Source organism: Pituophis catenifer, unplaced genomic scaffold, assembly GCF_029215685.1.
Source record: "Pituophis catenifer annectens isolate HBS135680 unplaced genomic scaffold, rPitCat1.0.hap2 SCAF_3, whole genome shotgun sequence".
NCBI classification, from domain to species: Eukaryota; Metazoa; Chordata; class Lepidosauria; order Squamata; family Colubridae; genus Pituophis; species Pituophis catenifer.
The window spans coordinates 162,654,191-162,798,369 of record NW_027256883.1 but is presented as its reverse complement, the minus strand read 5'-3'; the positions used below and the strand labels follow the sequence as shown (position 1 = coordinate 162,798,369).

At 39.3% G+C, this 144,179-nt stretch overlaps 4 protein-coding genes across 5 annotated transcripts; 2 read left to right on the top strand and 2 right to left on the bottom strand.

Annotated features, from left to right (window-relative positions):
• Positions 1-8,538: 8,538 nt before the first annotated feature.
• AMIGO1 (adhesion molecule with Ig like domain 1) lies at positions 8,539-10,533 on the bottom strand. The gene has a single exon (XM_070939663.1). It carries the CDS (start codon positions 10,472-10,474, stop codon positions 8,828-8,830), a length of 1,647 nt encoding a protein of 548 aa, XP_070795764.1. The 5' UTR covers positions 10,475-10,533; the 3' UTR covers positions 8,539-8,827.
• Positions 10,534-74,793: 64,260 nt separating this feature from the next.
• Positions 74,794-76,187, top strand: GPR61 (G protein-coupled receptor 61). The gene has a single exon (XM_070939662.1). The coding sequence runs from the start codon at positions 74,794-74,796 to the stop codon at positions 76,156-76,158; it is 1,365 nt and encodes a 454-aa protein (XP_070795763.1). The 3' UTR covers positions 76,159-76,187.
• A 9,587-nt stretch (positions 76,188-85,774) lies between these two features.
• On the top strand, positions 85,775-116,740 carry GNAI3 (G protein subunit alpha i3). The gene is made up of 9 exons (XM_070941443.1): positions 85,775-85,979; positions 103,944-103,986; positions 106,009-106,150; positions 107,054-107,211; positions 111,313-111,441; positions 113,942-114,071; positions 114,566-114,719; positions 115,200-115,410; positions 115,501-116,740. The coding sequence occupies exons 1-8, from the start codon at positions 85,862-85,864 to the stop codon at positions 115,388-115,390; spliced, it is 1,065 nt and encodes a 354-aa protein (XP_070797544.1). The 5' UTR covers positions 85,775-85,861; the 3' UTR covers positions 115,391-115,410; positions 115,501-116,740.
• A 3,012-nt stretch (positions 116,741-119,752) lies between these two features.
• On the bottom strand, positions 119,753-142,102 carry GNAT2 (G protein subunit alpha transducin 2). Of its 2 annotated transcripts, none has more exons than XM_070941442.1 (8): positions 141,985-142,102; positions 130,789-130,831; positions 129,494-129,641; positions 126,874-127,016; positions 123,534-123,662; positions 122,281-122,410; positions 121,004-121,157; positions 119,753-119,943 (listed from the first exon to the last, which is right to left on the bottom strand). In XM_070941442.1, the coding sequence occupies exons 1-8, from the start codon at positions 142,100-142,102 to the stop codon at positions 119,753-119,755; spliced, it is 1,056 nt and encodes a 351-aa protein (XP_070797543.1). The 2 variants fall into 2 exon arrangements, with proteins under 2 accessions (XP_070797543.1, XP_070797542.1); XM_070941441.1 differs by having other exon boundaries at positions 126,874-127,031; positions 129,500-129,641.
• Between the last annotated feature and the right edge of the window lie 2,077 nt (positions 142,103-144,179).

The following is a 144,179-nucleotide window of genomic DNA, read 5'->3' as shown; positions in this document are numbered from 1 at the left end:
TTGTAGTTAACCCATGATACAGTTAATTTATTTGGGCATGTACCATATGAACAAAGAATTATTCTGTTTTGTTAACCCAACACTAGTGTGAACCCAACCTATACTCTGGACAACCTATACAGTAATTGTATTCTGGAGGAATAACAACCAAAGTTAAAACTAAAAGATGTACAGATGCAGATCTCTTCTGTTTTGCCCAAATATTTCCTCCCCCCACACACATTTTAGAATTTCAGGGATTAGTCTGACCTTGGAGGTGTTAAGACTGTCCATATTATTCAAAAGCCACTGATGGGATTAAAAAAATTTATCACTAATGGAAAGGATTATTGCTAATGTAATAGCTTTGTGACAACTGAGCTGGATCTCTCTGAATTACAAGATTATAAACCTACCGTTAGCCATTTTCTCTAGCAGGTTTTTAGAAGCAACATGATCCTGATGTGTACTCTCCAAAGGCAAGCTCTTATTTTATTGTTGAGGTAAAAGGTTTGGGTATTAATTTTTGCGAGGCTTTACTATTCAGCCTTTAGGCAGAATGGATAAATGAGTTTTTAATGTGTTAATTGAAATATGTTATTCCATTCATTTAGAGATGGCTCTAAAGCTTTTTTAATGCCTGCATCTGTGCTGAGAGGATTTCCATAGTGGACTCAGTAAGAGAGCTGGTTTGACCTTTGGAATGCTTTTGCTGGCTGGAAGCTACTATTGTCAACCTCTGAGAAATAAGAGGGGAGAAAGGGCTTCTGCCTTTCCCCCAAACATAGAGGCATTCTTGTCGTTTAGGGATTTGGGTGATGAGGTGGTGGTGGTGAAATCAGTCTGAATAAGGCAAGTACAAACTATGATGTTGCATACCAAGTATCTTCAATTGTTGAGTATTTAATGGAATTTAATGGAATTACATTACTGGCCATCTTGTAATACTTTTAAACAATACTTTAATTGAGGCTTTTAAAAAATCAATTCTACTTTTTGGGATTACTCTCAGAAGTAAAGAAACCCACAATCAAGAAATTTGCCCTAGAGTAGTGGTTGGTAGAGTAGCACTGAAGGCTTTGGAAAAGACATTCAGATGCCACAATGCGTCTCGATCTACAAAGACTAGAATCACTTTGAAGAAGCAGGATAGAGTGGGTATTAATGTTTTTGAACTGTGGTGTTGTAGAAGACAACTGAGAATCCCCAGATAGCACAGAAAACCAGCAAATTCTAGAACAATCAACCCAGAGTTCTCACTTAAACCACAAATAAGTAATCTCAAAAGTTCATACTATGGATATATTGTGCAAAGAGTTTGCTCTCAGGAAAAGTCCACAATGCTGAGAAAGGTGGAAGAGAAGAAAAGGATTACCAGCAGGCAAGGATGGACTCAAGTACAGCAGCAATTGGTGCACCACTGAAAGACCAGGAGATGTTTCTCCAGGAGACAAGCCATCCTGGAGAAACATCTATCTGCTTGGTTGCTAAGGGTAGACTCTAAGCGGCATATAATCATCAGTCACCTCCTAAATCAGTCATCAGTGATATACTAAGCAATCAATAAGCAATGGCTCCATAGTGCAGAAATAAAAAATGGCCCCAAGGAATATAGCAATCACCCAGCTCACTAGGAACAATTTAGTGAAGCAAGTGTGTTAGTTTGGGAAGCATTAAGATTCAGAGGAAACTGATGTTTTTTTTAAAAAATAGTGCATGTTCTGCACTACTTTCTGCACTAGAAGGTACTGTTTTACCTTCTCCTCCCCATGTGCTGACTCTTTAGCCTATGATGTGAATGCAGCATATGAGCACATTATTCAACAGTGAGATATTGTCTGCTGAGGTCTATTGTTGCTGTTTGCCTAGTGGCCAAGAGGATGCTTTGGCTAGGTAGACTTCCTTAGTCTTTGTTCCTTCCTTATCAGTGCAAAGCACAAATGGGCACAATGATTCTTCTGTAACATCTTCTTTCAAAGGCAGCTATCGCTTGGGTAAACAGTGCTTTTGGTCTGGGAAGGTTCAGTTCATTGCGTGAGCATTTTTGCTCTTACAGGATCATATGATCTATACGAAACAAATTGTTTTGCAATTAAATTTTATGTACATCTAAGCCCAAATTGCCATGTTCTATTTAGCCCATACCATTGTTTCTTTAAGCCTACCTATTACCTTCCCATGTTTGTGTACAGTTTGGTACAGCAAATGGCTACCTAAGACAAGAAGAAAATTCAATGAATGCTCTAAAGGGGAACACTGGAGGGAGGTTGGGAGAAGTAAACTGCTATTGAAAATAAGTCTGTTTGCTTTAACAACCATAAATGATGTATAGGTTATTTCATCTCCGGGCCTGATAATTCCAGAAGACCATAAGATGGCAGCAAAGAGTTTTGCTATATCTCTCTCCTGACATCTAGTGGTTGCTAGATTCATATTACAGCTATGTATGATAGAATCTTTACCAGAAAAATGAGATGGCAGAACACAATACCAATCATGTAATCAGCACTGGTTGAACACATGCTTCTTTATGTGGGGAGTGTTAGTATAATAGAGTTGCCTTAGCAATTAAGTTTCTGATTTACTGGTAGTAGTTCTCACAGACCTGAAGCAGAAGTCATTCCAAGTTCAGAAATTCCTAAAGAAGTTGTGATCTGAACCATTAGCATGCCATGCACATTGAATGAATATGTGTTCTGTCACACAGAACTAGGTTTGCTCCACATGTGGAACATAACAGATTCATACAACATTCTAAACCCAAACTAAGTATTGTAATCTACCTGGTATTGTTGCATGAGATGTAAATCCATTGTATCCAAGTATATATCTACTGTAGTAAACTTCATTTTAGTTTTAATAGATGGTGAATTTTGACTGCTTTACAAAATTTTACCACCAATTTAGGAAATTAGCCAAACCAAACCTGCAATTTTTTAATAGGCTGTTTATAAAAAACACCAACAAACATTATAGGTTGCAATTACAAGCTACATTATGAACTGGTGTCTAGTGAAATATCTCTGAAAATATGTGACCAAGCTTTACATCCCTTATTAAGTTAGGCTTTTGATAATACTGAACATATTCAATTTGTAACTAACCATTTTGGACATGAAAATGCAGAAGACCCCAGGGTGCCTATTAGCAAAATAAGATTTATTTTCACATATTTCTATATTAGAAGGTACAAACTACCTAACAGAGAAATCCAATCCAGCTTCTTTACGGGATTTTTATTGTTGCCTGACATAGGTAAGCATTGCAGCAAATTTGAACACTTTTGCTTGATCTGCCAGGCACAAAATAGGAGATAAGATCATGCTGGACTATAAGCAACTAGTAATTTTGCTTTGTTGAGCTATCTGTGATCTCATCCTATTGCTCAGTAGAGGCAATACCCCTTTCTCAGATACAGCCACAAATTTAATCTGCACTTTCTCTTAAATCAGGGTTCCCCAAAATTAGTGGGAACTTTAAATCCCAGAATTCTCCAGTCAGCATGGCTGGCTGGGAAATTCTGGAAGTTGAACTCCGCATGTCTTAAATTTGGCAAGATTGGGAATCTCTGCCTTAAGACTTGTTTTAGGATGTGCAATTTTTAAGAGATTTGCATTTGGAATGGTTTGCTTCTAAATTCTGAGCCCCAGACACACCGTTCATTTTGCTAAGTCAAGCTTGCAGCTCTTTTCAACATTTGTGAGGCAGAAGTCTTGACTGAAGTGTCAAAAATGGAAAGTTAATCCACTGGTTTTCTTTTAAAATGAAAATTAAGTAGTTCTGTGCAGCCTATTAGATCAATTGACTTGTTTTCCCTGCTTTGACCTCATCAACAATTCAGAGCAGGTTGTATGCACAATTGACCTCAGAAAAAGACATTTATCTTTGAAGTTCATTCTTCAATTTTTATGGAATATTGTTTTCTGATGGCACAAATGAAAGAGCAAGTAGGAAATAAAACAAAGGTTTTTGAAATGCGGGTATAAATAACATAAATCTGGAAAGGCTTAACATTGCTATGATTTAGCAGACTCTTAAAGACAGTAACCACTATTGAGCAAGCAAGAAGGTCAAACTAAGTGGGTAAAGACTGTTTATTTTTTGCTTGCTTGTAGGATCATGACAGATTATGGAATTGGAGATAATGTGCTAACGTAAGTTCACAGATCATGCTACACATCTTGGTTTGTTTAACCATCACTTACTAAATAAACCATAGCGGTTGGCTTTCTGAGCCAAAACCCATGGTTTACAAAGCAGTGGCTGGATTTATACAATATGCTAAACCAAAACAAGGGCAACTACATTACTGGCTTAGCGTGATGTACAAATCTAGCTACTCTCTTCTTCAGCAGACTAGAAAGTTCAGCCAAGAGAAAAATGGATCTTTGCAGTTAGCACCAAACATTTACTGCTATTAAAAAGTAACCCCTGATGCCCTCAGCCGTTACAGCTCTGTAATTCCAATAAATATATATGGTCCTTTGGGTACCAGACAAAGTGCTGAAGGGGAGTATCCTTTTCTGCCACTGTACTATAGAGACAAATTGCATTTAGACTGCACACAGACAACAGGTACAAGCAGGAGAGTTGGTGAGACAAAATATCCTGACACTACTTGAAATGTGGGTGGATCCTTCCTTTAGCCCAATAGTTTACACAGGAAAATCTTATATGTGTTTTCTTTTCCTACCCATACAGGCAGAGTACTATAAAAAGCTACTTAGTACCAGTAATTATCAGTGTGGTGCTTTATCCATCCGGGGGCCAGCTTTCTCTTCTAAATAGATATGTTCACTGTCTTAACCAAGCAGGGAAAATAGGAGTTGGACATAAGAGGAAAGCTGTTTCCACTCTTTGTTCTGAATCATTTTCTGGTTAGTGTGAGAAAATTTAAATAATGTAGAACTAATTTTATTTGGAGTCAGTATTCTTGATACATTACGATTACAAATACTAGGTAGGGATGACTAAGTATTACCTCCAGGTTAGAGTTAACGGTACAGGAATCAACATCAGAACAAGATTAATCACATGGGAGATAGGAGGAAGTATTGTTTTCTGTATACTGATATACAGTACCTCATAACCAAGGTTATGAGGTGGAAAAATGACCAACTTCCTTTTGTTTATTGACTGCTAGTGATAACAAGTGATGCTTGAACCAAGAGGCTCTAGGAGAGAACAATAATGAGCTCCATTTTTTAAGATCACATGCTGTTCTATTGGGTCATTTTACTTAAATACTTTCCACATTATATATGTTGGTGTCTAAAACTTTCTGCCATACAGCCTGATGAATTTCTCTGTGCAGGATAAAATTCACCACTGGGAGGATCATGCTCATCTTAAGGAGTAAAGGAATGTTTTGTTTCTTAAAGTAGTTTTTGTGATCTCTTTGGTGGATCGAGCTTACTGGGAAGACATGAAGAGGGCGTACTCCAACAATAGTAAGGGTGTATATGGCTATTTAAATTTTGCTAAATCAAAATTTTCATGCAAGGAAACCGTATGTATATTTTCCTAAAAAAATAGTTAGAAATGACAGTCCTGCCTAAGTACTAAGTTTTTCTAGCAAATATTGAAAGCTAGAGCTGGGATTAAAAGTGTGGACACCCACACATGCAAATTCATACTTGCACACATATGCATCATGAAACATCTATAGGCTGTTTACATTCTCACTTTAGTTCAAGCTTTCATTCTGCCTTCATTCAGTAATATTCAACCAAAATTGGAGGCTGAACTGCTGTTTAGGAACATAAAGCCCCTAGTTCAATCCCTGGTATGTCTAGTTTATGGAGCTGAGATACCAGGGCAGGGAAAATCTTTTGTCTTGTGATTTAAAAAAAAAACCCCGAGGCCAGGCAAAATAGAGAATACTTAATAGCCAAGCGGGCCTAATTTCAGACAGGTAGCTTCCATCAAATAGGATAACACATATTCTGAATGTGATAGAATTGGTACTGATGCATCCAGTGTAAATATTTGTGCAAAGGTTATTACATTGAGATTAAGCTGTGTTCCTGTATTATATATTTCTGTATTTTAATTTTATCTTAATTTATATCTATGGCATTCAGGCTATAAAACGTTCTCCATATATATGAGAATTATGTACCCAGGAAGTTCTCCTACTCCTGAATTCCTTCTGAATGAGATGTATTACAACAAATTAAGTCATAACATGAAAAAATATGTAACCTATAACATTCTAATGCAAAGTTCTTCTTCCTTCCTTCCAAAACCTAGTCTTTAATCTGTTCTTATCTTGCTTTTAAGTAACTTCTAATCTTCTAGGAAATTAGCCTACTGCAAGGTCCAGTGGAGAGGAAGTCCTGAACATGAAAATTCCCAACATTCCACATGAACAGATTTACAAAAATTGGTCATTTCTAGTTCATTATTGCTAAATTCTCTCTGTGCTCACTATCACCCATGTAATTATTTTCATTCACGTGCTCTATTTTTCATCCTTTCCTAACCCAACTCTTTTGTGAGTTTGCAGATATGTTTTTCTGATGGCCTATCTATTTTGAGGTTTCATTCCTCCTAATATACTAAGAAAGACACATTGGACAATCCCAGAACTAATTGGTGAAAGTTTATAGCAGATGTCAGCATTTCGTGAACCTTGATTTATCTTGAAAACACAACTGGACCTAGTTAGTGCTTGGAATCCTTGAATGGGAGATTACTAGGAATTCCTAGAGCTTTTACGTTAAGATGGGAAGTTTAAAAAAAAAACATTGTGGCAAAAGCAATGGAAACCATACTATTTTTATACTGTTGCCAAAAAGAATGAATAGACATATCCATGGTATCACCAGGACCTAAGTGTGATTTAAGAGATATTTCTAACTAGATAAGGTGAGAAGATTAGCTTCTCTGGTTTAAGGATCACTTTGAGTTCCAATAGATTAGTTTAGATTAGTTCTCATATAAACTGATGGCAGAGCCTTGGTGATATAATCACACTTGCTATGGCTGTTTGGTCATTAAGAGCAGTAACTGGAGCCATTCACAGCTTTGTGCAAAACACTCTATGGCTTATTGTGTCATATACACCTATTCTGTTCTGTCCTTCTCTATCCAGAAGCAACCAATAATTTGGATGGATTATGCATCCAGAGCAAATGAAAAACTTTGCAGTATGTTTAAGGAATGTTCCTTCAATGAATTCCTTCTTATGACCCCATATGCTTCTCAAGTCCACCTATAGTAAAGGGAGAACTCTGAACTGACCATGACAGGCAACATTCAGGTGTTTTTTTTTGGGTGGGTGAGGAAACCTGAGAAATGGTATTAGGAGCAAGATTCATCCTTAGTTTGGATGATTTCACCCCATAAAGAGAATGTGAACTGAAGCATCACAATATTGTGAAAACAATCTTCTTATATCTTTGTTGTTTCTATATATCTCCCTGTGGGAGGAAAAGCCAATTTAAACATATGGAAGAATACTTTTTTTAAAAAAAAATCAAACAATTAGATAAGTGTCAAGCTCAATGCTGTTTGTTTTAGGAGGATGTTCAAAGTCCATATAAGTAGCTTCCAGCAAAATCTCTCCAACTAGAATTTATCCCACCTACACATTACAAAGCTGTGTTGCATGGCTCCTGCTAAAATAGAATGGCTCATAAAATTTCCCTTTACCCCCAAACATCTGGAACATGCTTGGCCTCCTAAATAAACATGAGAAAAACTTGGTTGAAGATGATGAAGCATCAAATAGTTCTGGAGCTATATAGCTTGCCATAGGCTCCTGTCTTGCTGAAGTTCTGAAAGGATGTGGAGATGTGCTAAAATTTGACCATAATCTGTCATTGGAATCTGACTATTAAACTGCCAGAGCTGAAAGGGAAAGGCAGGAGATCTGCATCCAGCCATGTTGTGTTCTTGTTGTTGCATTTTAGAGAAAGCAAGATAGGGGTGCAGAATTCCAGCTTACCAGTTCCCAAGGCTGTTGGTTCTTTCTTGCAGTTTGATGCTCTGAAGTCTAAAATCTTTGGATTTAACTCCCTTTCACTAAGCTCTTGATGGGAGAAAGGAAGAGAGAGCATCATATCCACTTTCAGTTATATTTCCATTTTCCCCATCTTTTTTCACTTGCACAATACGGAAAACAGGCTTACTTGCTTGCTAGAAAATATTTTGAGTTATGTCCTGAGAAATCTGGTACAGTGTAAATGTTCATTTGCTGCTTAAAAAATGATTTAGCAATAGTTAAAAAAAAACTACTTAGGCATTTTAAAAGTTATTTTTCGCAATGTCTTGGCTACTTGGGACTATCACTATAGCTGGAGCTATGGTGGATAATATGATTTAATTTAATTTGTATCAGAGATAGCTAAAATATGATTTCTAAGCTCATTTTATCCTTCTGAGGAAAGAGCAGATACTTCTGAAAGCTTATGGCCCTATTATAAAATGACACATAACATTCTGGCTGCAATAGGTGAACAGACCTGATCTGAATTTCATACTTGCATGGATATTTGGGAGCAAAATCCCTTAAGAAGAGGGAATACAAATGCAGGATGCAGAAAACCTAGTTAGTACTCTTGATTATTCATGTTTTGTCTCTTTTTTTCTCAGTGGGATGTTTTGCAAACTTCTAATGCAAGGGAACTGAAAGATCACATTCCAAAATTAAAACAAAAAAACCCCAGAAGGCTCAGAAACTGCCGGAGAGTAAGTTGAGACATCAGGTTTTCAACACTGGACACAACAAGAAGGGAACCAAACAGGAATGCTGTTACAGACTGTGGCAGATTATAGAATAGTGCCTGGCTTGATGATAAAGAGGTGGATCTGTTCCTGTTCTTTCCTTTCATAGCCTGAATGATCACAGCAGTCCAACTAATTCAGTCCCTGCCTTGTCCCTACTACTTCCTCTCCCGCCTTCATTTGGTGAGGGTCCCACAATGGGAGTGTCAGAGAAGACTGAGCTGACTGAATCTGGATCTGACAATTTTCTCTCTACCTTCTGGACTCCTTTGGGTGCATGTTTGGGGGAGTTGGTGGGTTTGCATTTGCCATTCTGGCCTTGGGCTCTGCTTGGCACTGTGTTCCGATTTAATCCTTCCTTGTCCCCAGTCACTTCAGCATTGTGATTCGGAGTGGTGCTGAGCACTGAAGAGTTGATACTGTCCTCTTGTTGGTTAGCCTGCTTCTCATTGCTGCGGCACCAGCAACGGCATGGAGTCAGATAAAGATAGATGAGCACAAGAATGACACTCAGGATACAGCCCACTAGTGTGGTGTAGGCTGTGTTGAGCATGTCCGGGACTCCATGAAGGGTATAGTTATGGACTGTGACTTGTACATAAAAGGTCTCATTGAACACCTGGCTTACTGCATAACAGGTATACAGACCCATATCCTCTGTGCTGATATTACTTATCAGAAGGCTTCCATTTGGCAGCAGAGTAATGGTGTTATTATCGTCCTCCTGTTGAATATGCTCATATCGGGGTGTCACCCATTCCTTAACTGTTACTCCTCGTTGCCTGGTATCACAATTGATGGTTACCTTGTCCCCACGGTGGAACTCTAGGGCTTGCTCCTTGAAGGCACTGCAATTCATGCCCTCTGGATCATACAGGCTGGAAATTGTGATGTTTTTATTCTTGGTCTGATCCAAGCATTGGAGCTCTTCCTCAAAGTCCACAGCTGAGCTTAGTTGCCGTTTCTGCCAGTGGGTGAAGAGATTGTAAAGCTCACATTGGCAGCTGAGAGGGTTGCCGTGAACATAGAGGCCGTTCTTCATCCAGGCTGGGAGCCCATTGACCTCCTTCACCTGCAGGTTCTTGATCTTGTTGGAAGAAAGGTCCAGCAGTGCCAATTCGGGAAGTTTGGCCTCTCCATTTTTTACCAGCTCCAGGGGGAAGCGGGAGATCTCATTATGGCTAAGGTACAGTTTCTGGAGGCTGGCCATATCATCAAAAGCTGAGCGGTCAATCTTGGAGATCTTGTTGCTAAATAGGAGGAGCACCTCCAGCTCAGTCAGTTTACTGAAGATGTTCTCTCCTAGTGAATCAATGGCATTGGAGGAGAGGTCCAAGTATTTCAGGTGTGGGACGTTGCTGAAGGCCTCGGTGGAGATGAAGTGAAGGCCATTGTGGCTGAGGAACAAGGAATGGAGGTGAGAGAGCTGGAAAGGAGTCCACTCCGCTCGCAGGTGGGTCAGCTGATTGTGGCTAAAGTCCAGGACAACAGCGTAATGAGGAAGGTGATGAGGGAAGACTTTCAGGTCGGCTTTGGAGCAGCTGATGATGTTGCTGGCACAGACACAGTTCTTGGGGCAATTCAGCGCCAACCCCCCTTGCCGGCCAGTGCCCAAACTCAATAGCACCAGCAGCCAAGATGCTTTAAAGCTCAGAGCAAGACATCGACGGGACACCGGAGCATCCTGAAACCACATTGTAAGACTCAGCGAGGAAGAGTCAGGGTCCCGTTTCTGGAGAAGAGAAGATGGAGGGGCAGGAACCATGGAGGTAGCAATGAGGGCACTGGGACAGGGTCCTGCCGGCGCTGGCAAAGTCCGGCGTTTGCCAGAACACGAAGCGGAGGGCGGGAACGAGGCCGAGGGGGCAGAGGACCCGCTGTGCTCATCCCCCGAGCAGGACCGGCAGGATCCACCTGCTGCCAAGCGCGATCCGGAGGACGGCGAAGAGCAAGCCCTCGTCGCCCGCTTCCTCCAGCCCCGCTGGGGAAAAGATGCCTCTCATGGACAAGTCAAGCCCGGCTCCCGCTTGGATGTCCGCTCCTCCTCCCCTCCTCAGCCTGTGGTCGGCCAAGCCCTGCAGCCTGCCACGCGGTGTTGCATTGCACCAAGAGTCCCCCAAGCGGCAGCGCCAACCGCTCGCTCACTCACCGGCGAACGAGGCTCCTCTCCCTCCGCCGCTCAGCCCATCCCGGCGGGTCGGTTCCCGCAGCGCTGGCTTCTCATGCGGCCTCCTGCCGTCGCAGAAAGGAAGAAGCGGGCCGGGCTGCCGAGGAAGCCGAAGAGGGCAGCCCCTGATTCTGAAGGAGGAGTCCGGAGCCGCTGCCAGTTCTCTCCGGCGGGGTTGGGAGCGGGAGGTTGCCGAGAGCTGTCCCGCGCGACCAGAGGGCAGGCGAGGCTTCGGGAGGGATGGCTGGTGGGCGCAGAGGCTCGGCAGTGCCGAACAGGCTTCCGGTGGTGCGGAGCGGTCAGGAGAGCGAAGACACGGCGGGAGCCGGAAAGGTTAATCCAGGCTGGTTGACTGGAAGCAGGAAAGGCGGGCAGGAGGGCTGCGCGCGCATGTGCGCGCGTCCTGGGAGTGCGATGGTCTTGCACACTAGCTCCTAGCACGCTCACGCTCACACCCACCCACAGCCTGTCAAGGGAGGAGGAGGCTGGCCGAAGCAGTCCTAGAGAGCGAGCCCCAACACACACACACACTCACTCACTCACACTCTCTCACACACTCGTAGACGCACCGCCGGCGCTTTGGCAACCTGGAAGCTACTCCAAACTGCAGCCCAGGGAGTCCGGTCCTTAAGGGAGGCTTCCCGGTGGAATGGGAAAGGCTGCCGAAACGGCGCCCTGGCTGCGTTGTTGGACCCTCCCTTCTCCCCGCTAGAAGCCGGCAAGTGGCGCCAAGTCCCGACCTCCGATCTGAAGGCTGTTCTCGTCAGGGCCAAAGGAGGGGAGCGTGTCCGCGGGCGGTCTTCGGCTGGCTCGCTCTGCGAGATAGAGCCTCCTTCGGGGAAAAAAAGAGCCTGGCTGCATTCGCGCCAATTGTCTCTTGTTATTGTTTTGATAAAAAATGATATTGGTGAGGCGGGGGTTTAAGGGCGGGACGGGCGAGCGGGCCGACCAGTCAACAGTCGCTGCCTCCGAGAACGGTCGGGTTTCGTAGGGTTCGATGGACGCCCTCGAGCCAATGAAGGGAGGCAAGTCTTTAACTAGTCCTTTCCCGGACTCCCTGCGATCGGCTGATCTCGCTGCGTGACTGGGGAGGGGAAATAGAAAGTCCTTGGTGCTTTTGAAGCAGTTCCTTTTTTTTTTTTGGCTTTAATTTATATGCCGCCCTTCTCCGGAGACTCAGGGCGGCTTACAATGCGTTAAGCAATAGCCTTCATACTTTTGTATATTTATACAAAGTCAGTTTATTGCCCCCACAATCTGGGTCCTCATTTTACCTACCTTTGAAAGGATGGAAGGCTGAGTCAACCTTGAACCTGGTGAGATTTGAACTTGCAGTAATTGCAAGCAGCAGATGTTAATAACAGTGCTTTAGTCCACTGTACTACAGGCTCTTCTTCCTTCATGTGGGGCTCTTACTCGGGAAAAACTCCGGGTAGGAAACTTGGGGGAAGGGGGAAGGGAATCGAGAAAAACGAAAGGATGGATCTAGAAGGTCGGAAGATGGCGCTATTCAAAAGATGCTTGGGATCAGTTTCCAGGGGCAATTGTTTGACCTCTAATAACGTTAATTCTAACTTTTGCTCCTCTTCAGGAGTATGAAGCCAATTAAAGTCTTGCCTTTTTAGCCGTGAGTTGAAAAAGGGATGATTGCATAAATACATAGACTTAATGCAAAATACAAAGACTTAAAAATGTTTGCTAACCGGTAGGGAAGGTAAGTAAATCCTACCTCTGAAATGCAGTCAAGTCTTCTGCCCAGATAATGATACTATAGCAATAGCACTTAGACTTATATACTGCTTCACAGTGCTTTTCAGCCCTCTCTAAGCGGTTTACAGAGTCAGCATATGGCCCCCAACAATCTGGGTCCTCATTTTACTGACCTCATTTTACCGACCTCAGAAGGATGGAAGGCTGAGTCAATGACAATCGAACTGCTGAACTGCAGTCAGCCTGCGGTCAGAAGTAGCCTACAGTACTGCATTCTAACTACTGTGCCACCAACTATAATGATAATGTGCTTTATATTGCCACAGTGATGGTTAATAATGATAGGTGCTATAAATCACTAGTGATGAAATCATGTTGTCTGCCTCGGCAAATACACCCATCTGATGGAGGATGCTTCATATCTATTGCACCTCCAATAGCAAAATACTATGAAGCAGAGACTCAGGTGGCTTCCCTGCTGATCTTTTCTCTTGGTGTCTTTTATTATCATGCAGCCATCCCAGAAAGTGGGTAAAAAGTTTCTCATTACTGTTCTGTCAGCACAATGCTGGTTAGATGACTCTAGAAAATGTTATAAGTCACTAGTGAGGATCCTGATTTAGAGTTGTTCTGGCAAGTTCAAGTAGGGAAATATGACTCCCGTGTTCTGATGCTATATTGTTTTAAACGCCAAACTTAGCATCCTGAAATGAGATGTAATCCAACTGAAAGGCAAATTATATAGCTGATGTGGCATACAGATAATATGCTCCCACCTACATATCGAATCAGATTTTCAGCCACTGTATGTTGAAGTAATTGAAGTTCTGCTGTTTCCATTCCTACATATCGTTTAGGGATCTTATTTGATTTAGCTGAAGAATCTGCATTTTGGGAATTGTAATCCCAGGTCTTCTGGAGGGGATTGAGGAAAGCTGGACCAGTGTCGTATAGGTTTTCTCCAGTTCAGGTTCAAGCTGAAGATCCTGAAAGGTATTCCTCATTATCACTAGTCTTTTGCCTTTCGGGAGCGAGGCAGGGTTCAAAACCAGTTTGCTTTTTAGGGAGGAATAAAACTCTGTGAAACAAGATTATTGATCAACTACTTCTAGGTCAATATTCATCAACTTGGTTCCCTTCAGATATATTTGGATTTTGATTCCCACAATTCTGAGTCAACACAGGGGAAATGGGTTATGAAAAAGGCTGTTTTAGAACAGGTTTCTCAGTCAAACAGAGCTTTTTGGCTTTACTATGTTGGGAAAAAGATTTGCATGCGGATTAGATACAGAGAAGGATTGAGGATATACAGTATTTCACAAATGATGTTAAAACTGGATTTTCCATTTTTAATTCACCTGTAAATTTGCATTGGTGAGATGAAGGCTTACCTCCAACCCCATTCAAGGTTTATCTGAGGTGGCTCATAGCCATTAATTGGTCTCTTGGGCTTTCCAATCCCTATTTGTTGCATCAATATTTCCTACAGTCAGATCCTTGGAACATGAAGCAGATTTTTTTGCTTATGCTCTCCAGTCATGTGAATAACACTGTATTAGTGAACAGCCTGCTTGCTATCACTAACCATCCATATCACAAGTGCACAAATTAAGTCCCAGGGCCATAGGCTGCCCTTGGATGCAGTCCCCAGAGTTTTTTAAATGTTGTCACTACCTTGTAATTTATTGGATTCAACCTGTTAATTAATGTGCTTATTTTATTATTCGATGGAAAATTATCATCCACTTTTGGTATATAGTGGAGTCAATTAAGGATTTAGATATAGGTATAGCTCATTCTAATGGACACTGTCCATGAACTAAAATCTAACCATTTATAGAGATAGATTGCAAATGCTTATCCTATTTTACTAAGTTCTAGTTCATATGCAGAGTCATCTTGTTGTGGTTAAATCATAACATAAGTGTTCATTTAAGACTTCACTAAGCAAGGTTAATGGTCTTGGGCCTCATACTTCCTAGGGCATAAATTCCATTTTATTGATTCTCGAGGCAGTGCCACACAATTCCAATTTTCATTTCTCCAAAACCTGCAAATCATACACAGTATTATAGTACCACCCTACAAGAGTCCATACCATGTTGCTGAATTATTTTCCTGAACAGACTGGCTGTCCTTCCAGCTGGCCAACAGGAGAATATCAAATTTGGTGCTCTAGCTAGCCCTTCACTCATTCCTGCACCATTGATGTTGCATCATTCTGTTTATTTTGTATCAAAGGAAAAAAGCAACAAAAACAAATCTGGCCACTGTGTAGAGGAGCAGCAAAGTCGGGGTGTGGGGCAAGGCACAATGACACTTTGACTTTCAGGAAATGAACCCTGAGGAAATGGGAAGCAGAAAGACATAAGTTTCTTCCAATAGAAAATGATCCATTCTGCAGTTGAACTTAAAGTTAATCAACTCAGATTGCAAAAAAAAACATTGCAAGCATCCTGGCATTGTATGGCAGAATACATCTTAAATTTACATGAGCACAACTGAAAGGGACGTCAGATATATTGGATAGAAGGAAGTTTTGCATTCTGCCCAATGTTTCTCATATTTAATTTATCATTTGCTCTGACCATGTCCAACCCTTTCTTTTTCAAGATCTATTTTGTGTATCTTTTTATTTGTCAAAAATATAATTATGATGGAGATTTACCTGGATGTGTAGCTTGCTTGAAGTTTCATCATCTTCCTACCAAAAAAATCCATATAAAGCATACCATTAAAATTCTAGCTATAGAATTCCAGTGAGAAATAAGGAGGAGGCATCAGCATGGCTGAGAGAATCCCAGAGACTGTAAAAGTAAAAGCATGTCTTAGGTTTTCCTGCTTCCAGTTTTTTCCTTCCAAGCCTTTTAGAAAGCTCATCTCATTGCCATTTTTACTACAGTGTTTGATGTCATGATCATGACTAATGCATAATAAATATAACAATTCCTCCTGGGACGTTCTGCTGAGGATTTACAATTTCCTCAATGAGCATTGTAAAACTAAGTATTGCTTTAGTGTCTGTAGAAATTCTTTTTTTAAACAGGAGAATGAATCAGGCTTCTTTGTGATCCTTTCTCCAAATTTCTAAGTACAATTTGATCTAAGGTTTTCTCTGGGGAAATTGAACAATATACAAAGTTAAGAACTGTCGTCTTCCGGGTTCTTAAAATATAGATGTTAAATTGTTATTTTAGTATTCTAGATGGAGATTATTTTAATCGCCCAGTGATCTCCAAAGTATTATTTAGCAAGGAGGCAAAGACTGTTCTCTCTACAAAATCCTTTAATCTCTGCTTTCCTTGCAGATGTTCACAGTCAAATGTCTGAAAAATCAAAATCTCCTGTACAGTTAAATGTATGGCAGATGTGGGGATGGGGAGCTCTGCTGAACAAGTGCTAGATTAACCTACTGGATGGATAACTGACACTGCTGTGCATGAAACATAAAGGCATCCTTAAATTGACCTCAACTCCTGATGGAGACCATGAAATATTCTTAAGTGAAACAAATACCCAGTGGAAGGATGGTTGAAGAGGCTACATTACAGTGGAGGGCTGAAAATTGAGTCCCATTAAGAATAACGGGTAAATCCTGCCCTATGCAAGCTTGCTATCTTTTGAGAATTATAATTGGAAAGCCCAAAATGTTTCTCGGAAACTCTGTATTCATCATCAGTTGAGCAAATGGAAGAAATGAGTTCTGCCAGATGAATCCCACATTCACTTTGACATGAACTTCACTGGACTTTTTGCTCTGATGTCCAGCATTCCCTAAAACAAAATCTTAATCAGCTACTGTCCTATGAAAGAAGGAAACAGTTTGTTTGAATTCAGTGAAACTACCCAATTTTGGCATATGCTTAACTGTCCATAATAGAAATTATTGATGAAATTGTTTTATTTTTATTCGATTGTGTGCTGATTCACCTAAATGCCTATTACATTTGCACTGTCTGTGGCATTCTTCAGGACATTCTTTTGCCCACATGTATATTTAACATATACATTAGACATCGACAACTGGAGGTTTAAATGTTGTTGCTGTTGAAGGTTACCAATGAGTTACAAAATGTAATGTGACAGAAAGGATAATTTATTAAATATATTCCTTGTATTAAACCAATTTAACTGAAGAGTCATTTAATGTATTGTTAATTTAAATGGATTTAAATTTAATTTTTTGTATGCTACTTCCATATACTTGTGAATATGTTCACAAGTATCTAATTTCAAGATTGAATGTAGCTGTCACTCCCAAAACCCTGTTATCTTTAGTATACTGGTTTAGGTTTTAAGCACATTTGGCATGAGGTGTAACCATTTTGCTGATATAGCTGTTATTTTCTTCTAATACAGATGAGATGTTGACATGCTAAACTAAAGACTGGAATGGACAAGCAATAAAAAACAAAAACTCCATCCACATAAGATGAAGGTGCTGTTGATGGATTATTTAATTTGGCCAAGAAGACAATAGTCTGCCTGTATTAAATGAAGCTGTACGTCTGCTATGATACGTTTTATCCGATTTTCTTTTTAGCTGTTGATGTTTTTCTAAGCCATTTTGAAAGCCACAGATTAAAAATTAACAAGGTACTATTAAATAACAACAAGATAATGTTACAGGCAGAAAATTGAACCATAATCTTAATGGGGCACTGTAGAACAACAGATAAATATAATCCTTTGGGAAATGTCCAAAGAAAAGTCTTGGCAAAAGCACAGCCTGGAGGTGGTACAGGAGAAAAGGTGATGTTTCCAGAATAAGTAACCAAGAAAAGAGGAAAGCATTATGCACATCTGAAATATGAATTTAGAAATCCTGAGGCAGCTTGGGCTGGCTCTCAAAACAAGTGCCATCTACAGGTAGTCCTCAACTTACAACAGTTTATTTAGTGACTGTTCAAAGTTATAACGGCACTGAAAAATGTGACTTATGACTGTTTTTCAAACTTACGACTTTTGCACTCTCCCCATGATCATGTGATCAAAATTCAGATGCATGGCAACTAGTTCATATTTATGACCATTGCTGTGTCCCGGGGTCACATGACACTGTTTTGTGACCTTCTGACAAGCAAAGTCAATGGGGAAGCCAGATTCACTTAACAACCATGTTACTAACTTAATTGCAGTGATTCACTTAACAGCTGTGGCAAGAAAGGTTGTAAAATGGGCAAAACTCATTTAACAAATGTTTCACTTAACAACATAACTTTTGGTCTCAGTTGTGGTTGTAAGTTGAGGATTACCTATATTTCAAGAAATCATAGGTAGGAAATTCAGATGCTTTCTCACAATAATTATAATCTTATGACTGCATGTTAAACACATTGTCCCTGTTAAAATAGCACGTTAAGAGGATTCTAATTAGCTTTTCCCCTGAAGTTCCAGTCATCTTTGTGCACAGAGATTTTTTTTAAAATATGAGGAATATCCAAGCACAAAATTTGCATTTTGAAATGAACAGCATCAAGAAAACTCAAATTGCTTAAATTGATTGCATAGACTGGGTATCAAATCAAGGGCATTTTTTGTTTATAAAGTGACAGGGATGAGATTTTTAAAAGTTTTCTTGCAATCAGAAGATCAAAGTTTAACATTACTCAGTTTTTAATGCTATAATGGTCCCAGCAACGTTCTATTGACCAAGGGAGTGAGCAGTGTTCATAACTAAATCATGCTAGTTGGCTATGAGCTTTCACAACAGAAGTACTATTTCTCTGACCAAAAGTATATAAAATTAACACGCAACTATGAATGATCCATGCAAACTAAGATGCTGGGAGAAAAAGAAAAGGCAGCAATTTGAAGAGAATAAAGAGCAAAGCTGCTAATTTGGATTCATGTGATTTTTTTCATTAGCTGCCAATCTGCTGAAGGATTGATTTCTTTAAGTGCTTTTGCTGCTAAGTACCAGTAGTGTTTTTCTTTCACCGCTTTGCTCTTCCCTCTCTCTTTCTGCTTCCCTTATATGTAACTTTTATCCTTGACTCTTTCCCCTATTTTTAGCTGTAAATATGACATTAGAAGGAGGATAATATTAGGCTAGCTTTCTCCAACTTGATGTCTTCCAGATACACTGAGCTAGAACAGCCAACCTACTGGTGAGAATGGGAGTTAGACTCCAACATATGTAAAGGCAGATATATTTGACAAATAAGCAGCAGTGAAAATTGAAATGAATATTTTGAAATAAACCTTTAGCTGAAAAGCTAAGAATAATTGCTGGTGGGCTGAGTCATATATCTCTCACCTTTCCACACTGGTGGGCTCTTCACTAACTTTTGAATTGACGGAAATCTATGCCAAGCATGAAATATATTGTCTCCATTGTCAATCCCTTTCTTGTCTCTCTTGTGTCTGTTGCAAGCCATTGCCAGTTTCCTGAATTCCTAGCAAAGTAATGGATGGCAAAGCCTAATAAATGTTACAATCTTCAGGTTGTTCATGCATTGTGTTAAAACAAAGAGGAGGGCTGGAAACTTACTTATCAAAAAGGGATTTTAAGCTAGTTTCACACATGAGCTGAAGGTAAGTTGAAGATCATGTCATAAGGACTTGACAGAAAAAAATATGTTTCCAGTGCATGTTGATATCTTGTTCAGTCACATAGAATTCCCAGTATCTCAAGTCAAGATTCCTTTTCCCCTTAAAGCTTGAGGAGATATTGGTTGAACAAATGTTTTGCCTGTTGTTGCCACTGTTGACTACTGTTTTTAATGTCACATTAGCCAGCCAGAGTCCCCAGCCAGCATAAATAAAAGTGAATAACAAATTTGAATATATTTTTCTTTTTTTCTATGGAATCCAGTCAATGACATGAGACCTACAAGTCCTTATGGAGTTCTTGAGTTTGAGAAAACTCACAAGAATCTCAGCAAAATGTAATTTGTGTATACAGTGTTTCAAATGGATTTAGTCAAAGCTGTTGGGCAGAAGGCAGGGGGCACATGAAACCTCCCATTGCCCTCAATAAGCCCCAAATTATGTTTTTTTTTCCAGAGGTGAACCCAACAAAGTTATATTTGTTAGTATGCATGGAATGTAGGGAGATGATAATGATTTTTGGATTTGAGAAATGCTTTTGTTTAAAAACTTCCTGTGTGGAGAAGTTTTGATCTAATCTCTGAAGTCTCATAATCTTTTCTCTCCTGCAAATACTTTCCTCTTTCGGTTATTTGGTCATCAGTTCTTGTCCCAGATTTCTTCGGATTCCTTTTGTATTCCTTCTCCTTATAGTTGTTTTCATCTTTTCAAAGAATTTCTTCTTTTCTTTTTCATCATTCCCTCTCTCTCCTCCAACTGGATTGTGTCTCTCTCCCCCCCATCCAATGCATTTTGCGTGCCTTCACCATTTTGATTTCTTTTCCTTTCATTCGGATCTCTAATTTTCTGAGCATGGTTATTTCTATTTCCCTTTCCTTTTTATCTAAATTCTGCCATTCTTTCTCATTCTCCCACCTCTCCTCTCTCAAGGTCATCCTTTCTACAATTCAATGTGTCATTTCCCCCCCCCCCCCCCCCGCCCTTAAAGCTTGCCTGAATGAGACAATTTGCTTCCAGTGAAGCAGAACAAACTGAGATGAAAGAAGCCATTCATCTATATTGACTAAATTCACCTCTGAGAATGACTGTAGTGTATGGGAGTATCATTTGGGAAGCTTAGGACTGATATGTCATATAAGCTTCAAAGCCTGAGTTCTTTATTATCTTCTTCACCAGTTTTGGGGTTCAGTTCCAGTTCCTTAGATCTTTTTTTGCTTTCTAAACTGTTTGGGTACTGAAGAAATCTCTTGGGATTCTAACTTGGTGTGTTGTTCATTCTGTTATATTATCAGCAGGCTTCTGATTAGAGCACAAAATAAACAACAGGGAGATAATTATCTCCCTGATCACCACTCAGCTGGAGAAAGAAAATCTGCCACAGAGCTGGGATACTATGTGGAGTGCTGTGCATCTCTAAAGATGGGTGCACTGTCATTTTTGACATGCTAAAGCAATTTCTGTAACCTAGTTCTCTCCAACTATGTTGGACCACAGTTTCTATAAGCTTCAGTTAACAAACCCACTCCCAGGTTGTAAATTATGAGAGTTATAAATCAAGGCATCTAGAGGAACCAGTTTATGCAGAAGGCTGTGCTAAAGTCTCAAGGACAGAGTAGAGATGTGGTTTTGATTGCTGCTGCTGTACTTGCCCCCTAGTCAGTCTCTTCATACTCTGCATCCTTATATAGAAGAGGCATCTTTTTACAGGCATGGTGGGTAAATAGGTGGAAACGACGTGCCTCTTGCCTGTCATTTTAGAAAACATTTCCACATGCATAATTTTCAGCATTCTAACAAGTTGCTTTCCTTATGGCTCTACAGATGTTTTAATTACGTAGTGTCTGGAATGTGTGAAGCCAAAGGATTATATAACCACATGTTGCATTTTGGAAATATATGGCTGCATGAAGCATTCAAGAAATAAAAGAAAAAGATGCCTAAAGAAAGGCAGACATAACTGTTTAAATCAGTCTTCTCTCCCAACCTGGTAAAACTACTCTGTTATTAGTTTCCATAAATGTGTTGAAAGCATCTCTCACAGAGCACATTCTGTATACCCCTTATCCTTCTGATGACTTTTTCTTTTAGAAATCTGTTTTTCCCCCTGGCTATCAATTATGTTGGTTGGGTATTAGGCTGACGTTTTTGTTTGAAGGGCTACTGCCTTTGAAGATCATCATATGGAGGTGCAGGGCACTGGCAGCGGGCAGAGGCAGAGCTAAAGTAGTTTGGAGCAAGCAATGGGTAAGAACAGAACCAAAAGCACGAGGAGTTACCCCGATTTTGATTTGGTTTGTGGCAATCTTTTTTCTTCTTTTGTGGACCTTCCAATTTCACTCTCCTATTCTATTCTATTCTATTCTATTCTATTCTATTCTATTCTATTCTATTCTATTCTATTCTATTCTATTCTATTCTATTCTATTCTATTCTACTCTATTCTCATTCCATTCCATTCCTCCACCACACCCCCTCTCTCTCATAAAGGAAGGCTGTATATGATATTAGGGATACAAATTGCTTATTGAAGTTATAATGCAACACTTCTGGGAGATATTAAGTAAGAGAAAGCTGTTTTCAGTTATGGTTCAGCTTCTGAACTCTGGAATCCATTCCTTTCTGACAAGAAAATAACTGTCCTGTCTAGTGTGTGTGGCAGTGATGAAATACAATTTTTTTTACTATCGGTTCTGTGGGTGTGGCTTGGTAGGCGTAGTATGGCTTGGTGGCATGGCTTGGTGAGTGGTAGGGGAAGGATATTGCAAAATCCCCATTTCCTCCCCACTTCTGGGGGAAAGGATATTGCAAAATCTCCATTCCCACCCCACTCCAGGGGAAGGATACTGCAAAATCCCCATTTCCTCCCCACTTCTGGGGGAAAGGATATTGCAAAATCTCCATTCCCACTCCACTCTGGGACCAGCCAGAGGTGGTATTTGCTGGTTCTCCAAACTCAAAATTTCCGCTACCAGTTCTCCAGAACCTGCTGGATTTCACCCCTAGTGTGTGGTGATGTTCATTGCAATGGATGACAAACAAAAAGGAAGTACTGCTGAGCAGACAGAATTGAAAAGATAGATTATATAAAATTAATAAATTCAAAAATTCAGATGGGGAAGAAGTAAGGTAGCAGTGAAAATTTCTCCATGAATCCTTATGGTTCCCTGAGTTTCTGGTTGTGCAGTGAATGTTTAGAATATAAGGTGATCAGCATCTCTTGTGACTGTTGTGAGTGTCCAGCTCTTAAAAAATCTACTGTGAATAACTTAGTGAAAGTATAGCATTCGTCAAGGAGAATGGTTATGGCTCTCCCTACTCCAATATCTAAAAGCAAGGCTTGCATTATTTTTAAGATCCAAGAGAAAATCGGAGTCCCTTGATATATTTTATGAGTTGCTTTGAGAGGACATAGATAGATGATAAAGTAAACATGTACAAAGAAGGGAGTCTTTTACTCCCTCTGTACATTTTTCCACTTTAAATCTTACTCCAGTTGTAAGTGAGGGTTAGTATGCGTCCTAGCATTAATTTAAAACCAAATAGGTAAAATACTTGCTGCGAAAGAATGTTGTGGATCAGAGGCAGTGGTGGGTTGCCCCCAGTTCGGACCGGTTCGCAAGAACTGGTAGTAAAACCAGTGGGAGGCTCCGCCCACTACCCCGGATGTCATCATCAGTGATCTGCACATACTAAAGGTAAGTAGAACCCACCCCTGATCAGAGGAACTGTAGATATGGGCACTGCTGCTTCTTCATTATCAATCATATCCTGCCAAGGCAGTTTTTCATATCCAGGAAGCTCTGTTGTGTAGTTGGGGGTACCAGGTTCAGTTCAATTATGAATCAAGGTATTATCCATCTGTGTTTCAACTGCCTCCATTATACAAAGTCTCTTTCATTTTTGTTCCCGCTGATTCTGCTCCTTTTTCCATTGGCAGAGTCCTGATGCTACCCAGCAGTTACAGGTAATCCTCGACTTATGACGACAATTGACCCCAAAATATCTCATTTCACTTGTTAAGTGAATTTTGTCCCATTTTACAATCTTTCTTGCCATAGTGAATCACTGTGTTAAGTGAATCACTGCAGTTGATCAGTTAGTAACCCAGTTGTTAAATGAATCTAGCTTCCCCATTGACTTTGCTTGTCAGGAGATCGCAAAAGATGATCATATGACTTGGGACACAGGTTGGCTTCGACCCTTCCAGCTGTCGGTGTGCCCGGGGCCAAAGCAATCTTCACTCTGCGGGGCGGTGGGGCTCCCTGCCCACTGCTGGCCTTTGGGGAAGCTTGTTGGACCTTGCCCCCGGCTCTGGCTCCCCTCTTGGGCTAAGGACAGAGGCCGCTCAGACCTCTTGCTACTTGTCTTTCTGCTTCTTGATATCTCTGATTAGATTTCCTTTTTGTCTCTCAGTTGTGTCTGTGCATCTCACTTCTATCTTTTGTTTTCCATTTCTCCTTCTTATGCTGAGCAATAGCTTCTTATAATCTTACTGGCCCAGTAGAGACATCCTACAGTTGTCCTGAGGTTAGAAAAACCAGAGCTACCCTGGCTGCAGCTTTCAGAGCCAAGGAAACAGCAGGGACACAAAACATATTGAAGCATTACTGATTTATTTCTAAGACTTACATGCCATTTCAACTGTATTGAATTCTAGTAGTTGTATAAGCTGTTCACCATCCCCACTTCACTCTTGAAACAGCAAATTAGCCTGCAATTTTCCCACAAAAGAAAGGAATGCCCCATATATATATCTGTGCATGTTTTAAGTTGCTGGATATAATTGCAATATTAATTTTAAAATCCATACTAATTCTAGATTTAATTGTTGAATATTGTGATTATGTAGACAAAATCAGACTACTGAGAAACATGTGGGAAGTATCTGCAAGCTTGACAAATTTTTAAGGTTTGCATAATTAAAATAAATTATGGATGGGAAAAACTATAGGGAACAATGCCGCCCCCCCCACCCCCCCTGCTTTTTAACTCCAATCCTGACTGTCTAGAACGGGGCATGAGTCAGAGCAGTCACCTCCAACCTTGTACTCTCCAGATGTGTTGGGCTCAATTTGTCCAAATTTCTAACGACTGATGGAACATGTTGACTTCTTATAGAGGAGATTGCTCTATACTTTAATTAACAGGAGCGTATTAATCTCATTTATTAATATGATTACATTTTGGTTGTAATAAAGATGAGCTTGAACTTGTTATCACCTAATGTATATTAGGATGCCAGATCAGAGAAAGGCCTTCATAGAACATTTTATTGTAGGCTCAAATCAGTCTATTCCATCTTATACCTACCTCAGTATTTCTGTCTCAAAAGGATTGTTTTTTGTGGTTGTTCCTCCATATGATTCCACTAGAAGAACATTGGAACCTTTTGCAGCAATGCAGTTTATATGAGGTGTGTTTATTTGCCTTGTTTTCAAGCAATAGGTCCAGTAGCAATGCCAGGGCTGGGATGACCTCATCATCATTTACCTGTTTTGGGGAAATAGATCTTGATAAGCTTCCTGCGCAGAACATAAAGCAAAATGGTTTTTAAACAAATCACTTAATAGGTGTTTTTTCTGGTGAAACCGGTCTATCAGGGCAACCTGCATATTAGGTAGATGTATTAACCTCTGAGTCTAAGCCATGATTCTCTCCCCTGGTGTAGTCAACAAAGCAAGGAGAGCCCATGGTTTAGAGGTTAATACATCTACCTAATATGCAAGTAGCCCGGGTTTGAATCCCAGAAGGGTATGGCTAGCTGATGAGAGCTAAATAGCTTGAAATAGATCCATACTAGTCTCCCTTTATTTTTTTGTCGGTGAATATAAATTGAACAGTTAATAGTTTACTATCCCTTTAATAAAACAGTCAGTGCCTCAGCCGCTTTTTTTTTTTAAATTGGCTTTCAATCCCATCTTAAGCAACAATTTTGTGACACCATTCTTCTATGAAGTCGGTTGCCATGGCAGTACTGCATCCTTATTTGGTTGCCTATCAGTTGCTCCAGAATCCTGCTGGGTAAAACAGTGTTGATAAAAAGGGCACATTTTTTTGTTTTTCGAGGAGCATTCACTACGCAGCTTTATTCTTTTAGCAAAGAAGTGAAGATGCTGAAAGTGAGATAGAGATCAAGGAAATGAGGGCAACCTAAAAAGACAAGATGTGAGAGAGCAATTGAGGCCTTCTATCAAATGCTCTTCAAAGAAAGTAATATTAATAGCTGCTGTCTAGCTGACAAAGTGGGAAAATACTAGAGCCTTGAGTGCTTCTAAAGGTTCCTGAAACTGCTTTCACAAAAGTGATTACTATCTAGGGAACCTCCGGATTTCACATTGTTCTTAAAACTTTGCCCTACAATAATGGGGCAAAGCCGTAAGGATTGATAACTGGATGTTTAGATTCTTTCGCTTGCTGCTGCTATGGCAGCTTGATGTGATAAAATAAAAAATATATATCATAAAACAAGTATTTCTCTTCCCTAACTGTAATTTGGGAGATTCTAGATTGAGATGCCGTATCCAGGGTACCTCTATAATGCACTCTACATGGGGTTGCCCTCGAAATTCACTTGGAAGTTTCAACTGTTCCATAATGCAGCAGCACAGGCAGTGATGGGCCAGTCTCAGTATGCCCATGTAATGCTATTCTTGTATGAGCTGCACCAGTCTCCTATTTGTTTCTGAGTGTGATTATTGATAAAGCTGACCATGGCATAGGGCCTGGTTACTTGAGGGACTGGCAATCTTTCATATTATCTGTCTGACCAATTTGACCCAGGAAGGTTGGCATGCTCTGGATTCCTTTGATTAAACAATATTATCTATTGGGACCTTCTCTGTGGCAATGGCTTCCCTCTGGAATGAGGTTCTCCCAAGATCTAGAGGGCCCCCTTCTTGCTTGTGGTGAAGGTGGCTTGAAGACTGGGCTGTTCACCCAGGTCTTGATGCGCATGATAAAGCTGCCTTTTGATTGTGTGCATTTTGTCTTTTGACATATCTCGGTTTTGTTATCCATGCCATCTTGTATTCTTTCATTTTTGTCTCTCATTGTATTCTTTTTTCCTGTTTTAAATGCATTTATGTGTAGGTTGCCCAAAGTTGGAAGTCAGGCAACATAGAGATACAATAGACAGAAAATGTAATAAAACCAATACAAATATGGGCTAAAGATTTAGAATTTTTAATAAGGCCCCATCAATGGATTCATATCCCAGAAAAATTGATTATGTAATTCGAAGAACATCCCAGAAAAAACTGGTTCATTATTGTTACTATCTGTCTGATGTGTCCACAAGCTTGATTTGAAGGAGACTACAAAATAGGAGAAACAATAACTGGGCCCCAAATTACTGGAAAGAAAGAAGGGCAAAATGTCCCTCTTCTTATCCCCCAACTGGACATAAAAAGAGTTGTTTCCCTATTGCTATCCATAACAAAGATCAGGTCAAGAATTACTTTTTGTATATAGAAATTCAATTACTACATTAGATAGAAAATAGCAAGAGCACTTAGACTTATATCCCATTGTATAGTGTTTTACAGACCTCTCTAAGTGGTTTACAGTCAGCATATTGCCCCCAACAATCTGGGTCCACATTTTACCAACCTCAGAAGGATGGAAGGCAGAATCAACCTTGAGCCTGTCAGAAACAAACTGCTGGCAGTCGCCAGAATTAGCGTGCAATACTGCATTCCAACCACTACGCCACCATAACTCAACACGCAGTGATAAAAATTCCCAGATGAACCAATTTATGAGAAAGGAAGAACCTACACAATAATGAAGGCTACAAAGTTTAATTAATTAGTTACATTAATCATTTAAAACTTAATGAAGTACTTTGTTTCACTGATAGCAGATTAAAATTGTTTTCTTTTTTTTATAAAACCACACTCATCATGCTGACTGGGGACAACAGAAGTTGTACTCTAATACATCTGTAGTTTGGAAATGCTGCCTTACTTCATGCCTATAAGATTGAATCCAGAGATAAATGGCACAAAAACATCTGTCATAGTTAGTCTAAATCAGGGGTGAAATCCAAAATTTTTCCCTACCAGTTCTGTGGGCGTGGCTTGGTGGGCGTGGCAGGGGAAGGATACTGCAAAATCCCCATCCCTCCCCACTCCTGGGGGAAGGATATTGCAAAATCTCCATTCCCACCTCACTCCAGGGGAAGGATACTGCAAAATCTCCATTCCCACCCCACTCCAGGGGAAGGATATTGCAAAATCTCCATTCCCACCCCAGTCAGCCAGAGGTGGTATTTGCTGGTTCTCCAAACTACTCAAAATTTCTGCTACCAGTTCTCCAGAACCTGTCAGAACCTGCTGGATTTCACCCCTGGTCTAAATGCTATGATTTTCTCAATGAGACTTAACAAAACAAGCATTTCAGATGCAGACAAAAAAGTATACGTGAATGCTCTTTTTGAGCTTTCTTGAAATTAATCTTTAAAGGTAAAACATTCAAAGTTTGAATATGATGGCATGGACACAAGACCTTGTTCCACTCCTCTTAAACCTTGTGTCCTCTCCTCTAGAACTTCAACTCCTGTAATTCTAACTAATCTGGCAGAACTCTGTTATTCATCTCCAAATGGTTGACAAGCCTATGATTTTTTTTTTTTTTTTTTTGCTTTCAAACTGGAATTGGTCCACCTCCCACTGCATATTATCTAACCTATAAATCACACATGATTTCTCTTATTTCCTGTAAAATTATTTTCCTTATGGTGTACAATCCCTCTGCCCCATTCCTATTACTTGTTGATATTTAAGAAATCTCCCAATTTAACTATTATTGGTGCTGCATCACATCAGCCAGGGAGGCAGATGTGGCACAGTAGACCTTCCATGATGGAAGTTAGCCCTTCTGGTGCCCCAAAGCTCTCCTTCCCCATGCTTCTCCTAGAAGAGATGGGGAGAGAAGTGGGAGAGAACAGCTGCTGGTTCTCTGATCCCATGAGGATCAGAGAACTGTCAACAGAAGATCAACATCTCTCTCATCTTTTAAACTTTCCCTAGGTTTTTTTGGCTAACAACAATACTTCCTGCTCTTCTTTTTGGGGGAACAGAAGTGGGAAGGATGGTTTTGAGTATGGCAGGAGAGCCATGACTCCCCTGCCAGTAAAAAATGAACAGCTCTTAAATTCAGTGGTCAGAAGGCATTCCTGAGACCGCCTCAAGTGACCAACAGCAGCAAAGCAGACCTCACTCCTGAACTTACTTTAGAACAATATTTCTCATACTCAGAAAATTTAAGATGGGTGGACTCTCTCATGCTGGCTGGGGAATTCTGGGTGTTGAGCAGGGGTGAAATCCAGCAGCTTCTAACAGGTTCTGGAGAACTGGTAGCAGAAATTTTGAGTAGTTTTTAGAACCGGCAAATACCACCTCTGGCTGGCCCCAGAGTGGGGTGGGAATGGAGATTTTGCAATATCCTTCCCCCAGGAGGGGAGGGAATGGAGATTTTGCAGTATCCTTCCCCTGGAATGGGGTGAGAAGGACGAGCGGCAGGTTGGTGGTTTGATCCAGCAAAGTGGCTGCTCAGCCCAGCTTGTGACAGTGGAAACAATGGCCCTAAAGGATGGGCAGAAGTGGGGGTAGATTGCAGTCATCTTGCAGTCAGGTTTTTAGCCTCTGAGTGGGGTTACTTTTTCACCGGGCAAACAAAATATGTGCATGTGTCCTTAGATTTAAATAAGTGGCTTCAGTGGGTACAAGACAAGCCACCCAATCTCTTCCACCACCACTCTCCCCCAAAAAACAATGTTCCAGTGTTTTGGTCCCATTAGGGAGGAAGGGGACCACTTTTACGCCTCTCCTGATGCGAATCTTAGGGAAGGATTGCCTTTGCCTCAGTCCTTCCCCACAGGACTTGTGACCTTTCCCGCTGGTGCCTCTTTGAAAGGCGACACCAGGAATTCTCAGCTCACGTGGCCCTCGCTCTTTTGGCTATCTTGACAGCTTTTTCCCAAAGCTCCGCCATACCACCCCGCCCCGCCCCACCCCATTTAGCTTGGTTCTTTGCATGTTTGTTTGCATGTTTGTGTGTTTATTTATTTATTTATTTATTTATTTATTTATTTATTTATTTATTTATTTATTTATTTATTTATTTATTTAAATGTAATTTCTGAGACCGGAGTGACGGGGCGTAATTGTTGGTTGGAGACTCGGCAGCTGCAGAAAACGAGCGTCCTCCCCTCCGCCGAGCCTGGCTGCCGTGCTTCCCCGCCTGTCTCCCCCCCCCCACCCGCCCCAGCTGCTTCTCGGCGCTCTCTCTGACAGCTTTCCTCACAGCTCCGTGGGTGCCTCCCCGCTGTGGGAAGGACGGCATCATCTCCTCTGATACGGATTTCCCGGCAGCTGCGCGGAGCGGCCGAGGAGGGGGGGGGGGCGAAGAGCCGCTTTCTCTTCTCTGAGATGTCTCTCCCTCCCCCCCCCCCCAGGACTGAGGGAGACTAACGGACTGGTGGAGAGGAGAGCCAGGAGGTGAAATTTGGCGTGAACGGGGAGAGCTCTGCTTGGGGTGGAATAGGCAGCTGCGAATGCAGAGCCCAGGCTGATTTACCCGCCCTGGACCCCCGCCCCCTCCCCGCCTTCCCCGTGGAAGCTCGTTCCGTTCATTTCCATTTCCAATGTCCTTGCAGAAGCAGCGAGAGGCAGCAGCAGCAGCTCTGGGGTATTTATCAGAGCTTTGACAGCGATTGTTCTGGTGGACAGGCATGGTTGTCCTCACCTTCTGTGGTGTCTCATATTTGTGTTCTTTGTTCCGCCGAATTCGATAGAAGGCTCAGTAAATTTGAGCCGGACCCCATCGAGACATGCTTTGGAGAAGGAACAGACACATCCCTTCCAGAACATTCTGGAATTTCAATTTTTTTTTTAAAAAAAACCCAGCAACTTAAATTTGAAAGTGCCCAGGTTGGGAAACATTACCTTAAAGTGTTTTCTCTCTCATAAATATTTGGCTGCCTTCTCAAGGATATAATGCAGTCATGCAATTGAAAACAAGAAAAAAACAAACCCCTGTCTATTATTCTTCGTTCGTTCTTTCTGCTTGTAGTCAGAAACTGCATAAAGCAGTCTTTCTCAATCTTAAGCAATTCTACCATCTCTGGATTTCAGGGCTGGCTGGGGAATTCTGGGAGTTGAAGTCCATGCATTTTAGAGTTGCTAAGTTGGGAAGAGGAGTCACCTTCCAACCATCTTTCCTTAACTTGAAAGGTGCATCTTTCCCATTATAGTTTGCATTTTTATTCCCTGGATATTCTGGTTTGCTAACCACTTGCCCGAAGTCTGAAAAAAATATATCCCGCTACCTCATCCATTCTTCCCTGTCTGCAGAATATTGTGTAGGCAGGATCCATGCATTTTGAGATGCTATAATATTAGTGATGGCTTGTTAATCACACTGGTTACAACGACAATTATGCCATAATGTGTGGCATACAAAACAAAATGGCTGAAATAGAAACTGCACTAATCCTGAAACTATATTATGGTTTAGCATCGGGGTGAAATCCAGCAGGTTCTGACAGGTTCTGGAGAACCAGTAGCAGAAATTTTGAGCAGTTCAGAGAACTGGTAGTGGAAATTTTGAGTAGTTCGGAGAACCAGCAAATGTCACCTCTGGCTGGCCCCAGAGTGGGGTGGGAATGGATATTTTGCAATATTCTTCCCCCAGGAGTGGGGAGGGAATGGAGATTTTGCAGTATCCTTCCCCTGCCATGCCCACCAAGCCATGCCCACCAGCAGTAAAAAAACCAGTAGTAAAACCAGTAGTAAAAAAATTTGGATTTCACCACTGCTTAGCATGCTAGGTTCTTAACCTTCATATTAGCCAAATCATGCCTTTTCAGAATTGTTATGACAGTCAATTTTAGAGAGCCAGTTTGGTAAAACACTGTATAGAAACCAGGAGAGTGTAAGTTTTAGTCCCACCTTAGGCACAAAGCCAACTAGGTGACTTTGGATTAGTCACACCATCTCAGCTCTATGAAGAAGACTTAGAATAGGCTTGAAATAACTTTATTGTAACTTTGAATGTACACTAATCGGCATACATTAAAATGAAATCCATTGCATACAGCTCATTGCTAAGGCAACAGCAATAGATCTTGCCAAGAAAACTGAAGGGAATAATCCACGGATTTCCAATGATTCCAACAATGATTCTAAGGCATAGACAAATAGACAGATACACAATCACACATACAAAACCCACTCAATAACAAGGTATTGCACCTTTATTCTTTTAGTGACTGTATTTTTTCTGGGTCATTGGGTAACAGAAGTTCAGTCTTGACTGATACAGAAACACATCTTGAAAGAACACAGGGAAAAGCATTTTCATAGTGTAGGAAGTTATCACCCACCCCTTTCCTGGAAGAATGAAATATTTTGGGAAATATTAAAAAGGCAGAATATTATGTTTCCCTGTATGAGAAATGGAGAGGCATGTTTTTAAAGTCAAAGCAACTCCCACCTTCCTGCCCCCACCCTTTTGTTAATGGGCCAGAGGCAGAAACTCAATCTTTGACAATAGGACCCATCTGCAACACAATAGGACAGAAACTCACCACATGGCACCTGGGAAGATTACATCAGCCAGCAAGGCTAGCTAAGATCCCCACCCCCTGGGAGTCTGATAACCAATCAGGATACTCTTTCAGGGCCCCAAGAAGTTCAAAGCCAGAGAAAGCATAAAACCCGGGGACTCGCTGTATCTGCCCTTTTCTGTTCAGGAACTCAAGCCATGTGATCCTGTCCACCATTAAACCATTAAACCATCTTTCCAAGCAGTCTCCATGTTTCCAGTGTCTTTTTCCCCACTTGGAGCAGAACCCAGAAGGATATTTCTTCCTACAATTGTGTTGGCAAGAAGCCACATTTTTCATAAATCCCCAGTAGTAATTCATTTGTGAGAAAACAGCAAAGTCCATACTCAATCAGTTGAAACATATTCAAGTTTAGGTTCCATGTTTCCTAGAACTACAATCAGTTATAACTTCAGCAAAAACTTTAAAAACATTGGCATTTAAATTTGCTTCTTTTTCTCTTCCCTTCTTCTTCCTCTTTCCTTCTCTGTTGTTTTAGGAATTGTACCATTCTTTATCTAGTTATCACAAAATACAACACACAACTAACAACACAATATTAAAAAAAATACCCAGACATTTAAACAATACAATGAAAACATTTGTGCTAATCAAAAGCTTTCTTATTTGGTTAGTTTATAACTGATAGACTCTTTAAATCTATCTTGTTTGTCTCTTTACAGAAAATCTAAAATATTTTATAGAATACTACAACCAGCATAAAATATTTTTCTACATAGATCTCTATTCCCCCTTTCCCCCTCCATTATCTCAACCATGAAGAAATTTGTTGCGAAAGCAAATTAGATTCCAGGAAAGATCTAATTAATTGTGTATTCAGTGTAAATATCTGCAAGTTTGGGCTTTGCTGTTAGGTTGTAACACTTTCTCTTTCTCTTGTTACCCTGCTAATTGAACTTAGAGCTGGAAAAATTCCCATTCTGAAAGCCTCTGGAGCCACTTTATAGCAAGAGTATGTAAATTCCATCCTTCCACTGTTGCCCTTAATTTCCTTGGTCCGCTGTCAAAGGAGAGTGTTCCCAATATGACCTTTACCAACTAGCACCATCAGCAGCTAGGCACAATCCTCAATGCAGCCACATACAGCAATATTTGCTCTGTGGAATATTTCCATCCTGCTGAGCATCTGAATTTCAAAGCAATGGTATGAAAAGCCAGTTAGTGCAATCCCTGGAGAAAAGAGGAAAATCTTGAGGAAAAATCAGAAGTGCTAAGCTAGTAGTTACTTCTATAAGATTTTGAGTTCTTGAAACCAAGACTTTGATAATAGAGCCAGCCCCATTGTGGCTTCTGCTTGAAAAAACAGAATCAGCTGAGTGTATTTTATCTGTGATGCTGTATCATCACACCACATGGTTCCTGGCCCACAAGGATTAAGTAATACAAGATCTAATAAGGATTTTCTAACTTCATAAAATATATTTTTGTAAGTTGCTCACATACTGTACAAGCTTAGCATTTTTCTTAGATTAGCTCTTATGCTGTGTCATTGATGTAAAATGTAAAAATGTAGAGGGAACTGCAGTGTGGATTTTGTGACGTGCACTGAATTCTGCACAGGTTCTTACACATCAACTCTTAAAAATGATATACATGCCTCTCCCCCCACTTTGATTTGTGATGTGGTACAAAATCACTCTGCTGCACATAATTCTGCACCTTCTTTGGAGACTTTTAAATATTAATATTCAATGTATTGAAAGGCTAAATACATCAAGGAACCAAATTATTGTCACTCTTCTCGATGTTGCTGGGGGTATCATTCAGTATCTGGAGTAAATTTGCCAACTGTTTATAAGCAACTCAGAATACTACTATTGTTGGTTAAATAGCCGAAACTGCAAGCCTCAAGGGTCAGCAGAAACTGTCTCCCAAAAAGATGAAGAAGAAAGCCTGCCTCACAATTCATTCTGTGGAGCTCTAAAATCTCTTGGAGAGCTGCCAGTAGATTTAATCTCTCTCCCCATACTGCATACCCATACCCCATACTCAACATACTCCATGTTGAGAGACCATGCTTATGGAAACAGGCTTTTAAATAGAAACGAATGAATCCCTTTTTTATTTATATATGGTTGATATGTCTATACTTTCCACTGAGGAACTCTAGGTGGCTTTTAAAAAGTTAAAAATATTCATTAAAATACATGAGATAAAAATATTTTAAAACCCCCATCTGATTAAAGCCCTCCACTGTGAAAACTGTCTTCTCCAGTTTCCAAAATGTCAAAAGAGGTAGCGATGACCTGACTTTAAGATGCATGCTGTTCCAGAGAGAGGGGACTACTGTTGAGAAGGTTATATTCTGAGTGCCAGTCCTCTTGATCCTTACAGGATGGACACCCAAAGCAACTTCTGTAAGAGCTTGTGGGGCAGGTAGCCTTGGTTTGAAAGAAACAGTCTCTTAGCAACAGCCCAAGCTGTGTAGGTCTTTATGGCACTTGATTTTGATCTCGAACCTATTGATAACCAATGTAGAACTGGCAAAATAGGTATTATCCCATTAAATGTTGGTCAACAGGCAGTAGCTACATTCAGTACCAGCTGCAGCTTCTGACTCATCTTCAAGGGCAACGCCATGCAAAGCAAATTATAGTAATTTAGCGCAGATAACAAAGGCAAATGTCACTGTCTTCATTGGCTCCTCATCCAGGAAAGGGCATAACTGAAGGACTTTCCTAACCTAACCAATGGCTATCCTGGCCATGGCTTCCACCTGCTGTTTCGGTAGGAGATATGAAAAAGAGTTCTAGCAAGAGGCAGCAAATAGGGACTTCCACTGTATAATAGAATAACACCAGGATTCTGCTTCTCTCTTATCATTTATTGTTGTATCTTTCTTTCTTATGGAAGGAACAGAATATAACAGAATTACTTAGAAATGATAAGAAAGAGAAACTATAACCTAATGTTTCTATATTCAGGATGCCCTTTTGGCAGTGCAAGTTATTCCTTGGGTTGCTTCATAAGAAAAGAACAGGTGAATTGGCTCTTGTTATGAATGGGCAATTTGTCTGGTTTCCAGACCAATATCAGATTTATATGGAATGTTGAGGGTTACATTCTAAAAGTGGTTGGGAGTTGTAGCCTTAAACCCCAATCCAATAAAATATTTAAAAAGTCCAAATTTTTGGAAACTCTGCCTACCGTTTTTCTTTGGTAGTTTAGTAAATACCAGACCAGATAATCTGTAACAGATATGAAACTTACAGATAAATATCCTAAAACTTTTATGAATATGCTAATATAGGGAGATTACTAGAGTGCATAGTGGCTGGTTTCATACAGGCACTTATTCGTAAACCGACAAATCCAATAGATGTGAAAATAAATCCTGGTGTTCCTGAATCCCATCTAGTTGATTTCCAATATCATTCATCTTGGTGACTTCTTGATTCAAACTATAACTATTTCTAGGTAATTCATCAGCTGCATTTCATTAAAACTCAAACTTTGATTTTAGAATTAAGGATCACATTTGAAGTAAACAGAAAAATAATCAGATTCTGTGATTGAGATGCATTACTGACCTCTAGTGGCTAAATGGTCAGAAGGATGTATAACTTGGCTATCCCAAAGGTGCTTTTTCAAGAGGCAACTGGACTTTCTGGTTTTTCTTTGAAGACCTTTTGCTTCTCATCCAAGAAGCTTCTTCAGCTCTGACTGGATGGTGGGGAATGGAAGGGTTTATACTGCTTGCAGAGAGCTGGTTATTTGCATTCTTTTAGAGAGTTGTTGAGGCCACCTGGAGATTTATCTATGTTGTCAGGGTCACCTGAGTAATGCAAATGGGTGTGGAGTGGAGGTGGTATTCTGCAGGATCTGAGCAGTTCTGGAGAACGGGAAGCAAAAATTTTGAGTAGTTCAGAGAACCGGTAAATACCACCTCTGACTGGCCCGCCCACATCTATTCTCTGCCTCCCGAGTCCCAGCTGATCAGGAGGAAATGGGGATTTTGTAGAACCTTCCCCTGGAGTGGGGTGAGAATTTTACAGTAACTAAATTTTGTACAGATTTTACAAAATTTTTGAATCCTACCATTGGTGTAGGGAGGCTCCGCCCACCCATCCGGATGTCATCACGGACGCTCTGTGCATGCCTCCCGAGTCCCAGCTGATCGGGAGGAAATGGGCATGCACAGAAGCACCACGCGCACTCACAGTTCCGAACCAGTAGTGAAGGTAAGTGGAACCCACTACTGGTGTGGAGCCTTCTTGGAACCATTGAAAGGATCTGCGCTGTAGACTGGAGACAGATGATGTCATATTCCTCCCCCTCTGTTGAGAGAGGGCTGTTCAATTTTAACATAGATGGACTCTTTTAACCCTGTTTCAAACCAGCGGCCCTCTCCATGACCTGGATGACTAAGAATCTCCATAGACACATAACTTGGCTAGAATCTAGAATAAGATAAAAATTAATTAATGGAGGATGCGTTGGGAACTTTACTTTGTCATTGATTTTACATTAAGAAGACTTTCAGAAAATATATGCCATTTCTGCCCTAAGCAATTGCACTTCCAGCCTTCTATTGAGAATTGAAGGCAGATAATTTCTGGTTTGAACAATAATCTTCATGCTATTTCAGAAAGATGGCTATGACTCCATATTTCATCAATCCTTTCTGGAAGTTACAGAGTGAACAGTTCATTCTCTCTGATAGTTTAATTGCCTTTTCAGACAAAATGTTGAAATGATGAAACGATGGGTGCAGACAGAGCCTGTTAGATAGGAGTGTAGCCCAACACTGGCTTTAAAGAAGGAAGTCTGGAAGAAATAAGAGCAAAGAATTTTATGGAGTAATTTTGATTTTTCCTGAAGCATGCATTCTCTATTGGCCATCCAGATTAAGGAATAGCTTTAGATGGAAGGCTATAAAGATAAGGTATAGATGTCCCTGTGGGTTGTATCCTGCTAATTGTGATTGACTTTAATTTCTGTGATCATGTGGCTGGCAAGATATCATTCTGCATCACAGAGCATATTGCAAAACATGAAACACTGTAATCTTCCCACATTTTATATGTAGTACCTATTCATCAACTTGCATTCTGGCTTGGGGAATTCTGAGAGCTGAAGTCCACACATCTTAAAGTTGGCAAGTTTGAAAAAAACTGGCTTAGCACAATGTGTGAAGCATAATGACGTATTTAACAAACTATGCTTAAAACAAACAAAAATAAAGCAATATGTGTATTCAGCTGATCCAGGATTCAGTCTGGTTTTTCAAGAAGCATTCTACAGTTCATGTTTCAGATCCAGCTAAAAACTTGCTCACAGATTATACTAAATCAAAGTTTACTTAACCATGATTAATTGAATAAATCACAGCTGGATGCATTCATATAAGATACTAAGTTACAGAACTACCAGATTTGAAATTGTATTTCACAGCTTGTTATTTAGTATGGATGAAAGAGTGGAGACTTTTGGGAATAGAATTTCATTGGATTTGGAAGGAGATGATTCAAGATTTGGCTGATATGGCTATTTGTGGTGCAGTAGAGTTAGGGCTAATGTAGATTTTAAAAAATAATTATATGTGCCATATTGAAAATTTGGAATACATTTAAGGCAAGACTGTATCCTAAAATCCCTTTATGGATGTCACTCAAAAAACTATTTTTTAAAAGAGAAATGATAGTCAAACAAAAATGGTTAAGTTATTCTGATGCACTGACTTTTTCTTAAGGAGAATTTAAGTTAAAAACAAGAGAAGACCTGCAGTTAGAAGGTTACAGTATATATGTCATTTCTTCTCCTATGCTGAGCTAATGGAAAGATTTAAATATTATAAAAAGAATTATGATTTTGGAAGGATTGAATTTGATGTAAAATTGTGCACTATTGATGGTCATATTATTGCTAAGATGTACAAACCTTTACTGAAAATGGAAATAGATTGAACAAATTACGATGCTGTGATAAAATGGGCAAAAATGGATATAATACACAGTTGGGAGAATATGTGAAATAAAAGGTTGAAATTTATTCTAAATTGTAATCTTAAGGAAAACTTTTCATAAAAGAATGTATCACAAGATATATTATCAAGAATGTATAATGGATTTTCAAATTCTGGTGGAAATGTAATCAAGCTGAGGGTACATCTTTTCATCTATGGTAGACAGGTAAGAAAGCTAGAAATATTGGGATTAATTAAATATGTGCTTGATTCAGAAGATTTTAAAAGTGAATGTACAACTGAAATCAGAGATTTCTCTTTTGGAATTCTCTTTTGAACAGATTGAAAGATCTTATAGAATTTTGTTTCATAGGTGAAAGAATGACAAGAGTTCTATATGGAAAAGGTGGAAGAACTGACAACTATCTACCGTGGAAGAATAGATGGTGAAGCTGGTAGAATTGGTGGAGATGGTGAAATTGACAGCTTTGATTAAAGAAAAGACTTTGACCAATTTTATTTTCACTGGGTAACCATTCTTGGATTTCTTGTGAGAAACTGAAGGAAATGAAGTGTTGATTTTGGGATTTGATGATAATATTGGATTATAGAAGTTATGTAGACTATTGTTAACTTTAGAATAAGAGTGATTTTTTTAAATCTATATCTGTATCAAAAAGTCATTCTTTCTCTATTTTTTGTTTTTTATTTTTTGCATTTTTATCATGCTTTCTTCCTAACTTTCCTTTTTTTGCTTATTTTTGATTCTGTTTTCTTTTTGAAATTCAGTCAACTTACACACACACACACACACACACACACACACACACACACACGGAAAGGGGGAGAGAGAGGAAGAAGGAGAGGGAGAGAGAAATTATAGTTCCCAAAGTAATTTCAGTGCAGAGCTTCATAGATTAGGTCCAATGGGCATTATTATTTCTAAATTGTACATCCCTTGTTCTGATTTTCTCATTATTTCCCCCTTTTTCTTTTGGTTCAAGTGTTGGATACAGTGTGAATAAGGAAAAAAAATATTTTATTATTTTAGAACCGTAGAACTGTATACTGAAACACTCTTGTGGTTCTAATGGCAATGCTGGCTTTTTGTGACTCATATCTGTTTGTTGCAATGTTTAAAATGAAGAGATAGATGTTTGTTCACTGGTTGCCTCATGGTATTTGGCTGTGCACAGATAAAGCACTGTGTGTATCCAGCACCTTGGCATCTGGAAAATGGGGAATCTTTGGCCTTTGCTAGGCAGCTCCGTTGCTGAGAGATAGACTAGCTCCAGGGCTTCAACAGTAGCTGAAGAGAGGCAGCGGTAGGCAGGAGGGGAGGGGGATATCTGGTTCAGGAGGGGAGCTGCTTTTCCACCGTAGCGCTGCCAGCTCAGTCTCTCTGGCTCTGCTGAGTGTTAATCAAACACCAGCTGCTCCAGCAAATTGCAGCCCTGGCATGCAGTGAGTCTGCTCATGGCACAGACTGATGCTGGCAGGCATGCTGAGGATCAGCCATGGTTGGGGATCAAGACAAGAGAGAAACAGAGAGGAAAGGACAGCGCGTGCCTTTCTTCTTCAGAGAAATAAAACAGGGCAAAACATTTCAGAAGCAAAGCTGCTTCTAATGGGTTTTATAGCTGGTTTTGCAGAGACGATCCATAATGGCTAATGCCATTAAAAATATTTAATGTGCAACATGTAACAAAAGAATTTATAATCTTCACAGGATAAATCAATACATTTAATAACCAATCATAGTTATGATGGCATTGAAAAAAGTTACTAATGACCAGTCCCTGCACTTACAATCATTGTTGTGTCCCTGTGGTCATGTGATCATAATCCAAGTGCTCGGCAGCCAGCTTGCATTTACAATAGTGGCAGCACCTTAGAGTCAAATGATCACCATTTGTGACTTTCCCAACTGGCTTCCAACAAGCAAAGTCAAGGAGGAAGCCAGAAGGGAAGATCACAAATCATGATCATGTGATGTCTTGTTTAACTGCCATTGTGATTTGCTTAACAATAGTGCCAAAACTTTGCAAAATTCTGTGTGGGTCAAGTGATGCTTCATTGCAGCACTTAACAATGAATTTTCTGGTCCCAATTGTGGTCATAAATTGAGGAATACCTGTGTGACTATCCCTAAAACATGGCCAAGAGTCAGTTTCGTGTAGTGATTAAAGATGTCAGGCTAGAAACCAGGAGTTTGTAGGTTCTAATCCTGCCTTAGAACCATAACCAGCTGGGTAATTCTTTTAGCCTTAGGAAGAAGCAAAGACAAACCACTTTTGAATGTTATCAAAAAAACTGCAGGGACTAGTTTAGACTGTTGCCAGGAGTCAAGATACAACAAAAAAAACCCCACACCAAAACAAACAAACCCCCACAAACATACCCCAAACTCATAGGTTTTAATTGTTGCTTCTTAAACAAACTATGGTTAGTTTACTTAGTTTATACATTGTGCTAAAGTATAAACCATACCAAAACTAATATTCTCTTGTGCTTTCTATGGACTTTTCTCCTCTTCTGAGTCTTAGTGCTGATCGATTCTTGACTGATATAAAAACTGTACAAGCTTCAGGTGTGCTGATTCCATTCTGGTTCTATTGCCTTTGTTTCAAATCACTGTAATTATTTATCTGCCTTCCAAGGTAATTGATGACAAAGCCTAGCAGATTTTATAAACATTGAGCTGGTCCCTGACAGTATTTGAATAAAAGAGAATACAGCATGCTACTTTTAATCCTGGCCCAGCTAAGTGCGACATAAGGATATACTGCTCTTCAATTGGAAAGAGATGAAGTCAAGAGGACACAGCAGAAACAAGATGTTGCTAGGGCAGGCAGTCCATTGTAACAGATTGCAACTAGGCGACATACTTAGCAAAACCCAGATTGCTTTTTCAGGGCTCAATGTCATAATGGGATATTGTAAGTTCATCAAACAAAATGATTTCCCAAGAAGCCTGAGAGAAGAAAAGACCAACGCTTAACCCAAGCCTGTCTGCAGATCTCATATGTATCTTTGGATTCTGGAAGAATAGGACTTTTACCAATATTGGCTTAAATGCTGGATTTTATCTGTGAGCTACAGAAAGTAGCCTGTCAAACAGAATTACTCAAATTTTAAATTCAGTTGTAACCAATTTTGAACAGATTTGTCCCTTGTCTTTAGAGAGATTTGTCTTCTCCAATTCATCTTTTTTGCCCCCACCAAGATGGAAAATACAGTGAGGAAGAAAAATCTCCATTTTCATATATCCATGTTTCATCAGTATAAGTAAGCCATACCAATACTTTTAAGTTCTGATATTTAAATGAGAAATCAGGGATGGTATAATCAGTAACAAAGTTAAAGGGGTCACAGTCACTAGTTAAAATGTCAGCATTCATAATTTATTATAATGCATCCAGTCTGCACATTCCATCTTGAAAATGACCTTGAGCTGTTGATCTCAGTCATAATTCTGAGCTAATTTGGAAGGATTTTCTGTCCATCACTCTCCTTTTTTTGCATCAGCTAAACTAATGAAGTGTTCTGCAGCACTTGGAAGCTTGCATTCGTGTATGGCATTCTAATCAAAATATCACCCAACTGTTAAATTTTGTATTTGTTTTTTTCTGTCTTGTAGACAAATTTTTTTAATCTAGTGGATCAATCTGAGATCATTCCATCTGACTGCCTTGCCCATATATGAAGCTGCCATGGCAATGCCTTTTTACTCCTTTATTTACAGCTTTATAGGGGAGGGAGAAAACAGATCTTCACTATTACAATACTGAAAAAGACTTGGAAAAAAAATAGAAAAATATTTTCTATAGTGAGATACAGGTATACAGAAGAATTGCCAACAACATCAAGATATGTTAAGATGTTTAAATTATATGCTGTGATGTTACTAAGGCTTGATGTCAGATCTTCAAGGCAGATGAAGTTAGAAAACAGACAGCAGAAGAAATACCTAAACTCTACTTTATTGGTGTAGGTTATAATAATAGAACCCTGAAAATCTGACAGCATTTCTCTATCCCTCCCACTTATACCAAAGGGAATCAAGAGATGGGGCAATCTTGAGTTTCTTTCTCATATCTACCTGGGTTCCTTGGTTAAGTTTATGTTTTCCTAATGGCTGCTCTCTATTTTCTTCAAGCTTATTTCCATATTTCTCTATACCTATGTAAAATATTTTCTATATCATTTGCTTCATGTTATGGCACCTCCTTACATACTTGGGCATGCATATTATTGTCTTAAATTGTAAGTAATAATATAAACTGGATTTTTGTTTTTGGTTTCTAATCCACTTTCCTGAGTGAAGGGCAATGAGAGATTTTGAATATGGGACAGACCATTTTTTGGTAGTGGATGTTGGGGAGAAATGGGCTGAGAGAAAAGGAAGGAAATGAAAGAAACAAGAATAAAATTAGGGTGATCATAAGAGAAGATACAAATCCTCTATGAAAAAGTAGTAGAATATAGATTACTCTCCTGACAAAATGAATGGAAAACAAATGCAAGGACAGAGTGCTGTATATGCCTGGAACACAGTAAAAAAACCTGTGGAAATGACCAAGTTGATCTGGAGGGAAGGGTCAAATGTCATGAATCCCTTTGCCCCACCAGAGATCTAAGTCCAGCCCACCTTGAATTCCTTTGACTGTTATCTACCGCCAATTTATTTTGACTGTTAGTAGTTCAGATTCTTGTAGAGAGCTTAAGTTTGCAATAAATCTTTATATTTGAACTACCTGGATTTTTCTGATTTCCCTGGGGCTTGACAAGAATAATGCTAAAGAGTGCCATAGAAGTGTGTGGAGCTAATCTATAGGGAAGTATGAAAGAAACACTGGTGGAATGATGAATTAAACAAATCCCTACATATAAGGAAAGTAATACAGTAAAAAAAGAACAAGAAAAAGATGATATATTCACCAAACATAGAGAAAAATTAATATAAAAATATTTTGAATACGGCTGAAAAAGACTAAACAAGAAGTCTGCAAGAATTTGAATAAAACTAAAAATAGAGAATGAAATCAAAGTGAGGAAATGCCAGAAGGAGCATTTTTGAGATTTGTATAGACGTGACAATGATATGTTGAATTGAAACTAATGCTATGCAATTTATTTATATATTTATTCAATTTTTACCCCACCTGTATTATTGTTTTTTAAATAACTCAAGATGACTAATATACTTACTGGTAATATTCCTTCTTCCTTCTGTTTTCCCAACAACAGCTCTGTGAGGTGGGTTAGGCTGAAAAAGATTGACTGGCCCAAATTCATTCGGCTGATTCTTCATGCATTAGATGGGACTAGAACTCACAGTCTCCTGGTTTCTAGCTTAATGCCTTAATCACTAGGCCAAATTGCTTCTAAATCCTGATATCCAGAAATAAATTATGTAAAGCTGTAACTGCAGATGGTTTACCTGGAGAAATGTCAAAATAAAATTGTACTTTTCTTATGGAGCAGGGGTGGGTTCTACTTACCTTTACTACCAGTTCGCAATGGGGCCGCATGCGCAGAAGCATTTTCATGACATCGGGGTCAGTGGGCGGAGCCTCCCGCTGGTTTTACTACCAGTTCTATAGAACCGGTGCAAACCGGGGGCAACCCACCACTGTTATGGAGTAACTATGCAACTTAAATGCATGTATATGTCAACTCCACTAGATAGGTCAGATCAGGAAATAAACTGCAAAATCTGTTTTTTAAAAAATTGAGGTTGGCTATAATAACAGTATCTTGCAAATCTGGTTGTATTGTACAGTACTTTCTCTTCCTTTTTATAGTTCAGTGAACTGGGAGGCATCTGTCTGATCCACTTTTGAATGTTATCTTCTATTTTGGACTTAAAAATGCTTTGGTGTCTTTTGGCAACAACCCTTACATATCTCTGTCAACGTCATATTCCTTACTCTCCTCTACATTATCAAGACTGTATCTGTAGCTAATGAAGAATGCTATTGTTATTTCCCTACATTCAAGGAAGAATAGCCAGAATAAATGTAGTATAAGTGGATTAGTTTGATAAATTTGCGTGGGGAGGTATTTATTGGGATTCTGAGTGAAAAGGTTTAGAGATGACTGTGAGCAAAATATGGGACATGCTGTTCAGTTTAATCTTGAGTGGGTAGAGAGTAGATTTTTGCTCTTTGGTGGGTCACTGAGAAATGTATGAATGGAAGAAATGTTATTGTAAATGTGCTGATTTAGAGGAAACATAAAAAAGTAAATAAGATTGGTTTGTTAAAGTTTTACATGAAGATGACCTAAACTGTTCATTGATGAATGGCATAAGGACAATATACACTTAGTCCTTCTTTAACATCCACTTGTTCAATAACTGTTCGAAGTTACTACAGTACTGAATGAGGGGTACTTATGTCCTTGTAGTGGCAGATGATGCAGCATCCCCATGGTCATGTGATCCTGATTTGGGCATTCAGCAACCAGCTTGCATTTATGACATCAAGGTGTCCTGCGGTCACATCTTCATCATTTGCGATTTTCCCTGCCGATTTCCCACAAGCAAAATCAATTGGGAAGCCGGCAGGAGATTGCAAATGGAGATCGCATGATTGCAGGACCTTGTGATTATGTGGAATTCACCTAGGCTTGTCCTTAGCCATGAAAGCTGGCTGGTTGACTTTGGGCCAGTCACACACTCTCTCTCAGCCCAGAACATCAGGTTCAGGTGGCAAGGCAGTTACTGTATTCAATTCCTGTTGCTGGTTGATTTGATAAGCAGATAGCAATAGCACTTATATAACACTTTACAGTGCTTTACAGCCCTCTCTAAGTGGTTTACAAAGTCAGCATATTGCTCCCAACAATCTGGGTCCTCATTTTACCCACTTCAGAAGGATGGAAGCAGAGGTAGATTCCAGCAGGTTCTGACCAGTTCTGGAGAACCAGTAGTGGAAATATTGAGTAGTTCAGAGAACTGGTAGTAAAAATTCTGACTGGCCACCCCCATCTATTCTCTGCCTCCCAAGTCCCAGCTGTTTGGGATGAAATGGGGATTTTGCAGTAACCTTCCCCTGGATTGGGGAGGGAATGGAGACTTTACAGTATCCTTCCCCTGCCACACCCACCAAGCTATGCCCACCAAGTCATGCCATGCCATGCCACGCCCACAGAACCGGCAGTAAAAAATTTTGAAATCCACCACTGGATGGAAGGCTGAGTCAACCTTGAGCCTGGTGAGATTTGAACTGCCAAATTGCAGGCAGCCAGCAGTCAGCAGAAGTAGCTTGCAGTACTGCACTCTAACTGCACACCACTGTGGCTCATAATCTGTACCACCATGGCTCAGATCCTGCACATTTGGGGAAAATTCTAGGAAGGAAAAAAATAGCAATGTCACACACATACCCAAATGAAAGTAACAAGACCCTATGATAATGTGGTCTATAAAAGGAACATGGTAGGTTGAGATAGTTTGGTCACATAGTGAAATAAACTAAGAAAGGATTATATGAAGGAAGAATGAATGGGTTGAGGAAGGAAAAGATATGGATTTAAGGAGTCTCAAAAAAAGGAAGGCATGGATATAATAAAAACAAGAATGGGTTACAAAGATAAATAGCTATGGAGAGGTATAGTGAATGATGTTAGTATAAATTAGATTTAGCTATGCTTCCTTTTATTATCTGATGCTTTTGCTCCTTTTCTATATAATGTTGCTTACCCTGAAGTGCGAAGGGTATCTTTGTATATATGGGTACTTTGTGCTATTCCTAGGGTAAATAATTACATATGCAAGTCTGTTCAAAGGAGGAACCACAATAACAATGCCATCCTACACTTGCTTTCTCAGAAATAATTCCTGCTGAGTTTCGTGGGCTTTAATCCCAAGTGATACACAGTTTCAGTCTGATGAGCAAAGTTTAGGAGTAAATGATGTTTGTTCATATCATCTCACTAGTAATTTGAATTACACCCCAGTCAGGTTTTTGATAAATCAAAGCTTCCCCATTATGGCTTTACATTGAAATCAGCCAGGGCTTTCCCAAATGAGTTTCATAGCTCAGTTTTGATATTTATATACTAATATCAACTTGGCTCTGACTCAATAGTGCTTAAATTATATTTTATTTTTTTTAAAGTAGCCAAGATCTAACTAGGCTTCAGTCGGTTGCAAGGATACACATAGATACCAGGAGGAACAATGTGTTGATAAGGGGAAACTGATATAAACCTCATTTATCCTATCATTTTCCAGAAGGACTAAATGGCAGATAATATATAGGAGCAATTTACTTAACATTTGCTTTCCTATAAATAAATTCCACTGACAGGCTGTAGGTGCAGGCTTCGGAAACTACAGCAATGCTACCTCCATGTGGCTTGGTGAATCAACTGCAAGTGAAGAAATTTCAAAAACCCTGGTGCAAGTCTTTGGAAAGCTATGCCCCACTTCTCTCCCCCCCACCCACTTACTCCCCCTTGCAGCCTAGGTCATAATATATCAAATTCTCATCCTTCTTCAGGAGAGGAGGGTCACTGACATAAGGGACAGGCCACTATAATCTTTTCTACTTTGAATCCAAATCCAAATAATGGTTCTGCCCTCATTTGCACTTTAGCTATTGTATCACAAAGCACCATAATTCCTTCCTCGGCCACACAATATTGCCTCCAATGGATCTGGCAACTTTAAGACTTCATTAGCTGCATTCATTAGCTACTATCAAAGTAGTATTTTCCTTTTCATTTAGGCATTAAGGCTGATGAGGCCTGCAAGAGATGTAAAGCTTGCTATGCCCTATCACTCGTTGCCCTAATCATGAAACCAATAGTGGGTGTGATAAAAGCAGGGGTGAAATCTATTTACCTTCCTTACTGATTCGGAAGTGGATGCACCACGTGCGCAGACCCTCTGCACATGTGCAAAACCTGCGCATGCACAGAGGGTAAAAAACACCAGGAAGTAACGACACCCATGTGGGTGGGCGGAGCCTTGCACCGCCATTGCTCCCGGTTCTCCGAACCACCAGCCACAATTGTTACCGGATCGCCCGATCCGGTCTGAACCAGGAGGATTTCACCCCTGGATAAGAGGTGTATTTTTTGGAGGCTCCACTCCAAAATTACACTTACTATTTGTCTCTCAGCATTTGCTCCCTTGGAACTTTGTTTCCTAATTTTTCTCTAAATCTTTCAGCTGACGCTTTTGTTTCTGATGCCAACTTCTTTCCAAACTCCTAACAAGGTAGAGGGGAGAAAAGGAAGCTTCCAGTGTTGCATTTGGAGGAGAAAATGGGTAATTCTTCACTCTGTAATTTTAAAATGAATAAGCACTTTGAAATGCTTATTGAGATTCAGCTCCCTTGCTTTTTCTGATTGCATTGACCACAAAATAATGGGTATGTTAATGATTGGCCATTTTTTCCCTGCATTTGTCTGTTTAAACTTGATCAAGCTTAGGTTACAGCAGAATGGGATCTAGGAGATGGGAGTCTGGAAGGAGCCTGGAAATAGTGACAAGTTTTAAAAGAGACTCACTCCATATATTGCTGCTGCCATATACTAACTGACAGGTTGTTGTCCCCCCCGCTACTGATGGGCAGAAGAAGAAAGGGAAGGAAGTCAGTGGACTGATAGATAGATAGATAGATAGATAGATAGATAGATAGATAGATAGTAGCTGGGTGAATGGGTGGGTGGGTGGCAGTGGTGGGTTCCAATCAGCTTTACTACTGGTGCACTTTGTGCATGTGCTTTGTGCGTGATCACACTTCACTTGCATGCAGGCCAAACTTGCGCTCCACGCAAGCACGTTAGGAATCTGCCCAGCTGAGGTGTGGCAATCCACTCTGCCACACCTGTCAGCTGGGCTAAAAAAGAAGAAATAAAAGGTAAGAATAACGCGGGGGGCGGGTGGGAGGGCCCAGCTCCCGGACAAAGAGAACCAGTTCGGTGACGTCATATCGTCACCTCTACCGGCTTGGCTGAACCGGGAGGAACCCACCACTGGTGGGTGGGTGGGTGGATGTACAGACAGATAGAGGAGGGAGAATGAAAACAGTGAAAAAACAGATCCAGCTTCCATGGTGTGCTCCTAGTGCTCCAGTAAAACCCTTTTACAAAGAGAGCATGTGATAGTGAGAAATAGGATGCAGTGTCATTCCTGCTACACTGGATCTGCCAATTAACAGCCCCATTTTTCAGCTGCTTCTGCCTTGCTTCCAATGGCCTGAGCTTGCAGATTCTGTTGGGGGTAAACGTCTGCTGTGTTAGAAAATGAATCCCCCTTTCCCTGCTGTTCCCTCCCTCTTCCCCCGGCAGAAATCAAAGATAGCATGCATATCAAAGCAGCAAATAAGAGACGTGGGGCATGTTGCCAAGTAGTGCTATTAATGGCCAGAACCGGCCTTATTGCCACGAGATGTATTCGGCAGTTGCCTTGGAAACAACAGATGTTAAGTGCTAGGAGACCCTCCACAAATAAAAAGATCCATCATTCACTTGCTCCTATAGAATGTTGCAAATGACTCCTCCAGTGAGAGAGAGAGCTTTGGGAATTCCCACAAAGACCATAACCCTCAGCCCAAGCTGCCCCAATCTTGGATGTATTCTACTCATCAGGGTTCATATGACTGATACTCCCTCCAACTCAAAATCTTAGCTTGCCTGGAAAGCGCATCTTCCTAGTCAGATGTTCTAATCCCCTTCTACAGGTATTACTTTTCTTATATCTTCCAATTGTTATGAGATGAAGATCTCATCATATGAACTAAACATGCAGGTTGGCAGTGGGCAAGCTCCAGTCCAGTGATGGCTAACTTTTTTGGCACCAAGTGCCGAAAGCATGTGTGCGCATACCCATAATGCAATGCGCACGCTCCCCGTGTGTGACCCACCCCTGTTCATGCATGAGCATCTTCTGCATGCGCCCTGCCCCCTGTGCATGCATGGCAGAGACCCGAAAATCAGCTGGCCGGAGGGAGGTGTGTGCGGATGTGTGGTGGAGCTGAGCTGGGGCGATGGCTTGTGTGCCCACAGAGAGGGCTCTGCATGCCACCTGTGGCATTAGTGCCAAAGGTTCGCCATCATGGCTCCAATCCTTACCTCCAATCTTCCCATTGTGATCCAAAGATAGCTCTGGCTCATTCAAATTTCTATGCTGAACTTCTGTGTAATTTCTTTGTTTTCTTCTCTTCCTCTGCATTTTGACAGCCTACAGCCTTGGATAGTCTTCTATAACCAGTTACTTCCCATTACTCCCATGTTACACCTCTCCTGCGTGAGCTGCACTGGTTACCGGTGGTCCTTCAGATCCACTTCAAGATGCTGGTACTTACCTATAAAGCCCTACATGGCATGGGCCCGGGGTACCTGCAGGACCACCTCCTGCCTGCCTCCCACTGCCCAGTGTGCTCACATAGGACTGCCCTCCTCCGGGTGCCATCAGCCAGACAATGTCAGCTGGTGGCGCCCAGGATGAGGGCGTTCTCTGTGGGCGCACTGACCCTCTGGAATGGGTTACCCATGAGGCTCCGGACGGCCCCCGACCTCCGCTCTTTCCGCCATGACCTGAAGACATGGCTTTTCCAACAAATTTGCTGATCTGATGGGAGATTTTTAATTGGGAGATTTTAATTGATTATTTTAGTAGCTATTTTTATTGTTTTCATTGTTTTAATTTCTGTGAGCCGCCCCGAGTCCTTTGGGAGAAGGGCGGCATATAAGTATAAGAAAAATAAATAAATAAATAAATAAACCTTCAGATGGGTTGGGATTTTAATTTCAAGCCAAACTTTTTGAGAATTGAAGTCTTAACAGATCTACAGTAGAGGACACCAACTTGGAGAAGCATAGTCTAGACCAGGGATCTGCAACCTTAAATACTCAAAGAGCCATTTGGACCTGTTTCCCACAGAAAAGAAAACACCGGGAGCCACAAAACCTGGGTGGGCGTGGCCAACTTGATGTCATTCATTTCTACCAGTCACATGACCCCCCCCTAGCCACGCCTACCCAGCCGGTATTAGGGCAGAGAACCAGTTGTTAAAAAACACCAGGAACCACAAAATCCTTTTGACATATCTCTCTCTCTCCCCCCCTCCCCCCTCTCTCTGTATCTCTCTCTCTCTCCCCATCTCTATCTCTGCCCTGGCCACTTCTCCATCCCCCACCGTCGCCCTTACCTTCTCAGGCCAGGCAAGGAGTGACTGGGAGGGGAGGGCCAGGGCAGGGCTAGCCAGTGGTGGGATCACTGACAGGGAGCCACAGCAGAGGGCCCAAAGAGCCGCATGTGGCTCCGGAGCCACAGGTTGCTGACTCCGGGTCTAGACAAAGGTTTTGCACCTCAGCGAAAAATAGATTATTGACCATTCTTCCTGGAGTTGCTGATTCTATCATTAAGCAGATCCTTCTTTTCTTAGACTGGGGCAAAGTACTGGACCTTATGATGTCAATAAAGTCTTGGATGATGAATATTTCCAATGATACAAAAACACTGAAATGAGGTGGCTGCTGAATTTTAAAGAACAAATGTATACAGTAGCCAAAGGGTTTTCTTCTTCATTATTCTCTCTTATTTCCCCACTCCAAGATAAATTGTAAAGGTCTGCATTTCTCAGGGACAAACTGTCTCAGTTATAGGATGATTTCTTTGAGAATGATTATGCCAAACCTCTTTTTCTATTTTCTTAAAAATAGAGTTTGTGTATAACTCTGTATATCTTTAACTTGTCTGCAGGTCCCGCCAAGAGAATTGGAGAAAGCTCTACTACACACAGCTTTGAAAGAATTCTAAGTGAACTATATCTTTGTTAGCCTAAGTAAACTATTGATGGCTTTCCCTGAACAATCTTAAAAAATAAAATTTTGTTAGCAGTCCATCTATTCTCTTCCTAGATGCAGTGTCTGGAGTTTCTTGGGAGTAACTCTCGGTTTTAAATGGGTTCAAACTCATTTATCTGTAATGTAGCTTTATGGAAGGTATGAACAGCTTTCTCAAATAACAATTTGGAAAGTGAGGGAATTATTATTAAGGCATAGAGAACAAGCGTTAACTCCTCTAGCCTGTGAATCAGAACCACAATCCTAAATGCCCTTATTTTTACTATTTTTAAAATCAATTTCACCTAGTAAACTTCAGAGCGGCACTTCACTGGAACTCCCAGAAAACCAAGGTATACCCTGGGATTGGTGCACAGAGCTGCAGAGCAGCAATTTAGTCCAGGGCTTCAGTCACCTGCCTACCACCTGCCTTCCAAGGCCTCAGCTGAATCACCATCAGATCCTCATGGAAAACCCAAGGGTCCATCAGTCAACTGGCTAGTCAACTGGCTAGATAGGCTAATCCAACAGGATGGGTCTCCTTGCTTGTGTGAGCTATTAGCAAATCAGAGGGCATCCAAAGAATGATTTCTCCATGTAATGAAGTGATACTAATAACCTCACATAGTAGATGTCACTGTAACTGCCCCAAGACAAAACACAGACCTAGTGCCCAATATGCACTGGGACAAGTCCATAGTTGCCATTGGGACTAGGAGCCCCTGAGCTGCCTTGGACTCACCAAGCAGCAGGTTAAAGTCCCATGAGGCTTTGATTCTGCCATCTCCACCATTATCTTTGCCAGTAGCATGACCACATGCAGCCAGCCTCAAGCTCACACACAATGCAAATCACATAACCTCGTGTTTGTGAATTGAAAACATGACCCGGGTGAGGTCTCCCGCTCTCCCAGGTATTTCTCTGTGTTCAACTTCAGCCAATGTGCCAGACTGAAAAATATTTCTACAGGGTTGTAGCCCTGTGGTTATTCTCTGAAATGAAACTGCCTGGTAATGGGTTTTATTAAAAGGCTTTGAAAGCATCAGTGAAAGAGTCTTTCAATGGAGGTAAAGATTCTCCATGTGCCCCACAACTACTCTGAATTTATATATTTACCCTTCCCTTGGAACTTACTTTCCATCTCCTTGTTAGTTCCCCAGTATCAGCCTTTCCTATGCTTTTGTCCAGATGCCTTTGAATAAATTGGTTCCTAGTTGCATGAAAAAGCTGTCAGCTTTTGTTTGACTCTATTTGGTGTAGAAACACGTTTTCAATAGCTAAGTGCAACTCTGCATGAAGTGGCTACAAGGCAAAAAAAGAAAATATAGTTTGACAATAAAACTATATCATCGCTGTCCAAAGGCTGTCTCTCCATTTTGAGTTTCTCTCAAAAACCTGATCACCAGTAATAGCAATGAATGATTCAATTTTATTCAGTTTATTCAGTTTTTCATATCATTTCAAGTAGTTACCTGGATAAATTTAGTCAACAACATGTATTGACATACATATAAACAAGTGCAAAGCTTGAAGTAGAAGGAATGACATCATCAGATTGGCTACCTCTGTCTCAAAGACATCCTCAACCAGAGTATTCTGGAAGATACAACCATGTGTGTGTATGTGTTGGTGATTGTACACACTCTTCTACATGTGTACAGGTAGTCCTGGACTTACAACAATTAATTTAGTGACTGTACAAAGTTACAATAGCACTGAAAAAGGTGACTTAATGCTGTTTTTCATAGTTATGTCGATTGTAGCATCCTCAGTGTCACACCTGATTAAAATTCAGATATTTGGCAAATGGTTCATAGTTGTGACTGTTGCTGTATCCCAGGGCCATATAATCACCTCTTGTGAACTTCTGACAAGCAAAGTCAGTGGGGAAGTCAGATTTACAGTATTGTTAACTAACTTAACAACTGCAGTGACTCACTTAACAATTGCGATTGTGATTCAGTTAACAAATGCTGTGATTCACTGAACTGTGACAAGAAATGTAGTAAAATCAGGCAAAACTTACTTAACAAATCTCTCATTTAACAACAGAAATTTTGGACTCAATTGTGGTCATAAGTCTACCTGTATTTGCATACACAATGCCAGGGATCCAAGCAACAGACCTTAGGAAATCAAAACTCCAAGGCAGGGTTCCTCAAAATATAGATTTCTTAGGCATGTCATATGTCCCCAGCAGAGGTGAGTTTCAGCAGGTTCTGACCAGTTCTGGAGAATTGGAAGCGGAAATTTTGAGTAGTTCGGAGAACCGGTAGTAAAAATTCTGACTGGCTCCGCCCCCATCTATTCTCTGCCTCCCGAGTCCCAGCTGATCAGGAGGAAATGGGGATTTTGCAATAACCTTCCCCTGGATTGTGGGCATAATGGAGATTTTACAGTATCCTTCCCCTGGAATGGGGTGGGAATGGAGATTTTACAGTATCCTTCCCCTGCCACGCCCACCAAGCCACACCCACCAAGCCATGCCACGCCGACCAAGCCACACCCACAGAACCGGTAGTAAAAAATGTTGAAACCCACCACTGGTCGCCAGGGTTTTTTTTCCCTCCCAGTTCAAATCCAAAGTTCTTGCCCACATTACACACAACCATCACTACTCCCCCTTCCCTTTCCCACAGCTCCAGCCAGCCTCACTGTGGCAACCCTGAAGACGCTCAAAGATGGCTCCAGGGTTGACGCACTCAGCTTTTACAATGGAACCACTAGTTGAGAAGAATTAGATCCACAGACAGAATTTAAAATAAAACATTATTTTTGAATCAATTTCTAAACCAGTGTGTAGAAAGCCAAAAGATGATCAACAGATTGAGCAAACACAAATATTCCGGATAAATATTTCTTATACTGCTTGGATCATCTATTCACAGACAACGATACAGTAATATTGTTTCTTTCCCTACATTAAATAAATATATTCTGTGACCATGCATTCCAGAGTTGTGTGTTTTGGGAAATACATTGCTTTTGCTATAGCTTTTAATTTGGGATCTTGGTCATTTCCAAAGCCCAGGATGTTGCTTTTGGATGTAGTAATCTGGAAATTTCTGTGATTCTATAATGGGGAAAAGATGGAAATCTGGAACTATGCTACCTTTTGGTTCTTAATATTTCTTATAGCTTTTGATCCATTCAAATAATGTTAAGGGTTCAATTTATTGTCTAATTTTAACTAACGTATCAACAAAGTAATATTTTAAATAATAATTTTGGTACATTTTCTAGAGGTTTTTTTGGAGAGTGTTGGAAGAAATGATCACCTGGGTTCAGTTCCAAGTGGGAAGAAACACACTGGAAACATGGAGACTGCTTGGAAAAATGGTTTAATGGTGGACAGGACCGTATGGTTTGAGGTCCTGAGCAAAAAGAGCACATGGGTGAGAGAGGGAGAGAAATTTATACCCTCTGTTGGGCTTTGAACTTGCTTCTTGTTCCTGTGGCAAGAACTGTATCCTGATTGGTTGTCAGACTCCCATGGGGCCATGCAGGGGTAACTTTGTTGGTTGTCTTGAGTCCCAGGCTTGATTGAATCTTGCTGGGTGATGTAATCTTCTCAGGTGTCATGTGGTGAGATGGCTAATCCTATTATGTCCTGTGGGTCTTTTGTGTTGTAGATAAGCTGGCCCAGCATTTATGGGGCTATTAACAAAGGTGGGGCCTGCCTTCCAAGAGCATGTTTCTCCTTTTCTCACCCAGGGAGGTATAATATTCTGCCTTTTTAATATTTCCTAGAATGTTTCATTCTTCTAGGAGAGGGGTGGGTGCTAACTTCCTACAAGGGTATGGTGGTGGTAGAGCTTATTTAAAAAGCACAGTTGCCTTCTAGAATTAAATTAATCTAGACTATTTCCAGAAGATAGCAAAATGAGACATTGGTTGGCTCCCAAGTCCCTAACCATTTTTTTAACCAAACTTTTTTTTTAAAAAACCAAAGTATTGAAGAAAGCCAGCAGAAGAAGAATTTGAATATCCTGATTCTTCCAGCCTAAAGGCATCTTGTGGTTGTTACAAACACCCTTGGAATTCTAGAACAAACATTTGGGGAGATGGCCACAACTTCTTTGAAAGTAAGAGCGGCTATCTTGTTTTCATCAAGTAAGGTTTAACATGGCTTTCCTTTCAAAGTTTAAACATTTTTGGTCCGCGATATGAAAAGAATGAGCATTGTGGAAAATAGCCCACTTATATGGGCTATGCCCTCTAATTTTGAACAAAAGAAATCGTTTGTGGAAGCACCTAGTTTCACGTATTTTGCTTATGGACTACACATGAAGATACAGAGATAGAGATCAGCATGGGATGCCCAACCACTCTCCTGTGTTAACTGCTGTGTTCCCTTTGTTGGAACACTTCTCATGGATTACAACCCCTGCCAAATGCTTTTTGGATTGGATCTAATGTCAAAATCCTTGATGGTAGAAATAGTCTGATTCAAAAGATGCTATCCAACTGGGCAATTAACAAGGCACTAAACACGAGGAAGTCAACCTTATGGTGCAAATCTGTCCTACTTTCAAGATGGTGTGTCAGTGCCGAGCTCTGCTGCCCTCTGCAGTGATGATGAGAGCAAATCGGGAGCAACTGTGTGAACAATGTCTGCCTAGGGAAATATGTGCCCCCAAAGGAGGATTCCCAAACCAGGGAGAACCCTCTCTTTACCCATCAGAGGTTTTCCTCATTATTGCGCTGTCTTTTCTTTTCTTTTCCTCATTAATATCCATGCTATAACTAGCTTTCTGGTCTTTTCCACAGCGGTGGAAACAGTTCATCTGAGGTCTAATCTAAACTGAAGGATTTATTTTTGGGTCCTTGTAACCTAGCAATAGGTACACGTGACCAATAGGGGCTGCGCCATGAATATGCATTGTCTTCTCCAGGCTGAGATCCTCAGTTAACCAAGGCTCTCTTGAGAGTTATAAAAGATTGGAAGGCAGTCAGCCCGTCTTCAACAGAGTCAGCAGCTGCTAATTGTCTAACAGTGCAAAGGTATGGCGGACGAGAAGCTGAAAATGCAGCTTTCAGGGACTGGCTATTGCTGTGGGAAACTGGCAGCATCTCCTGCCTGGTACTATTTTTGTCATCCCCGCAATGAAAGTAGATGATGCAGGAGAAAAGAAGGGACAGATAAAAATAAACAGCCGCTCGCTTCCCTAAATAGCAGCATATATGCCTAAGGGAGGGGCTAATAGCTTAGTGGCAGAAGCATATTTTGCATGGGGAAGATTCATTTCTTGCCAGCACTTTGGAGAGGAAAGCATCTTACAGTCAAAATACATTGTAAGAAGTTAGCACCCACCCCTCTTCCAGAAAAATGAAATATTCTAGGAAATATTAAAAAGGTAGAATATTGTATTTTCTCTAAAGAAAAAACACGTTTCTAAAGACATAAACTCAGAGCCTCAGCTCCTTGCCCCCCCCCCCCGGGAGATATTTTGGTGCCAACCTATCTACAAGACAAAGGCTGAGCCAGCTTATCTACAAAACAAAAGATATGGCCCTCAGGACATGATAGGATTAGCCCTCACTCAAGATCCAAACGAGGACTATATCTATAGTAGAAAGAAGTGTTCTTACTTTTAAATTTTTACTCCCTCAACTACTTTTCAGACTGCAGTTGGGGCCATCTTTCACATTTAACAGATATTTGGTTCTCATTTTCAGCCTTTGGTATGTTGGGAAACATACCAAAGACAAAGCTTAATAAACCCCTTCATGGCTGCCCATGTGTGGAGTTTACATTACATCAGTGGTGGGTTTCAAAATTTTTTACTACCAGTTCTATGGGTGTGGCTTGGTGGGCGTGGCATGGCTTGGTGGGTGTGCCTTGGTGGGCATGGCAGGGGAAGGAGACTGTAAAATCCCCATTTCTTCCCAATCAGCTGGGACTTGGGAGGCAGAGAATAGATGTGGGCGGGGCCAGTCAGAGGTGGTATTTATCGGTTCTCTGAACTACGCAAAATTTCTGCTACCGGTTCTCCAGAACTGGTCAGAACCTGCTGAAACCCACCTCTGCATTACATACTTTGGTTAACAGAGGTTGTATCTTCAAGGAAGTGGCAAGAACTGACCCTTATACAGCCATAAAGAAATTATTTTTGTTTGTTTTTTTGCCTTTCTCTGCAGGAAGAGAGTGATAGTTTTGACTCCTGGTGGGAGAGGAAGACTACTTATATAAGAGAGTGATGAAGTTACCATGTTCAACATAGAAGCAGGGAGGAGATTTTTAATGAAGAGTTCCAATCAGTAATTCGATTCTTGCATTAGATTGTTCTATTTGGTTTGTTTTCTTAGTTTCGTATTTGTTTCTAATGAAAATTGTGTTTTATGAACGTTGATGAATTGGCTTACTAGGGTCTAATCTCTTTAGGAACTATGCGCTGGTAGGCTGGCCAGCAAGTTGTCCCTATATATTAAACCTGACAGTAGTTTAGGGCTATCTGTAAAAGTCCAGGCAACAAAGTAGCAAAGAAATATAGAAAACTAACTAAGAGCATTGTTTTTTAACAGCACGAATACAGTTATCTTATGTAGACATTAGACCAGAGTGAAATACTTTGAAATAATTAGTCTTGCCAAAGCCGCAGACGATGGGGCAATAGCTGCAGCCTGCACAGCCATCTGGAGCTACTAGACAGGTGACCTAAATCTCAGTTGCTGCTAGACAGGTAGCTGAAGCCAAGAGTCTGTTACCAATCCGCTATCCATGGCCTTTTAAACAATGCCATGGGGCTGATTTCTTAAAGCAGTACAAATGGCGAATAAGACCGCAGCTTCTGGATAAAACGTCATGAATCTGCAGAGACAGGGAACATAATATGAAAGTATCACACTGCAAGATGATACATTATCTGGCCATAAATGATAACTGGAAGGTGCTTAACATGAATTTTCCTTTGAAAGCATTGGAAACTTTGGTGGATTCGGTTTGGAGTGACCAGTCATTATTAATATGATGCAATTGGAATCATATTTGGTCAGATGCAATTTCAGCTTCATTAGCTACCCCTTAATCTCCACAATAGGACTCTTCTTTAACGCATTAACCCTTAAAGTCTGAAACATTTATTTATTTATTTGTGGTGCCTTTAGGTCAGTGTTGACTCCTGGTGACTACTTGGACAAGTCCTTGTAATTTTCTTAGCAAGGTTTCAGAAGTGATTTGCCATTGCCTGCTTCCTAGGGCTGAGAGAACGTAACTGGCCCAAGGTCACAGAACTGACTTTGTGCCTAAGGCAAGACGAAACCTCATGGTCTCCTGGTTTTTAAGCTGGTGCTTTTAACTGCTGCACCAAACTGGCTATTTATCAGGGGTGAAATGCTCCCGGTTCAGACCGGATTGCCCGATCCGGTAGCGATGGAGGTGGGTGGTTCGGAGAACCGGTAGCAAAAATCCCTGCTCACCCCCCCATGCCCAGCTGAGCTGCACAATCATCAGAGGCTTTTTTTTTACTTTTAAAAGCATTTTTTCTACAACCTCTTCGGCCAAAAAAATGCTTTTAAAAGTAAAAAAAAAAAAAGCCTCTGATGATCGTGCGGCTCAGCTGGGATCGTCAAAGGCTTTTAAAAGAAAAAAATCCTTTTTTAAAAAAAGCCTCTGCCAATCAGGCAACTCAGCTGGGATCGTCAGAGCCTTTTGAAAGCATTTTTTTACAACCTCTTCGTCGAAGAGGTTGTAGAAAAAATGGTTTTAAAAGTAAAAAAAAAAAAATGGCCACGCCCACCCAGTCACATTACCACCACCACCAACAAGCCATGCCCACAGAACCAGTAGTAACAAATTTTAGATTTCACCACTGCTATTTATGTCTTTGGTGAAACTGGAAGATTGGTTTAATTTTGGATTGAAAGCTGCCTTAAAGAGCTGTTTCAGGAAAAAAATCCCCATAAAAACACTGCCCGCCCCCCACAAATTTTTAAAGAATACTTTATAATTTCTGTTCAGTTAATCTGTTACAGCAGAGATAGCTAAAATTCCAAGGAAATATGGTACATATTTGTGACCGAGCATTGTTAAAGATGTTGGAGTGACAATATAAGATGAGCCTTAGCTGGATAGGGATATATCCAATAATTTTTTTGGTGGGAGTTTAATTTGAAATATAAATTACAAACTATTATTTCAAATTTCAAATAAACTAAGTGTCTTAAATAAAGCAACCAGAAGAGGCCGGAAAAATCAAGTGATCATTAGAGAGACTAGAACTCACAGTCTCCCAGTTTCTAGATTAGAGCCCAAATCACAACCCCAAATTGGCTCTCACTAAAAAAATAAAAAGTTGAAATCTATTTACTATAACTTTCCTGTCTATTTGTATCCTTTAGTTAGCCCATTAGTTAGTGTATTATGCCACTACAATGATTGATTCATTTCAAAGTACCTAAAAACTGCTAACTTAAAGAAAGTAGAAAAAAATGAGGACTCCTGTGGAACTGAAATTTCTATGAAGTTCATGCAAGGTGTCCTGGTCATGTGTTTGTGATTTTCTCTCTCCGCTTCCTATAAAAAAGTCAATGGGGAAGCTGGCATGAAGTCAGAATTCATTCCCCCTCCCTGTGCATTATACTATAACAATTTTTGAATCAAGGTACCTCAAATTTGCTAACTTAAAGAATGCATTAAAACATCCACAATGTTCAGACCAGTTTCATTCGCAAAGTTCCGGCTATTGCAGCATCTCTGCAGCTCTATGTTAAAGAAACTTTTCTAAGGAGATAGGAGCACCATTCTGCACTGGAATAAAAATATATCATTAGCCTAATTATTCTGTGTGAAAAGAGAATGGGGGATATCCAAACTCCCTTTCCCTCAAAGCAGTGGTGGAATTCAAAATTTTTTACTACTGGTTCTGTGGGCGTGGCATGGTGAGCATGGCTTGGTGGGCATGGCAGGGGAAGGATGCTGCAAAATCCCCATTCCCTCCCCACTCCTGGGGGAAGGATATTGCAAAATCTTCATTCCCACCCCACTCTGGGGCCAGCCAGAGGTGGTATTTCCCGGTTCTCCGAACTATTCAAAATTTCCGCTACCGGTTCTCCAGAACCTGTCAGAACCTGTTGGATTTCACCCCTGCCTCAAAGGATGACCCAACAGGTCATAAGTTATCTAGTAATTTGTATAATGCCACTTCCTGGCTATATAGCTAAAAGCATGTGACTAGAGGATTATGCCAATTCTATAAAAGGCAAATAGCATCAAGTTTTATTTGAAAAGATTAAAAAAATCTCTTTAATTTAAAAATATCAACCTTCAGTGCTTGAGGAGATAAATTGGAGAACTGTTCAGATCACAGTACATTACTACTTGCAAATTACTTAATAGAAAAATCCACTTCTCTGATTATATTACAAAGTATTGGTCCTCTACAAATGAAGCACTCTTTCAAACGCTATGAAAAGTTTAACTTCATTATAACATATCAAAAGAAGCTTCTAAAGAAAAAAAAATTCCACCTGACCGTTGCCTGAAGTTCAAAGCTTTTCTATGTCTAGCAGAGGAAAAAATCTACAGGTGATCAGAGCTAACCTTTACTCTGAGCAGGTGGTTTGTGCATCCAAGCCTGAAAGTCAGCTACAATCACAACAGCATTCTTTAGAATTTGACTATTTTGAGTTTTCTGTCTTCTAAACTCTTACAAGGATAGAGTGAGGAAAACAAGGTGATTCACCTGTTGTCATAAATAGAGGAATTGGCACATTTATTACCATCATATTTTTATTTATTTATATAAATCTAACTAAAATAATCCACAACAGACTTCTCTGTGGAGTAGAAATAACTTCGTTATGAATTAATTAAGAGAAATGTAGTTTAAAATGCAATTTGCCATTCATTCAAATGCAAAAATAAAAAACATGGGTTATCCTAATGGCTAAGCTAAAAGTCAAACTACATCTTAATATGTGAATCAAATAATTATGTTAAGGGACAAAGTAACATATATCCTAGTGTGGGAAATTTTATATCAAAATATATTTTATTCTTTAAACTGCTTTCATCTCCCCTTAAGAAATTACCAGAATCTACAATGGACTGAGAATCAGCGTCTCCACTAGATAATTGACAGTCAAGCTGAAACTAAGTTAATCAAGTAAAAATAGCAATAGCAATAGTAATAGCACTTTGACTTATATACCGCTTCACAGTGCTTTACAGCCCTCTCTAAGCAGTTTACAGAGTCAGCATATTGCCCCTAACAATCTGGATCCTCATTTTATTGACCTCGGAAGGATGGAAGGCTGAGTCAACCTTGAGCCGGTGAGACCCAAGCTGTCAAACTGCTGGCAGCCGGTGATCAGCAGAAGTAGCCTGCAGTACTGCATTCTAACCACTGTGCCACTGTGGCTGGCTGGAATGGGGAAAAATATTTTACTCAAACTTCCTCAAACCCCCAAATAAGTTACCCAGAACTAATCCATGTATCAAAGGATAAACTCTATTGGTAAATAGAGTAAATTAAATTGGTCTTCCAGGCGAATTGCATGTTCAAAGAATAAACATCATACATGACATATATCTACACACACACACACATCCCTCAAGTGTCACTCTAGAATCAGCATGTATGCACTGCCACATTTAGGACAAGCTCCCTTATAAAACAATGTCATTGTACCCCATTTCTCTGCAGCTGCCCCTAAAGAAAAGCCCCTTTGCTTTTGGGAATAAATATTTCTCCTTTCCTCACAACTGTCTGGATTTCATTTTTTAATTTATTCTTATACAAACGTCAGTTCGAGTTGGAATCCCAAATTATTCTTCTGACACTAGTTAACACATTTATGGAAGTTTGTTAACCATGGCTGATGGATCAGCAAGCTCTGCACTTGCAACTATAGGGTCTTAAAAAGTGGGATTTGCTGCACTTGCAAGCCGTCAACAACAATAGTAATAATTCTTTACCCCACTCGCTTTCTTTCTTAGTTGTAAGGAATCAAGAGATTAGGAGGAGAATGGATCATTCCATATCAGTTCAGGCATCAATTGCTCTCTCTTTCTATAGCTAACCATGGCACAAAGATCGACATTTCTTCAATGCCCACTATCCCCAGCTTGTGATATTCTCAGCTGTACTGATGTCAAATGCAGTGTTTCCCACAGTATTCTGACACAGGCAGCTAGAAGGTGGATAAAATCTGAGATATGATAGCCCACAAGGAAATTGATTGCAGTGACTGGGAACAGTGGTTGTAAGGTGCGAGGTAGAGACTGACAATAAGGACAGGGTAAAAAATAAATAAAATTCTTGTTTTCTGCCAACTTGAGAGCAATTCAACTCAACACTAGGAAAAGGCCCATAACATTCCACTATCATTGTCTTTCTCCCAGTCTCCAGAATGGTTAAAGTCAAAACAGATGGGACCGATTTCTCCATCAGCAAACCAGGATCTGGGAAATAAGAAAGCAATACACTGTAATGGAGAGGAAGCCAGCCCAGGATTGATCTCTTGAGAGTGTGGCAGAGTGAGGTTTGATCAGTTCCGTCCCATTTGTTGATGTGACTTGTTTATGTTGCCATTAGTAGGCAATACAGTGTCTGTGCTTGCATGGCATGCTGAGAGAAAGCCCTTAGGAAAAAAGAGACTTGCGTTCCATACTTAAACTCAATCCCCTTGTTTTAGCTTCATTGTGAGTTCCTGCAGAGCCTTGAGAAACAAGGCCTCGATATCTGGAATACTAATCATATGAATAAGCACTTCTGAGGAAATCCAACAAGCTGTACCTCTGCTATATAAATTAAGATCCAAATTGTAGCCTCCAAAGAAGTCGTGAGGTTTCTGTGAGAAACAAAGCTATATTTATCACACAGTGTTGTGAGTATTGTCTGGGAAAGTCTGCTGATCCTAAGTAAAATGTTTCCGACAAAAGACAAACATGGCTGTGCTCCGAAAGCTTTACATTGTAATCCTATACATGCTTATTAAACATTTATCCCATTAAGCCCTTACCTGTAGGTAAACAGGCTAAGATCATACTGCTGTACATTTGATTCTAAAATTAGGGTTTCTAAGGTTGAAATCTATCTATATATTGCACCGCTTGCTTTGAATGTTAGGTCAAGTGATGCTTTTAAGATACAAAAGTGCAATTATTTTTCAAGCTACTCTCATCTTACATTGTATATTTTAAGGTACAAGTCTTGCAGTCGAAAACTAAGTCTTGATGACCCGAGAGATTCTTCTGTTCCTTCTACCTTCTGCTTCTAAGTGTCTACGTGAAAGTCTGCTAATCCAGAGGTCCTCTAGAAGCCACACATCACATCCTTCTCAACATATGCAGGGTGAGTTTTTGTTATGACATGACATAAGTACAATTTATTTATTTAAGAAATATTCATATGGCTGCCCAACTGGCTCTCAATGATTCTGGATGGCTTACAGAGATTAAAAACCCAACATAAAGACAATAAAAAGCAATAACCCCACCTCACCCCCTGGGCAACCACAATTAGTCAATTAAATAAGCCACTTGATGGGCTCTAACCAGTGGTGGGTTGCCTCCGGTTTGCACCGGTTCTATAGAACCAGTAGTAAAACCAGCAGGAGGCTTCTCCCACTGACCCCGATGTCATCAAAATGCTTCTGCGCTTGCGTAGAAGAGCGCGCACACGGCCCCATTGCAAACCAGTAGTAAAGGTAAGTAGAACCCACCCCTGGCTCCATCCCACTGTAGGTTCTCCAGGCCCGTTGGCAAAACCAGGGCTTCAGGGCTTTGTGAAAGAATGTCAAAGTGTGGGCAATGATGAGAAGGATGTGATTTGTGTCAGTCACATGATGCAATAATGCAAATTAGATCACTTGCCTTCCCCTACAGGCTCCCAGGTCTGCTATAATAATATGTGTTGCACCCTGCACTTGTTTCAACATGACCCACCAATATCTTGTCTCTTAGCTGATAGGGTAGACTCTGTATTGGTGGTTGGTGTCTTGTGCTGTGCTCAGGTCATGGAAGGAGGCCATATTGCTTTACATTTCCAAAGTTGAAAGTTTCATGAGCATTGATTCTAGTATGAGTCAGGAAACAAACCTGTCCTAAAAGTATGTGGTTAGTTGTATATCTAAATAACCAACTGCTCTGTGCAAACGATTACAAATTACTGCAATCAATGTTATTAACCTGCACTGGATAAAAAACAGTCATTGATAGAATAACATTACTCTTTAAATAAGTTAATGATTCATATTTGGATTGAATTAATCTGATGATACCGTAATATGACCTAACCCCCCCCCCCGTAATTTCTAGTATCATATCTGAGCGTTATCTCTGCTTTCAAATGAAATAAAAGCAGTCAACTGTCATTTCATTTTTATTTAACTTTTATTTTAGATGCAACTGTGCCTGAGGCCAGCCCTGAAAAGAAGCCAATTTCTTCAAGATGGCCCTTCAGATGTCTAGGATTTCAATTTCTATGATTTATTTATTTATTAGCCTTCTAGATTATCTGAAACAACTCTGAGCAGCCTCCCAAAGTTAAAAAGCATTATATAAAAACAACGGCCATCTTTCTGCATCATCGCCCAACTTAATGGGCCCACCCAAGTATCCTAACCCAAGACATGGGGTAGAACTTTAGGTTTATAAAGATTGCTTGACATTGTGTGGGATGGGGGGAGGCATGGGGGGGGATAGCTTTTCCAAAAGGCATGAGAATTGACAGAGATTATGGAAGCCAGATGAACTGGAAATCAGGTGGCCTTTGCAGTCCAGAGACTCAATCATACAGTCCACTAGATGATTGAAGATGTTGCCACATCTCACTGTGAAAGAAATACACAAAAGGAAAATGAGAGAGAGAGAGATTGAGAGAGAGAAAGAGAGATCTGAAGCTTTTCAGATGCTTGCTTTGTTCAACCAGCATGTTCCAGTCGTGACTAGAAGAAATGTGGCCACTTAAAGGCAGTTAACTATTGACCTGGTTTGGCTCGATGCAGGGCTGTACTTGTGTGAACTGCTGCCAGGAAATAGCAACTGTAACCTAGAAGAGACTACCAATTGCATGTTTATTTCATACGGAGATATGGGAGGCTGGAGCCTCTCTGTGGAGCAAAAAGGGAAGTCGGAACCAGTCCTACTCATTATGGTAGGCAACAGTAAAAAATAAAACCCAGAGCCTTAAAAAAAAAAAAAAAAAGCTCCAGCTACTTCCCACATCTGGAAAACCCTGGGTTTTATAGAGCGCGCTATTTTCAAGTTTTTACCTTTTTTGTTTTGTTTTGTTATGCTGGTCTTTTCAAAGAAGAAGGCAAAGCATGATTCTGAAACCTGGAAGAAGATAAACTTCACAGAAGTATTATAATCTACATTCTCTTCATTTCATTCCTGATGTTTTAGGGCTGGAGCAGTCTGGTTTAGCCATCCTGAACATGTCTTTATTTTAAGGGCTGACATTTTTCTTGCCCTACCACTTGTAGCATACCAGGCTGTGCACAGGAGAAATTTAGAGGACTGAAATGGAAATCAGGAGGCATCTAGGACCCAGAAGCTGAGACTCTCCCCAAGCTCTTGGCTGCCTCTCACCCTTCACTGCAGTGGATCTGTGCATCAGTTACAGTGGAAGAGAAGCAGGAGATATCCAGTATGCTGGAAGTCTACCCAGGGAAGGTATGAACTGGAACTGGGAGCAGAGAGGAGGGTCAGCTGTGGCCAGGCAGCAACTTGCAGGCATCTGGGGTAGTATATTGCTAGCGCTTTCCCATCATCCAGGTGATTGTGTGTAGGTTAATAGCCAGTCCATTCTCCCAAAGATGCTGAGACAGAGATAAGTACAGGACCATAGAGAGAGCAATGAGAGCATAAGCTATTTGGGGAGGATTCTTTTTGCATGTGATGCTGGGAACAGATTTCTCCCGCAGAAGAGCAAAGAGATGAGCAAGACCAACCTCTTCTATTCCTTTCTCCATTCAGGATTCTTATTCGTCTCCCTTCTGGCATGAGATGAGGCCTGCTTCTTCACTGCTGGTCTCCAAGTACTACACGGCAGTAGGAGTAGCCTAGGGTAAGGTTTCTTGAACAGGAACAATGGACAGGAGTGATGGCATTTCGGCCAGGGTAGGAGGTGTCCATTCATTTCAGATGGAAAAGAGCAGGAAAAAGACTTGGAAGTCCAGCTTTTTTTTGGGGGGGGGTGCTCTTTGTCTCACAAGGCTAGAAGCAGGACAGTGGAGGAAATCCACGTGAGCAGGATTTGAGCTTGTATGCATGAGTGGGTGTTTCTTGAAGACCGTATTTACCTTACGTGTACTACTGCTGATAGATGAGGAGAGTTGCCAGTAAGAATTTCAGCAGTTGGGAACATTTGGAAGCCATAGTATCTGAACCATCCAGTAAAGTCTAACAGTGGCATGCCCTGGAACCCATTTTTAAAACAAGGCCATCTGAAAAGAGATGGGTGGCATATCTTCTCTGTCATGGCATCTGTCCTCTGGAATAGCGTCACCTGGACAATTGAGTTTCCCCAATCTTGCCCTTCTTTAACTGGCTTTGAAGACTTGGGTTTTTCCTCAGGTTAGGGAGGAACTGTGGGGAATTTGTATTTATATGTGTGGTATTTTCATTCCTGGTTACACCTTCTTCTCGTTTGGATCATTTTTAACTGTATGCCTTGTTATGAGTGGGATGGGCTATAGCTTTGAATTGTAAGTAAATAAATAATCAAGGAACATATATTTGGTCATGAGGAATTATAAAGTATGGAGAATGAGGGGAAACTCTCCTGTTCATAGAAGAGATAAATACTTTGTGGGTGTTCATTTTTTTGAAGGAACACTAACTGAAAGAAGTCATCTTTGTCTGGTAAGATGAGGGAGAAGTTGGTGCTGCCAGGGTGTTCCTGCTTCCATCCCAGACTATGGAAAGAGCTGCTTGGTTGAGAGTTTTGGGTAAAGAGATGGAGAAAGGAAGAAATTGGGAAAACATCTAAATAAGTGCTCCGATAGTGACTTTTGGGAAGTCCCAGAGAGTCCAGCTAGAGGCCAGAATGGATTTCTGCTCCATTCATGGATACTGCTAAACCTAACCAGATTTTGGCCACTGGGCCAGAAGAAATGGGGTGGAGCCAAATAAATAAGCTGAGTAAGCTAATATTATCCAGGGCCAAGCTGAAGTCATAGATAGAAACACTTTGCTTTTATTTTGTTTTGTTTTACTCCCCATCAGTGCTGTGCTCCAAACCTATTTGTTGAACTGGAGTGCAAAGGGATATTTCCAGGACATCAGCATGGACCTTCTTGAAAGCAAGATGACCAGTCAGCAGCTGTCTGCTTCAGAGCAACTCAAGTGGGTAAGTGCCTTCTGCAGATCCTTCAGGTTTGATATGGCCATATGCATGGGAGGATCAAGTAGAAAAGAAAATCCTCATTATCTGATGCACCAAAGCTCTCTATTCTTGTAAGAGGTGTTGTTTTGCCTGCTAGTCATGCTAAGTTGCATAGTCTCACTACTGTGCTTGGGAACTAACATGACAAAGCAGGAATGCCAAGAATAGGTGAGGCCAGAAAAATTGGCCCATTTTTCTATTGGAGGATTGGAGAAGGAAATAATTAAGAAGCAGAATTAGAACCTTAAGCCTTACTGGAATTTAAGTTACCTATTTTATATCTTAAATCTCTAGGTACCCCCTCAAACGTGGTCTAGGTCAGTGGTGGGTTGCTACCTGTTCGCCCCGGATCAGGTGAACAGGTAGCGGCGGTGACGGGAGGCTCCGTCCACCCATCTAGATGCTTCTGCGCATGCGCAGAAGTGTTGCATGCGCAAGCGCATGCACGCCCACGAGCAAACCAGTAGCGACAGGATTTGAAACCCACTACTGGTTTAGGTTCCTGGCTCAACCACTTTTTAGAACGCAGCCTTCAGTATATTGTGCAAAGCCCTCAGACCCATAAGAGTTCACAAATCTATAACAGAGGTTAGTGCTATGGTTAATCAGCTAACTTACACTATCCACACTAGGTCCTCTAATTGCAGATGTTTAAAGAAAAATGTATTGGTATCATTCTCACTGGGGATATCTGCCTGACCATAAATTTCATCACAGTGACTTAATCATTTCTTCTAATTTCCTGGCGTTCAATTGGCTTCAAACAATAAATGTAAGTAAGCTGTATGTGTGCCCCATAATTAGCTTGTTCTGAATTACATCTTCTTCTGGAACCTGGATTTCAAAAAAAGCTTCCATGCCTTGTTGTGTATCCATCAGTGGGATCTCCAGTTCAAAAGAGCAGGGAAATCTTTCTTTCTGAAATCCAGCAGGCTCTCCTAGCCAATACTGAATCAATAGGAGGACAAGACAGCTTTTATATTGTCACGTTCCAGGTGGACATTGTGAGTGTATGTAGAACATGAATGTCTTAGATGAGAAATCCCTGGCAGGAGTTTATCTAGAATGATTTTAAAAAAAACCTTTCACCTCAGTTGGACTGAAATCTCATCTTTCTTAATTTATTTGGTTTTTATACTTCTTGGATCCTGCTGGTCATCTTCCCTTACCACATCCCATAATGTACCAAAGTTAAAAAAATAGCCTTTATATGTAGTTAAGTCCCATAATCTGGAACAGACAAAATCAAACCTTTTCCCTTTAAAAAGATATGATATTTCTCCTACGAACATAAAGGCACTAATGAGCAAAGAGTTAGAGGATTTCCTCTTTTTCAATTTTCTACTGGGCTCCGTTGTATCTGTGAGAGGATCATTTTACTGAAATATTATACACAAAACCCTTTAACTGGTCTGTCCTTCTCAGAATTGCGAAGGTACATTAAGGAAATCCTTACAAGATTTCTCTTTTTCTCTTACAGAGAAAAATTAATTCATCCTTCAATAACAGTCTGAAAGAAGGAGAAAATTGCTGAAGGAAATTCTGAAAAAGGCTTGAAGTTTCTAAATCAATACTTACAGCATGAAACTATTCCATTTTAGCAGCCACTTGTAGCAGCCTACCAACTTACACAGATGCAAGGGGAAGATTTTACTAAGTTCTGAAGGTTCTTACATGATCATTTGGCAATAGATAATGAGTTAGCAATATCTTGGTTGGCAATAGAGTCCCCAAGGCTGTTGCTCTTTGATGACACTGATTCTGGGGCAGCTCAGAAATTTGTGGCCTACAGGACTTGTCCCAAGTTATCGATGCCCAGGTATATGCCAGGGATCATATACTAGAACTATTTTTTGTCTCAGGGTAGTTGAGATTTGATCTGGCAGTGATCATCAACATCAGTCCATTGCCATGGACAAATCACTTCCTGATTGGTTTTTGACTCACTCGGTGTCACTGTTTTCTGCAGGAAGGCAGGGCTGATTTGATTGGTTCATCCCAAGGGCCGATGGACCAATGGGTTCCAGAGGGAGCTTGGGGTTTTCTGAGGATCTGGTGAGTGTTTTGGCTAAGCCCCTAGGCCAGTGATGGCTAACCTTTTCCGGATCGAGTGCCCAAAGTGTACACAAAACCCCAAAATGCAATGTGTGCGCGCCCCTCACGCATACGCCCCCCCACACATGCGCCCACGGTCTCCCTGCACATGCCCCACTCCTACGCATGCGCAACAGGGATCCGAAGACCAGCTGGCCAGTGGGAGGCGTGCACGCATGCATGGTGGAGCTGAACTGGGGTAATGGCTTGCATGCCATCAGAGAGGGTACTGCGTGCCACCTCTGACACACGTGAAATAGGTTCACCATCACAGACTTAGGCTTGGAATGGGCAGGTGGCTGGGACCTTAGTTTATGTTGTTCCTATGCAACCTCTTCCTATACATCAGGGGTGGGGAACTATGGCCCTTTTATGACTTATGGATTTAAGCTCCCAGAATTCCTGAGCCAGCTATGGAAGTCTAGGAGTCATAAAGCGGCCATAGTTCCCCACCTCTGCTTTACATGATTATGGGATGCATCTTGCTTTCCCAATGGACTCCAGAAGATGAAACATCCGAAGGGATTCCTAGAATACTGTTGTGGGAAGACTTGAAGTGACTCTAACTGGACAAAGATAAGAGCCAATATTAGTGCCTACTTTATAATGACAAGGGCAGTAAGACATTTCTGCCACCCTTACTGTGTATGCTGATAGCTGTCCAGCAGCCTTGTTTAGGATTATCCAGTTCCTACTGGATGAGCAGGGCCCCCAGAACATTTCCTGAGCTTCTGTGAGGATTACTCAGGCTATCTGGTGGCTAAAGTTGCTCAAATTTGTTTTACCTTGGACTCGGTCTGGGCAGGCCAGGCCGAGGTGCTTAGAGCTTGATCTGGTAGTGTGAACGGAGATGTGTTTGAGCCGGTGACTCCTAAAGATGTGGACTGGCTCTCTGTGGTATCAGCTTAGCCCATCTGTTTGCTGGATCTGGTTCGGCCTGGGTTGTTAAAGAGACTAAGAAGGTAACCCATGGTTGGGTCCATGTTGGCCTCTTAGATGGAATGGGTGGCACGCCCCTTCCTCAAATAGTCATCCTTGGATTCAACAGTTTTCAGTAACTATAGACTATTCTTCAATTTTTCTTTGTGGAGAATGTTAAGAAGGTAGTTCATTTGTAGCTGATGGGAATTTTGGAGGAAATGGATTATCTAGACCCATTTCATTTAGGTTTAAGGCTGGGAATTCATTTAGGTTTAGGTACTGAGACAGTTTTGGATGATCTGTGCAGAGACTATGAAGGTTTGGATGGGGAAGGAACTGTCTCTGACACAATCCTTCCAAGACCAAGTTTGGATCATCCAGGTCTGGACATGTTCTGCCTTTGTCCTTGGATGTGGTAGCATATTCCATTCAAGGATGATGCACAATTTGGGGATCTTCCTGGACATACAGTTCCTGCTTGATGAACAGTTGATAGCAATGACCAGGAAGACCTTTTCCCAGCTTGTTTCCTTTCCTAGATTGTCTGAGCCCTTCACACAATCACTCAGGCCCTCATCACCTCATGCAATGCATTTAGCACAGATGGGTGAGGAGATAGGTGGCTGCTATGAAGGCCTCATGAAGGTCTTGTGAAGGGCCAGCATATGCCTAGGTTGGGCTCACCTCATCAGTAATAGTGGGAAGATGATGGTAGACGTCAGCTGGGGACAGTGGGGGAGGCTGGGGCAGCAGGGGTGGCCGAGTGCAGGGCAACAGGGCAGCAGGGGCACTAAATGCAGGGTGGCCAAAATGGCAGAGATGGGGGGGTAGATAGGTGGGGGGAGTAGAGAGTTGAGGCCACGATCATAAATGTGGTTGGGCTGCCAAGCACCCAAATTTTGGTTATATGATCATGGAGGGTCACATTGCAATGACTGTAATTTTGAGAACCGGTCATAACTACCATTTGTTCAGCATCATCGTAACTTTGAACAGCAACTGAATGAATGGTTATTAAGCAAATACTACCGGTACTGTCATCTGAAACTGAACTGGGCAAATTGTGAAGTACATTAAAATCCCCTCCCCCCCGCTTTCCCTAAAAATTCCACGATGGAGCAGAAAACTGCCAATCAACCAAACGGAATTTTATGGAAATTATTCTAGGGAAACTGGTATTGAAAGCATTGTTATTTAAAAGAAACCCATGTCCCCAGGGCCTTTGCTGGAATTACACATATTGGTAAAACATAATGGGGGTGTTTTGTTTGGTTTAAGGCAATGTGTGAATATAGCCATTGTGGCTTATGCACAAAGGTTTATATCCTAATATTATGTGTAAACATAGCTAGCATATTTTAATGCAATAGTGTTTAATTTACTGTAATTTGAATTCAAGCAGATTGTTAAGATATAAACATTTGCAATCACATTATTATTAGTGTACTTTTACAGTATTTAGCTTTCTGCATAATTATATTCAAAAGTGGTTTCCAAGTGAAGAAAAAATATAATCATGCACAATAAATTAATACAATATAAATCACATTAATTAAAAGGGGAAAAGGAACAGACCAATTCTTCTGTAACATTGTCCCAGTGAATGTTTGGGTGAAAAGATTGATTCCTCAGTGATATAGCTGCTGGTGCCTTATGGATTTCAATGAGGAAATTATGCAGATATCACTTCAAAGTAGAACATTGTAAAGTAGGTTCACCTCGATCTATCACGAAAAAGCTTCGCTTAGGATTTTATATGTAGAATTAAAATACTGAATCTGGATTGGGAGTTAATTGAGAGTCAGGTTGGTCTAGTGTAGGGGTATCAAACTTGATTTCATTGAGGGCCGCATCAGGGTTGTATTTGACCCAGGGGGGCAGAGTAGGTGTGGTCAGAATGGGCATGGCCTGCTCGATGTCACTCATGTCAGGGACGCCTGTGGTGGCCCGAGTGCTCTGCCAGCGAAAAGGGGGTTCCCAAGCTCTGTTTCTGGCTGCAACAGCCTCCTGCAACCCTCTGCCAGCAAAAATGGAGCTTGGGAGGGCCGCACTCTAACCCTAACCCAATACTAATTCAAAATATGCTGTCTATTTTTCAGATGGTTTATATTAGGGCTCTATGTACTTTGGAAGAAGTACTTTGGATCTGGCATAAGTGGATCATTTCCTTGCTATGTATTAAAGCAGTCTGACTTTTTTCAACCTGAAATAAAAGGATACTGTTATTTTAAAGAATCCACTCATTAAAGTTAATGCTACTCTTACAGCAACTCCACCTGTTTTTCAAGCTCAAATGGATACCTACAAAAAGTGGGGTTCCTTTAATGAAAGCTAATAAAGTTCTTTGCGTGTGCAAAGTTGAACCCCCCCCATCTGAATAACTTTTGAAACTAAATAGAATTGAGTAGCCTCAGCATATTGATAACTCAATGTCTCGAAATATGTTAATGTTTGGACAAGATAAAGCCTCGTGGCAGCAGCACATATAGTAGCTGGTTTCTGAGATCAACATTAAAAATAGGAAATGAACCACTCCGAGCTCACAGGCATAATCCTGATCAATGAGATCGAAACTACATACTGAAAAAACAAAGCAGGATCAATCAGTCATATTCCCTCTGTCTTTCTCTTGCAGGAAATCATCTGCCAAGGTCACTTAGGCTGATCTGTCCCCAATCATGCCTAAACTCAGTTTAAAAGAGTCAATGTAATCAATCGCTTTTAAGAACACAAAAAAGGAGCATAGACACCATCCTCTCAAGCATATTGCCTTAGCAAAGGATGTGTGTATCAGCATCCTTGGACCTAGGGAGGGTTATTTAGGAGAGTATAGGCAACCGGCTGTTATCAATCGATCACACAAAGGCATGTTCACTACCCTATGGATCCACTTAGTCATCCTTCTTTGGGTTTTTTTGGAAAAATCAGGACTGGCAGGGTTCAAGATGATGCATATTAGCATTTTGTCCATGTATTCTGCCTCAGATATTGAGAATGGTTCCTTATGATTAAGCCAAGTGATGAACTTTATATCTCAATATTAAAACCATGTTAAAATTGGCATGAAGATGAATGACACTTTTTCCATCAAAGTGCCTTTGCAGATGTGTCACAGCAGATTTTGGAGGTCTCTAACATGTTTTATAGGATATATAACTCTTTAATCACTCTAACAAGTTCTCTTGGATGGCTACTTGAGGATGCAATGGAAAGCAAAATTATGTACATGAATGTCTATCTGATCAATTCATGGCAAGTTAGCATTTACCTTCTAGCTATCTCTCAGATAGTATTATTACCCAGTCTATCCCAGAAAACGTTGCTCCAGAACACTAGAGAGGGATCTTAAGAATAATCTTCTCAGTGGTCCATTTTATTTCAACGCTACATAGAACAACAAAGGTGTTGACAGGACCATCACTCAAAACATTCCAAAGTCTGTGGAGACCAACTGTCTTTGTAAAGATTTCTTTTCTATAGAAAGACAATAATATATTAAGAGCTGACCCTTAACATTCACCACCAGATGATGGCCGCATTAAGATAGTGAGCAACTGCTAACTCTTGCTTTGCAGTATCTAACTATTTACCCTACCTGCAAAGAAAAAATAAATAAGTCAAGGATATGCCTTGTTTCTTTGTTTGACAAAACAAACCTATGGTTATCACATGAAATTCAAAACTTCTTGAATAAGGGCAGTCCCAACATACATTTTAAAAATCCTTCTGTTGAAGCCACCACAGCCCTCTTGTTTAGACAGCTGTGTGGGCTGAATACTAATAGTAAACATAGTGTATCCTTAACCAAACCCCAGGAAAAGGCTTTCATCATCTTTGAAGAAGTTTTTTTTTTGGTCAGTAAGATTTGATGGATCTCAACAATTCTTACAGTCATGATTGAAGCTGTACTCAAAAAGGTATGTACTCTATTCAGAGTAGTTACCCATCTTCTAGGAGTGCACACAAGGTTAGCGCTTTCATCTGCAATCATAGCATGTGGTAATTCCACTCAGAGAGCTGAGTAAAAGAGGAAGGAGCCAAATAGAGTGCTGGTCTGCTGTGTATCTCTTCTGTCTTTTAAATGTCTTCCTCTCTCTGTGTGATCATCCACACTGGGATTTCTACTCTCTTCTGCCCCATCTTCCCACTGCCGAGATATCTCCTGCATGCTTCACATTATTAACCTGGAAAGAAAATGGGCCGGTAATGCATAAAATAAAAATAAAATAAAAATTGCATATTCAGAAACAATTCAACTTAACCCCTGATTTTATGCAGGATAAATGTATGGTTAGATGCACATTCTCATTTAGGACTCAACTCTCAGTAGGCTGGGGGCCGAACTCAGAATCCTATTCTCCTCTCTTGGGAACACCCACTACTAGGTCCCCTGAAACAGACCATACTCATTATTTTCCAGAAAGTTCAAAGGGCCTGACTTTCACAGCAACCGTCCAAGTGGTTCCCCTGAAGGACAATCTGCTTTAAAGGTAGAACTGCCCATTTTAGTCAGCCCCATTTTAGTAACGCTGCCAGTGGAACAGTTTTGGTTAACCCAGATGTTTAATCTTTAAATATATCTGTATTTCTTTCAGGTGCAAACATTTGCCCCGGAAACAGCATGTTGCAAAATGCAGTAAAGCCTTATACACTTAGCAAGGAAGGGACTGTTCTTCAGGCTGGGTCCCACGGACTTTCTACACTGCCATGCTATTATATCCTATGACATACAATCAAGATGAAACAGATTTGGTGAATTAAGCAGAGCCCCTGATTATAATGGCTCATAGAACTGTGTGGTACTGGAAAGTATAAGTACCCCAAAGACCTGCTGGACTTGAATGTTGGCAAACGAAATGGCTCGTGGCTGCTTGCACACCACCATCTCTCTTGATTCTCTTTGATTACTTTCTGGGGACCCAGAATAGGATGGGTGATGGACTTGTAAAGGGAGGTGCTAATCTCCATGGAGCCTTCTCTTCCCACCCCGTGGGTACGAAATCCTGCCAGGATCAGAAGACTGCTTCAGACATCCCAGAGTTCTATGCTTCTCAATTCTAGCCTAGACACCAAGCCCAGAGATGTGGCCTCCGAGTCTGTGGGTCTCTTCTTCATGCTTTTGATTGATTTGACAGCCATTGTGGGCAATGTAGCAATTATGACGGTCATTATCAAAACCCCAGCACTGAGGAAGTTTGTTTTTGTGTTCCACCTCTGCTTGGTGGATCTTTTGGCTGCTATTACCCTAATGCCTCTAGCCATGCTGTCCAGCTCAACTTTCTTTGATGGCACAGTCTTTGAGGATGCCATATGTCATACCTATCTTTTCCTGAGTATTTGCTTCATCACCATGTGCATCCTTTCAATCTCAGCTATTAACGTAGAGCGCTACTACTATGTGGTGCACCCCATGCGCTATGAGGTCAAAATGACTGTAAGCCTGGTGGTCTGTGTCCTGATTGGTGTCTGGATCAAGGCAGTAGTTATGTCCATCATCCCCATCCTGGGATGGCTTTCCCAAGACCATATCAATAGATCCCTAGCCTACAATGGACAGACCTGCTCCTTGCAGTGGAGCCGAAGTGCCTACTGCAAGTTTTTTGTGATTTTCTTTGCTGTTTTCTACTTCCTCCTGCCGGTTTCCATTATTTTGGTGGTCTACTGTAATATGTTTAAAGTGGCCAGAGTGGCTGCCATGCACCATGGTCCACTTCCCACTTGGATGGATACCCCACGGCAAAGATCAGAATCTCTTAGTAGTAGGTCCACAATGGTGACTAGTTCAGGAGCCCCTCGAACTACCCCTCAGAGGACGTTTGGGGGTGGGAAGGCTGTCATCATCTTCCTAGCAGTGGGGGGACAATTTCTCTTCTGCTGGTTGCCCTATTTCTCCTTCCATCTCTACTCAGTGCTGAGCTCCCATTTTCCTGGCCAGCAGACGGAGAATGTGGTCACTTGGATTGGTTATTTTTGCTTCACGTCCAATCCTTTCTTCTATGGATGCCTCAACCGACAGATCAGAGGAGAGCTCAGCAAGCACCTCACCTGTTTCTTCAAGCAACCACCAGAGGAGAATCTCAGGTTACCCAGCAGAGAAGGTTCCATTGAGGAGAACTTCTTGCAGTTCCTGCAAGGGACAGGTTGCCACGCTGAGGCCAGAAATGCTCTTACCCAGCCTAGCCCCAAAAGGGACCAAGCTACCATTGATTTCCGGATCCCAGGGCAAATTGCAGAAGAGACCTCAGAGTTCCTGGAGCAGCACATGAACAGTGATATCACTGCCTCCGATAACTACATCAGAGCAGCACGTTCACCGAAGCCTGACCTGTAGCTAGGTTTCTTCTTCTTCTTCTTCTTCTTCTTCTTCTTCTTTTTTTGCACTTGACAATCTTGATTTATCAATGTGTGAAATGCAGAATATGGCAGCCGAGGAAGAATGTGTATGTTTGTATATGGGGGAGTATTTAATAAATACACCATGGCAATTGGAACCCTTTCTCTCCAATGTGCTGCTCAAGTAAACCCACACACACAAAATCAGCTGCTAATAGTATTCAGTTAATTTCGTTTAATTTTGACTAATACAGAATGTTGATTGCTCACCCGCCCCATCAACTCATTCTTAACCTTTGTAGTTGGAAACATCACTATTCTGAATATTTTATTTTCTTCTTTCTTTCTTTCATTTGTCTGTTTGTTTGTTTGTTCCTTCATTTCTTCCCTCCCTTCTCTAGTAATTGTTATCTTCTGCTTTGGACTCTTTCCATCCACCTTCTAATCAAGGCTGTCTTTGACTTGTAGGATTATAAATGAGAGGGCTCACTGGTATTTGGGCTAGGCATGACTGAGCTACAAAAAGGCCCAGGGACAGGCAGAAGCAACAACTGGGTGAACAACTGACCTTTATATTGTAGGAACACATTTTACAGCTCCACATTCTCCTGTTCTGAATTGTCTTACTATTAAAGAAGTCAACAAATCTAAGGAAGATACAGGAAGCTTTCTCTGTAGTTAAAAGTAAACAAACCATGGATGATCTCAGTGGCTGGATTCCTTTGTTACACCAAGCCAAAATAAAATAAACCAGTTGGTTTAATTCAGATGGAACTAACTAATTCAGATGATTCTAATGTCAGATTAGAACTATGACTTTAATTGCAATGAGTTTACATTCCATTGGTAAAATGAAGCCTATGATCTGGTTCACACATTGCTTTAAGCTGTTACATATAGGTAGTCCTCCACTTGCAACCACAATCGAGCCCAAAATTTCCATTGTTAAGCAAGACAGTTGTTAAATGAGTGTCTCAAAAACACATTTAGCTGTGTCACCATTGGCTATCCTGGGTCAGAATCCTGACAGATGTTGTTCAGCAACAACTGGAAGAACACATGTTCCCCTAGTTCATTTCATGCCCATCTAAGGTAATCACGGCTTCTCCTGGGCTATGTCATAGCACCAATGCTTCTCTATTGCCTATCCAGCACAATTTCTCCTTTTCCTGTATGGTAAGGTGACCAGATTTTAACATTGGTAAAGAGGGACATTGTGGGCGTGGCTTATTTTGTGGGCGTGGCTAGCTGGTCATGTGACTGGGTGGGCGTGGCTAGCTGGTCATGTGACCGGGTGGCCATGGCTATGTGTATAGGGACTACTCAGAGGGCTGGAAAGTCATTTCTGACAGGTCCTCACACTTTTGACTGGTCCTCACACTTATGACCATCCTCACATTTATGCCCGTGCAGCATTCCTAACAACCATGTCACTCATTTCACAACTGCTTCTCTTCACCATGGTGACAAGATAGGGCAAAAACGTAAAATGTGAGGACAGTCGTAAGTTCGAGGACTGGTCAAAAATGCGAGGACCAGTCAAAAATAACTTTTTCAGCCCTCTGAGTAGTCCATATGCACAAAAGGACTAACCAGAGGGCTGAAAAAAGTCATTTCTGACAGGTCCTCACACTTTTGACTGGTCCTCACACTTATGACCATCCTCACATTTATGCCCGTGCAGCATTCTTAACAACCACGTCACTCATTTCACAACTGCTTCTCTTCACCATGATGACAAGATAGGGCAAAAATGTAAAATGTGAGGACAGTCGTAAGTTCGAGGACTGGTCAAAAGTGCGAGGACCAGTCAAAAATAACTTTTTCAGCCCTCTGAGTAGTCCATATGCATAAAAGGATACAGTAATTGAGAGGGATGAAGGAAGGGAAGGGAAATTAGAGTAGGAGTGACGGTTAAGAGAGGGAGGAAGAGAGGAGGAGAAGGAGAAAGGAAGAGGAAGTAGGGAGGAGAAGAAGAGGGGGGGGAAGAGAAAGTAAGAAGGAAAGAAAAGAGAGGTGGTAGGTTTGAGGAGAAAGATTGCTGTACAATAAAAAAGATGAAAGGGAAGAAAGCCAACCCCAAACAAATATAAAGATATTAAGATAAAGAATGAATTGTTAAACTTTAAAGAATAAAAGAGAACAAATATGAATAAATAGCAATAATTAGAAACACACATACATACAATGTATTTTCTTTGAACAGAATATTTGGCTGGTTCACAAATTTAAACAGTGTTTAGTCATTTCAATTAAATTTACAATTTCTATATTTCCTTTTTGCCATATTTATTCCTCATCTATTTTTTTAAAAAAACAATATTACCCTTCATCCTCATCTCTAATCTTAATCAAATTCAATTTTTCCCTTCTATTCTATTTTATACCCCTTCCCATTGTCATCTATTTTTATATCCATCCTCACATTGGTTAATTATGTAATTATGTAATACAGTTGTTTAATACAAATTCAACATTTTAATATAAATCAATTAGTTATATAACTATCTTTTTTGTATATTAATCAATATGAACATGAATATTCCAATTATTTCCATGCAATCCAATTTCTTACAAATCAATTAATTATACTTACCAATAATAATAAACCAAATAATTTCCCCCATATATTCCTCCAAACCACAACTTAACCATTTCTGCTTTCAACACATTATACAATTAATAATATCTCAATTATTACAATTCCCTAGTTAAAAAGAGCTTTTTTTTCTTTTGTGTTTTAAAATCTTGAACTCTCCTCTTTTGCCCTAAATAATTTTCCATTGTTTGCACTTACCTTTTTTGGTGAGGAAAAGGAAAATAAATCTGCTGCCTAATTTTCCAACGTTGCAAGCAAACCGCAAAGCCAACAGCCTGTTTTACTTTCACTTTCGTTTTGAGCTTGGTTTGCACAAAGAGGAAAAAGAAACTGAGCAATTTAGCAAGAGCAGAGCCCTGTGCAAATCAGCTGAGAGGGGGAAGCCGAGCTAATTAACGTAGGGCGGCCCTTTGAAGCCCCGTGGCAAGAGTTTAAACAGGTTTTTTCCCTCTAGCCATCAGCGGGGATTCAGGAGGCAGCCGGGAACCAGGAGGCAGAATGAAAAATCGGGACTTTTTTAAAACGCCGCGGGACGCGGGACAAATTGCTCAAAAGCGGGACTGTCCCGCCAAAAGCGGGACGTCTGGTCACCTAACTGTATGGCCTTCTGATAGCATATCACAATTTTGGCCTAGAAGTTTAGGATTCCAGGATGAATGAAAACTTCATAACCCCCTTCTGTGTATTCAGTCCTACCACACATCCTTCCTGCTGTCAGACATCTTGTTTTAATTTGTGCTGTCCGTGAGGTGCCCTGAAAATTATACCCATCCATAGAAAGCTATAGTTCAAAAACATTTGGGTGAATCCCTCGTGCCAGTTAGTGCCTCCTTTTGACCTGGAGTAATTTTACTATAAAGAATTGCTGGCACTTCAGAAATAATCATCTTTCCCTACTTCCTTCTTCAAATTTAAGTAGTAGGTTGAAACGACATTAGTTCAATTGCCTTTTTTTTTTCTTTGTAAGTTGTTTATTGTTCATCTCACATGAGTCCTGATGGAAGGAACTTTGAGAATACAAAATACTATTTTTGCTATAGTTTGAGCTGCAAACATTTTATTTTCAATAGCGATTACTTTTGGTTCAGTTCCTCTGGATACTGTAGCCAAAGACTTCAAAAAATGAGCCTTCTGTAACCAGGTATCCTCTATCTATGTAAGAAAATAAACTCTCAGCATTCCCTGCCAGCAATGACCATGGTTATTGAGAATTTTGGGAACTGCTTTCTCTCTACATTGAGAAGGTACCAGATGGTGATATTAAAACTACATGACGTGACAAATATAGTAACAATCTTAAGGAAGCAAAACTGGTCAGTTCAGAGAGTACAGAAAATTGACAAGTGCGCCAGGAATTTGCAGTGCATAAGAGTATTCCCTAACTTCCATATAATTGTGCAATCCTGCAATCTCATCCACCAGGAGTAACCTTTTCTGACCTTAAAATGCTCTCCAATGATGTGTATGTGTGTCTAGAGCTGCTTGTTTCAGTTTCTCAGTGTTCATTTTTCCTTTTATATACTGTAGTCTTCGTATGTTTACCAGAACCGTTTGTTAGGTTGTGCCACATTAAAGTCTCAGGAAGCAAAAGAAAGTTAAACCAAAAGTTCAGTGGAAATTGGCACAATAGACAGACCCATCCTAATCTCTACGTTTCTCAATTCTTTCCATGGGTGTGTGTGGGTGTGTATTTCCCAATAACACAGTTTTCTACTGTTAACATTTTCTCCTTCATACAAGGCCAGCAAGAAGAAAAGTAAATTAAATATCACAATTCAAAAATTGTTAAATTATGCAAAATTGTGCTAAATATCCCAATATTCAGAATATATTTTCTCTCCAAAATCTTTCTGGATCATATATAACATTTTCATGGCTTCATTTTGCAAGAAAAGGAAGCTATTTTAATGTAGGACAACTGAAGCCTAGAGCAAGAAATAAAATGGTTATTTATTTGACAAATGTTTGGTGCCTGTGTGTGATGGGCTCTCTGCTGATCAAATGAGAACAAAAGGTTTCAGTTAAGAAAATGATTGTCTCAATAACGTTCAGACAAGGTGCTGTTTCAACACTGCCTAACTTCAAATAGGAAAGATGTGCTGGCTTCATTTTTGAGTGACAAAGTGGAATTTTATTCCAGAGAACATTATTTTCTCTCTCTGCTAGTGTTTATTTATTCTTTTTCAGGTTCTTGGATCCATTTTAATGAATGCCCTTGGGGATTAAGAGAAGAAGTGGGGTTCAGAGGAGCTCCAGTTTGCATATAGCACCTGACAATTTTTCCGGAGACTCCTTTGAATCTTGGTTTCTTGCCCATTTACCTTTTGAAGTCATATAACCGGTTTTGCTGAACAAGAGTATGAAATCCAGATGTTTGGGAGTGGCATTGACAAAGGGCAGACCTGAGATATTCAGACAGGGGATATTAAAATCCATATTAAAATTTGCAGATTGCGCTCCTCTGGGACTATCAGATTGGGGCTGTGAGATGACTGCAAAGAATTTTGCTGCTGTTAATGACTATCTAGATATTTACAGGCTGGATATGGACTCAGATACAAACTAAACTCTGTAGCCACACTGACATTCATTACACACCGGGATATATTCTATGAGTCTGAATCTCATAGAAGAATTCAGATGTTCTGTTAAATCCTTTCCAAACACGGTAAATGGCAAACACTGACATAAAACCTAACTCTTTCTTGTCCTGTGATATTAGTGGTAACACTGAATGTTGTCTGACTGTCTGTCTGTCTCTCTCTCAAAATAGGATATCACCATTTCACAGTCTGAAGACAGCCAAAATGCCAAACTGACTGTTGATTCTTCTTTCTATAATTGGTAACACAATAATATTTTTCCCTTTACTTAAGGGACATTGGAAACTGATGAGGTCTGAGAGTAAAAGTTTGTGAGGATGACTAGTTCTGCCACCTCTTCAAAACACAATCTAGTGACAAATACATAACCTTTATCCTTTTTCTTTATTCAGTCAAATGGCATCGCCATTTTATTCATCTGCTTTTTGAAAGCACTTCACTTGGAGAAACCACTGTCTCAAAAAGTAAAAGGATTTGTAAAAATCAAGCAAGATTAATATTGCAAAGTGCAAGTTTTTAGAGATCAACAGGATGGGAAATCCCATGTCCATCTGTAGTTCTGTTCAAATTTCTTTACTGACTGTTAGTAGGGAGTCCCAAACAAAAGACATTGTTGAAGCATTTGAACCAGAGATGGCTTCAGGACTCTTGAACTTCCCAAATACCTGCTTTACTTTCGTCCAGGTTCAAATCTCAAATGGGAATAAACTTTATGAATATCTACTGTACCCCTTAAATCCATCTATTCAAAAGGCTGATTCACAAGTTACAGGAGGTTGTTTAGGTCCAGCAGCAGGAGGAAAAAAGATGGCAGCTGGACATGTGTGATTAAAGGCTTGCCCTTAATTACATGCACCATAGGTTCAACATATATACAAAAGGGCAGGATTCCTATCACATGAGTGACACTGCCATTTTGACTTTTTTGACACTCCAAATGCCTCTAAGAATTTTCTACAATTAGTGATGTTTGTGCCAGGGAAGTCTCTTTCTCAAATTAGTTCCCATTTCAGGGCAGCCCTTCTTCCTAAAAATGACAGCAGCAAATAAATACACAGCCTCTTTGTACAGCACTGAAAAAGGAGCTGTGAACACAATCGAGAAAAATCATGTTTTTTCTTCAACAGACATGATATAGATAGAGGGTTACTGTATAGGTAATCATTGACTTATGACCACAGTTGAGGCCAGAATTTTCATTGCTAAGGAAGGCAATTGTTAAGTGAGTTGCGCCTGATTTTATGACCTTTTATGCCATAGTTGCTAAGTGAATTACTGCAATCATTAAGTGAATTGTGTAATTGTTAACTGAATCTGATTTCCCCCATTGACTTTTCTTGATGGATGCCAGTTGTGAAGGTCACTAATGCTGATCACATGACCCCGGAATGCTGCAACCATCATGAATATATCCAGGTTCTGATCACATGACTGTGGGGATGCTGTAACAGTTGTAATTGCTAGACTCAGTCATGTCACTTTTTTCAGTGCTGTTGTAATTTGGGATGGTCACTAATGAATAGATGTAAATCAAGGACTACCTGTACACATTTATAAAATACAATTTACTAAAGGTAGTTTGTGTTCTTATACTGTAGATGTTTCTCAATTTCCCTTCCACACATTGCATATCTAATACACAGAGATGGAAACACAGTCCTTTTTATACTTCTTTTGAGCGCTTAAAATGCTTGGAAAATATATATTTTTTGCCTTTAAGCAAACTGAAAGTCAACATATTTGCATTCACTTTTAACAAAGAAATCATATGATAATAAATAATTTCTTCAGAGGTCTTTTCCTTAACTTCAATATTACAGAAATAAATATTTCATTAAAGGAAGTAGAACATATTCTGCATCTTATTTCTTGTCAATCAAGTCCACCTATGTTCGATACTTCAGAAATACTTCATAGAGGACACTAGAGGGCAACACTTGCATAGATAACTTCCTTTTTTGGAAACCAGATTGTGAAATGGCAGCAACAAACTTTGTTTCCTTTGTGAACTGCTCTTGAAATCTATTTAATAAATATCCTTCTGAAAAAGAAAAGGAATAATTTCCATGAATAGCGCCTGTGTTTTAGGTTGCAAAAGCTCAAAGGTGTTAGAAAATAATAAACAGACATTAGAATCTCTAATCCCAAAATTTAGAAGATCAAGCACTCTTCATGTTGTTGACTTTTTTGCAAAAATTAGCGCTGTACTTTTCAGATTGGGAAGCTAAAAGAATAGGGAAACTGTGTATATAGTTTCTTTTTCTGAAAAATGTTAAATTTTTTTGTGATTAGGCCAGGAGGCAGAAAGTGCAAACTATTATGGATGAGCAGAATCACTGGCTGTTGGGCGGCATGTACATTTTAATATAATTATTATTATTTTGCAAATTATTTCAATTTACAATTGAAAAGAACAAAAATGCAGGTAATTGATTGGCAATACCAGGCTACAGGAGGATAGAAAATAAAGAATTGGAGAAGATTGCAAAGTATCAAGATCTGAAAATCAAAGCTTAGGACATAAGCTGGCCACAGCGGCCCCTATGGTTACCATATCAAAAAATCACGAATGATGCTTAGAAAAATCTGTGCATTGACAAAATTTCTATCTGTCAGTTACAAAAGGCCATACTGCTTGAAGCCACACAAATACTATGCTGATACATTATGACATTCTAGGTCAGGGGTGTCAAACTCACATCATCATGGCGGCATCACATGACGTATTGGGACTTTCCCCCCCTTCGCTAAACCAGGTGGGGGGGCGTGGCCAGCACTCATCCAGCCTGCGAGGCCAGGAGCTTGACAGCCCTGTTCTAGGTTCTTGGAAGAAATCTGATAGGTATGAAGGTCAACCCCAGCTAAAGAACTGGCAGGTGTGATTTCACACTGTTGCATATATAATAATATGATCTTCAAAACATGTTTTGAGGTGTACAGAACAGAAAAGCTTACCTACGACTCTATATAATGTCCTCAACCTTTGAGGGGAATGTGCCAACTCTCTAAGGAAAACACCTGGGGGATAGGTTCTTTGGCTTTATAAATGTTAGCAGCTGATTTTTGACAAAGACCATAAAGCAGGGGTGTCAAACTCGCGTTGTCACGTCGTTGTGACATGATGTATCGGGACTTTTTCCCCCTTTGCTAAACTGGGGTGGGGGCGGGGCCAGCACATGATGCTTCTGAGCCATGGGCCGCGAGTCTGACACCCTGCCATAAAGTCTAAGCCAAAACCAAACAAATTCCATTATGTCTTAGTATGTTGTGTTGGGTTTTGTATTTTTTCCACATTGGATTGAAATCTATCAAACCTTTAGTAGGACTGGGGGTTTACAGCTGCCATATATAGGCTGATAATATCCAAAGAATCACTAGATTATCACCGAGATATCCAAATCTCTAAACCCTTTGACAACTTCTAGTGGATATTCAGATTTTTGCAATCCAGATGTGTTTTTGTAAAATAAAATTCAAGATGATGCAATTCATAATATTCATTGTGCATGAGTTTAGGACCACATTTGTATATTAATTGCAGATTCTAAGAATAACAAACGTTTAACGAAATCCTTGCTTTGCTTCTCTGACTTTGGATCGGGGTACAAAAGATTTGTAGGAGAAAAGGAATGTCAGTCTATGGTGTCAAAAAAATCAGAAGCTTAATAGCATCTTTTTCAAGTAATAATTTTTAAAAAGCATAATCTTTGGTGAGCTCCAATTCACTTAGCCATTGTATGCAGCTGTTGTGAAGTGCACTGCAATTCATGAAAACTGATGCCTTTTAATAACATTGATTAGACGGACGTCTATGGAGATTCTCAGTCATCCAGGTCATGGTTGTCCCAAAGGTGCTTTTTCAGGAGGCAACTGGACTTTCTGGTTTTTTTTTTTTTTCTTTTAAGACGTTTCACCTTCTCATCCAAGAAGCCTCTTCAGAGTTGAAGAAACTTCTTGGATGAGAAGCGAAACGCCTTCAAAGAAAAACCAGAAAGTCCAGTTGCCTCTTGAAAAAGCATCTTTGGGACATTGATTAGTCGGAAAAGGTATTGCTAAACATTTTGGAACAAAATAATGATGTTTTGTTCCAATCAGATTAACAGAGTTGGAAGGGACCTTATAGGTCATCTAGTCCAACCCCCCACTCAATCCAGACATTCCGCCTTCAAACTCTAGTACTGTTTACTGTTCATGGGCTACAGCTCCCACTATGCCCTGCGCCCGACGCGGCGGGTGTCCAGAAGTCACCCCTTTCCAGTGCTTGGCGGTGAGGCAAGACCCGCGTTTCGACTACACTTCCCAGAGGGCAATTCGCTTCTGGTCGGGCTGTGATTTGAAAGGAGGAAGTAGGCTGGTTTCCGGTGGCGCTTCTCTTTCCTCCCTCCTCCTCCTCCTCCCCCCCACCCCCCTCCTCTCCAGTTTCCTCCCCTCCCGACTTCTGCGGCCGTTGAGGAGCGCCAGGGGTGCCAGTCGCCCGCCTCGCCCGTCCTGTCGCCGCGATGGGCTGCACGTTGAGCGCCGAAGATAAAGCGGCGGCCGAGCGAAGTCGGATGATCGACCGCAACCTTCGCGAGGACGGGGAAAAGGCGGCCAAGGAGGTGAAACTGCTTCTCCTCGGTAAGGAGGAAGAAGGGCTGAGGCGGAGGGTGGGGCCCGGGCCTGCCCCGCTCAGCCTCTCCCGGGCAGAGTGAGGGGAAAGGCGGCGGCGGCGGCTGTCAGGGGCCCAGCTGGGCTCTCCTCATCGCGCGGCCTGTTCGCTTGTAGCGGCTTTTGTTCGTTGCGCGTCCCCGGCTGCTCCTCGGCGGCCCGGGCAAGCGGGTGGGCGTTTCGTGGCTGACGGTCTTCCGTTGCCCTCAGGCAGGCACGGAGGAAGTGAGCCCGACCCGATCCAGGCGTATCCTCGGGATCCGCGCTGCCTCCCTTTTGGCGGAGCAAAGCGGGAGGGGGAGGGGGGGAGCGGGTTTTTTTTTTTTTTTTTTTTGCTTGAAAGGCGTTGTCTGAAGGGCTTAGCCCGACGGCTTTAGGGAAGGAAGTCTTCGAGGTAGCTCCAAGCGAAGAGGTCTCCTCCGGGCCTTCCTCGCTAATTAGTGGAGAGACGGCGGACACACACGCGCTCGCTTTGGTTTGTTAGACAAGTCGGATCTGGGTTTGATGGTGGAGTATGTGGAATAAGGAGACAATGAGGAAAGAAGAGATTGGACAAGCAATTGCCTGGAATGGTATTAGGGTTTCCTGCCTGAGCAGGGGTTGGACTAGAAGACCTCCAAGGTCCCTTCCAACTCCTGTTCTGTTCTACTCTATTCTCTATTCTCTTCTGTTTTCTATTCTATTCTCTCCCTCTCTCTCTCTCTATTCTGTTCTACTCTATATTCTATTCTACTCTACTCTATAGTATATATTCTATTCTATTATTTTATTCTACTCTATTATTCTATTCGACTCTATATTCTCTATTCGACTCTACATTGTTTCCTGATTGCTTATTTGTACCCTATGACTATCATTAAGTGTTGTACCTTATGATTCTTGGTGAACGTATCTTTTCTTTTATGTACACTGAGAGCATATGCACCAAGACAAATTCCTTGTGTGTCCAATCACACTTGGCCAATAAAAAAAATTTATTCTATTCTATTCTATTCTATTCTATTCTATTCTATTCTATTCTATTCTATTCTACTCTACTCTACTCTACTCTACTCTACTCTACTCTACTCTACTCTACTCTACTTTCTCTATTCTATTCACATTTCATTTTGAAAAAAGAGTTACTATATAAACAGTTAATCTGTAGTCACCTCTCTACATGGATGTATTAAAGACACTTTACTATTTAATTTATACAACTATATATATCTTTAAAAGAAAAAAAAAAGCTAAGATAAAGGAGACAGGATGAGTTTTCCGATTACTCAATAGAGATACTGACCCTAGCACCCTGGACAGCAGAGGGTTGCCATTTTATTTCCTGTGTAACAGTCTAATAAAGTCCATTTACAGGTAGTCCTTGACTACTACTACTTGTTGTGCCATATCCGTCATCGGGTGTTGGTGATCCTATTTTTATCAAGAGCCGCATGAAAAAAGTGCTGTTGAGTTTTGTCTAAACTAGTCCCTTAGATTTTGAAGCCATCATGATGTTCTTCTGCCTGGACCACATTTGCCTTCAATCTTTCCTTGGAGGATTAAGTGACGTATGCCGTAATTTTCCGAGTATTGCATCACATGTCCAAAAATGACATGTCCAAAATCTATTGACATATGTCCATAAAGGAGCCGTCATATGTCATAACAGTTGTAAAATGGATTGGTTATGTGACCATTCCAATTTTATGACCTTTTTTTGTGGCAGTCATTATACAAACCAATGGTTTGCTATGGACAATGCCAAAAATGGAAACGAACTGGTTTCTGGCAAAGCTGTTGTAAAACATGGCCATGTGACCAAGGGACTCTGCAAATAGAGTCTGCCTTAAATGCCATAAATGCACCTGTTTTGCCAAGCACTCAAAGTTTGGTCATGAGACCACAGAGGGAAACCGACCATCAGGACTTCGAATCTGGATCGTAAGTCCCCTTTTTTTGGATCAGTCATAACTTCTAATGGTCACTAAGCAACCAGTCATAAGTTGAGGACTATCTGTACTTTCTTCAAGGATTACCAGTACATTTTTCAATTGTCAACTATTTAAAGGGAAAAGGAACTAAAGAAAAAGGTTATGTCAAGATATGTGTGTATATAAATGACAGCATAATTGTTTTTCGCTGTCTGGGATCATGAGAGAAGTCTAACTTCTAGAAATGGTGAATTCCGATTGTAGTAGGTTTCTGTGGTCTTAGTTATAAAAGGGATGACAAGAAAATTGGTAATGAGTTACCATTGCCAATACTGCTACTACATTTTCTTTCTTTTTTTGTGTGTGGTTCCTTTAAAGTCAGTTTTAGAGAATGGTGACTGAAGCAAAACACTGACAAATTAAAACAAAAATCCTAGGGACAAATGGTATGAATTTGTAATGTATTTGTTGAAATGGAATTGTTTTTACAAGCAAGATAAGCAAGTACCTAGTAAAAGTAGCAATGATGCCATTCTGTCCAATTTTTTAAAAACTTCAAAATAAAAATAAGAAATAATAAAATTTCCATAGATATACACATTTAATTAGAAGTTATTGCCCATATTACTATGTTATACAAAAGTGTAAAAGTCTTGAAATCAAGTAAAGCACTGGTCCCCAACCTTTCTGGCGGGGGGGATGATTTCATATTTGCGCCCGCCGTTTGCACAAATGGAGCTTTGTTTGCTCGCCTACCGCTTGTGCAGCCCATTCCAAATGGGCTATGGACAAGTAACAGTCTGCAGATCAGGGGTTGGGGACCAGTGAAGTAGAGGATTATAAATTAGTGGATGGAGGTCAACAAGTCAGAGAATAAGAAACTTAGAGATTTCCTGGGGAATATCAATAGAAAATGGGATACTCTTAGAAGTAACATAAAACTTAATTTAACATTGAGGAAGATCTACATGCAAAGTTATTGGCAAACACTGAAATATTAACCCTAAACAGTTCTTGTTGTTGTGAAAAAAGCACTCTAGAACAGTTCAGCAACTTATGCTTTGTATATCATCTCTTTCTCTTTTTAGTTTGCTGTTTCTTAATTCGTCAAATGCTTATAAAACCACCTCAGATTAAAAAATGGGCTACTTCAAACCCTGTAATTGTTTCAAGTTTAAAACATTCCAGTTCTGCAGCTGTTTTATGCTCAAAATAAGTTGGTTCAAAATGCTTCAGTTTCGAACCATTTGCACAACTTTGATATTGTTAAAGCTTTTCTTTTATTGCTAAATCAATTTCTAAACTATGGGTTTATGCACACAAGTATATTACCTTTTAAATTCACAATGTAGTTCACAATGTAGAATCAATCCAGTGTGCTGAAGCAATGAAAATGGGAAAAACCTACTTCGGGGGATTTTAAAAAATACCTCTTGAAGTTATAATTTAAGAATTCTGTGTTGCTCTTTTCTAATTCATTTTAGTATGTCAATCTCAAAAAATACATTCTAGAGCTGAAAAAAGAAGGAAAATTATAATGCAGATACAAAATCACTTTCAAATGAAGTATTAAGCATAATTAAATATTCTGGGGCTTTATACACTTATTCAAAATTACTTTTCGCTCAGGCAGTCAAAATGATTGATTATAGGTTCAGAACAGAAAAGTTGTATTCATTCCCTTGGCTTGACCTACCATCTTTGATGGATAGTGCTATGATCCTTGTAGTGCCATGAAAAATCATTAGGCAGATTTTGTCAACCCTTGTTTTTCCAACATCAAAAGGCTTATCTCAAAGAAGCCAAAGTGGAAGTGCATCTATTAAAAATTATTAACCGTGGATTATATGCGGATAATGCTTTGGTCTCATTTATATTCAACTGAATAAAAAATAACTGTGTTAGTCTGAATGTAACTCAATTATTATTAGCAGATGTAGATAAAAATAAGAAGTATCTGTGATTCTTATCAACATTATGCCCCAAGAATATTTAACTAGTTGCAGTTGAAATAAAACAATGGACTAAGCAAGCCTTCCAGTTCATTTAGAAAGATAGTTCTTTGAAGATTTCATTAGGGGAAGTTTGTTTACATACAGTATTTGCATGTTCATATATGGTTCATGCATTGTATGTAGTGGTTGGAATTACTGTTTTCAAGGTCGCTCTTTGAGGCAAGCTCTTACATACTGGGGCTTAGGAATTGTTGATAGTATTGTGTCTTAATATTTCCTTTTTTCTATCAAGTATTCTTAATTTTATGGAGTAAGAATTATTGCCATAGTTAATTAAGTTTATGATTTATTGTTTTTTTCTGAATGAGTTTTAATTTAAGTTTATGATCTATATTGATTTCTATTTGCTTCACATTATGAATAAAAAAATATAGCAATCTATATTCATCCACATATACATTGTTTGAATTTTACATTACCTTCTTTTATTTCAGAGCAGCTGTATTAGCCCTGCTTCCTTATTTATTTCTACTAATATCATTTAGCATACCTTTATATGTTACCCAAGTCACTAAAAATACAATTGAGCAAATTGAAAATCTATATGTTGTTAAGTGGAGAAAAAAGAAATAGCCAAAACGAACAATATTACTCTTTCATTTTAGAAAAGCAGTGCAATTCCATCTTTTGAATCTTTGTTACCCATATATGTTTGCTTCCTGTTTATGAACTGACTCTCTGTCAGTATAGTGGAAAGACTGAACAAAATTATTCCCTGTAATCAGGGGTGGTATTCACTTACTTTTGCTATCGGTTCGCAAATGTGAGAGCGTGCAGAGCCTTCTGCGCATGTGTAGAGCGTCAAAAACGGGACGTGATGATTTCTGGGCGGGTGGGCGGAGCCTCCCACAACCTCCGCCACCGGTTCTCCCGAACCAGATAGAACCGGCTGAATACCACTACTGCCTGTAATCAAGGTTTAATTGTGTATTAAAACTTAGGTGCAACTTTACTGTAAGTATATTACTATATTTTCTTCCCATTTGTGTTTTTTCCCCTCCTTTTCTCCACTTTTTAGTATATTAAAGCAATTAAAAGGTAGGTTTGGTTAAAGAATCTTATAAAGCATGATATAATTTAAAAATAATATTTAATGTTAAGAGGACATTTAAACATTTTGGAAAAAGAAAAACAGTAATGGGCTGTGAGAATACATTGGGAGAGAAGAAGAAGAGCTGCAGCCTGGTCTGATAAAGAAAAATCTTAGTCCAAAGGAAGGATGGGGGTGGAGAAAGCACTTCAAAAGGGACCTTCCTTAGTTCTTTGGAAACTAAGGCAGGGGAAGGGGCAGGGAAAAGCGCTTTCAGACTTGTAAGATTCTGTTACTATAGCCCTGCAGTGAAGGTAGCATCAGTACTCATGACTTGGGTTTCCTGTCTGGATTACCTCCAGGAGCTGGCGCAAATTTGCAATTATTTTGCAAATTTGTTTGCAATTATTTACTTACTGATTCAGCTAAATTCATTTACTTCTTGGTAAATATAACTAGCCAAGTATAAATTACATGATATCTGAGCTCATAATAACTGAGCTCATAAAAGATATACCTGTAATTTCTTTGTTAATTATTCTTCAATATTCTCTATAAGGATTCCTAATATACTATTAATATAAAGGTTCAGCCATGCCTTTAATATAGAAAGGTTGTGCAGAGTGATAAATTATGCATTAATGTATGGTTTTGATTGGTAAGAATTCACTAAAATATTAAAATTTAGGAAAGATCTAAAGCTTTTAAAAGTTTGTATTTGACTTGCAAACAAATTCCTATACCTCTATTATCCTTTCCAGACACTAGCTATGGTATTTTCTTCCTAAGTATAGCTGTACTTTGGTTTTTGACAGTACAGACAGTGGAATTTCTGTCACTAAGCAATGCAGTCATAAAGTGTAAATGCATTGCTTAGCAACAGCAATCATATTTTTGCTGGCAGTTGCCAATTGTTTCTGTCAACTGAATTCTGTCATTTATTAGCTGAGGACTCATCCCATGACTCTGGGGCAGGTTGCCATGTTGTGGTTCAGGGGTTTCTTGGCACAGCCGGGCTCTGGAGCTGCAAGAAGCTCCTAAGCCATGGCCCAGCAGTGTGGCATGATTTGAAGTTGCAGCCACCCCAGAAACCTCAGCCAACCCCAGCTGGGAAGCCTCAGCTGTCCCAGCCCAGTCTCAGCCGCAGTTGCCCTCACCACTCTGTGTTCCACTGCTCTAGCTGGCCTTCACTCTTTTCTTGCTCTTCCTGCTGATTTATTTATTTATTCAGCATATGGCACGTGTTAGCCAGGGATCACCAAAGTGACTGGCTGCCTCTGTGAAAGGAACTTTTTTGAGTGGTATTGTATTTACCCGTAGGATGCCTGAATGCCAGTAGGCAAACGGGGGAGGCTCCTTTCTTGTCCCTCCTTTCTTGTTTATTCGCTCATGGAAATCAAGCCGCCAAGTTGTCAACCTCAGGCCCAGCATCTTACCACATGAGCCACAGCGGCCCACGTGGTAAGGCTTGGCCTGCGCTTGGCCACGCATTCAAGATGCAGTTGCTAACCAAGTAAGGCCATCTTCCCCAGGTCTTGTGAGAAACTTACCAAGTATAACCTCGTATAAATTACAGAAAGCCTCGTGCTGCCAGCAGCTGCCTCATGTAGAGTCAGGCTGGACATGCTTGGTTATCAACAAGAGCAAGAAGACTGCAGCTAGAGTTGGAGGGCCACAGAGTATCCAGGTGGAAAGAGCACACATGATGGGGAGTAGATGGACAATTAAGTGGAGTCAAAGTTCTTCTTCAGTCGTAAGTGTGGGTAGGCTGCCTTGAACCCCAATTTTGATCACTTGATTGCAGGGGTGCTAAAATGGCTGTAACTTCAGGAGCCAGTCATATGTCCCTTTGTTCAGTGTTACCATAACTTTGAACAATCACTGAACAAATGGTTGTAAATTGAGGTCTACCTGTACTTATTTGTTTAAAACAAAATATGTCTGTTTGCATACACATAAGGCTTTTTTAAAAATTAAACTTAATTTAAATAAAATTAATTTAAATAATTTAAATTAATTTTCAATTATTTAATTTAAATAAAATAAAATTTTAATTTTTTTAAATTAAAAAATCAGTTTGGGGGAAGTTCTCATTTAAATTATCAGAAGAAGAACTTATCATAGGTGGCTGTGCTATTTATATCCCAGCATTTGATCATTGGTAAAACCTTTATTTGAGGATCCAAACCTAATGTTAACTTAATGTTGGCACATTCTCAAGGAAAGGGTTTTTCTGGTGAGACATTTTCAGTAAACTTTTAAAGACTATCCAAATTGTATAGCAAATTTATTAATATAGACTTTTGCAAACTAAGGATTAGCAACCCCTCATCAGATATTTCCTATAGCTTGCATGGTCAAGGGACAGCCTTTATTTCTGTATTGTCATGTATAGAACTGTTTTGTATTGTATTTATATATTTCTAAAATTCTTGTTGTCATGACTTTTACTTGGGTGAAACGGTGCATCACAAAGTAACAATTTTTGAAATAAGTTATCTCAAATGGACTAATTTACAGAATGTGTTCAGAATCTAAGACCCATGACTCAGAAGGGAATGAAATTTGGGAAAATTGTGGCTGCTTCAATGCTACTGATCTCCAGCAGCTGCGCAGCATAGCAGCAGCTGTGCTCATGTGATCTTCCTTTTCAATGTTCTGTGACAGTTTCTAAGCCAGTCTCACAGTCCCTTGCTCCCTCCCCCACCCAGCAACAAGGAATTGACTCATCGTATTTGTTCTTAAAGAAGCAACAGCTTTAAGGTGCATGATAAAAGGCCTGGATATTTTTATTGCTTTATGGGCCCCTTCTCTGCCATACAAACATGTACATGTGTCTACATCTGTCTTTGTTCAGGAACTCAAGGCACATACATAGTGCTGCATCCTCCTGTATTTCTTTAAACAATCTATGAGGTACGTTGAGCTAAAAATCACCAAGTGACCGCTGTGGCAGGAAATGAAATATAAACTGGATCTCTCTGGTGTCAGTCAACTACATTAGCCATTATGCTTTGGTTCTTGTTCATCCTGTTTCATTTTTTTGACTGCTTCTATTCTGAAATTTATTGTAACCTACCATGTTTCCCTGAAAATAAGACAGGGCTTTATTTTCTTTTGACACCCGAAATATGGCCTTGGTCTTATTATCGGGGAGTCTTATTTTTGAGGTGCAAGAGGCCCCTAAACCTTGGCCCATGGCAGGGAGACTGGTGCCGGAGTGCCAACCAGCTGCTTTGCTGGTGCCGCTCAGGCCACTGCCTCCAGCAATCATGGCAGCTTTTTCGTTGCTTCCTGTGCAAACAGCACGAGGTGAGGAGGCGAGGAAGGGGGGCAAAGGGGGGAACATGCCCCACACGCACCTGCCATCCACGCGGAATGGCCTCGTAGAGGCTGCTCCCACAAAACCTAGCTTGCACGCCCTTTCTCTTAGTGGTGGCTGCAAACAGCGGCCACAAAAAACCTCTTGCCAGCCGTAGCCCTGTCAACCTGGGACTGGGGGGAGGGGGACTGGCGCCGGAGCTCCGAGCAGTGGCCGGTATGGGCTGTCTACGCAGGTAAGAAGCGGGATTGGCGTGGCCAGTTCTTACCCACAGCATTGACAGCAAGGATTGGGTCAGAGCCGCTGCTGCTGCCGCCCGAGATCAGCAGACCAGATTCGGCCAAGATCAGAGCCGGACGCACCACTGCCACTCGGAAGAAGAAGAGAGAGAGGAGGCGCTGTGAGAGAGCCCATTTCTCATGTTCTCCTTCCAGGCAGCGGCAGCGCGTTCAGCTCCCTGAACCTGGCTTGCTGATCTCAGCCGGCGAGGGGGAGTGGCAGGTGGGGAGGGTTGGGGTGGTAGAGAAGTGAGACGGGGCTCCCCTTTCTGCCTCTCCCCCCCCCCCCGGGCATGGCAGGAACCGGAAGTGAGCCCCATCTTGCTCCATGCGTCTCACTTCACCGCCCCACCCCTCCCCACAATAGTATCTATTATTGCATCAACATTGATGCCTGGTGGTAGGACAGCACATTTATGATACTCCTCAAAGTGAATGAAACTGCCCTTTTTAACATTGAAAAAAACCTTCAATACTGCAAGTTTGCTTTAACATGTGAGGCTTATTGTCTGGGATGAGAGACCCATGGTTAGGAGGGAGAGCTTTGAAACCATACGCTGGGCTCTTCATAATATATGTGGGAAGAATTAGGCCTTTGGGATAACTTTTAACTATTTGCTATGGTGATTTCAGTCAGCTTCTACCAGTTGTGAAAATGGATTTGCTTAATGACCGTTGCAAAAAAGGAGGAAAACGGTGAAATGTTGAAAAAGTCATGATGCCTCAACTTATGACCTCAATGACTTACAACCACAATTTCAGGCTCAATTGAGTTGCAAGTTGAGGACTACCTGTAGAATTACCTGAAGATAAGGTTCTGCTATGGAAGACTGTATTAATTTTATCTACCTAACTTTTGACAGTCCTGTAGAACTGTTCTCAAAGAACTGTAACCGTGTCCTCTTAATGAAATGATAAGAAAAATCAATTCCATATGCATGAGATATTTCCCTAGAATTTTAAAAAAATATTGTTTCTTTAAGGCTGTCAATGAAGGAGTTAATGCTACTCATTTCTCAATACAGCTTTTATTATTTGGCTGATAACTTCGTTTGCTGGATAATGATCACTGCTGCTTTCTATGTTATGAAATTAGCTTGACAGATTTTTTAAAGAAATATGTAATCGGAAAATCGATCTTACTGGGGTAACGAAGAAAAATATTAAAAGTGATATTAGCAAATAGAAATACAATGTTCCCTTCACTAGAAAAATGTGTTTGGGAATAACTTATGATTATACTTCTATCACAGTCCTTGTTTTGTATTATGGTTGCAGTATTGTTCTCCTTAGAAATAGTGGGAAAACACTTCTCTGTACAAGCTTCGATCACTTTGTGCTTTTTGTTGTGAAGGTTATTCTGGAAGCAGTTACATAAAGTATTGAATCAGTTATATTTTTTCCTCTTTTTTTTAACTCATGTAAAGGCTACATGTTTCCCCACAAACAATAAGCCTGTCTATATTACAGTGAGAACTACTAAATATAAAATTAACTTTGTCCTTGAGTATATTTAAATGAGTTGCAGCTTTTTGGTATAATGCTGTGTAATAGATAGCTTTAAAAACTGCTTGAAAGACTGTGACACTTCGTTCAGATGCTAAAATAAAAGTCAATGTTCACTCTTTTGATGCAGGCCTTGGAATCTTGTCAATTTTCCTGACAAAGTGAGAAAACAAAAGATTTCAAGGAATGCTGCGGTTGCCCCTCCTCTATTCTTCTCCTCAGTATGTTTTTTTCTGCATTAGACAACATGCCTATTGTTCTTTTGTTCCATTATTGAAGTCTTCCAGGAAAAACGCTGTTATGGAGAACCATTCTAGTTAGCTGACGTGCAGTGTTTTGTGATTTTCCTATTACATAAAGTGCCTGGATATTTGAGATCAGTTGTTTTGATCAACCGGTACCTCCTTCATTGAATGTTTGTTATACTTTCTTATTGACTATAATTTGGTCAATCCGTTGACCAATTGAGCTAGAGTAGTTTTAAGTCTGTTTAATTCCAGTCAAAATAAATCTGCCCATTTCTGTTTTTCTATCTGAATTTTGCAAGCGACAACATATATTAAGCCTATGTGAGTTCGAGAGTTGCAGTTCTTAGTTTGTCAGTTTGTTCATCAGCAAGATAACTTTCTTTTTTTTTAAAAAAAGTTTTTTATTTTAAAGACATGAAAAACAAAACATGTTTTGTTTTTAAAGCAAGATAACTTTCTAAAAACAAAACTGAACAGGACCAAATTTGGTATGATAAGAGAAGCCCGCAAAAGAAAGTTTGAACTTAATTAATCGGGCAGGAGCCTGCATAGAAACACCATTTCCCCAGTGCATCTTATGGGAGAGGCATTTGGCAACAATGTCAAATACTGCTGTCTATTCCATTCTAAGTTCCATCCTAGTAGTGTGATTTAGATTAGAGTTTATGCAACCTGCCCTGTGCTTTTATGCAGAAACTCACACATATATGCACAAAAGAATTGTATGTACACCTGTCTTTTACGTACACATATGCACCCCAGACGCAGGCAACATTTATACACACAGCTTGATTAGTCTCTGAAGAAAAAATATGTCAACATGTACCTGCGCACAAACCGATTCTCAGGCATGTAGGATTTGTAAAGAACCCAGAAGCCTTGCACTATATGCATTACCTACCTTGTTTTTTTTCTTGAAGCCAACATAATATTTGAAACAAATTCTATAAAGGGGCTCAGAATCTGACAGAACATTAATTAACCAGAAGCTGAACAAATTTGAAACACAGAAGAGGAAAGTTTGAGTTCAAAACTGGCCAAGATCCATCTGAAGGCTTTGGAGAACTGCCCCCAAACTTCCCAATCAGAGAGGCAATTGGACAGAAGCTTGGAATGCTGCCAAATCCTCAATTTTAAGTCTGCCTCCCTCTTGGTCACAGAACAGAGCTATTAAGGGGGTTAGAAAGAATTTGAGATGCCATACTCTGCATGCTTTCCTTATTTCGCATGTATATGAAGTCCCAAAGCCATTTGTAGTTAGAAAGACATTTATTCTTACTTGTGATAAAATTATTGCAGTTAAAATATTTTTAATGAACTTGAGTAGTAATAATACTTAGCCATATTAAAAGAAGAGAAACAAGCTAAAGTCAGCATACTTTTCATGAAGTGACAGTTTACCCCTTATATAATTGTTTCTATTAATTAAAATTTGCTGCTCATTGAGAGAATACTTTTATTCCTTTTTTTGTGGTGGAACTTACAAACAGTACAAGAACTGCATATTTTAAGTTCATCTGGAGTGAAGTAACTTTAACTCCTATAGTATTTCAACAGTAGAGTTGAAAAGTGGCAGTATGAGAGAAATAATTTAACTTTTTAACTTTTTTCTGTTTTGTTTTCCCCATATTATGTCCTGGTTTCAGGTTTGTAGTAAATATTTTTCTGGAAAATTGCATTGGAAAATTTGAATGGGTGAAGGACTTTGTTACTTATGCCCTGTTTCTTTGATGTAGGGAGTCCACTCCTACCCTTTTCAAATTCTGAGTTTTGCCCCATTTTATGATCTTTCTTGCCACAGTTGTTAAATGAATCACTGTAGTTGTTAAGTTAGTAACACAGTCATTAAGTGAATCTGTTTCTCCATTGACTTTGCTTGTAAGAAGATCACAAAAGGTGATTACCTGACCCCGAAATACTGCAACTGTTATAAATACATGCCAGTTGCTAAGCGTCTGAATTTTGATCATGTGATTATGGGGATGCTGCAATGGTTGTAAGTATGGAAAACAGTCATAAATCGCTTTTTTCAGTGCCATTGTAACTTCAGACAGACACTGAATGAATGGCTGTAAGTCAGGACTACCTCTACGTACAGATAGTCCTTGACGTAATGACTGGTCATTTAATGATGGTCCAGAATTACAACAGCCATGGAATGGCTGTCACAAATTGTTATACCACCAACCCATAATCACATGATAGCAATCTGGATGCTTGGTAGTCTGCTCACATGAATAGTTGCCGCGATCCTGTGATCACCATTTGCAATCGTCTCTGCTGCCACCTCTGTGAAGCTGAGATTCCCTTCTGGCAGGCAGCTCTTTGTGTCCACTTGGCATGGAGCTGAGATTCCCCCTCTCCCTGCTGGCAGTCCTTTTGAGAGTGAAAGGGCTTCCTGCTGGAAGACAAGAACTCCTCCAGCAGGCTGCAGAAATGGTCAGATCCTGAAGATCTGAGCTCTGTTCCTGCAGCCCTTCAGAGGGATTCCCTTCCACACGCAGAGGTGATCTGGTTAGCAGGTGGCTCCTTTGCTCTGTCTATTTAAGAGAATATGAAGAAGCTAAAGTGGTCTGGGATTTTAGAATTCAAACAGACAGGCACCTGCTGCATAACACACCAGGCTTAACACTTGTCAGTTATAAAGACTCTGGATAGTGGACCTGGAGACAGCAGAATAGAAGGAAGAAACTGGAGAAGATTACAAAATATAAAGATCCACAAATAGAAATAGAATGACTAGTAAAAGAAAGCAAAGGTAATCCCAATAGTCACAGGCGCCTTGGGAGCCATCCCAACAACTAGAATACCACTTGAACACCATCGGCATTGACAATTTCACCATCAGACAATTGCAAAAGGCAGTGTTACTTGGAGCAGCTTGCATCCTGCAACAATACCTCTAACACCATAAAACTTCAACATCTGCCTATCCCATGTCATTGGGAAGGACTCAGTAGGTGGATAAAAATGCCAAATCCAATCTGAATAGTTGTCTGACTGTGTGATGAACTATAATAATATTTTAACATGACACTGTTAACATGTTTATTTTCCAATAGTGTATTTCACTGATAATAATTTTAACTAAATTAAAATTAGTTTTTATTTTAATTTATCCACCATTTCTTGACGTCCTGCTCCCAGCACAGGTACAGCTGTCCAGAAAAAATTCTATGATTCTTATAATTAATTGAAGACCTCACATATGAGGCTTATGCTGTCCATGGCTTTTGAATTTAATTGTGATATTGATAGCTTAGTGTTCAGGATATTGTTTTTTATTGTTCTTAGCTGATTATCTAGTAACATATTTCCTGGTAAATATATTCTGTTTTGCTTGTGATTTAAGTCTGCTACTTATTATTTTAAGCAGTATATTATTCCCGCTTAGAAGTGGTTCAGAAGCATCACAGCTGAGAATCTATCCCAAAACAAATATTATAATGATGAAATACATGCAATCTCTAATCCCCATCCCCCAGTCCAGAACTGGCTTTACTTGGTTTGTATAACATACTTAGAGACAACCTTTTTTTCCTCTGGGAAAAATTGATAGATTATTACTCCCAGGAGACTCTAACGTACGTAAACAAGTAGCAATATTTGGTTCTAAAATACTGCATAGCATGCATTCAATATTGTATTCTTTCAGAATTAATATCTTCATGTGTTTTATATTGCATATAATTCCTTCTTTTACATCAGTATATTAAGTTTAACGATTACATTTAAACTCACAGTTAAAGATGTACAATTTACACCAGTATATACAGATTTGGGTGGGTGGGTACATGTACACTATAATGATCTGTCCCTTTGCTCAAATAGGGTGTTAAGAATCCTGCTGCAGTAGAAGAATTGCATAATATTATAACACAGGAGCTAGAAAGCTGAGCTACTCCAAACTTTCTGCTTCATTCCGCTTCTAGTTCATAGCTGTAATAAATGCAATCCTGTGCAATAATAATAACTTTTTAAACTGGTATGCTGCATGATGCTGTTCATCATCTTACTTGGGAATTGAAGGGGGAGGGGACTATTTCTGAATAGATATGTATAGGATTGTCCTGTGAGGATTTTGAGGGAAGCCTATTTTGCAAAGCTGTGCATTGATAATTCAGTATACTAAATATTTTATACCGTATTTTTCGGAGTATAAGACACACCTTAGTTTTTGGGGAGGAAAATAAGAAAAAAGCTGATTGGTGGGTGGATCAGCCTCCCAGAATACCCCCAATCAGCTGTTTCCAGAGGTGAATTTTAGCAACAGGTTTGTTGGTTGTGAGCTCTGTGCCTTGCTTTTTTTTCCTGCCTCTGAAACTTCTGAAACTCTGGTTCAGAAAAAACTTCTTTTTCCTGCCTCTGAAAGCAGGCAGTTATTTTGTTGCAATAGATTGTTTTCTGTTAACTGCTGACATTTTAAGCAACTCCACTTCAAACCTTAGTGACAGATAATTATTTATACTTGTATGTCCCATTCCCCAAAGGCGAAAGGTGATTAATATGAATTTTAAAGATCCTGCTAAACCCAACTATAGACAGAAATAAACCCACCACCACCACCACCCACACATATCTATCGCAGCCTCCACTTACATCCTGTACAAGAGGAAGGTTTTTATACATTTCCTCAAGCATAGGAGGGATGAAGTGGACTAAATTTCAGTAGGGGGCAGTTTCAAAAAATTGAAGTGATTTAAAAAAAGCTGTGTGGACTTTTGATGTATATTTTAGAATCTTGAAGGACTTGGAGCTGTATCCAAGTAATATTTGTCTCTAGTAATGGGAGGTTCTTTGCTCTAGCTAGGATCGAAGAATGGAGTCTTCCATTATAGAACAGGGAATAATATAATTTTCAGTGTTGAATTTAATTTTACTGACAAAGAAGTGGAAGCAGTATGCTCTGTCCCATATTTGTGTAGACCAAGTTTTCCTGATAGAAAAAAATACAATTTTGAGTGATTGTATTTTCCAATTGTAGCTCTCCTTTTCCCAAATCTGCACTGGATGATGAAGGGATTGTTTTTTAATAGTAATAGTAAGATATGAGTCTGTATATGCAGGCAGATGTTTAAATAATCTTGGGCTTTTCTGTTAATTTACTGACTCTTCTGAAGTGGAAATCAGAGCTGCTCCATGAAATCTGGGAGGTCTTACATACCTTTTTTCAGTTTACAAAATTCACAGGGTTTCTGTTTTTTTTTTAAAGCTAAAGCACTGAAATAATTGGAATAATGCCAAGTTCACATAGCACATTACCTTGCCATATTCTTAGGAGCAAAAAGTATTTATTATTGATACAAAATATGCTTCAATTACTTTAATTCCAGTGTTGTAATACTTGAGAATCTAATAGGTTTATTGCAATTTATTTGTCAAGCATTCTGATAGTACTGTAAAAATTGTGCACAATGATCAACAAATCATATTTGGCTCCAGTAGGCAAAGCTATTCCTATTAACTGCCTACCCTGTAGCTACACTTTTTTTCTTGACTGCATTTTTTACAGAATTAGGGAAAGCTCTTAGAGCAGATGTCATTTCCTCCTTAAGCTTGAATAACCTGCAGAATAATTCTGCAGAATTAAAGTAATTTGAGATAGATTAGTTAAAATGAACATTCTTTTATTTTTCTGGTGAGCTTCAGCACATATAACAAAGATTTGGGTTTTTGTTTTTTGTTTTTTTCAAAAAAGGGTTCAGTGGGTAGGATATGTTTTTTCATTTCTACATTATTCTAGGGCAAGTATTCTCACATGTGCTGTGAGAGGGAAGCAGAAAGATTCCATACAATAAATCATTAACAGAATTCATATTCTGGCTTAAGTCTCATAACATGGCTTATTTGTTGTATAAATCCAACCATTAGGGTTAATAAGTATTTTTAAATCATGGCTCAGCATGAAGGAAAATCCTGGTCAATATTGAGCAGCTTCAGAGAGATTGAAAATAGTGTCATAACAATGTGAGTCAGATTTGCAGTATTCCTGGATAGCAAAAATGCTTGCTAACATGCTTTGAATTAGACAACAGATATTTCCCCCCCCAAAAAAGTACCCAAGGTTTATCTGATAGTCTAATAACCCAAATAAATTGATTGGGAGGCACCCATAATTGGTTATAAGATGGGTGGCTATATAAATGTTTTAAATAAATACAGTAAATAATTAATTTAGCTACAGGTAGTCCTCAGATTATGACGGCAGTTGAACTGGGATTGCCATCACTAAGTGATATGGTTGTAGAACAATGTCACTTGATTGCATTGGTTAGTAATAGCATCCCAGACAGTCCTGATTCATAATCTTAGGACTCATGGAAGAAGTTGAAGTGGAAGAGGTGGGAGTCCCAAGTAAGGAATGCTGGCGTAGGGGAGGGCCTAGAGGTCATACTGATTATCAATATAGATGTCAGACAAGATTCAAATAACTGGATAAAGGATTGAATAAATTTCTAGTATTTGAAATTTATATAGATATATAGACTCTAGTTAGAAAGTTAAATAGATCTTTGTGATTAATTTTATCCCAGGTGAATTTGTTCTGTGGATATCCCTTGCTAAAAAAAATTCTAGTTACAAAGATGTATATTGTTGTGTGTGTATACGCCCTGGTACTTGGAACACACCCACCCATAAATACACAATGTAAAAAATACATGTGTGGTACAATTTAAGCATATAAGTTATATAAGTATATAATATTCAGAGTAAAGGTGATTTTTCTTCCTTCCTGTTGATTCAGATCAGCAGAAAATTATCCCCCCTTATTTGTGTTTCGTATGTGTGTTAGTTATACAGCTTGAGAGTCTGAAAACCCACAGCTGATTTGACACATAAAGAACTTGTGTTCATGCAAGAAATACTTGTTAGATCTGACAAAGTTATTTAGGGATTTGGATCTCCAATTCTCTTGCTTTGGCAGTGAGATATGCAAACTGTTTGGGAGGTTTTTTATTTCAACTTGATTTAAAATATGATTACTCTAGTAGAGAATGGTAATATTTTGTGTGTGTATGTGATGAATTAAGTAGTTATTAGGGTTGTGCAAAACTTAAACGGGGCTTCATTCCATGACGAGTGATCATATCATTCCAGATTCACAAATCAAAATGTGATGAATTGTATCAGGTGCTTATAAAGTGCTTTGCAAATTTTATTACTGTATTATTCTACTTCTGCATTGGTACAGACCATATTAGGTGGTGCAATTTCACTTCCATATATTAGCAGTGATAATTGGGGAACTTAGTGGCATTGGAACTTCTGGAATTGTCTTGTGTAGCTACAGAGGCCAGTTTTGTCATTTTTTTTTTTTTTACATTCCACAAAATACGAATAAAGATAGATTTTGCCTTTGACTGAAATCATATCCTATCAGATTTTCCTGTCTGTATCCAGTCAGGACTCATTCACATAAGTCTAATGGCTATATAGTGGAAGAATAAGTAGAATTCTTCAGCTTAAACCCTCAGTAGTTTATTTATTATTGTTTTTTAAGAGGTGTAGCTGCTTAAATTATGTCTAGTGCTTTGATGCTTCTGGATCCATCGACTAGTAGGACAAAAATCATTTTTGCTCAGACAGTACATCAAAATAATCTCAGGTTTTTTTTCTCCTTTTAGGTGCTGGAGAATCTGGTAAAAGTACCATAGTGAAGCAGATGAAGTAAGTAAGCAATATATGATATTGAAAAATTTGTTTGAATTGAAGCACAGTGCCTACATATGAAAGAGCCCCTTTTTCCATTATACAGTACCCGAACTATCATGGATACAGTATAAAACATGCCTATTGTGATCTCACTGGATTGGGTGAGATTATTATGTAAACAAAAGGTACTTCAGTTTGTGCAAGTCCCCTTCCCTTTTTTATTTTTCAGATGCAGCTTCACTATTGCATAGCATGTACCAAATAATTCTGGTTGGCTCATAGCCTTAACTTTTCAGAGGTCATATGAATTGAATCAGAAAAAAGATAGTAAAAACCTACCATAACTGAAATCAAACTAATGTATTTCATTTATTCGTAAGAATTACATCTGACTCCCAATGACTTTGTGCAGTTCACAAGCAGAAGGAAGGAAGGAAAGAAGGAAAAGAAATGAAACATAAGAATAGACAATAATAAAGGAGAAAAGATTGCAAATATAACAAAAGCTGGACAGAAATGAAAAAGAAACAGAACCACACAACCCAAGTGGGCTTATCCTCACCAAAGGATGTGAAAAGTCAGATTTTCAAGACCTTTCAAAACACCAGAGTGGAATAATCGAGGGATGGGGGGGACTCATTCCAAAGGTCAGATGCTATAGAGAAGACACATTTCAGGGGTCCGGATAAATGGTATTGTATAATCAAAAGAACCTGAAGTGCACCAAGCCTACTTGATTAAATTGGATGGGCAGATACTATGTGAGATAGACAGTCCCTCATACTCTCTGCCATGTAACAGCAAAGGTTTAAATGTAGTCATTATTTTATTTGACCATTCTCCAAGAACCCTATGAGAGATCAAGAGGGTTATTTCCAGGGTGGATAAAAATCAATGATTTAAAAAAAAAAACTGATTTTTTTTATTTAAATCGGATTTTTTTTTATATAAATCGGATTTTTTTGATTTTTATCAAATTTATTTTAATAAAAAACTTTTGGGGTAAAAATCTATCGTAAGATAGTTTTCTATTTAAGATACATAAATAATTTAGTTTATTCAGCATGAAATGGAGCTTAGTTATGTAGCATGAGGCTGTATATTCTGCAATACTGGGACTATCGGTGAGTCAACAGTGGGTCAAAGGAGTAGCAGAGATGACAGTTGCTCTTTAAAAATTATGATTTAAATCGAGTTGATTTAAATCAAGCCTTTTTACTAGTGATTTAAATTGTGATTTAAATCAACTTGATTTAAATCAAATCCACCCTGGTTATTTCCTCTTACATATCGATATAACAATCTTCTCCAACTTGGTATTCTTGTTGTCATTCCCAGGCAGCATGCTAATAAGGATGGTTGAAACTGCATGGTCAAAACACATGCCATATGGTTATCCTAGATTAAGATAGTAAAAAATGACTGTCATAATCACTTTGGGATTCATGACTAAATGGAAGTTTCCTAGAGGTAGTCTTCAGTTTAGAACCACAATTGAGTCTGGAGTTTTAGTTGTAAGCCATTGTGGTCACTTCACTGTAATTGTGAAGTGGACTCAGTTCAGTGCCTGTTTTTATGTTGGTCACCGCAAGTCACCATAGTAATTAAGCAAATCAAGTGATGGTAAGTGAATCACTGTTTCATCTGGTTTTTATATTTTATAATTGTTCTTATTTACATGCTTTATTATGTTGTAAGCCACTCAGTGCCACCTAACATCATGCGGTGAATGGCATATTAGATAAATAGATAGATAGATAGATAGATAGATAGATAGATAGATAGATAGAATGAATGAATGAATGAATGAATGAATGAATGAATGAATGAATGACAGGATCATAAGTCTGAATCCAATTTATCCAATTGCCAAGCACCCAAAATGCAAATCAAATGACCACAGGGATGGTCATTACTTTGAGGATTGTCATAAGTAGATTTTTTTTGAGTACATCATAACTTTGAATGGTTATTAAGTGACAAGTCATAAGTCAAGGACTATCTGTACTCCATGCTTACTTCCCTGTTTTTCTCCAGAATCATTCATGAGGATGGCTACTCAGAGGAAGAATGCAAGCAGTATAAAGTAGTTGTCTACAGCAATACAATTCAGTCGATCATTGCAATAATAAGAGCAATGGGAAGACTAAAAATTGACTTTGGAGAAGTTGCCAGAGCTGTGAGTATAAATAATTGTTTTGTATACAATATTAGAGTGCAAAATAAATAAATAAATACAAGACAGTTTTGGCAGGCACCTGATATAACACACAAAAATTGAGGATAATCTGCTTTGAAAATTTAGTTGCAGTTATTATAATTTTCTTGGGAGAAATGAGGATATTGTAGAATGTGATCATGCACCAAGAAATTTTTGGCAAGTGTTGAAAGGAAATAAGACCTTTTCATTATTGTCCCCATGTAAGGAATGTTGTACGCTTGGAAACTTAATACCTACTTTCTTGTAGGTGTTAGGAAAAACTTTTAATTTATTTGCACATTTTAAATTAACTTTTTAATGTATTCTGCTGTGTTTCTTAATCTACTGTTAATATTGTTTTAATTGTCCTTATATTACTATGTTATATAAACTAGCTTATTTCCTGGGTAGTCCATATACAGTGCTTCTATAATATTTGTCAGTTATATAATTTCTGGCAATTTGCCTTTCTGCACATTGGCAAAAAAACCACACTCCAGAGACATTTAATCACTTTTCATAAAAGAGAGGGTTTCTTTTTGAAGTATTACGACAATGATAGGCTGTGACAATTTTGTACTTAATAGTAACTTGAATTACCTTGCTTGCCAGGAGTTTGCTGAAACTCTAGTTCATTACAACTACCATTTTCTTGGTGGTTCTAATCCTGTTATATAAAATGTATGCCTCGAATAGTGATTTCTCCAGTATTACTTGGTTATTCCCAGGGGAAGTGTTACAGAGAAAGAGATAAAAACCATTTTTGGTAGATAGTAGATAATGTTTCCAATAATTTGATATTTTACCTAAAAACTACTTCTGATGATGGCAGCAGCGTATTATGCCATTGAATATCAGTATTTAAGCAGTTTTCTTTTGCAGGATGATGCCCGCCAGTTGTTTGTACTGGCTGGAAGTGCAGAGGAAGGAGTAATGACTCCTGAGTTAGCAGGAGTGATTAAAAGGCTATGGAGAGATCCTGGAGTTCAAGCCTGTTTCAGCAGATCAAGAGAATATCAGCTTAATGATTCTGCATCCTAGTAAGAAAACCTTCTAATAGATTCTAAGTAGCTGAATTGATCGCCTCATGCTCTTGATATTTTATAAATATTTTTTATAATCTGAAAACTACTATTTATTTTGCAGAATTACCATGACATGAAGGAATACCTCTAAAGAATTGTTGTGGTATTTCTCAACAGGCTATGGGAAATCTCTCTATGTGAGGATATAAAAATTCATTTGAGGAAAATTGTTTAATAAATGGACAGTTGATGGAGGCTTGGCTTTGAAGATTCCCAGGATTGTGTTTAGTTGATCAAAGCAAGTTCTGTGGGTCACATGAAAGGGAGTGAACTGTCAAGGCTAACAACATTCACTCTTATCATCTGCTATAAAGGACATTAGGAAATCTGCTCTTTAATTGCAATTTTGGAATCTTTCTATTGGAACTGAAGTGCACAACAGAACAAAGTGGTACTGATTCTTCCCTCTTCCTCTTGCTAAACTTGTCATCTTCCATATTGTCCATCATCCTATTATCTTGACCGAAATGGGGGAAATCCACAGTAAGGTACCTTGTTTACATAGGATAAGTGTTTGTGTTTACGCCATAATAATTGTATTGCTAAGATACCGGGAGACAATTTTAATTATTTTGTCATTGGAGAAGCATTTCTAAGCAACAGTTTAAAATCCATAAAAATGGAATAAGGAATTCCCTCCCCCAGTGGGAGCAAACATTCTCCTTCCCTCTTTAATTTCCAAGGGATCCTTTTGAAGGAAAGGTCTGCAAGAAAGGAGGAATCCATCATCCCTAAAGGCTCTTCTGTGTGTATCTAACTATGGTCCTGCAATATCTCTACCTCTTTTATGACTTCACATTCATTTAGTTGGAAGAGAGAACTCCTGTGAAGTGGTATGAAACCGACTGGGATCATTAGGAATGTTTTGGGTTTCACATTGCTGTACTCCTTTTTGAAGTTGCTGTAATGGGGTCTAGGCTGTCAGGGATTTTAATCTTTCTTGAAATAATGGTTTGTGCAGGTTCCAATTACTTTACCACATTTTTTGTAGAGTTTCAGGATCTATAACTTCTCTAAATTGAAGTTAACAAAAGGTTTTATTAGTACTGTAATTCTCCAGAATATAAAGCACGATGGGCAAAAAAGTTGATACGTCAGTTTTGCTTCTGAAAACCTAATCTGATCTAAACTGATAGCTCTGCTATATACAGTAAAGGAAATATATCATATATTGAAACAATCCACAGGCCCTTGTGATTAAATTTCAGCTCTAAGCAGTTCTTAAGACTTGGAGTAGTTCTTGCATTTTTATGCCAGCAATTTGTTTCAGACCTTGTGAAGCTTGAACTTTGGTTAAATTGTTAGCTTGCTTGTTTATTATTTTAGTCTTTAAGCAGGACAATATGCTATTCCTTTTAATGCCAAATCAGTGTATTCTTTCTAATAGAAGCTAGAGTATTAAATGTGAATGATGTAACTATTCTAGTATTGTTTAACAAAAGATTATTGTTTTTTAGTGGAAGTAAGTATACTCTGCCCACTCTATATGGAATTAGGCAGTGGTGGGATTCAGCCAGTTTGCACCACTTTGGGAGAACCGGTTGTTAACTTTTTGAGCAGTTTGGTGAACTGGTTGTTGGAAGAAATTATTAGGACAGAGAACCGGTTGTTAAATTATTTGAATCCCACCATGGAATTAGGTAATATCAAATCTATAGTTAAGAATATGCCTCAACAGTGAGACAGTTATTCTAAGTTAGTTTAAAATTTCCTTAACAATTGAAAGACTAAAGAAACAGGTGGGGATATAATGCACATTAAATGGTTTAGGTTAAACATTTCATTATTAAAGTGCAGTGCTGTAAGTTATTGACATTTTTTTCTGAAAACTAGAATCATACAAGTAAGCTGGGATGATCTAATGGCAGTTGGGGTTAGATTTCAGAAACTTGGGTTGTGTTCAGATATAGTTGAAATTATGCATCATGCTATTACATTTTGATCTTTGTTGCTTCTGAAACTGCAATCTAACAGTGACAAAATTTATTTCTGTTAAGAATATATGATCCATATCACTGGGTGAATCCCAATAGATTATACTTGAACCTATGTATACTTAACCTGCTACTTGTCCCAGCATTTCTTCAATCATATCCCTCCTTTATTTTATTCTGACAATAATCAGAATTAGGAATATGCCTGCCGATATTGTAGTTTTCTTCCAAGCCTTTCTAGCAAGATGGACCATTCTGATTTAAACAAAAAATAAAAGAAAGAAAGTTAAAATATATCTAAGCTATGATGTCAAAATGCTAAATAATATTTCCATTATGAATTGCACATTAAAAGTTTAATATAGAGATTCTCAAACTTTGCAGTACCATAGTGATTGATTATAATGTGAAAATTCCATCATGAATGAAACCAGTAATTTCACTGGTTTTAGGGAACTAAATATGTCAGTAAAAATGTATAACTTTCCTCATACATTATTGAGTTAGATTTTATTAAGTGGGTCATCAAGCGGCCCAGTTTTATGACATTTGTTTGCAGTGATCATCAAGTGAATCACTTGGTCATTAAGCAAATACATTGAATTTTTACGATATTTTGTCAGACAGAGATCTGTTTATTCTTTAAGGCATCTTTAAAATGATCTGTAAATTTTGGAGTTTTTGTAAATGGTCCTTATATTAACACCCAATGCTCATATAGCTGATATTTATACTGGTTTTATTCTACATTTTCTAAGAAATTCATTTATGTATTTGGCAATCTGAAAAGTTAGGAATATAACTGTAATATAGGCTATTATGTGGGTCCTATTTGAGACTTCTTAAAGCTTCCTAGATAAATTGTGTTTTAGCGTGGTTTTAAGAAAGGATTTTGTTAATCTTTTGTGTTCTTAAACACTGCATTGCATCCAACTCTTGATTTCTCTGAAGTTTCTTTCATCAACTCAGGCAGTAGTACGTAACTCCGGCAGTGTATAGTGTTTATAATAGGAGATTGGCAGGATTTCATTTTCAGTTTGTGCATGTTGTTCCTCCCTTTGCCCACTCAGATAAAAGTAACTGTCCATTCTTTCTGCACTACATTTCTTACATAACTTGTAACTATTTGTGGATAACTGAATATAAGATTCATCATCTCATATGTAAGAGTTTAAGATATAAGGAAATAAGAAAAATAGGATAGCAACAAGCCAGAAGAGAAAGTAGGAAAAAAGTGAAAAACATAGAAAGGGTAAACTGGAAGCATATCAACAATATAGAGGAAGATACTGAACATTTAAATAGAAAAGAATAATATTCTTAATATCTGTTATGACGAAGACCTTCCCACTGAACATTGGAGTGGCTTCCTCTTGTAAGTTAATATGGGGACAGTTAAACAACAGGAAAAAATATACTACTATAATTGTTTTTGTATGGCACCATGAATGTACTTGTTTTAAAGAGTACAAAGATAAGTTTGTTTTTTTGTATTTAACTTACAAATAGGCAACCGACAGGCATAGAAATCTTGTTACGCTATAATTCCCATTGCCCATTTTGCTTGGAGTAATGAGAGTTGGAATCCAACAACAGCTACAGCTAACTGATTCTGATCTAAATAATAATAAAATTAGGAACTACATTGATACAAGGAGTAATAGATCCTAATGTCTTTAAAAATAGAGAACTATAGTATGGTTTATGGAAAGTATTGGACTAGAAATTGTTGAGAATATTCGTAGCTTAGGTTGTAGGTTTTGGCAGCGATCTGTTCTCCAAGCTTGCTGTTTAGCTCCCGGACATTTCATTATCAAATTAGGTAACATCGTCAGCAGGATTTTGGATGAAGTATTGGAAGCATTGGACTCCCAATTTATAAATTATAAATTATATTCTAAATTTATAAATTATATTCTAAAGCCTAAAACCTAAAGCCTTAGAACCTAAAATACGACCATTGATTCTAGACCATTTGAATTCAGCCGTAGCTTAACATAAAATTAAAGACCATATTCTGTATCGTACCAGTTTCAATTTCAGTACTCAATTAGAGGATCAGTTTGTTCCTGAATATTTTCTTCCCTTTTTTTATCCCCTCCTCATTCCCATTCTTTTTTAGCTACCTAAATGATTTGGACAGAATATCCCAGCAGAGCTACATTCCAACCCAACAAGATGTTCTACGAACCAGAGTGAAAACAACAGGCATTGTAGAAACACATTTCACCTTCAAGGACTTGTACTTCAAGTAAGTGGCATTAAGAGTTGCAGGCTGCCATGTTGTGTATACTCTTAAACCACCATTTCTTGGTGTAAAATTTATGGCTCTTCTGCACTTGTGGTAGAGTTTTTGACTTTGGCTCACATGATATAGTATCTTTCCGATTCTTTTGCTAGTGATTCTTGATACAGTTCACTTTTTTATTTTCATTGTTTCATTCTTTTCAGCTGCTTTTATGTTGGGATCACAAACACAGGTACTGAATCCTTGCTTTACAGGAGCATGTATACTAATGGTATACTGGCTTCTGTTTTATATTGTTGGTTGGAAGTGTAAAATATAAAAGCCCCACATAGAGACTTTATAATTTGCCATGCATTTATTTTCTGGTGTTGCAGTGGGAGTTGAAATTAACATGGCTCTCTGAACAATGCATGGCTTTCTCAGCAAAACAATAGACATAGCATTAACCAGTCAATAGTACAGAACATTGGCAAGGAGCATGCATAATTGTTTAAATGCTTATCATTAATAGTGCTTGATGTAGAATGGGGCTGTGTTATTTTCCACTGTGATACACCTAATTATGTCATGACTGGATGACATATTAACCATTTATCTCCATGTAGTTTGCCACCTTGTCTCCTGATTGATCCCTATAGGACTTGTGATGTTCTCTTTTCGTATACTTTCAAACATCTTGGCTCTGCTACTACTGTATCTGATTTGTAAAATACAGCAAAATGCAGAATGAATGAGAACAACAAGAAATTCAGATTATTCCTGGTGCACAATGCCATCATGCTTCATAGTGGGATAAGAAACCTTTGCTTTCACAGTTCATGGAGCTCCAAAGTGTTATATAGTCTACGAATCAAATAATGAAACTGTAGGGCACACTCACTTGTTAAGGTGCCACTCTTCCCAGTGTTATTTAGTTAGACCTAGGTAGTATTCCTTTGACTGAATTTCCCACAGTCATCTTTTCATGCCAGCTTAAGGTTCTATTGAAGCCAAAGAGTTCTCCATCATTCACCACCCTTATCTTACTAATTATAATTTTAAAGCTATAATAAAGTCTAAAAGTAAACCTCAAGAAGTTGCGATTGGGAAAGAGAGGTTTTGGGCTTGAAATTGTATAGGAAGTCCTCAACTTATAACCATTTATTTAATGACTGTTTGAATTACGGCAGCACTGAAAAAGTGACTTATCATCAATGACCATTGCAACATCCCCACGGTTAAGTGATCAACATTTTGTTGCTTGGCAATTGGCACTATTTACAATGGTTCCAGTTTCTCAGTTCCTTTGATTTCCATTGATGACCTTCCAAGGGGGCTTCTGACAAGTAAAGTCAATGGGAGAAGCCGGATTCACTTAATAATTTCATGCTTCACTTAACTGTGGTGGTTCACTTAAGAACAGTGACAAAAAAAAAAAAAAGGTTGTAAAAATGGGCTTGACTCAGTTAACAACTGCATCACTTAGCAGTGGAGGTTCTGGTGCCAGCTGTGATCGTAAGTCAAGGACTCCCTGTACGTAAATCAGTTGTGGAAAAATCACTGTTGGCTGAGCCTCTGCTACCCTTGTGTACCCCTTGTGTATAATGAGATAATAATCTTGCATCAAAGATGAACGAGACAGAGTTTATGTAATATATGTACTGAAAACAACATAAATGCAGCATAATTTGTGTACTGCATTATCTCTTCAGCCTGTTCCACTGAAAAAGCACCAAAGCTCTTCTTCCATTACCCTTATTTTATTTTTTTCCTTTCTCTCTTTTTAATGAGGGGAAAGTTCTTTTGGCATAATCTATCTCAGGTGAAAGCCCCCATGCGGCTTTTTCATGGGAGGCCTAGATATTTCACAGTGTCCAGCTCTGCAATGTCAAGTGGTAAAGAAACGCCAGTCAGAATTGTTTCTTCACTACCAGCTGTTTGCTGGTTCTTCCCTGAGCACTTGGAACAAAAGGCTGAACTGTTTTATTTGTGTAGAATACCCTGTTTATGATAAGGCCTCAAAATGTTACAAAAATTTGATCCTAGAGCAAAGAGGGCTTTTTAGAATGACATAATTATGTTATTTCCCTCATCCTATTTTTATATCATACCCCCCTCTTCCTTTATAGCACTAAATGAAAAATAATGATTTAGCATTTGATGATTAATCTCAGCCTTGGGATTGTTGTTGTTTTTTGCTAATTGCCCCAAGCATATAACTCTGGATAGTATACCGCAAAGTATAAACAAAGCAAAAATAGCATCAAAATAGCCAATGCTACATAAAGTAATGTGTACAAACAGATTCAGACAGAAGTTATTAAAAGCCTTTTATAATTTTTGTGGTAAAATAATATTACAGCAGTGGATAATTTAATGAACTTTAGCATTTAGATCTGGCAAAGTCATTTACAGCTTATTAAAGAACCCCCTGTTGTGCATGTGTATCTGTGTGATAACTAAACAGTTGGATTTAGTTTTCGTTTTGCTAAAATGAATCTTCAAGTCCTTATTTTTCTGCCAGGATGTTTGATGTTGGTGGTCAGCGTTCAGAACGTAAGAAATGGATCCATTGCTTTGAAGGAGTAACAGCAATTATATTCTGTGTAGCTCTCAGCGATTATGACCTTGTCCTTGCTGAGGATGAAGAAATGGTATGTTGCTGTAGAGTTAACATTCTAAATGTGGACTGCGACAGAAATTCACCTTAAACTTTGCATAATATAATTTAATCAAACGTTTTGCTATTGTTATTCCTTGAACATTACAAATGGTAATATTTCAATAGAGATTAGGGGCAAGCTTTTCTTGTCTGCATTCTCACAATTTGTGCAGTGAATGTATTTGAAGTTGGGAGGTTATGGAGATTAAAATTGCCTCTTCTTCATAACTGAATGTGAATATTTAAATTTGCATACATGATTTGAGATGGGGAAAATGGTTTCTGACAAAACTGCAAAAAATGTGGTATTTCAGAGGCTTTTTGTAACATTTGCAAAAACATAGACATTATTTAGCATGTTTGAAGAGATGGTTGTTCTTTTAATGTTGGGATTATTTTTTGACAAAATTTGCACTGGTAATTGGGTTGAGGTTATAATTATATGAAGTGTCAATGCTGTCTTTCATTAGTGTTTTTTCTATTCAGAATCGAATGCATGAGAGCATGAAACTCTTTGACAGCATTTGTAACAACAAGTGGTTCACTGATACATCGATCATTCTTTTCCTGAACAAGAAGGATTTGTTTGAGGAAAAGATACGGAGGAGTCCACTAACAATTTGCTATCCGGAGTATCCAGGTAAGATTTTTCTTAAGGCAAAACAGAAGATCACAACAGATATGTGTGTGTGTGTGTGTGTGTTATAGTAATTTCATTAAAGATTATAATTATAAGAATAAAAAAATTAAAGGATGAAAGAATAGAAAGAGTAAAAGATGTGGAAAAGAACGAAAAAAGAAAAGTAAGAATACAGGGAGTTCTTGATTTACAACCATTCATATAACGATGTTTCAGGGTTGCAACAGCACTGAAAAAAATTATTTTGGGGGAGGGGACTTTTGGAAAGTCATTAAAAGTGGTGAAAGACTATCATATTAATCATGATGGTACATTCCTCTGAATATCAGCTTTGGGAAATAGCAGCAGCAGAGTTAGTCCTTGTGCATCTTACTTTCCAGAATAAAGTGGCTGGACACTGTAGGAAATAAGATGATGGACTAGATAAGATTTTGATGTAATTCATTAGAGCTGCTCTTATGTTCGGTACCATTTTTCTAGGTTCTAATACGTATGAAGAAGCTGCTGCATACATTCAGTGCCAGTTTGAAGATCTGAACCGAAGAAAAGACACCAAGGAAATTTATACTCATTTCACCTGTGCCACCGACACCAAGAATGTGCAGTTTGTGTTTGATGCTGTTACAGATGTTATAATTAAAAACAATCTGAAGGAATGTGGACTTTACTAAAAGGAAAGAAATAGAGAAAGGTAAATTGTGAACTGTAGTGTTGCATAAATATGTGCCAGGCTGTCATATGAACTTGTGCTAATTTTTGAATTTTCTTCTTTACATTTCAGGATGTGGACTGTTTCTTTGCTGCCTTGTGAGACAGCTGCAAGCATGAACAGGACTGGGGAATGAAAACAGCATGCAAAACCTTTGCATTCTTTAGCACAATCTTCTATATTAGGGATATTTTACTGATATGGATGCTGAAGTTAGATTCCAAAAATGGAACTATTGTTAAGTGTGATTTTTTTTATCATCCAAGCATCACTTGGATTGCATAATTTGAAATATGTACAGCTGTTATGAAGTTTTCATCCCAGAACTTCAATATGTAGCTTTCTTTAATAAGTCATCATTGCTCTATTTTTAAAGTTTTTCCATCAAACTATATATTGATTAAATTTTATTTTCTTCGCAATGAATCTTACATTTTAAAAGCAAACAAAAAAAAAAACCACTTAACTATGCACATGATGTGACCAGATCATGCAGAAAGTTTTCCTCTTAGCAGGAACCTTTTTGTTTTTAAAACTTGGTATGGTCAGAACTTGCTAGTATTGCAACTACTTTAAAAGGGCCTTAGAATTCTTATGGTTAAAGCTGTGGCTTTCTTCTAATATATACTACGTCAACATTCTGCTACATATACTGTAAGGCTTTTCCCTTCCTTAAAGGTAGATTTCCTGTAGCAGGTTTAACAAATTATGTGTGGCTTATAGGTTGGGAGGATTTAGCCTGGTTAATGCTGAGTACCAATTTGCTGAGTGTGCAGCTGGTGTAGCAAGTAAAAATCTGATTCTTTTATAGAAATTTCGGAAGTGAGTACCAGTTAGCAAAATGATTTGTAAAATTCCAAGCTTGGGGGGGAGGGGGCGGGGAGAGTATATGCTGCTATAGGGCTACTGTATCAACCACTTAATTGTTGTGTATGTGTTTGGTCTTAAAGCAGTGGGGAGTTTTGTAGACAGTGGAATTTGTTCTGCATTTACCAGGGCCTTTTATCCTTAAGAGATTTTGGAAATGTACCAACAGCATGTAAATGTGGTGCCAAGTTCCTGTTTGCCATTGTTTTTCTTGTAATGAAAATTAAGCAGAGTTAGGGCATTTCTTTGCTTAACCATTACACTGAGACTCTTTCCCAATTTTCATGTACAGTTTCAACCTGATGTAGTTATTGGCAATATTAAAATGGTGAGTTAAAAAACTTAAAAGTTCCTAACTTTATTGGTGCCATTTCTACAAATCCTTGTTAGTTTCTTATTTCCATTTCTGACTTTTGCAAATAAAAATGTTAGTTAGTCTGATTAATTATTTGCTATTGCTAAACTTTTATATAAATAATTGTAGGGTTATATTTTGTCAAAAGTTCATTGGACTGCACCAAATACTCAGGTATCACTGAACAGGCCTTCCTTCCTTCCTTCCTTCCTTCCTTTTTTGGACTGCGGAGTCTGTGTGTTCCCTAAGAGTTAAGGTATTGTAAAACAATGGGGCAAATCCAACTACTAGTAAAATTGATATTGCTGATAGGACAGAACCAATTTAATACCATTTTATTGGTACTAATAACCTTTACAAGGAGTAATAATAACATCTGAGAATGGTGGCAAGTCAATTGTCAGTTTTTACCATTTGTCACATCAACAAGGTATTACAATGGCTATTTTAAAATGATACATTGTGACCATTTATTTATATCCTGCTTTATTATTTTGGTAAATAACTCAAGGCAACAAATATATCTAATATCCTTTCTCCTCCTATTTCCCCCACAATAACAACCCTGGCCCAAAGTCACCCTGTCGGCTTTCATGCCTAAGGCATGACTAGAACTCTGTCTCTCAGTCTCCCATCCTGATGCCTTAACTCCTACATCAAACCGGGTCTCTTGATACTATTAAAAGTATTTTAGCAAAAGACGTGATAATGTTCTACTCATAAATAAGATGTTATAAATAAATACCTTACTAGCTTTATGAGTGTACAAGTGGGAGAACACTCTTCATAAATGCATGAATCTAATAAATCAACCATCTAAGGTGACATGTACATTTTTTTAAAAAATGGGAGCATATTACAGGTTACTTAATCAGTTTAAGACCGATTTCATACAAACATGAACATGTATTCAAATCAGGGAAATATATTGTAAAATTAATAATGTATTGAGCCACCACTTCAGTTCCTATAAACAGCATATGAATCACAGCAGATATTTTTGAAAAGAAAATGTGAAGAGGAATGGCTATGGAGAAAAGGAACGTGAAGAGGAATGGAAGAAATTACTTTTCAACCATGCACCCGTACTTTTTAATGCAAATTTATTTTTATCTCTTACATTTATTTGAAGCTGCATGAGGAATTACTTGCAGTGCATCTTAATGCAAGTGGTATCTTATCTAACAATACAACTTGTTTACAAATGTTGAGAAACAATACAGCTCTAAATAGGATGAAATGCCTGATACAATTGTTTTATTTTTGTATCCCTCTGTTCCCTATGTGGGTGTGGAGAAGTTCTCTGCTCCTGTGATGTCAGTGGGTTGAAGCTGTATATGTGTATGTTCATTACCACAGGATTAATAAGACAAGTAGACAAGCTTTCTCCACAGCAGGTATTAAAGCACTGCTGTATTCTATGAGTATGGGGGAAGAGACCTATTCTAAATTCACTAAATTAGATACTAGAAAACTTTTTTTTTAAGACATGGGTTCTAATTGCACCAGTTTCAAACAACTGCAAATAAATGGTGTGTTTGGTCTCTTTTTAATAGATTTAAATCTGGAAAATGCCTCATTTCTATATACAATATACAGTTTTTGGACTTGGACATTCAGACCATTGGTTTTAAAATGAACAGTTCTGTTAAATAAGACCCCAAAGCACTGATTGTGTTTTTCTTGTGAAAGAATTATGGCTTATTTATAAATAGTTAAATGCGGAGAATCAGTGTTTGACATAAATTCACTGTTTGTAAACCAGTTTGTCTTCACCACTGCCCATGTTTCAATTTCCACTTTCACAGATTGTAGAGTACCTCAGAAAGGAAACTTATCAAAGAAAATTATTCAGAAATTGGAGACTCTTCACTTTTTGTTCCTTTAGCTTTTTTGATGGCATGTTCTTGGTAGAATTGTTTGTCTTGAGTGAGAACTGTTATCTTGTTAGAATTGTTTATCTTCTATGGAGAAGTATAGATTCCTGAATGACTGTTGCCTCTGCTCAGCAGAATGGTGAAGCTCTCAGGAAGCCCTAGTTCCTGATAGATGAAGATGAGATAATATTTTGAATAATGAAATCAAATTACATTTGAACTTGAAGTTGTCAAGAGAATGACAAAGATGTAGAGATAGGTTTTATGTATATACATACACACATGCATACCTTCAAATGTTTTTCAGCTTCAACCCTAACATCCCGCTAATTGTGTTCAGTGGTCATGACATGTGAAGTCTGGCAACATCTAAAGATGTTTTGGAAATAATGGCATCTTTATCCATATAGTACCATGTAAGCACTATTTCCTATAGTCGGGAACAACTAGCACATACGTGTGAGGGGAACCTTTACCTTTACCTTAAGCACTGTGGGTGTCCTTGAAAAAGCTTAAATAGAATTGTGCATGGCTAGTTCTTGGCTGGGGTGGCTACTAGGAAATCCTAGGTATATCTAAAAGCTGAAAAAAACATCCTGAAAGAAGACAAGGGTCGACCACTTCCACGTCATTTTCAATCCTGCTTCCTCCCCCCATGGATGTGACCATGTTGTCACTAGGAGTTGATTCAAGAGAGACTATTTACCTTTAAAAAACCCCTGAATCCTGTACTGAGCACCAGCTTTGATTTCGCTTATAGTATTATATGAGGTAAAACAACCTCATGTAGTACTATAAGCAAAATCAAAATTGGTGCTCATTAGCTGTGATTTCCTTAAAATTCCTCTTCTGTTGCATTAGTATCTTCAAACCCGTTTTGGAAATAATTGCTAAGTGAAGAATTTAGCAATGGTGCTAACTCTTCTGATGTAATTATTGCAAATTGTTGTGCAAAAGAACTGAAATAGCAGGGTACTTGCATAGTTTTAATGCAAGCATCCTGTTGCAGTTTAACTGTTGCTTCCTATTACATATGTAGCCCAGCTGACTTGGCTACTGTTTGCATTTAGTTATTATGCACATTTGACTTTAAGCACTACTGTTCAGAAGTAAGTATAGTTACAAGCATAAAGTAAGGAAATGCTAAAGTATACTTACTGCCTAATTTCTACTTTAGGAACAGATAATTGAATGTAATTACCTTTTCTTTTAAAAAGCTGTAATCTTAGAAGAGACCACAGTCCTTTAGGTTCTCTTTGATGATTACATCTGTTACTGCATCAAATACAAATTTGACGTTCTGCGTATCTGTGGCACAAGTCATGTGACTATAAATTTCTTTTGCATCTTTTCTCATGTTTAGATCAAGAAACTGGAGCTTGATGTAATGGCCTGCATCTTCATATGTATTGGGGCCTGTTGGGAAAAGAAAATGGGAAAACATAAACAAGTGCTAAAAAAGTATCACTTATTGTTTGGATCCCTAGTTACTCATTTACAAGAAGGGCCTTAGATCTAACAGCAGTTTCTCCTGGTGGAAATGAAAAAGAAATGGTATGTTGCCTTGAGTTCCTGAAGGAAAGGCAATGTAAATGTAACAATTTGCTTACTCCTCTATATTGTTGCCTACATCGTTCCCAACTCTAGATTAGATATTGAAGGGGCAGGTAAGATCACTAACAGATTTATTGAACCAATGGAAATAGCCAACACATCTTTCAGTCCAGGGGTATGCATTTCCATCTGCATCTTGGAACATGATTTTTTAATGTGATATTAGGGTTACATTACTTTGGTGTGTCGACCCACAATTTATTTTATTATCAGAACTGTTATAAGCAGTTCTTGAACAGAAAGAACCCAATAAGAATGCTTCTGTTCCCAGTTTCTTTCATATGAATATTATACAGCATAAAAAGTAATGAAACGTGTAAATTGAAATGGGTAGTTCTCTTTTCGACAGTAAGCCTGACAAGCCTTTAGAATATAACCAGTCACTTTTAAAGCTTAAGTGTAATACCTTCTTTATTGTGTTATTTTTATAGAACTATTTTTAAATCAATTGAATAAGTTGTCTGTATGTGAATTTCTTATTGAATTGATACTTTTCCATTTCAACAGAAAATTAAATTCAAACCTAGCACTTTGTTCATCAATGTATAAAGTATTATTTACTTATGAAATTTATTTGCCGCCCATCTCATAGCCAACAACTCTGGGCATTATTTATGTTCTTAACAGGTTTTCTTCAATCTAATCCTCACCAAATGTATTGAGCTGCTATAACTTCAAGCCAGCGAAACTGCTGGACATCCTGTTTGGGAATATTGATAATTAATCCATTTCATGTGTGGAAGTTACTTAGTTGGGGAAACTGCCCCAGTACACTGATGTAAGAGGAAAGCCTTTTTCTCATTTAGCTCTTTTAGGAAATTATTTTGGCTTTCATGAAAATGAGGAAAATGTTCTAACTCACCATCATAGTCAGGAAAGCAAATGCTGAGATGTACTTTCTTGATTTTTTCCTCAAAGAGGTCCTTCTTGTTTAAGAAAAGAATTATGGAAGTGGCAGCAAAGAACTTGTGATTACATATACTGTTGAAGAGATGCAAAGATTCATGCATGCGGTTCTAAAGAGAAGAACTTTAAAAAGTTAAGTTTAAAAGGAACAGTGGTACCCGAGGCTACCTAATATTTTATTAAATAGTCTGTTAATATAAGCAAAAATAAACATTTCAATAAATATTTAAAATAAATGGTATGCAATCAACAATGATGGGAAGCAGTGATTAAAAGTCAAATTCCTAGAGATGGTTTCCTAAGAGTTAAATAGTTTGTTTCTAGAATATTAACATTTCACATTGAAAAATGCAAAAAACTACCAAGAAATAAACAGCATCATATATAATTGCTAACATTAAAACAACATTTCAGACAACTTGCAAGAAGTGGGTTGGATCCAGACAAAACATGTCTCAAGAGAGCAGCCCCTGCCTTTCCCTTTGCTGATCTAAATGCTGTATTTCCCCCCCCCCCCCCAGTGCACTTTGGTTTTGGATTACAAACAATGCTGATATCATAAAATTGATTTTATATCTTCTTAGCAACCTGGTGCATTTAATCAAAGATTTTATAATGCTAGCTGGAAGATAAAAATGAGCTGTTGAGAGCTGTGTTTTTGTGGCTTTGTCACTCCAAATTCCAATGCAGGCAGGAAAATGCTCTATCCTTCAATAATCTCAAAGGCTAAGCAACTTTTTAGAAGTTTAGAAAACACTGAGATGATGAGTTTATGCTAGCTTAAATTGGCTGCCCTGTGGGGCACATTCACAAATGTTTGTTCCAATGGATGTAACAAAGGGAGTACTTGGTCTAGACTCTAGATCATCATCTAGTCTGTCTATTTTTTTTTTAAATGACAAATACTTTCTGAAACTGAACAAAAATTGATCCCACTTTGACCTGCAGCAACTCCTTAAGCAAAACTAGGAATGGAATTCTTATTCCAGATTGTTTTGTTACTTGGGCTTGAATGAGAGCAGCACAATTTCAAAAAAAACACCTGACTGGCTACCTTTAAAGTTCCTTTAATTTTCCCTTCTCTGGTTGTAATCAGGCAATTATAAAGTTCTGGCATTCTTTATGAGCATGGAGTAGAAAGAGTGACTGAACTAAATTTGTCTATATGGGGTTGATGAATTTCAAAGCATGTTTGGAACTGTCATCATATACAGTCTGAGCTAGCAAACATACCATGTCATCGTCTTCTACCAAGACCATGTCATACGCACTAAGAGCGCCACAAAAGATGATGCAGGTCACCCCTTCAAAGCAGTGGATCCACTTTTTGCGCTCTGATCTCTGCCCACCTACATCAAACATTCTGGAGAAAGAAGAACCATGCATATGACAATGACGTTGGAACATTTGAAACCAGGGAAAAAATCTTCCCAAAGCAATGTAGTTTCAATGAACAGATGCCTGGAACTTTAGAACAAAGTATATTTGCAGTCGATCACACTGGTTAAAGATGCACGTGGCAGCAACTATTCAGCGTCTCACAATTTGCACATGTGTAGGCTTTCAACTCATAGTTTCCAAAATTCCTGGATCTTGGAGATTATGAGATTGAACTGGAAGTCATCCTGAAGACACAAATTTGGGAAAATCTACTTAGACAAAGGTGTGAAGATTACAATATAATTCAGAAAAGTACTTCCCATTTTTCAGTCAAATGTTTAACAAAAAAACCCTGAAACAATAGATATCAAATTAGAAATAGAAACACCTTGAAAAGTTAAGCTTTTGCTAGGGGCACAAAGAGATATAGTATTAAAGTTATTCCTAAGCATGCCCTGCTGCTAATGGCCAGCTTTACATGTTAGGTAAAAAAGTGCATCAAAAAGACTTCTAGATGCTGAAATTTTATTTATTTATTTATTTATTTATTTGTTTAAATTTCTATACCGCCCTTCTCCAAATAGGACTCAGGGCGGTGCACAGCCTAAGTAAAAACAAAGCATACAAAATTTAAAAAACAGTATTAAAATAATTAGATATTCTGGCCGTAAATTAAAACAACCCAATTTAAAACCAATTTAAAATTTAGCTCAAGCCAGCCCAGCTAGTTGAAATAAATAAGTTTTCAGGGCCCGACGAAAAATCCGGAGGTCTGTTATTATACGTAACTCCGGGGGAAGGTTATTCCAGAGGGTGGGCGCCGTCACAGAGAAGGCTCTCCCCCTGGGGGTCGCCAGCCGACATTGTCTGGCGGACGGCACCCTGAGGAGGCCCACTCTGTGTGAGCGTACTGGCCGGTGGGAGGCTATTGGTGGCAGTAGGCGGTCTCGTAAGTACCCCGGCCCTGAACATTGAAGAGTATACAAGAGGAGGAAAGGCAAAATAGAACTAAAATAGGATTTATACATCCTGAAAATTGGTTGGAGAAAATGGAAAGAAAAAATTACCATTTCAGAGCAAGAAAGATATTGAGAGGTTTTGCTCACCTGAAATTAAGATCCTTGACAGAGAACTTTGTCTCTATGATACCTGTGGTCTTAACTCGGGATCGCAATACATCCTGTTCAGTGGGAAGATAGTTAGAAGCGGTGATCCTGTCCAGCTGATTAAGATAGCTACAGAAGAATGAGATGCAATATCATTTCTTAGCATGGCGTAGGGTTATATAATAGCATGTGCCATATGCCATCTATATTTTAATGTGATAGAACTGTGTCAAAGTTTCCTAAAGCTTTAATGGCTTGAGCAGGATTGAACCCATATCTTCCCGAAATATCAAACTGAAGTTACTACGATTTAATCTCAACATATTCTGCTTTTCTTTGTATACCACTAAAGAAGGGCCTGGTGGCTCAGCAGACTAAAAGCATTGTGATTAACACCAGCTGTCTGCAATTACTGTAAGTTCGAATCTCACCAGGCTCAAGGTTGACTCAGCCTTCCATCCTTTCTAAGGTAGGTAGTTTGTGGGGGCAATAAACTGACTTTGTATAAATATACAAAAGTATGAAGGCTATTGCTTAACGCATTGTAAGCCGCCCTGAGTCTCCGGAGAAGGGCGGCATATAAATCAAATTAAATAAAAATAAATAAAAGAAAATGTGCTATAAGCATTGGTTATCACCTGGCTAATGTAGCTAGGGCAGAAACGGCAAACATCTGCTGTTTGAGGTTTTGTTAGGACTGCACAGCAATTGCAAGTTATTGTTAATGCTAACAGATTTTTTTTACCATTTATTTTCCAATGTATTGTATTATCTTATATATTTGGCTCTATTTACCCTTACAGTTGCATAAACATTTTGTAAATGCAGCCTTTGCCAATTCAGTGCCTTCTAAATATATTGGCTGATAAAGCTTGTTGATGTATAGGAACTATAGTCCATTACATATGAAAGGTATTGGCCTAGGAATGAAATCTGAAAGGATTTAGTAGACTTCTGATGCAAAATGTTAATTGGGGTAAAGACACACAATTTTTAGTTAGCAAGGCCAGTAGGAATTTAGAGGTGTATGCACCCCATACTACATCTATATATATTGTGGTAATATTTGCTCCCAAAATGCTAAATTCCCACTTGAAATTGAACTGAATATTAGTACAGAATTATGCAAGTAAATAGTTTGAATCCTGTTTGATCAATCAAGTAAGTGTAATATTGCAGATATGTATACCCAAAACCAAGTGCACAATGAAATTCAGTGGCTGATATAGTCAGGCGTTGCAATCTCAGAAGTGACACTGTTAACTGAGATTGTTAAAAGAAAATTATAACATCATGGGAAACTAGCAGGCTTACTTACAGTACTTGTTTTCTTCTCCTAAATCAAATATGAGTAACAAGGAGTCCTTGGGCTGTGGGATAATTTATTCAAAATGTTCACTAACTTCCATTGTACTTATTCAAGATACTATTAACTGGAATGTCTTCTTCCTGAATTCTCTCCTATCTTCCAAATTATTACCCCACTGACTTCAAAATAATGACATTCCTATTCCTTCCTTCCTAAAGAGTTTGGAAAAGCAATAATTGAAAGCTTAAAATAAACCTAAGTAAACATGTTCTCCTTTATCTTAATCAGATAAGATTAGAAACCAGTCTTATCAAAAATGCATCTTCAGATGAGGGTTTAGAAAGTCGTGCAAGTTCTGATCAGCGTTGGGGTCCTGCTGGAACCAATACTAGATTCTCTCTGTGCTCACTGCGAAGGCCTTTTCTTGAAAGCCCACACGACATGCTTTCAAAAGTACAAATCTGCCATTAGTGCAAAAGTAGTTTAGGACTATAATAAATTGACTAACGAGGATACAGGATGTAGGAATAAATATGATCAGCCTTATCCATGTTATTGGGGTAGTCTGCAGTTGCTACTCACATTTCACTTTCTACAGTATTGTAAATTGAACAGTTAGTAAACTATAGCATACACAATAGATTAAACAGAATAGGACATTCATTTAAAAACATGAGAGAATAAAGGGGAAAAGAACTGCGAACACAACATTCACAGAAGGTCTGGGCATATAGAGCAGGGGTTTTTCTTATTTACAAGTTGGTATATCAATCAATCTGCTAATAGATGTTTTTGGCCACAGCAATCACTTGTGGATCCCATGGCAATGATGATTCCAGGAACACCCAAAACTTGGTATCCATTCTTTCTGAGGAATTACAGCTATAATCACAACTGATAGACCTCCTAATTCTTCAGGGTTCAACCTTAACTTCTTGATCCTCATCCATAGCATCCCAATTTCCAGAACAAATACCACATCTCTTGACTCGGGCATAACACTACAACATTAACATGATCAGCAAAACCTGCTAATTGGGATTAAAGTAAAACTTACTATTATGCCACAAAAAAGCTGTCCAGGAACCGAGACATACTCTAGGACCATCACTATAAATAGGAGTGAAATTGCTTTACCACAGTATATTGTTTCTGCCGCCAAACTCTCCCCCTGCCAAACGTATGGAAGATGGCTCAAGAGGATATGGGGACTGGCCAGAGGTGGTATTCAGCAGGTTCTGACCAGTTCTGGAGAACTGGTAGCGGAAATTTTGAGTAGTTCAGAGAACCGGTAAATGCCATCTCTGACTGGCCCCACCCCCATCTATTCTCTGCCTCTTGAGTCCCAGCTGATTGGGAGGAAATGAGGATTTTGCAGGAATCTTCCCCTGGAGTGGGGAGGGAATGGAGATTTTACAATACCCTTCTCCTGCCACGCCCACCAAGCCATGCCCACCAAGCCATGCCACGCCCACCAAGCCACACCCACAGAACCAGTAGTATAAAATGTTGAATCCCACCACTGGGACTGACAGCATGAAAAGTGCTAAGAGATCAAGCAAATTCAACAGAGTTTTGTCTCTCTGTTTCTAAACCAGGTTAGATGGAAAAGGGTTTTTTTGGGGGGGATTTTCTTTGAGTCAGTATGGACTCCCGACTACTGCCTGGACAAGTTTTTGCAGTATTCTTGGCAGGATTTAAGAAATATATATCCATATAACTGCTTTAAAGAGACACTGATCTATGGTAATTTTTCACATGTTCTGAACCACTTCTCCAAATCATTTTTTAAGCATGCACAAGACAACTGGTTCTATTTCAAAAAACAACAAACTACACAAGGAGAAATTCCTATTCTCAAGTTGCATATTATCGAGTTGCAATCTCATTATCACAAAGGGTTGTGAGAATGTGATTGCACCAATACTATATGCTGATATGTTATTTGTACAATCTCAATCCTTTGAGGGAGCTTAATTGCCTTCCCAATAAGGTAATCTTTCATAGATGCAATAGTCGGCTCAGACTTACTATGAAGCAGAATCATTGAGCTGATATTCAGCTGCTCGGTCAAAGCAGGCTTGAACTCCTCCATCAGACCATAGTTTCTTTATACAATTCGTCAACTCTGGAGGCATGGTACCCTCGTCAATCGAATCGGCCAAACTGTACAGCTGCCGTTGCTCATCCTATTAAAAACACAGAGTCCATAAGCACAATCTTGTTTTGTTGGGGGCTGCATATGGAATTCAAGGCTCAATATTCATCTTCATGTTGTTATGAGGTCACCTATACGAGATGTCCATGGTTTTCAGTTGGGAAGTTCTAGCTGCAGAGACAGGCTTTACATGACCATTGCATCGTTGCATTGGGTTGGACTAGAAGATCTCTAAAGTCACTTCCAACTCTGTTATTCCATTCCATTCCATTCCATTCCATTCCATTCCATTCCATTCCATTCCATTCCATTCCGTTCCATTCCATTCCATTCCGTTCCGTTCTCAAATTACAGTGCTTTGCTACAGTATTTGTATCAGGTTTTTCTAGGGCTAAATACTTAGTAACTGGATGCATCAGACTAGAAAACACCAAAGCAGAGAAGCAGGTAGAAGGAAGAACACTGAGCTCTGGTGGTGCAGTGGTTAAAATGCAGGATTGCAGGCTGCTAACTCTGCCCACCGCCTGGAATTTGATCCAGATGGGACTCAAGGTTGACTCAACCTTCCATCCTTGCAAGGTTGGTAAAATGAGGATCCAAATTGTTGGGGCAATATGCTGACATTTAAAATCACCCAGAGAGTGCTGTAAAGCACTATGGAGTGGTACATAAGTCTAAGTGCTATTACTGTTTGTACTGGGAGAAAAAAAAAATAGAAGAAAGCAATAACTCCAAGTGACAATATATCAGCTTCTTTCCTCATGGGGGAACTTTGGTTGGTCTTGGCTTGTCCACCAAAAGTATTTCCGCTAATGAAATGCTATTGTGTATTGCCATTCTGGTACAACTGTAGCGGTTTCTTCCAAAATGGCATTTTTTCAGTACCATGTGGTTGATAAGTTGATGTCTTATACATTTTCAGCAGTATCTTCCCCCTTTTTTTCTTTTTTTAAAAGCACATTACTTCTGTTATGAAACGTAAGAGGTAAGACTGTTTTGAGAATAACTCAGGTCAGTGCTGGCGTAATTGTTCTATGAATCAGCTCTTGCACATTGATGGATAGGAAACAAACAATGCTCTCCAAAGCTTTTCCTTAATCACCAGGTGGCGCTATGCACACCTATTTAAGTTGTGTAGCAAAAAAAGTGACCTGCTGTGTTTGTACAACACACCTACCCATGGTTACTGAATCATGGTTTAAACAGTTCATCAAATGTCTGGAGTTGTCTGGAACACTGAACCATAAGCAAACCACATTGTCTAAGTTCATATTAGTCTACACAGTTCATACTACACTATATTAAAAGGCAGTGTTCATTTTGCTTATGGTATGTTCCAGGCTAAGAGATTTTGTGTGGCATAAGCTATTGGGCACTGGTTGTATTGGTACCAAAAAGCAGTTTTGAGTGTGGTTGTTTTCCACAAACCATCTACATTTGATGCATGTTATCACTATTTGCACACTTGATATCCTTGTTCTGGAACTCCGTGTGTGTGTGTGGGGGGGCATGGGGTGTGTGTGTGGGGGGGTTCTAACCAGCTTTACTACTGGTTCTCTTTGTGCATGCGCTTCGCATGCGATTGCCTCTTCAGTTGCGCGCTTTGCACAAGTGCGTTGCAAATCTGCCAGGCTGAGGTGCGGCAATCCGCTCTGCTGCCACCTCTCAGCTGGGCGAAAAAAGAAGAAATATAAGGTCAGAATAATGCAGGGGCGGGCGGGAGGGCCCAGCTCCCGAAGAAAGAGAACCGGTTCGGTGATGTAATAGTGTCACCGCTACCGGCTCGGCCGAACCGGGAGCAACCCACCACTGGTGTGTGTGTATTCCTTATATATTGCATCTGAACACAGTACATCTTTTAAGCTTCTAGAACAGGGCTATCAAACTCACGGCCTGTGGGCCACATGCGTCACGTGCCCATGCCCATGCCCGGTTTAGCGAAGGGGGCAAAAGTCACTATACGTCATGTGACAATGCCATGACGATGCGACACCCCTGTTTTAGAATGTCCTCCAATGTTAGTTATTGTTTTTTTCAAATAAAGCCACATTCTTTGGTTTTCTATCATTTTTAACCCATAAGAAAATATGTATAAACCATAGAATAAAATTTAGTGAAACAGCATGATATGCATTCTGGACTATCATTTAAACATCTCGTGTTTAACATCTTGGACTCAAATTTTAAAATGTTTATATCAGTCTCCTTGTCTCAGCTATATGCAAACACCCACACATCAATCCTGATCCCAGCCTGTTCAAATTGAAAACATTTTTCCTATGTAAAAGGAAAAAATAATTGCTCTGTGCTATGTATGTGCAGTGGGAGGCAATATTAAAAAAATAATAATCAAGACTTCAATTATGCCATAGTGGCCACCTTTTCACTTTTTCGACCGCTCCAACCAGCCTTCTTGTATTACATTCTGATTTTTAGCCATTGTCATTGCTTTCTGGAGAACACATGTTACAAGTACAGTGTGCTATTGGTAACACTCACCCCTCGGCCTGAATCAGCAAAATCTATGCCTAGAGTAGTCATGGCCCTGATGATTGATAAGATGGATTGAAGTATGTTGCTATATATGACTGCTTTGAACTCCATACATTCTTCTTCTGTGTAGCCATCTTGATGGATAATTCTGTAGCACAAAGAGAGAGAAAAAAAATCCAGGTCCTGAATATGAAATGCTATCATAGATTATATTTCAAAGCTTATTACTAGTTTGTTCTTTGATTTTACTCTCCACCTGCCAAGGAATCTGTGCATTTCAACAAGGATTGCAGACAAATCTGACTATTGTTATTTATTCACTAAGTGAAATGTTAACATCTGGTGGAGCCAGTTGTGTCTAAATTCTGATCTCAACTTTTTCTCCTTTACATTCTCAACATCATAGCTTCCATTATCAACTCCTCTCTTTCTTCTCCCCACTTCTGCTTTTTATAGCAACTCATCTAGCAGGGAATTTGAGTACTTAAGTTTGTTCCAAGCTATGAGTCCTACTGTTAGTTTGGGTAATCCAAACATCAGCTTGGCACATTCAGTTTTCTACTGTAGGAGGTTCAGCAGAACTTCTGAGTTCTTGCATGAATGGGAACATGCTACTTGTTTTCAACAGGTAAGAGCAGATGCACTTTTCCCTAAGAAGGTATTATTGATAAGGCCATGTTCTCTCCCCTATGCACTCTGAAGCACTTTTTGGAATTTAAATGCCATGTGCTGTGCCACCCTAATTTTGATACTCAGTTGATGAGTCTTGCAGCAATAATTAATGCTTGCTGTGGATAATTGTACACTTCATCTTCAGTGAAGCTTGCATTTGCCTAGAATCACTCTAGTCTTAAACTTAATTTAGTTCCTACAACGTTCATTTAAAAAGACCAAGTAAAAACCATGCTAAAGGAAGAGCTACCCAAATGCATTTGACCTTAAATGGTCATTTCCATCAACTAGCCTAAAAAAAGGACATCCAAACTAATAGGAGTTTTTTAAATCATATATGCAGGCAGGCAGTTATTGATGGCTCAATGATGTGCTGTTGTATGAAAAGGTATTTCTTCTTGATCCTGCTCAGAATCAATTTATGAAGCAAGCAGTTGCCACTTGTTGTCCTCAGTTGGTTTAACCACATGCTATTTTTATGTGTCCTAAGCCTTCCATAATCAGTTTAAGTTATTTGCCTCAGCCCAGTCCTGCTGCCAACAACCTGAAAAGTATCTATCTAATTAAAAATGATACAGCTAACTTCTGAGCTCCTGATCGCTGATTGTGAAGGGGATACTCACTTCATCTGTTTGACAATTGTACTCTTCCCTGACTCACCAGCACCTGGAATGAAAAACAGCTTAAGGTCAGAACTGCTTTGCAGACAAACAGAGGACGCTCTGAGTTAACTATGTATTGCTTTCCTACAGTAGTTATTGTGAGATCACCACTGGAAATATATTCAACTACTATATTGATGAATTTGCTCCTGTAGATCAGTCATTCTATTAGGGCATGGTTGGTTTGCTAAATCAGCCATAATGTCCTTGTTCATACACAAGTCTCAATAAGCATGACTTAGTGGTCTCATTCAGGTAGTATCTTTCACAGCAATATTATAAAGGCTTGCCATTGCTTTTTCAAGAATACTTTTCAACTTCCCAGTCTTACTAAAGTTTGGAGATTTTCTTGTGATCTCTCAAGTTCTAAATACACCTCAACACTCCTAGCATCCATTCACAGACAACAAGCATTATAACTAGACCATATACCATGATTTGCAAGACATGCTAGATTCATGCCTTGCACCAAAGCAAAAGTAAAATAAAACCATATGATAGCTTAGTGCAACTTGAAAAATTAGCCATTCTGACTGGCCTACCACCATAAAGACAACATCATGGGGAACATAGATGTTTTTCTGTGAAGGAAGGTCTATGATCAATAATCTCAGAAGATTCTTCTCTGATGTTCATGCTTATATGTTAAATCTTATTATAGGAGAGCTATTGATAGTCTTTGACTTTCAACCATTTGTTTAGCCACTGTTCAGATTTACAATGACACCGAAAAAAGTGAATCAGAATCAGTCACAGCATTCACATGTCATGTGTTCAAAATTTGAGTGCTTGGCAATCAATTCTGGTTTTAGTCTCCATTGTGGTTGTAAATCAAGGACTAGTTTTGTAGTGCTTGACCCAACTAAAAAAAGATGACATGTGAAACAATGACTCACCTCAAATGTATTATATCTGAATGAACTACAGTTGGCTAATCTTCTGCAATATACTGTTAACATAAACCAGTATGTTTCATACAACATTTAGCCTTAAACCACAATATGTATTAATAAAGTCTGTGGACTATATTAATACAGCTTAATATGCTGTTCTATGCCATAATATGATTTGTTTGTTCTTGATTTAATGTAAATTCTGCCATGGGTCTTGCTCAGCAATTTATTAAAACAAATCATTACTTAGTAGGATTTATCCCGAGAGCCTAAAAAAACCTCACTGGTCTAAATAAAAGGTAGCCTGCCCTTTAATTCCCCAGGCTATGGAAACAGCAGCCTTCATTTTCCCATTCCTATACATGAAATGCCTCTCTTTCTTGGGCCAAATATTTTTAAAGCTGCTCTCTGTTAGACAAGGCCCAGCCTGAACAAATAACAGATAGATATTAAATAGGCATTAGTTATTTCTATGCCACCCAGAGTTATGTCAACACTGAAGCTAGTAGTGCATGCTAAAGATACAGTGAAGGCACTTTAGGAATGTTTTTCTCTGGGAAGACCTCCCGATCCACCCAAGCATGACTGATGTGTTCTTCATTCTCTGTAAATTTGTGATGACCTTATGAAGCCATGAGCCAAGTCATACCTGTATGTTTACAAGCTTAGAGCTAGCAGAGAGCATTCATGGGCCAATGCTTCAGCACAGAGAAGTATCTGCCAATCATCTTTTCCAAGATGAGCAAGAACCAAGCATCTTATTATGCCTGCACAGGTTCCTCCTGATTTATGACCTCTCTTCACAGAATTAAAGAGAATGGCTAGTAACACACACAGGTCCTCCATTATTATTCCACATTTATTTCTGTCCATTTATTCCTTGTTTTGCCCAAAATCCCAAAGTGTGAAAAGACCAACTGTAGAAAATGGTAAACAAAGCAATGAAAGCCCTCAAAAGCTTCCCAGACACCCAAAATGAGAACTTTACTGTATAGTAAGTCTGTGATCAAGACTTGAAATGGGGCTATGGCAACATTCTGCATTTGGGCACCTTTTCCAACAGCTGTAATGCTGCTAGCATATGGCTATGTCCAGAGGATTGGATGGTAAACATGAGGAAAGATAAGCTATCTGCAGATGCCCTGAAATCTCTGGGAATAAGGCAATGAATAAGGTGATGAATCTTCTTATAGAGGTTGGTTATAGGCTTATAGACTGCCTTATTCTAAACAACTGTAAGATGTGTGAATTATAACTCCCAGAATTCCTCATCAGCACTGGCTGGAAGATTTTGGGAATTCCACACATGTGGTAGTCCACACATCTTAAAGTTGTTAAGTTTCAAAAACACTGTTCTAGAAAGGGTCTTCTGGAATGGAATATTTTAAATGTGCTTACAAAACACGAAGGATTATACTTTAACAGCATGAAATGCCAGAAAGGAAAATCAAAATGGTTGTGGGAGTTACTGTGACACACAGTCCTTTAGAAAAAAAACACAGTCACACTAATTATTAAGGAGGAAATTACCATAGAAATCAAATCAGATGTGGGACACCTCACTGTGAGCAATTTTCCTACGCAACCTCATTGCCTTTCCTCTATAACTCTTTGCGGTAAAATTTGGAAGTGCTTTTTCAGCCTTCCCAGACGTGGACATCAGCTGGAATTAGAGGGAATTCGGGCCAATTCAAACTTCTTCTATTGGGACTGGTTTGTGTGGAAGCTAGAATGAATATAGTTGGGATATAAACATTCAAAGGTCTTTTTTAAAATCATGTACCTGGAAGTGCTCAGGTAGATTCATAATATATAGATCAAATCTGATCATGTTTTCCACAGCTTTTCAAATTATTTCTAGTGCTACCTTCATTTGTAACAATGAATTATTCACACAGCTTACAAGAGAATGCAAAAAATGCAAAAAAAGTTTTTTCTATGAAATGTGAAATGTATCTGGATGAAACAGTTGCATACACTATATCTGTCTCCATAAAAATAATCTAGAAGGCTACCCAGTGATGATAAAAAAAACTCATATGGATTCACTGCTAGTATTTTCTGTACTAATTTTTTCATTATATGGAAATACTTGCCTTTTGATGACTAAGACATTTTGTATACAAGAATAAATAAGATTTTTAGGCTCCAACCTGATACACACTTGTATAAATAATACCAAACTTAATGTGTTTTATTTCTACATAGAGATACAGTATATAGGATTACACTATAAATGTTGTTTTTCTCTCTGTCTTTGACTATACCTACAACTACAGTTTCGGTTTTAGTGAGGACTAATAGCCCTAAACTGAGAGAACATTGTTTTAGGTTGGATTATTAAATGTTTTATCAAGTTACTAGAATTCAATCATATGCACACAGATAGTTATTCAGAAATGTATTTATTTAAAATACAGTGACTCCTAGCTGCAAGACTAATTCATAAGCTATTTTCGCAAGCACTGGCTCATATTTTTACTCCAACTGATTAGATATTTGCTTTCCAGAAGCACCAGCTTAGAATGTGTCTTCCTAAAAACACATTCCTTTTCTTTCTTAACAAAATGTTTCTTCTGTTGCTCTTCACTAATTTAAGCAACCATTGTACCATTTCTTGATCTCATCACATTAAGCTGCTTGTTTAGTTCAAACCAGGAAGCTGCTTAGAATTAGAGCTTAAGCACTTTAATTCCAGTTTCCCTGCTGTTACTGTGATGAATCCGTGTTGCCAGGAGGCACATAAGAACCGATTACTCCTGCTTGCCTCCACAAGCAGCGCTGCTGATCTATGTGATTTCTACCGCATGAACTGTAGTACACTTGTTTCTACAGCAATGTTATCTCACGAAGTCATGCAGCAAAGTCAGGATATAATATTTTTCATTCTACATACAGGAGGACACCTTATCCAATCCCCATCTCATCATTACTGCGGTTTCCAATTCAAGTTTTAGGGTGGGCTGAGCTAAACAGCAACAATAGCAACAGAGTAGGCCAGGCCTGCCTTCATTGTGACCTCCAAATTTCCAGAAATTAAGCAGAGCACAGATTTTTACCCCAGCCATGGCCACATCTCTGTTCATCCATTCTCTACTAGTACTATAGCCTTCCTCAAACCAGTGCCCTCCAGGTATGTTGAATTAGAAGTTAAATTGCAACCAGCTGCTAAGCAAGATGACTAGAGACAATGGGGAGTGTAGTTCAATGCATAAAGAAAAAATAGATATAAAAAATATCCCTTGCTGCTCACATTTGTTTCTCAGTTGCTGCTAATGTGGATGTTAAACTGCTAAAAACTCACACAACTGATTGGAAAACACATCTTAGTCAACAGTTTCCATGTCTTAAGTATCTTTTTTGCTACATTTTAAATAAATTAATTTACTGGCAGTTTTCTTTCAATAAATTCACTTTCTAGATGCATTTTGGAACCTGAGCTCTTTATTATGAGCTGCAATTGCATAACATTTGACTGGATTCATATATGTGGCAATCAAGAACTCAGAAATATAAAGATCCAAGAGAGGAATGTGGGAGGCAAGTTAAAGAACGAACAATTAAAGCTTTAAAATGGGCAAGAGATGGATAGAAAGGATTTGTTCTTAAATATAATGGTGGCATGATTAAAAATTAGAATAGGGATAGAAATAAGAGAGAGGAGGAATATTAGTATACGCATTTTTATACAATAAGACAAAAGTAATAATAGGGAAGATTAGAAATTGAATGATGGTATTATGTATGTTTAAACAATATTGTGATTGGCATTGGAATAACGTATTGAAACATTGAATAATTATATGGATTATAAGTTTAAAGTCATTGATTTTGTCTATATAAGGGAATATTCTCTAGTAGGATGGGCAGAAGAACAAAGATATGAAGAATTGTGTATGGTAATTTTGTAGAAAAGTGGGTGGAGACAGGCTAGTGTATTGATTGTATAGATTAAGAAAAGGGATGCTTAAGAGATATATTTATGGGAGTGGAGGAAATGGATAGAGCAGAACAAATGTAAAACTAGAATTCATGGGGAAGGCTGCTTTGAAATGTCATATTAATACACACAAAAGATTAAATGTTATAGTAGGATTTATTATATAGTTCTAAAGTGGAAGGTTGTTTTGAAATGTTATATTAATATATAGATATAAATATGGGGGAGGAGGAAAAAAAAGGGCAGATTATTGCTAAATTGGGAGTTATAATAATATTACTGTGTTAAATCAGAAGTTATTATATAGTGTTATAATAGAATGTTATTCTGAAGTGCATGGTAAGAGGGGGAAGTAATAATATTAATAATATCATTAGAAGTAAGGGTCAGTATTTGGAGGAGGGAGTAAGGGGATGGTAAAATATTATAAAATCTGTTATGTATCAGGTTTTTTTTTTTGAAGAAGTCACGGGGGGTGGGGGGGTGAAGGGGGGTTAGGGAGGAGGGGGGGGGAAAAAGGGGGAAAAATTTGTAATTGAAAACTTTTCCAATAAAAAAAAAGAAACATTGAATAATTAAATAATGAAAGTCTATAATTTAATACAAATACGTGTATTAACACTAGAATAAGCTTGAGGAATGTAACAAATATTATTAATAGCACTATTTTTATTTGTACTAAAATGTATGATACTCAGATGCCACACTGTTCACACATTGATATGGATATATTGTAAAATAAAATAAAAAACTTGGAGAAAAAAAAGAACTTAAAAAAATGTATATCAAAGAATACTACATATTAAAGCTATTACTCAAATAGTTTCCATAAACAAGTCAATTTCATGGAAGCAGAAAAATATGGCTGGAGATAAGAAAGTAGTCATTTAAAAAATGAAAGTTTGGGTTGGGTCCAGATTTCATAATATTCAGAAAAATCTTGAAATTGTCACTACTAACTTGAAGTGGTAATGGCATGTTACCATGAAACTTCCGTGTTTTAACTCATCAATTAATGGATTAAAGGGAATGCCAAAAAGAATAAGACATGCACAAAAAATAATAAGCATGGTAGTTCACACACAAAAGAAAACAAACATCTGTGTCCCAGATGTTTTGTTCCAAATATAGATAAAAATACAATTACTTTGTGAAAAAATAAGTGTTTGAGTTTCATTTTATTCATCGGCCAGTACGCTCCCATAGAGAGGGGCTCCTCCGGGTGCCGTCGGCCAAACAATGTTGACTGGCAGCCCCTAGGGGGAGAGCCTTCTCTATGGGGGCATCTACGATCTGGAACAAGCTCCCCCCGGAGATACGGAGGATCCCTGATCTGCGCACCTTCCATCACGCGCTTAAGACTTTTTTATTTCATCAAGCTGGCCTGGCCTAAATCTTCTCCCCTTTTTAAATGCAAATTTTAATCTGTTTTTAAATTATGGGGTATTTTAAATTTGTTCAGCCAAATTATTTAATTCGTTTTATTCTATTTTAAATTTTTGTATTTATGTGTTTTATCCTCTGGCTGTTCACCGCCTTGAGTCCTTCGGAAGTAGGGCAGTATAGAAATTTAAATAAATAAATAAATAAATAAATAAATAAAAATAATTGTGGTTTAGTTATCATTCAGAATTGTCTTCCCTCTTTCAACTGGGGAGCTACAGTATCTTTTGAATTCTCCTGTCCCTGGGTCAGTAAACAAGGGAGACTTGTTGCTACTGGCTTATATAGGCAGCACTTGACTTATCAATGTAATGGAGCCTGCCCATCACGGTCATAAATTGTGATGGTTGTAAAACCAGTCAGTCATGTGACTGGCCTGATTCCCCCCCCCAGTGGTGATTAAGCCGCAGCAGTTGTAAAGCAGCTGCCATTGTTGTTAAGTGAAGTGCTGCGGTCGTTAAATGAACCAATGGCTTTGCCAAAATCGGAAGTAAATGCTGGTTTTTGGCAACACCGTTCTTAAATGCGGTCACATGACTGTGGGATGCTGCAAAAAGCTGTAACATGTCCTGGTTGCCAAGCACCCAAAGTTCAGTCACGTGTCCATGGATTGGAGTCCAACCACTGGCATTTCGAATCCAGCTCCTGAATAAGCCTCCAGGTCTGTCATAACTTTGAACTGGTCATAAACTGAGGACTACCTGTACTTGTTAGGGAAAAAGGTGATCTGAGTTTAGGAGTGAAAGATCCCATTGGACAGATAGAACAGTTCTAGAGCTAACTGGCCATGTGAAAGAGTGGAGACCAAACTAGAGGAAGAAACTGGAGCCAGTCCTGTACTAGTTGCTTCTGTTGCAGTAGTGATGACTAATTATATCTAATAGTATCTCAGATCTATATTCCCCAATCTCATTTTAGTTTATTCTTACTTTTATTACCAGTTTTGATTCAGTATAGTTGGGTGGATGATGAGTTGTCTTAGATAAAAAAGGGAAGGGAATACTACCTTCCATCCATTCCATTGCACTAACTTGTTATTAACTTCCTCATGCAGTGACCGTTTGAAGTTACGATGTTGCTAAAAATAAAAACTTTTGTGACCAATCCTGGCATTTACAATGGTCACGGTGTTCCATAGACACGTGATTGCCATTTGTGTACATCACAGCTGCCTTGTGACAAGCAGAATTAATACAAAAGACTTTTTTTTTTGGCTTAGTGTCTGCAACTTAACAACCAAAAGGGAAGTGAGATTATAAACCCTTTGTGGTCATGTGATTTTCCACTTAGGACAGTGGCTCTTCGTGACCAAGTTGTGGATCCCAGTTATGGTTGCTAAGTGAGGACTACCTGGTACTTTAAAATCAAATCTTTTTTAAAATTTTCAAGAATATTTCCATTTCTACCCTGTTTCCCCTAAAGTAAGACATCCCCTGATAATAAGCCTAATCGGGCTTTTGCACGCATGCTCTATAATAGGCCCATCCCCAAAAATAAGCCCTCCCCAAAAATATTTAAATGCCTGTGCAGCCAGTCCCCGCCATTTTCTCTGGTTAGGGTTAGGGACACAGAGCTGGAAATCAGGTAAAACAGCAAGAGGAGCCCTATCTTGCTCCACACAGTAATAAGACATCCCCGAAAATAAGGCCAAGCACTTATTTCAGGGTTCAAAAAATATAAGACAGGGTCTTATTTTGGGGGGAACATGGTAGTTCCCTGTTAAAGCCTGCCCTATTTCATTGGGGAAGCCAATACTTCCACTTAGTTTTCCCTCACTCTGTATGTAGATGTGTGTGCCCTGATTTTCCCAAGGTTCAGGAGTTATATAGAGTAAGGGAGCTATCCCTACTGGAATTTGAGTCTATAGCACACAATGATAGCAGTGGTGCTTCTCACACACCTCCACACAGAAGCAGGCACATTTGGGGCTAGAAGGTAATGTGGTACAGGAGAACTTGAAACTGTCTTCAGCAATTGCAAGGCATAGGTCAGCAGAGGGAAGAGTACCAAGCATTCTTCACTTTAAGCACCTGTTTAGGTATCATCTAGGTGTCCTTTCCACTCTCAGCAGCATTATAATCCTGAGTTGCTGACCAGCAAAATCCTTGCACATTGGTTGAAGCAGCCATCAGGTGGAAAGGATGGTCCAAGGACATTATGTATTATAGCCATTCAGGATGATGGATTTTGGTGCTTCTTCTTCTGGTTACTCCAAACTACCATATCCATTCTTCAGCAGATAGATTAGGGTACTGATAATACAGGAAGTAAAATCCAACATGCAGTAAACTGCCCAGAATAGCTGGTAGTCAGAGTGGTAATTGCAGTTGTTATTCTCACCTCACCTCTGACATATGTTCCAGTCAAGTTGAGTGAACATTTGTTACATGTCTTCCACTGAGCACCAGTAGAGATGGATGATAATGAGGTTATGTCTGCTGTTATGGCCATAGTGCTTCCAATGATGTTATATTATGCAAAGTTGCTGGATATGGTTCACAGGACAAATGAGATGTGCACAGCCAGGAAGGCACAATTAAAAGCTGGCTACCTGGGTAGCTGAATCTTAAAATGTGGTGAAGATTGTTGAGAAGATAGTCAGCCTGCAGCTGATGACGAAACAGATAATATTTTAGTCAGGTTCCAGACTGGGATTTAGTAATGAGACAGCTTTGGTTGCACTTGTTGTTGAACAGTGGCAGAACTGGGATGGTTGTGGTGCATCCATCTTTGTGCTCCTTGATCTCTCGATGGTTTTCAATACCATTAAACATAGAATCCTTTTAAGCTGGTTCTATAGTTAGGGACACTGTTTTACAATAGTTATCTTCCTTTCTCCTGGGCTGATTGCACTTGCTGTTGGTGGACAGGGAGAAATCGTTCCTTCATTTGTGGGGTGCTGCATGCTTCTCTCCCCTCCTTTTCAACATTTTTATGAAACTTCTGGGTGAGGTCATCCATTTATTTAGGGATCAGTACAGTGATGAAATCCAAATTTTTTTACTACCGGTTCTGTGGGTATGGTTTGGTGGGCGTGGTATGGCTTGGTGGGCATGACAGGGGAAGGATACTGCAAAATCTCCATTCCCTCCCAACTCCCGGGGGAAGGATATTGTAAAATCTCCATTCCCACCCCACTCTGGGGCCAGCCAGAGGTGGAATTTGCTGGTTTTCCGAACTACTCAAAATTTTTGCTACCGGTTCTCCAGAACCTGTCAGAACCTGCTCAGAACCTGCTGGATTTCACCCCTGGATCAGTATCATTAGTATGCTGATGACATCCAGTTAGGTCTTCCAACTCTGGGCCAGTTAAGTGAAGCTGTCATAGTTCCATTCCACTACCTGAAAGCTGTGCAGATCTGGATCGGAAGAAACCATCTCCAACTCAATCTTTCCCAGACCAAATAACTATGCATGTTTGGACCACCCAGATCTGGAGATATTCCAACTTTGACCTTGGAGGGGTGAGACACTTTGGGAGTCTTCCTGGACTCCTATAAAAGCCCTCTATGGCATAGGTTACCTGGAGATCTCTTTGCCTTCCATATTATCTATCTGGCCAATTTGATTCAGCAGGATGTGTGCACTCTGAATTCCATTAATTAAATATAAAGCTATTTGTCTGAACTCAGAAGCATGCCTTCTCTGTAGCAGCGCCTGCCTTCTGGAATAAGATTCCTCAAAATTCAAATAGGACCCACCCTACTGGTATTTTGAAGAGTGCTAAGGACCTGGCTCTTTCTTCAGGCATTTGGTGAGGATCTGATGCCGCTTTCTTGCTTTCCATTCCCCCCTGGGCTTATTTTCTTTGCCACTATTGTTTTTCTGTCTTGTCCTACTTTTTCTTTTTTTTTTCTATATTTTTTTATCCTTAAATATTTTCAACAGTAGTAAATCAATCAGAGTTGCTAGCAGTTGGGCAGCCTATAAATTTAATATATCATTTATAATTTATAATAAATCAATTATTATTATATTTAATGTCAATGCATTTTCAATGCCCTGTGCTTGTGGATTGCTGGTAAAATTAGGGGAGGGTGTTATGTGTATCTCTGTGTCTTTTAGTACATTTTTGATGCCTAATGACTGCCTGGTCAAGTTCCTGCAGTTTTCTTGGCAATTTCTTTGAGAAGTGGTTTGCCAGTGCCTCCTTCATATGGCAAAAATTAAGTTTAACAATGCTACATAGCAACTTCACCACACATTTGAGAAGAGCCAATTGTATAGGAGACTACTTCAGATGAAGTCTTTCCTTCCTTTCCTTCTTTCCTTCCTTCCTTCCTTCCTTCCTTCCTTCCTTCCTTCCTTCCTTCCTTCCTAAATATTTTTGGGAAGTTGATTAAAATTTACCATTATTTTTAATCATAGAAAATATTTTAGCACAAGGGAGAATTTTACTGATTCTGAAACATAAGCTATATCGTTCCTCACTTCTTAGCACTCCATTATCCTTCTTGGAAATACTTAATCTTTTCTAACAGCCACCGTGCCACTGACCTATGTGAAAAGATCTGTGACACCACTCATTGTAACCAATGGACTGCAGTTATTTGTCCCACTGTTCTATCGTCTGCCAATTCAAATTTGCCTCAGGAAACAGAAAATCTATTCTAATTTTTTGAATTTCTTGTTTATACCAGAATCACCCCAAACCTTAGTTCTACTGTGGTCATCTAGCCACAATCAAATATTTTCCCATCTGATCTGCTGTTGCTGATACTGACCAATTGGTATGTTACTGCAGAACAGCTTTATGGACAGCATTTAGAAAATGTGCAGGAAGGGTAGTTCTACACTAGTTTTCCCTTGTTGATCCCATCCTAGGTAAGGATGCTAGTATCCACAAAAAATGAGGTAAATGACCTGTTACATTACACTTACCTAACAGGAGCAGCTTAACTGTCTTTGCCTCTTTATCTCCATCTTCTTGAAGCTTCTTTTCCAACTCCCTTGACCTCTTAGCAAGTTCCTTGTCTTCAGCACTTGCTCCACTACCCATATCACTTTCTTCTTCTATTTCGCTTGGCCCCTCCAATTCTTCTGTTTTTTCCAGGTCTTCGGATTGCTGGTCCCCGCTATTTCTATCTCCAGAGTGCTTCTGGAGTGCTTAGAAGCGGTAGGCTGACAGATTATTGGTCCAAGACTGTTAAGAAGGTAGCATCAAGTCAAAGCATTTGTCTTGCACTGTGCTTTTTCTCTCCTTCTCCCTCCCACTTCAAGGGTAACCCAGTTTTGTTACAATAGCTCTGAGGACTTTTTATCTCATCACATGTCCTGCAAAATCCAATTATAAAAAGCTAAGATGTCCAAGATTAATGCGGGGGAAAAGAAGAACTTAGACAGACATGGAGGAATTGTGCAGTATGGAATAGAGAATTATATAATGTAAGAATTTGTTAGCAGCCCCATTCCTGCAAACCAGGGGCTACCTGTCAACCATAAAACTTTATTGGATACACCACTTTGACACTGAAGAATTACTTTTGGGGTGTTCATGGGTCTACTTTTTTGGGGTTCACTAGTCAGACGGTTGGTAGTGAACCAGCTCTGAGGTTTTCCCACTCAGTGCTACATAGTTAAACATTAGTTTCCCCTTTCTCCCACCCATAGAGGTCATACTGTCCAATTAAGTATCAATCTTTTGTTTTGAGAACAGTTCATTTCTTTGTCGGACACCTGCAGCAGTGACCTTGTTGGGTTCTTGGCTCACAAGAATAGATCACATGGTCTATTCTTGGATCGTTTCCATTCTTCCTCCCCCTTCCTTCCACCCAGTTCATTGGCAAATTGAATAGTGATAAATACTCAAAGGGATCAGAAGCAGTTCACACCTGACACTACCATTACTGACAAAAAGTACTCCTGGTTCTCTTAAATAAAGGACAATTAACGTATGTTCTAATACTTAAAGGTATCAGTTTGTGGCAAAATTATACACCAATATCCCCATGCAATCCTATAGAACTGAACAGCAATTATCTCCAGCAGGTGCTGCATGGGAATTCTGTAGGCCACATCAGTCAAAGCATGTGTAATTGGATGTAGCAATCAACATTCTCTTGCTGATCTCTCCCACATAGTCAGGAAGTGTACCAGGTTCTGACAGCATCTCTTACTCTCCACTAGACAGAGTCTCCTCCTCCTCTGCCTCCTGCTGCTGCTGGAATAAGGATAGCAGCAGGAACATCTTCAGAGAAGCTTGCCATTGGGAGTTTTTCAATAGACTGGCTCAAGGTCCCAGTTTTGTCATCCTGACGTGGGTGAAAAAAAGTGACCTTACCCAAAGATTCTGAGATGAACATAGAAGTGATAGACAGTGATATAAGGATGAGGGCTTTGTGTTTTTGTTTGCTTTGTCCTTTGCATAGGAATGGAATATGACCATTAACCCTAGAAACATTGGACTTTGAATTGGGATGAATCTGTCTTGCATTTCAGTGTTCCAGTGCTGGCTGTGTAGGCTGGGATAAAGGGTGGAATTCCCCCCTTCCTCAAAGGAACATATTTTCCCTGATTTCTTCCTTGCAACATTCTTCCCTATGAGAAACAAAATAATTCAAAAGATGTGCAATATGTGAGTTTAATCCTTAAAGGCTGGCAAGAAGAATTGCACTGGCTTATTGCGTTTCTCTCCATCCTGCCACTTAAGCTCTTTAAGGTGTTATCTTTGTTCAGCAAATCCTCCCACCCTCAAACCAATCCTTACATTTTGCCATGACAAATTCTTCAATGGAAGGGGAGGTGCAGTTCTAGAGGGATCAGTGGTTCTCTGGATCAGAGCAGGGGTCTCCAACCTTGGCAACTTTAAGACTTGTGGACTTCAATTCCATCTCTATGGAAACTCTGGTTCAATTTGTTGACGTGCTGAAAGTTTGACTAGACTGATATTTCTTTACTGTCCTACATAGGGCAGAATACACACAGCCATAGCTCCTATTTTATTCTTAACTTCTTTGTTCCATGACTAAAGAAATGATTAAGATGCCCTCAAGGCAAGCTTGATTCCCAGTGATCATATCAGCACATATCTGCGGTTCCTTAGGCAATAATAATACAGGACTGGTTGGTCCTGGTTT

Excerpts from the sequence above, each read along its gene's own strand:
- AMIGO1 (XM_070939663.1), bottom strand. The coding sequence starts at position 10,474 with ATGGTTCCTGCCCCTCCATCTTCTCTTCTCCAGAAACGGGACCCTGAC.
- GPR61 (XM_070939662.1), top strand. The coding sequence starts at position 74,794 with ATGGAGCCTTCTCTTCCCACCCCGTGGGTACGAAATCCTGCCAGGATC.
- GNAI3 (XM_070941443.1), top strand. The coding sequence starts at position 85,862 with ATGGGCTGCACGTTGAGCGCCGAAGATAAAGCGGCGGCCGAGCGAAGT. Across the intron at positions 111,442-113,941 it reads TTCAAGGACTTGTACTTCAA|GATGTTTGATGTTGGTGGTC; the intron begins GTAAGTGGCATT and ends TTTTTCTGCCAG. Across the intron at positions 114,072-114,565 it reads TTGCTGAGGATGAAGAAATG|AATCGAATGCATGAGAGCAT; the intron begins GTATGTTGCTGT and ends TTTTCTATTCAG.
- GNAT2 (XM_070941441.1), bottom strand. The coding sequence starts at position 142,102 with ATGGGTAGTGGAGCAAGTGCTGAAGACAAGGAACTTGCTAAGAGGTCA. Across the intron at positions 129,642-130,788 it reads ACAATTGTCAAACAGATGAA|AATTATCCATCAAGATGGCT; the intron begins GTGAGTATCCCC and ends TTTGTGCTACAG. Across the intron at positions 121,158-122,280 it reads TGGTAGAAGACGATGACATG|AACCGCATGCATGAATCTTT; the intron begins GTATGTTTGCTA and ends TCTTCTCTTTAG.